At 31.8% G+C, this 122,234-nt stretch overlaps 1 protein-coding gene and 2 long non-coding RNA genes across 3 annotated transcripts; all 3 read right to left on the reverse strand.

The window, feature by feature from the left end:
* Nucleotides 1–6,361: 6,361 nt before the first annotated feature.
* LOC143052822 (uncharacterized) lies at nt 6,362–13,142 on the reverse strand. Its single transcript, XR_012971261.1, has 4 exons — nt 12,738–13,142; nt 10,236–10,420; nt 8,727–8,742; nt 6,362–6,799 (listed from the first exon to the last, which is right to left on the reverse strand). It is a non-coding gene; the product is annotated as an uncharacterized LOC143052822 (long non-coding RNA).
* Nucleotides 13,143–18,385: 5,243 nt separating this feature from the next.
* LOC143051399 (uncharacterized) lies at nt 18,386–22,294 on the reverse strand. The gene is made up of 5 exons (XR_012970747.1): nt 21,685–22,294; nt 20,624–20,829; nt 20,068–20,134; nt 19,685–19,756; nt 18,386–18,737 (listed from the first exon to the last, which is right to left on the reverse strand). It is a non-coding gene; the product is annotated as an uncharacterized LOC143051399 (long non-coding RNA).
* An 8,969-nt stretch (nt 22,295–31,263) lies between these two features.
* LOC143052823 (uncharacterized) lies at nt 31,264–60,044 on the reverse strand. The gene is made up of 19 exons (XM_076225930.1): nt 59,787–60,044; nt 57,722–57,823; nt 56,664–57,038; nt 55,274–55,471; nt 52,833–52,922; nt 51,512–51,613; nt 49,610–49,681; nt 48,885–48,920; nt 47,075–47,221; nt 45,946–46,074; nt 44,602–44,748; nt 43,639–43,785; nt 42,722–42,835; nt 42,192–42,335; nt 41,552–41,686; nt 41,283–41,333; nt 34,378–34,512; nt 32,690–33,004; nt 31,264–31,392 (listed from the first exon to the last, which is right to left on the reverse strand). Exons 1-19 carry the CDS (start codon nt 59,842–59,844, stop codon nt 31,265–31,267), a joined length of 2,625 nt encoding a protein of 874 aa, XP_076082045.1. The 5' UTR covers nt 59,845–60,044; the 3' UTR covers nt 31,264.
* Nucleotides 60,045–122,234: the final 62,190 nt, after the last annotated feature.

Below are 122,234 nucleotides of genomic sequence, written 5' to 3' on the forward strand. Positions count from 1 at the left end.
GACATTCCAACACCATAAATCTACATTTAGCAAAACCCTAACCTATCGTGACACAATATAATTATCATTTAAAGGAGAACTCTGAACAGTCTGACATAGAACAGATATAATAATTTTGTCTTTGTCCAGCGATATTTTCCGTTTTAAATTTGTCATCCATTTGATGATGATGATGATGATGATGATGATGATGATGATGATGATGATGATGATGATGATGATGATGATGATGATGATGATGATGATGATGATGATGATGATGATGATGATGATGATGATGATGATGATGATGATGATGATGATGATGATGATGATGATGATGATGATGATGATGATGATGATGATGATGATGATGATGATGATGATGATTTGATAAGCCTTTATTTTGACATGGCAGGTTCACAAACATAACCTTCTGCATTCGAGGTGAACATGTTCCTATGAGACTACCAAAGTAGTTTGTATGGTGCCTAGCTACATCACTGATCTTAGTTGTCCGCACGTATATTCGACGGATTTCACTGGAGGAGTAGTAGACCCTGATTAAGATTTAGAGCATGTCTGAAGTCTTCAAGTCCCATATGCAAGGGATCCTTTTTTATTTTTGTATTTTTAGTTTGGTGTTTTAACAATATTTTAGATGTGAGAACGAGATTGATAAAATGAATTAAAGCCATTTCGTACCCTTTCCATTTCGTACCCCCCATTTTGTACTCTGACTATTTCGTACATTGACCACTTTGTGCCTCATGGAAAATTAACATGAACATACCAATCGTACATATACCTCATTGAAAGTTTAAACGCCTATCATTTCGTTTCTCATTGGAGATTTTTATATATGCGATTTCGACCCTCTTGAAAGATTCATATGTATGTAATTTCGCACCTCAATGAAGATTCATATGTATGCCATTTCGTATCACATGAAGATTTATAAGTATGCCATCTCATACCTCATGGAAGATTAATATGTTTTTAATTTCTTAAATTTGTTTTATATAACTTTTACAAATATAAGATATGACAAAGTGAGCATATATTTGCCAATCGGGTACGAAATGGTTTTTATTGTGAGTATGTACAAAATGATAAAAGTTGGGTACGAAATTGCCAAGGTACCAAATGCCTTGCTACCGTAAGAATAAGCGAATTAGTTTCTATTTCACGAAATATTAAGGGGAGGGTTGGGATCCCGCTAACATGTTTAACCCCGCCACATTACTTATGTATGTGCCTGTCCCAAGTCAGGAGCCTTTAATACAGTGGTTGTCGTTTGTTTATGTGTTTCATATTTGTTTTTCGTTTATTTTTTTACATATATAAGGCTGTTTGTTTTCTCGTTTGAATTGTTTTACATTGTCTTATCGGGACCTTGTATAGCTGACTATGCGGTATGGGCTTTGCTCATTGTTGAAGGCCGTACGGTGACCTATAGTTGTTAATGTCTGTGTCATTTTGGTCTTTTGGGGATAGTTGTCTCATTGGCAATCATACCACATCTTCTTTTTTATATTTATCAATCTGTCTATACAATATGTACATTGTACTTTTTTTTCTGGTTTAGTAAATGAAAATTGCAATATTCATACGCATAGTTCGGACATTGAATTGCTCGTTTCAACAAGTATGACAACACAGATAGCAGCGCATTACTAGTTATTCATAAAGAATTGTTAATTTCAGATATTCTATTTGTTGAAGCTACATGTGAATGTGAATGCACAGCTGATATACCAAACCGACTAATTACACACCTCTTGAATTGCTTGAGATATAAGCTCCAGAAATTACCAAAATCAGACAACACTTATTAGTAGATAAAACGCAATTATCTAGCACTATACGACGACTGACCAGTGCTCCAGACGGCAGGAAATCATCTCAAGGTTTGGGATTGATTGCTGTAGTTTTGTTTGTTTCCATGTTTGGCGTGGTAATTGTTTTGAATATTCCTGCGCTTCTAAAACAGAGCAAACCAATAAGTCAACTATGTCGACGCATTTGTTCAAATGTAAACATCGGAACAATAAAGAGCAAGTATTGATTAAAGTAAACAATGTATAATACACTGAATGCATCTTAAAAAATGTATACAAAAAAAACATTAAATAAGAATAATAATGTTTGTATTATATATATGAATTTGTCTTTTTTTAATAGTAATTATGAAAAGAGCTTCGTTTACACAAAATTATTCAGTGATATTTCATTTACATAGTACACCTGGCATAACAACGAACAAATAATTCTAAGGATTTGTCTTCGCACTTTTTTATGAATTTTTAAGTGGAACTTGTTTATTTATTTTCAGTGTTGGCTGCATGAGTCGGTGTCATCAACTTTAATCGCTTAACAGAGACTAACAATGAACCCCTCTCTAAAAGTGGATAGCACTTCTTTCGTAAAAACTTATTATAATTTGTTTTCAACTTTAAATACTCCTTTTAAAACATATTATTGTCGATATTGGATTGCATCTAGCATCATTTAACTTCAGCTAAAAATAGTTCTAGCTCTAACTTGAGCAAACTATATCTTATCATGATACATCAGATAGTGTGTGAGGACTTCTTAGAAGTTTGTTTTGTAGTCGACAGCTTGACACACAAAATCAAACTATAAATTATTTGATTTGAAATGACACGCTTTGGATTAGTATAAGATACGTATGATCACCCTTACTATACAGTGAAGAACGACTGTTATAGTAATATTGGAATTGGAATTTCCTTTTTCCAAATGATAAACAAGAACAGTGCATCAATGTAATACTGTATGTTTTGCTTTTTTTTTTTTATCATCTTTCATTTGAACACAATACAATTTTGAAACTAAAGGATATTTGTGTTGTACACTTATTGACTGGTTATGAGTGCAATGTGTTGTTCCCGTTTCAATTCCAGATGGGTTATTAAGATTCAACTAACATTCTGTTTTTCATTATAGTAAAAACTTAGTAAAAGGTTGTTGAAATAATGGAAGTAGATCATAAACTGGTTGCGTTGAAAGATTTGAGATTTAATATATAAAGATGCAGGAGTTAACCCCATTTTTCATGTAAAATGTAGATGGCAGACAAACGTTCTTAAAATATTTGGCATTCTCATGTACATATTTAAATTTTGATTCTATATTATGAATGATTAACTACCAAAAGAGGGACGAAAGATACCAAAGGGACAGTCAAACTCATAAATCTAAAACAAACTGACAACGCCATGGCCAAAAATGAAAAAGACAAACAGAAAAACAATAGCACACACGACACAACACAGAAAACCAAAGAATAAACAACACGAACCCCACCAAAAACTAGGGGTGATCTCAGGTGCTCCGGAAGGGTAAGCAGATCCTGCTCCACATGCGGCACCCGTCGTGTTGCTTATGTGATTACAAATCCGGTAAATAGTCTAATTCGGTGGGTCAAATTCATGAAAGGGAAGGGGATTGTAGTTACGACGTGAGGAACATATCCGATATCATTTGTGAAATGGTTATTCCATAACGGTCAACCAACTCGTGATGGCGTCCGTAAAATTTACGAAGGGATGATTTCAACTTCACCATTTGGAACTCTTGATTTAATAGCTTCCTTGTGAGCAGTAACCCTCTATCAAGAAAATCATGATAGGAAATGCAAGCACGGGAATATCAAATGATAACCGATTAGGCAGCAACTAAACGTTACAAATAACTATTATATAAATGACATTTAAAGTGAAATATTGCAATAAAAATAGCTTTAAATCGCAATGAATGAAACATAAAAAAAACTAAAAAAAAACAAAAAACTTAAACAAATGCGGAACTTTTCATATTTTTTCTTAACAATGTTTGTTCACAATTTTATAAAAGTTGAAGGTCATACATAAACAATTATCGTTGTTTAGTTCAAACAAAGAAATCACTTGACATAAGAACAATTGAAATTATTAAAGAGATTGTCCTTATAACGGAAATCTAGGACAATTGTTTATTACAACAAGAAATGTTCAAATTATCTAGCAGATTTCGGTTTTTAACACACTTACACTGTAAACAAAGTGCGGCGTTTTTATGTAAAGGAAATATAATTCATTAATACTAGAAGTTTAATTTTGACAACTTGAGTTACCCTACATGGATAAATAAATAGGTTTTAATATACGCATAACGATATGTATTTATATGAGAAAAGCAAGTCGAGTTATCAATTTTTCGTCAAACATCTTTCATCTTGATAAAGCTGTCAGTCATTACATATTATATCTCTTTTTTATAGATGTAGTGTACTACTTTAAGTGTTGAAGACTTATATGATTGAAGATAATTGTTTAAATGATATTTGTTATCATAATGTTAAATCTACTTGTTTCCATGGCATTGCTGCAGTAATGACATTTAAACAATTCAACCTTTTTCTCCCGCCCCGAGTGTCGTTCTGTTTCGGTTTAACTTCTCTTTTTAAATGAAATATTGTAAAGATATGTTGCAATTACGTCAACAATATCGTCTTTATTTGATGAATGCAAAAAGAAACAAATAACCTGATACCAACTGCTGGTACAAGGATAATTATTCATATCTTCGTTTTACAAAAAAATGTTTAATGTACACTTATATGTGATGCATCTAGAATCATGTCTTATTATTCAAAACACTGAAGCTGTTTAACTTATATATATATATTGCCGTAGTAGTTTCTCACATCTCTTTTTTTAAATGTATGATTTTAATGCTTTCTTACTTCGTATATGATAAAGTATTCCAACTTTATTTTATTCTAGCGCCACTGATGAGTATTATTTAGAGGAAACGCTTGCATGATTTACCAAATATGAGCCTGATATGATTCTTATATCACAGCTCATGGAGGAATTAGGTTTATAGCAGTCTGAAGGCCACAGTTAATAAGAAGTTGAAAAGCAGTAAAACTGTGAAATTAAAATTTTTGTATATAGAATCAAAATCAATGATAATTTGTAATTTATGTATGCACGCACCTATTTAGACACGTGACAATTTAAAGCCTAATATCGTGCTAAGATATCTGTTTAGTCTTACTACTGTTTATTGTCATATCTATGATGAGAGTAAAATTTGTACTTTGGTATTTGTGTCCTTTGGTTGATGGTTCATTAATGCATACATGTGGATTTGGTTGGAATGAGTCCTTTTGTTTTGTTCACTGGCTTCAAAATTTGACATTGTATTTCGGCTAGTCACCGTAAGAAAAAAATGGTTTTGTCTATTGTTTGTCACTGTACCTGTGAAATCATTCCACTCAAATTTAATAAGGGAGTGCCTATGATACCGTAGATTCCACTGAGCTCATGCAAACTGATTAGAATACTAATGAATTGAATGGTACTATCTGCTTTATAAATTTGCATATCCTGTGTGATGTATCTTTCCAAACGCAATGTTATTTTCTAATGCAGAGTTGACAATCTTCTTGAAATATGGCAATACTTATTACAAAGCATCACGAGAATTACACAGAATTCAACAGCTATGGTTGTGATGAATATTAGTTTTTAAATTCATACATTAAGATAAGTCGAATTCGGTGTTCTAAATAGATGTTATATAACAAGAATGGGAGCACAATCTATTGTAAAATACCTCATGGTACTATCTGTCGTTTGTTGTTGTTTGTTGTCGTTAAGGTGCCGTCTGGTTGACATAAGTGTCTTTATTTGCAAGCATAAAAACTTATACACAATACCACCGTATACTCGCAGACAACACTAAGATATTTCAATCACTACAAAGACAAAATGAATGAAATGTGTTTGTATTGTCCTTAATTATCTGAAAGCCCCATTTAGGCATTTGTATAAGGCCAGAAAAAAAAAACAGATTTTAAAATTAAATTTTAGTCTCACAAACTATTAACTTAAAGGTTATTGCAGAGAAGATAAGTATAAGTAAAATGATTAACAAAATTTTTTTAGTACAATGTCCATTGCATGCGGTAACACTAGAAGTCATTTTGTGATGATCTCTAATGGTGTGTTTTACCAGAAGATTCTTAAACATTATACAATATATTCTTTTCTAAGAGCAATCGAACATTGCAAGTGCATTTTACATGCAATACGGATATAAGATACTCATTTCCCACCAAAAAAAAGAAATAAATTCCTAACTCTCAATGCAGTTTATATTACAAATGTATCTTGAGTACTATATCAAAAACTGTCTAATTAAATTCTAATTAGTTATAAGAATATGGGTTATGGGTGCCAATGAGGCATTTGTTTTGTTTCAAAATTAAGTAAAAATCTAACAAATTAAATTTAGTTGCTCCACCAAACATATGCTAGGTTAACAAAGGATATATGGTATTTATCCATGCCAGAATAATAGTCTGGTACTATGTAAAAAATCATCTTTTCTTAAAGGGTATATTACAAGTACAAATATTGACACAGCAAACATTTACATAAGTCATGTTAATTCCACCATATGCGTTTAAAAACTAGAGTCTTCATACAATAAACGTGTTGTATTGTTATCCGTCTAACACTGATCAGTATATATTATGTCTAGTATATGCTGAAATGTTCTCATGGAAAGAATGTTCGAATGGTATTTTTTATTGGAACTCTGCAAATAGGACATCTGTTGTTTTCATTTCTAATATAAGTATAACAGGATTGACACATAGAACAATGGCCACATGGCTGTATTGTTATCTCCAGCGGATTCGTCAGGCAAATTTTGCACTGCAGTCTTTCATCGGTCGTTGAGTCATGTGAACTAATAGATGAAGTCGCCGCTGTATCTACTTTATTTCTACCTGTACATTCATCTAAGGAAAATAAATGTATTTCACCGTTTAAAGATCTACATACTTTATTATTGTATTTTTTAGCTCAAATGTAAATGTGCGTTCAGTGATTGTTGTAACATACAAGAACATATCTGTCCAATAAGTTGTGTCACAAGTAAACGATGTAACGACATTATGTAAATAGGTGCATGATGGTATATTGATTAAAACTTTTATCAAACTACTGGCGACTGTCAATATCAAGAACGATTTATCTATGCTATTTTTACACCAAACGAATCATACTGAAAACTTTTCTGGATTTTCAGCCCCTACTCAGACATTGTAAAATGTCACCAGTGTCTGAGAAGAAAGTTGATGAACTAGGGGTATGTCAAAGAACGTCTCGTCTTTTTTCATTAAAGTTCTTTTTAAGGTAACAAAACCTCAAATAACAAACGATGGTCTTGAAGTATAGATTCTATTTCATGACGTTGTTTATCATCTTAATAACTTTTTTAGTATTCTGTAATTCGTCTCATTGTAATCTATTTGGCGTGGCTCTGTACTTATACATCATGTACATCCAATCATAGTTTTGTTTTTCTTCTATGATAATTTTTGTATTCGTGTGTCTCATTTTTGATAGTGAAATTCGTCTATGCCTAATTGTGTTTCTGTGTTACATAGGAAGTGGCTGTGTACTGTTACAGCCCATTATTGTGCTATTGTAAATTTTGTTTTCTGTCTCACTTTTGGTAATGGAGTTTGTCTATATGCCGTTTTTGCGTCTTTGTTACATATTTGTTAGTTTTATAGTGATTTAGATTATACCACTATGTTGACTTCTGAACCTCTGTTTGTGACATTTTGTGCCTATTGTGTTTTTTGTTTGTTTCACTCAATGTTGTCAAATACAGAAATTTGATGCGACTGTCATACAAGCCACTTCCATACAAGTGAGAGGTTTAGCGAGGCATAAAACCAGCTTTAATCCCGCATATTTTACAAAATCCCTTCACCAAGTCATGAATATGAAAGTTGTTATCCATTCGTTTAATGAGTTTTGGCTTTTTATTTAAGCCATTTGGTTCTGTATTTTTGTGATTTTACTTTGTCATCTTGTGAGCGTCCATAAGGGACGTATCGAAAAAAAATTGCAAATTACAATAGTCAACAAACTCAAACTCAAAGCCCGGAGGTACATGTTAGCATCAACAAAATGAAATTTGAGTGTGTTCATAAAAAATGAAAAGGGACGGGATTGTAGTTACGACAATATCAGCATGTCCATCGTCAACTATGAAACATGTATTCAATAACGATAAACCAAGTCATGACCTCTTCAATATTATTTTCAAAGGGAAATAATTGGTTGAGATAATTTGAATTCAAATGAAGATCGAAAGATCTTTTAAAATGAAAATGATTTTCCACTTTAAATTAAACACACTAGTTTTACTCTATCTTTAGGTAACTAGGTATTTGACATGAAACAACTCTCTACCACGGATCGAATATGCCTGATAATTTATCTGCAATTATTCGGTTTAAGCAAGGAGCAGACCACTTTCCACTCAGTAAGATATGAAAGACCCCTTAAGTTTAAATGTAAAACAATACATAAGAAAATGAAAAAGTTAGTCGTCAACAAACGATAGCTCCTGAATTATATAATGTTATAGCAAATTGATCCTTAAGATAACCAACCTACACAACTGTACCAACGACTTTCACGTTATGACATTTTAACTGTCTTACAGTTATACAAAATATCGATCTAAAAAAGTAAATAATATCTAAAGAAGGGAAGACTAATAAGGGAATATAAACCTCGGGGTATTCATAGAATTCATTTGTCTGACATTTGTTCCTCGAGTAGAAAATACCGAAAACAATGATGACCAACTTTCGTCCTTCGGAAAGCGTTTTTTTTTATAGGAAATAACAGTTCTATACTACTTACCACTAATTTCCATATTCTAAAACAGAAGAAGTCACATTGATAATGTTCCATCATAAACCCGTAAATATGCTACATTTGTATATTGTTTAAGTTGTTATGTTTCGTTGCATTTTTTAAGTACAGCAAAAAAACTAGATGTACCAAAGCGACACGAATGTTCCCGTCTGAAAAGGTTAAAAAATCTGCAATTTCAATAACACATGTGGACACAAAATATTTGGTGATCTCATGTATCAAACATCAGCGAAAAATGTGGAGGTGTATAGAAAAAAAGTCTGCATACATGTAACTGTGATTTTGAACAATTTTCAAAGTTGTAAACCCTTAATTTTGGCAAAAATCGATTTTGTAAAGCCTTAATTTTGGCAAAAATTAATGGAGCGAAACACAATTTAAACTTGATCTGTAACTCATCATAAGTAACTCACATACCAAAAATTAGCCCAATATCTGAAAGCGTTTAGAAAAAAAGTCTGTATTACTGTGATTTTCAACAATTTAATCAAAGTCCATAACCCGTTCTTTCGGCAAAAATTAGCCGAGCGGAACAAAACTTAAACTTGATCTGTAACTCATCTTGATTAACTCACATACCAAAAATTATCCCAATATCTGAAAGTGTTTAGAAAAAAAGTCCGTATAACTGTGATTTCCAACAGTCTGTATAACTGTGATTTTCAACAATTTTATCAAAGTCCAGGGCCCGTAATTATGCCCAGAATGACGGAATTACGGAATTAAGGGTTAAACTATATGGCACCGACAACTTCGTTGCGGGCCATAAAAAGGAAAGAAAAAGCTGATATTGAGAAGAGAACGCCTGTATTCTAACTATGAATTATTATAAGTTTCAAAAAGCGTTGTTCCTATTTGATTATTCAAGCGTTTTAAAAGTTTTGTCCAACCGCGGTGTCAAATATGATCCTCAATTTCTTTTGTATGTACATTATACCGAAAATAATATAATATACAAACGAAATTGAGTGAAATATGATTGTATATGTACAGCTTTATATCTTTTACTAAATTGTAACATTTATGGTTGCTATGATCACCTCAGACAACAAATAATAACAAGTTTTAATTGCGAACAGAAAACATATGTGAGGTAAAGGTAGATGAAAAAAGGTTAAGTCCACTTTTATACTGCATAAGAAAATGCTTGTACTAAATCAGGAATATGCCAATTGTTATCCATTCGTTTCTTGTGTATGAACTTTTGATTTTGCCACTAAATTCATTTTTTTAATTAGGGACATCCCGTTTTGTATTTTTTTGACTTTAGTTATATTACCATTCTACATCAACTGATACCGCCATCAAGTATCAAAGAAATTACCAGTAAACGTGCATTTCTTTTCCTATTCGCACCTTTTGTTTCTACAATGTTTAGCTTTCATACTGCTATTGTTGTATAGCCTTGACTTTGGTGTTGTAGTTTTCCCCATAAACAGTAAATAATTCTATTTGTACATATTTTACTAAAGAGCATTTTTAGGGAAAACTTACCTCTTTGCAACTATTTGACTCAAAATTTTGAAAGTCTACACACGACTGAATACCATCTGCTATCAGATCCATTACATACGGACAGTCAGGTTGCAAATGAATATGTTGTTTGACAGGATCGTCGTCTTTCTGCCATCGTCTATGTACGAGACCACATTCAAAACAAGCCACGATGTCAGCAAATCCTGCAACAGAAAATTGTCTGTCTATTGTTGACGACTGGGTGGGTGTTATTCATTTGATATATTAATGTTAGTATTATCGTTTCGTTGTTGTGAAAGTGTTGTGTCTATCAGCCTTATTTATAACTAAAAATTATATCAATGTAGCTTTAAATGTTTATTCGATAATTAAAATAATATATATTTGATATGGACTGTTTAAAATTTTGCACCGACTAGTCAACAAACATAATTATGTTATTTTTTTTTTAATTTGCTATGAAAAAAAGTAAGTGATAAACAAAATTTGGGTCATATCTTTGATTGTTTCTTGATGAAAAGTTACTTACATGCGAGTAATACATGTAATATACAAACAAACATGAGCAATAATTTAATTGTGCGATTTAGTTTTTAGTCATTTTTTTTTCCAGAAACAATTTTCTCTGTGTTCATCCCGTAAGAAAATGAAAACGAGCCTGAATAAAATTAAGGCCAAATACACAATTAAACTTTCAACATTGCTACATCTTATGGTATTTATTTCATATAAATCAGTCGTGTAGTTATTTAAAAATATTTTTTTTGAAAAATATTGATTTTAGTTGAAATGATAGGACATTTTTTGAATGAAAACACACTTTTGTCCACTGACTGTAGTTTAAAAGTGTTTCACAAACGAAAACTTGATTGTAAGTATGTTGACTGAAAAACTACTATCCTTTTTAATCTCACTTTTTACTGATGCGAGCAAGCCAATCACAATAAAATTGAACATTGGAAAGGGGGAATTTGTCAAAGGGACAACAACTGAACCAAAGAGCAGAAAACAAACGTCTTCAAAACAGCTAAATCCCACATCCGGAGACGGCCTTCAATTGGGCCCTTAACAAAAAGCCATCACTTAGGTCATGAATATACAGTTTGAAATCAATTTAACCACGGAAGAGTATGCTAGCATGATAAAATTTAAAAGAGGAAAATTAGGCTACTTAAAAATCAAATACTTTAATGATTTGTTATATGAGGTAACAGATATTTCAATTTCAGTTCCTTCAAGTCTGTAATATGTATATGACTACGGAAACAATGATGAAAGCTCGTTGATTACGACAGTTGTTTATGATCATCAAACGTAAGAATATACGATAAAATATTTGTTTTAAATAAAATGTAATTTAACGATTACACATGTGATTGAAAAAATAAATAAAACATGGGTACACGATAAATGTGTGGAAAAAAACCCGATAGACATTTGAAAATAAAAAGAAGATGTCAAAGTTCTGAGTTGTAGTACAGAGTCTATAAAAGTTGTGAAAACATATGAAAGGAAAGAATCAAATTAATGCCATTAACACCCATCCTCAAAATGAAAAAAAAAACACATTCATAACATGTGGTTGAATTATATAGATAAACATTTAGCACCCCTCACTCTTTCCATATCAAGACGATAACACTTGTTGGTGAGGTTCCTGTTACCTAGAGTTAGTCAATACTTCGGTGTTGACATGAATATGAATAATGTGGTCATTTTTTGAAATTTCCTTTTTACTAAACTTTGATTTTTTGGAAAAACTAAGGATTTTCTTATTCCAGGCATAGATAACCTTAGCCGTATTTGGCACAACTTTATGGAATTTTGGATGCTCAATGTTCTTCAACTTTGTACTTGTTTAGCTTTATAGATATTTTGATATGAGCGTCACTGATGAGTCTTATGTAGACGAAACGCGCGTCCGGATTACTAATTATAATCCTGGTACCTTTGATAACTATTAGTTTTCCATGTTGTGTTTGTCTACTATTGATTGGCTGTGTCTTTTTTATTTAAACAATGAGGTAATAAGTTTATTTTCGACTTATGAGTTTAAAAAAAAAGACAATATCAATCCTACTCAGTCCAAATAGCAATACACTATATCGTTACTTAGTAATATCCGGAAAAGAAATCAGTTATCTGTAATGAGGAAATGAGGAAAGGAAACGTGTAGTGTGTGAAAATTGTAAAATGTATTAACAATCAATAGTTTTAAACACAAATAAAAGTTAAAAATGCTTTGTTTGAAGTGTTTTACAATGGTTAAAACATTACGATTTGAAATTTTATACGCACATTTCATTGTTTCAAAATAGTCTAATGATAGTTTCAACAATAGTTGTATGATTTCAGAACTTATTTGAATTAACGAAATAAATAGCACTATATATTTGCACATTTTAACTTGACTAGCAACAAACATAGCTTTATAATACAATAAAGCATCATTTTTGTGGAGACTAACATATAACAGCAATTGGTATTATTATCGTGGATTTGCGATTATGAGTTATTTACCTTTGTAAAAGAAACCAGCCATCGCAAAATTCCATATTGGTAACATACATTCTGATGTCCAACCGATAAAGGATTGTTTCCGAATTGTCAATTTTGAGTAAGATCTAAACTTTGCACTAGAACTTCTCCTTTCGTTCCTGTCACCAATTTGTTTTCTTATGAACAGTACTGGTTGTTTCTTTTCGATTAGTTCATGTGTATGTTCATTCGTATGCGCGAGTAATCCTCGATTACCGACCATCCCCGTTTGTTGTTGTTGTCCTGATTTTCGATTAACCGAATCAATAACTCCATTTTGGGTAAAAGCCTTACTCTTTGACACATGATCACTACACTGAACGCTCATATTTGCAATTCCTACCGATATATGATTTGACCTTCGAGCCATTTAATCAGTTTAATTTTCTTCCTGGTTTATATATGTATCACAATGTCCTAAAAATAGTGTGATTATTTACATTTTATTGATATTATTGGTTGATTATACAATCAAAAGTAAATAAACATGATAAAGGCAAGCAGAATTATAAACAACCTATTTATGCTCGTCATGTTAATTCGATTTAATAGAAATCGAATTATTCACTTTTAATTTTTATCTTAAACTTTATGTTGTGATTTATTAATGTACATTGCAGTTCAAGTCTATAGATAATACATTATGATATTTTATAAACGAATAAAAATTTCCGGTAACACATACTTGATCTTTGGTTTAATTGGGGTATTGGAACTTTAAAAGAATATGAAATATGATTTTGGAAATTTTAAGAAATATTTCAGAAAATGAAACTAAGTGTTGCATTCATATTTGTTTTGCGTATGTTGACGGGTAACACATACCATAAAAACACCTTTATTTACATGTGATGACTATAAACGGAAATAAAACATGTTTTAAGATCTTATAGCAATAAAAAAAATAAATCAGTAATGTTATGAACACGTTTCAGTGTTCATCAATCATTTGTCAATGGTCTTATCAGAAGCAATTTAAAAAAAAGGTACATTGAAAAAGAAAAAATTAAAATTGAAAAAGAAAAAATTAAAACACGATACCAGAGTATAATTCATTACAGAAATTCAGGAATTTAGAGCCTCACTTAAATAAATTCTAAAGAGTACACTTGTTTTTTTTTCCTCTACAAAAATAACGACAACCACATAAGTATATCTTTATGGACGAAAAAGTATTATGCATAAGTCAATGCAGCCTTCTTGCGTTGGAAAGAGAATATGTTGATTGTTTTTCTCTACACTTTTGAAATACAATTCACAGTTCAGTCTTTAACGGACATCAAACGCTTAATATGAATTTAATGTTGTTTGTATATTTGGTTCATGAAACATTTAATTCCATTGGCTCAGTGTAAGTAAAAGAACATTCCTTAAGGGACTTGCAAACTTATAAGCCGACTATAAATTGACAATGCCATGACTGAGACAGAGAACAAAAAAATTGACAAATAACGTACCATAGAAAAATAACGAATGATCAATATGAAAGAGTTTTTTTATAACGTAGTTAAAATATTACAATTTGTTTGACCTAATGTCAGTATCTACAAATTTGTTGACAATGATACGAAAGTGATACAAAAACTGACGATGATTTGGACTTTGGACAACACGATGATCAGTGAAGTACACCCACACGTCTGTATTTAAAAAACCCTGACTGTTTCGAAAACAGTAAATCATTAAAACATATTCAAACAGCAGAACAAAATATGTTTGATACCCTATACCATCCGTAACAAGACTTATAGCTTTCTAACAAAATTGAATCTATCATTGTATTGGTTGTTATCAACAACGTACACACAGATGCTTTTATAATCTCACATGTTGTTCACAATAGATATATACATGACTTTTTGTATATTTAGTAAAATCGATAAGATATATACATGTACTTACTCTTTGTTTCTTGCAATCGGTTTTCTATTTTTACCTTACCTAGTAAGCTTCCGTATATAGGATTTCCATTTGTGTATATCGAATTTCTTTAAACCTCTCAATATGAAATATAAAAGAACTACTAAAGCATGACAAAAGTTTTAAAATTTTAAATGGAATTTCAATCTATATTTAAACATGTTGAACGCATAACGACTAAAATAAATGTTTTTTTTTATATTTCAATTGTTATTCTATTTTACCGATTGATGTTATAATAATGTACATAGTTGTAATAGATTCTACTTTTTTCATTCGTATTCATATAGTGTGCTCCTAATTTGCTTTTAGTCTAATGTCAACGATCTGCCAAATGAGGTATATCTAGCAGAACAGAAATGAACAAATTTGTCCTTTCTGCATGTTTTCTTAAACCGATACTACCCAACCGACAAAAGTTCAAACGGATAGATTAGATCAGTAAAAGGGAATATGAGTGCAGATCTAATTACCGTTCCCGTTTTCTACGTAAAAATTCATGTTAACATTTGTGTTTTGTTTTTACTTAGCCTCTAACAATGTAGGTTTAATTTGAATTTGATGTCATAGTCAGGGCTAAAGGTATCTTATGTTAGTTTTTAATGTAAAGAATTAACTTCGATTTTATTTTGAAAGCTTTAAAATTCCGGGCTCGCATGCATAAAGCTACTTTATGTAAGATTTGTTCTGAAAGGACGGATTGTTTTACATATCCAACGATAGATTAGTATTGCAATTGGATATCTTAACTCAAGTGGTTTTATGCAAAAGTGCCCTCACGGAATACTGATTAAAAATTATCTTAATTATAATTCAACTAGGAAAATAATAGCAATTTTGTCATTTATGTTTTACTTATAACATGTTATCACTTTCACTTTGTGTTGATTTGATTTTTCTCCAATAGAATAGTTATTTTCTTGTGTATCATTTTAACTACAACAAGAGATAAACATACTGCAAACGAAAACACATTGAGTTATCGAACATTGTTCACAATGAAAACTATTCCTGGAAAAAATGTAGCTTATCAAAATAGACATTATAAATATAATCATTGAGATGTCCAATCTTATTTTGGAAATTTGAAATGCTGAACAATTCTCATTCGAAAACAAAAGTCAATTTAAATGTTATGTATTTTTCGCAATGGTCCTTATATAGCCTTTTATACGATATGTTTTTATTTTTGTTATTGAGAGCCATGGATGCCTATAATTGATTACATCTACTTTATGCAAACTTTACCATGAGTAGTCATACCACATTTGCTTATTGTTCATGTTGTTATATTGTATATTCATTGTCATGAAAACATTTTGAATTGAAAATTACAATTAGCAACACAACGTGTTCAACAAGATATGTGTACCGTTCTAGAGCATCTGAGATCACCCTCAGTTTTTCGTCGGGTTCGTATTGATCAGTATTTGATTTCTATGTTGTATCTCGGATACTGTTGGTTGTTTGTTGTTTTTGTGTGTCTTTTTTAGTTATGACATTGTCAGTTTATTTTCGAATTATAAGTTCAAAATTGTTCTTTTTGGTATCTTTCGTGTCTCACCCTTTCTCTCTGTCTTGCAGACTCTGTAAAATTTTCAAAGTTTAAATCATTTTCAAAACCGAAGATGTAGGAATCGATGACGATTTTTGGTTAAAATCCTTATCACTTGATATAAATCTTGTATAGGAGGATCACGACGGGAGTCAAATATGAAGCGGCATATGCTCTACTTTCCTAGGCACCCGAGATCACAAACAGTTTTTAATAGGGTTAGTGTTACTTAGTCTTTGGTCGTTGCTGCAGTGGTTTGTAAACACAATAAGTGTTCCTGTAGTGTGTTTTAATATGTGAAGATTTTTTTTATACCATTTCGTTTCATTTTTTACTGCCTTTTCATTTTTTTTTAATGGAATGATCCTCTTTTTAATACATGTAAAGTTGTCGTTTTTCATTGGATTATTTGGTATTTGTTGCAGTTGATTTTTGTCATAACTATGTAAGAGAAAGAGTGATTCTTAGACAGATATATTGCACACACAACCATTGTTGATGACGGAAGGTTGCCATGATCGCAAACTTTAGGCTGCATTTTACATGTTTGTTTTTATTTTATTTTTTTTAAGTTAGCTCATGATCTCATTCCCGTATACCTATATATATATAAAGTTATATAAATTTTTATCAATAATTTGACGAGTCATTAAATTTTACCTACATGCAATAACTTTATACAATTCATTATTATATAAAATATGTAGGTTTTATTTTGTATCTCAAATTGTAGACGTTTGTGTCAGAATAGTGACAAGATTATTTCAATTGCAGCCTCTAGGGTATTTAAAATAACGGATTTAAACCTTGGAATACTTTCAAAGTTATCATATTGGAATGATAAGAAAGCGAAAAGGAACTTTTTGACACTGAAGGAGGGTCGCGGGTACAAAAATTTCGGCAGATTGTGAGCTTAGATGAACGGTGGCCCCATTTTTTTATTTCATTTTTCTATTAAGTATATAATAAAGTTCATTTATGAAAAAATATAGCGAAATTCTATATAAGAAAAAAAAAATTTTTAGACTCGCAAACCCTCTTAAGGTGGATCCCCACAGATATAGCAAAATTTTTTTCATCATTGAATTTTTCTTAAAATTTGCATACATATACTATGGAATGGCCTCTATGAAAATTTGAGTTAAAAATAGTATGTCATCAGACTCGTTTCCATGGTAACGGTCACCAAAGTTGGTACATCACGTGTATGCATATATACATACCTGATGTAGAAACTCTGGATTTTTTTTAAGCCTTTGAAAGTATTTTGAAAGGTTTGTTCTTCATTTATTACAAAATTATTATTTAACAATGTTTAAAATATAAATAAAACACAAATAATGGCAGTTTTATTCATTTTCATTGATTTCGGCTCTAATTTCATCAACACTGCTCCACAAAAAAAACACAGATTTTGTTAAAAATTTCTATTTTTCTTAAATTTCCAAAAAAATGGTCCAATGAATATTTTTTTTAAATTTGACATAAGATGGTCATAACAATGAGCTTTAAAAAGAAATTAAAAAAAATATGGGTCACTAGACTATTTTTTGCCCGAAAAACGTTTTTGTGACCCCTAACGAAACAGTGATCAACAGCAGTTTTTTGTATATATCTTTCATCATCGGTGATCAAAGTGTGACATATGTTGTCATATCCTTTGTTAAACTAACACTGAATAATACAGTTTCACAAGGCAATCATATGAGAACAATTTTTTGGTTTCTATGAACAACGGTTACCATGGCAACAGGACATGAAGTTGGAAAATTCAAGTTTTTGCATTGTTCTGATGTGCAAGATTAACAACCTAACAGACAATGGCAGATCAAATACCATGATTTCAGAGCAACAACACATGGCTTCTATGTAAATGTAAACAAATATTATGATACATTGTAATGCAGCTTATATTAGCATTACTGTGGTCTTAAATGAGCAAAATAAATTACTCAGAAGTTAGCGAAAATCACCAAATATATTTTTTTTTGTAAATTATCGATTCATAGGTAACAGTCATGCAATTAAATGGATTAAAAAAGACTTTGTCACCTTTTCCTCAGTTAATGATTTAAGTTTGATGAAGCATAATGATAATACATTATATATTTCAGTTGTCATAGTAACATAACCAAAAAAATGATGAAATAATAACTTTTTCAAAGGTTTTTCAACTTTCTTTATTTTGAATGCCTCAATAATCAAGCAAACATATAACTGTTATATTTACAAATATGTAAATAGTTTACTCCTCTGATTCAGTCAAGTACTTAGTGATAGTCATAGCATTATTAGAGTTCACTTTGTTCTCAGTCAAAATTGTCAATCCTTCCATATTGAATAGTACATGTTGCTCCCAGTCAGATATATCATATTACTATTAGTGGCAATTCTTTTCTTTTCAAATCTGTTTTCAGGTTGTCTGTTTGCCTCTCTAATTTCTTATTCATACTTTCCCAAATTTTCTGTGTAAATTTTCCAGGGGAACATTCTATTGCTGCATTTACCTGAAAGTTTAATTTATTTATTTGTAATGAAAAGGTGTAATATATACTAATAAACTACTAAATCTATATAATATTTCAGTGAGTGCAAAATTAATCCAATCATGCATTACAACATCAATTTAAAAAGATTATATTATACCTGACTAACAAAGGTACTCATTAAGAGTTTTATAATAAGATATATTGAAGTGATTGCAATAATTAGGTCAGCTGATGGGTATGCATTTTATATTGCTTTTGCATATGATGGCCATCCTTTTTAGTGGTTTTTGTTTTGTGTACAATGGCAATTTGGAATGCAATAATTGACAATATAAATGATATAGGGAGTATTATAGGGTCCAATGCAAATTCAAGGTACACATGTATATTTAATAGGTGTGACCTTTACCATATACCTTAAATCAATACAGTTGAACTGTTCTTTTTTGGTAAAAATTTACATATACAGCATGTGACCAAGTTTGAAATAAACATAAGTTATCCTCATCACATAGTTATCTTCATTGTCAGAATTGTGGCACATAAGAACCAGTGGCAGTCTTGATAATATACTTTGTATTTAAATTATAAAATAAAGTACAAATCAATAGTGTAAAATGTGGATCACTGTGACCTTCTTTAGTTGAGTTACTGAGACTCTGAGAGTGTATCTATAAGTTTGCATGATCTGACACCTTTCAGTTGCTGAGATATACATTTGTTGTATATGAAATTGGATGGTTAATGTAACCAAAGTCAGTGAAGTGGAAAATGTAGGTCAGTGACATCTGTGTACAAGTTCACATGATCCTACATTTTATAGTTGAGTCTACTAAATATATTGTCCAAAAAGAAATGTTGTAAATGCCTGCAAAACACCATTATCAGATTAAAAAGTCTCAAATGAAACCTAAGTTTTTTTCAAAGGTAACTACATGTAATTATCCTAAAATGTATGTATTTACCATTGACAGTCATCCTTCATTTTTCTACAAAACTGCTGCTAATAACCTGCTGTTAAATGATAACCATTAGACCTACAATTGATAACAAATATAACAAAAATTAAATAAGTAAATTAATATGATATAGGATTCATTAAAAGTGAGAGTTTTATATTACTTGTTATCAATGTTGGTTGTTGAATATCAAAATAGTAAAAATAATGATAAAAAAAGCCATATTCCATATAATAACAAGAGCATTAATGCTAAGTATGGCATCATCTCACCATAGAAGACTGTTGCTTTCACATGGGTGTTTAGAATCTACAATTTCCACTTTCACCTTGACATTTGGGAATATCTTTTCTATTAATAAAGTTAAAGTTTAAATTCTTTAAATTTACCTGTATTACTTTCATAGTTTCAACCAGTACCAAACATTTGCAATTCTGCAACAAAACTAGCTTCAACCTAATGAAAAAAGTGATAACAAATATATATAAATGAAAGTGCATACAGTGTTCAAATACTATAGCTAAAACATATTACATTTAAAATTAACTGGAAACTCAGGCTGTTAACAATGAAATTTGTAATTATAATATGTATAAAGGCTTTCAAAACCAAATAGGTTTCATTAAATTTGTTGAAATTATACATTAATATAGATTTCATTTAATAAATACAAATGTAACTAATTCTAGTTCAATATTTTTGTTGAAACAAATTCTGTTATGTTTTATACAAGAAAGTCTTCAAGTAAATATAACACTGCTTTACCACAAAATTGATTTGAAATATTGACCCTAAACTTTAAATTATTACCAAGATCTGTTAATTCATTTTTATGACTGCTTAAGTGCAAATATGAATATAATTATGGTCCTCGTTATATTTTATATCTACTTAGGAAAATTATCAAAAAATACTTTGAAATTGTATGACTAAAGGTTTAATTACCTTCTAATTATTCATTAAATTAAACATGTTTAAAACTGTTTCTTCTTTTGACTTTATTTACAGGATTCTTTTGCAACTGCAAATATTTTCTTTCCAGTTTAATTCTCCTTTTTCTTTAAGTATGGCTGATGAATTCACAGAAAGTACATTCAATCCATTAAGGAAATTGTTGAAATGTGCGGCACAAATTCCTGCATGTATCATTCCTGAAAAATATGATATGAAATGTCAGTTTGCACATGTATTGGTTAATTAGTTAGATAAACTATAAACTATTTAGACTTGACTTCATAATTTTATTTGGAATATACAATTGATTTTTTCAATTTATATTTATATAATATAATTGTGAATTCATGTTCACCTTTATTCTTATAGATCACAGACTCACATTTATTTCTAATAATGTGGAATAAGAATGGGTGCCCCCCTTCTTAGTTTTCTTTTTTGCCTTCATGCATTATCCTGCATCCTACACATCATTCTATGTGTTTTTAAATGACTAAATATGTAAGGTATCAGATCACTTGGTCTCTGATCACATGTAAAAGATGACTTAATACGAAAATTCTGATTAATATAAAATAAAGAAAACTAATATTTTGAGTTTGTAAAACATTATTTTTGTGAATGAATCATTGTGACTGCAATTGTTTACTTTTTCAATTCTAATTTTATGTATGGTTATATAATTGCTACCAAATAAGTATTTACAAAATAATCCTCTCCTTTTGGATGCAAAACTAAAAAGCCCCTTATGTATAGATGTCTTTGTGTTCATTGCAAAAATGATAAATAACTTCCAGGGGAAAAATTCCAGAAAAATTACCAGCTTCATAAAAGTCCAGCTTCATAAAAAATTTGGGCAGCACTTCCCCTCAAAATAAAGCTTTTTACCCTCAAACCACATAAACCCCAGACCATAATAGAGGGGAATTAAAGAAAGAAAAAAAGAGGTGTGGGGCAGGTTCATTTATTCAAGACATGAAACCATACACTTTTTCCAACCAGTAAAATGTGTAAAGAGAATATATAATAAAGACAAAATTGAACTCACTTACCATGTGCAGCTTTTGAATTGATAAAAAATTCACCAGTCCCATTTCCCCCCTCGTTTCTACACTGTTACACATGATATGCAGGTTACATGCACTGCAGCTACAAAGATATGGTATGGACAAAATTCTCCACGGCCTCCACCTCCTGGTACAAGCCTCGAAGGTCGTATTTCCGTTCACAGACGGTATCCGCAGGGGACAGTTTTACATCTTAACGAACATATTCTGCGCTAGGTGATCAACCAGAGCTAGCCGTCGACCTTCTTTCCAGGTTTCGTCAAACAAAACATTACTGTCTGTGATCAGACGCCGAATTTCTCCAACTTCCAAAAACTTATATCATGTGATATTATAAGTTGAGAATCATTTAAGACTGTGTGAACTTTCAGGCTGAAGCTATTCATATTCTTTATTTTAAAAGAACGCATGCATTTATCCTTTATGATAAACCTTTCTTTCTTCTGAGCGATGAGCTGTAACTTGGAAGTTGTTTACACACGTTGTCAACAGACGACATCGGAACTGTTACCGTGACCTAGATATACAGGCGATATATCCTAAATTTTTAAACGGGAACCAGTTTTACATCAGTAAAATGTTGTTATCTCCCTTAGTATCGAAAGTCACCTTAAGTCATTGCATTACTTTATTTATTTTTTGTCTTTTTTGCCTTTTTTTTTTAATGAACTTGGAATAAAAAGAAAAACAACTACGGAGACAACTGTTACTCGTCAATTGGAATTAGGAATACAAAATACACAAACTGTTTTCAAAATCGACCAAAGATAAGGACATACAATCATGCTTTCTCATTTACATTAATTCCTTTTCCGTACATTTCATGTTTTACATTTTGTTTTTTTAATTTTGGATCATCAATGCTCTTCAACTTTGTACTTGTTTGGCTTATATAACTATTTTTGACATGAGCGTCACTGATGAGTCTTGTGTAGAAGAAACGCGCGTCCGACGTACTAAATTATAATCCTGGTACCGTTGATAACTATTTACAAGCAGTGATATTGTTATATTATTAATCTTTGTTTTGTCATACCTTTTAGTTCTTGACTTTTCAGGCATGGAGCTTTCCCGGAGAAGGTTTGCATGATTTTTCTACAGTTTCATTTTTTTTATCATTACTGTTGATTCATGGGATACCAATTTTAGTAAATTTTGTTATAAAAGGCAAACCATGAAACTAAATGTTCAACGAATGAACTATTGTATGAAATAAAATTGAGAATGGAAATGGGGAATGTGTCAAAGAGACAACAACCCGACCATAGAAAAAACGACAGCTGAAGGTCAACAACAGGTCTTCAATGTAGCGAGAAATTCCCACACCCGGAGGCGTCCTTCAGCTGGCCCCTAAAAAAATATGTACTAGTTCAGTGATAACGAACGCCATACTAATTTCCAAATTGTACACAAGAAACTAAAATAAAAAAAAAATACAAAGACTAACAAAGGCCAAAGTCTCCTGACTTGGGACAGGCGCAAAAATGTGGCGGGGTTAAACATGTTTATGAGATCTCAACCCTCCCCCTATACCTCTAGCCAATGTAGAAAAGTAAATGCATAACAATACGCACATTTAAAATTCAATTCAAGAGAAGTCCGAGTCTGATGTCAGAAGATGTAACCAAAAAAAATAAACAAAATGACAATAATACATAAATAACAACAGACTACTAGCAGTTAACTGACATGCCAGCTCCTGACTTCAATTAAACTGATTGAAAGATTATGATTTAATCATATGAATATCAGGCACAATCCTTCCCGTTAGGGGTTTAGTATCATACCATCATAACATATAGGAGAAGAACATAACCCGTGTCATGCCAACAACTGGTTTTTGAATAAATGTGTTTAGTTCCGATGCAAAGACCCTATAAGTGAATCAATATTAACGCCAAAATAAGCAATCTTTAATGACCTTACAACAGTATCGTAACTATATCCCTTTTTGATAAGTCTATTTAAAGGTTTTGTTAGTTTTTGAGTTGAATACTGACATTTTTGTGCTTTATAAAGAATATTTTCATAACAAATTTGGATGTGAAATACCTGAACGTAGTCTGCATGTTGAACTAAATTTACGAATGATGTCCTTATACCGATGATACAATTTAGTAAATGTTTTGACAAGTTTGTGATATCGGAAACCCTGGTGTAATAATTTTTCAGTAATACATACATTTCTCTCGTTAAAATCTAAAATATTGGCTTGTATGTAGACTTTGGCAATACTACGAAATTAAATTTCCAAGAATATGTACGTTTCCCTTGATCCACGAACAATTGGTACTGACGACTGGATCGATATCGCATTTGGTGGAAAAAGTATACAAAAAAAATTACGAGCGTAGTATTCAGTGAACCTTCTTAAATGTTAACATATTTTTTGTCAATTGTCAATGTGAATATTTATAAAGTATAAAGAAACTAAAGTTTGAATTTCCTCAAGGCTTAGATGACTTTACATAGAATTATCTGTTATTCTCAATTCACTCTTTGTGATCAACATGATCAACCGTTTTCTCGAGTTTTATACAAATGGTACTTTCATACAAGTCCAGCTAGCTATACAACCATCCTTAAAGGGCACATAATTTCTTTAACAGAAAATGCCTAAAATCAGGAGTATGACAGTTGTTATCAATTCGTTTGATGCGTTTTAGTTTTTGATTTTGCCATGTGTTTTGTGATGTTCCGTTTAAAGTTTCCTCGGAGTCCGTTATGTTTGTTATCTTACTTTTTTTCGGTACCTTCACATCACTGGCTTGCATTTGTTTCGTACAAGTGTTTTGAGTGCATGAGAGGAGGACGAAAGATTCCAGAGCGACAGTTAAACTCATAAATCGAAAATAAACTGACAACGCCATAGCTAAAAATGAAAAAGACAAACAAACAAACAAAAGTACACATGATACAACATAGAAAACTAAAGAATAAGCAAAACGAACCCCAACAAAATTAGGGGTGATATCAGGTGCTACGGAAGGGCAAGCAAATCCTTCACCACATGTGGCACCCGTCGTAATGCTTAAGTGATAACAAATCTGGTAAATAGTCTAATTCGGTAGGTCACATTCATGAAAGAAAATTGATTGTAGTTCACGACGCAGGGAACATACCCGATATCATTTGTGAAACGTTTATTCCATAACGGTCAACAAACTCGTGATGGCGTCCGTAAACTTTACGATGGGATGCTTTCAACTTCATAATAGCTCCCTTGTGAGCAGCCATCCTCTATCAAGAAAGTCATGATAGGAAATGCAAGCACGAGAATATCGTATCAATTGGGAGATATATACCCCGCATGCTGGTGCTGCTGGAATGTTGCTACTTAAAAGTGGAAAGCTGAAATCATCTTTTTTGTCGTAAAGCTTTGTTTTCAACCGACTCTCATTGTCAATATTTAGATGTAAGTCAATATATGACATAACTGTATCTGCAGTATCCTTTATCTCTAGTTCGATGGGATAGATGGGTTCAACATAGTCACCAAATGTAGAATTATTTAGTGAAAGAACATCATAAATATAGCGGAAAATAGAGTTATAAATACTGCTTACTTCTTATCTTTCTCCCTAGGAAGATAAAGTGTATGAAAGAGGGGCGAAAGATACCTAAGAGACAGTCAAACCCATAGATAAAAAACAAACTGACAACGCCAAATTTCAAAAAGAAAACAAAACATACAAAAAATGTACACAAGACACAATATAGAACAAATACAGACTAAGTACAACAAAAAACCCACCAAAAACTGGGGGGGCTGATCTCAGGTGCTCCGGAAGGGTAAGAAGACCCTGCTTCATATATTGCACCCTTTGTATTGCTCATGTTATTACACATCCTGTTAAAAGTTTTATTCGGTAAGTCACATTCGTGAAAAGGGAAGGGAATTTTGTAGTTACGACACAAGGAACATATCCGATATCATCTGTGAAGCGATTATTCCATAACGGTCAACTAACTCATGAAAATTACGAAGGGGTGATTTCAACTTCACTATTTTGAACACTTGGTTTAAAAAATTACTTGTGAGTAGCAACTGTCTATCAAGGAAATCAGGATAGGAAATACAAGCCCGGGAATAGCATATGAAGTGTTACTTAAAGTTTTACCATGACTGTTAACATATGTACTAAGTTTTAAGTCAATAACACTTTAAATTTAATTAGGGATGTCAAAAGATTTTAAATAAAATAGTAGAATACTCGTACTTTTGATTATCTTCAAATTGTAAATTAAGCAATTGCATTTAAAATACAGAGTAATTAAATCAATTAAAATACATCTCATACCAATCACTTTACATAGAAATCTTGATTAACACGCCAAGGTAAATTTTACGGCTTGTGGTGAGTTAAATATTATGAAAGTGTTTTTTTTTTAAGACTTGAAATACATTTATTGAAAATCACCTGAATACAATTTTCCTTGTATAACCCAGGGAAGAATACACAAGGGGCCCTGTGTTTACAATGATCCAACGTCCAGGGATAAACGGTGGACTCCATTATAAAAAAATCTATTTTATATTTTTTCCATACATAAGCTATACATTCATATTAATTACACAGATTGAGTTTGCGTATAAATTATTCACAATATTCTACCAGTAAATAAATTCATCAACAGTCCCCCAAAACACACTACAATCTACACAATAATTTACCTTTACAATATATAATTGACATTTTATTTTTTGTACTTTTAACATCTGGATTACATTGTTATGTGTCGGTCAGTGATTTTATAGGTCACATGCTCGACCTTGTAAATGCGTGTATTGTATATTTCTATCGTTGGATGTATTATGTTCTAAAAAGGAAAGGAAAGTAAGTACAAATTATTACATCACTTACTAATGTATAAGATTTATTATAAGTTTTATTTCCGCTGCAAAATTTTCTTTTTTATATGATAATGATTTGTCCATAGATTCAATTAAACTGCACAGTTCTCGATTTGCATATGCTATCAATTGACTGGATGTAAAACTTTTAGACTGATATTTGATTATATTCCTACATTTCCAAATAATCCATTTAACTGTATTCATAATCGTATTAGTTATGACATTGTACATTTTGTTATAATCGTACATTCCTAGTATGATAAGTTCTTCGCTCAATGGAATATATACAGTGTTATGAAGTACATTATATGTTTTAAGCGCATCAAAAATGTGTTCCCAAACAACCATTATAATTTTAAGGCTGTGAAAAAGGTGTGTGAGAGTTTCGTTTTCTGTTTTACAAAAATGGCATTTGCCATTATTTGATTTGCCGATTCTAAATAGTTTTTGCTCCGTATAGATAATGTTATGAACAATTTTCCAGCTAATTTGATTTGCTTTCGTAGAGGACATACTTTTATTTAAATTTATCCAGATCTTTTTCCACGGTAATTCCGAATTATACTGAATATTCCATTTTATTTGACAGTTTGGAACTATATCTTAAATTAACGAATATTGGATTAATTTCAAAGATATCTCACCTGGGATTACTACTTTATTCTGTTTATCGTAAAATTCAAATGTATTTTTAATGTAATAACCATTTTTTGGGGGTTCTGGATCAACGTGGACGTTTTTTAGTCTGTCCTTGAACAATTTTGGAATAGCTAATTTCAGCCTTGTCCATTCCGAGATCCAGTTTCTCTTATCTTTAAGAGTATTGTTTATAAAGTTGTCGCTTTTGATGTTTTTCGTTTCTTCATCCCAAATATCTTTTATTGTATGAATTCCACTTTTTCCGAAGTTAGCGAAAAAAATAGGTTTTTTGTTGTATTGAATTTTTATGTTTCCAAAAAGTTGTTGGTTTAGGATATCGTTTTTTTTATTGGCCTTTGTATACTTAAAAATTTTGACCACGTTTTAATTAACTCAAGATAGTATTTTGGAAAATTTTCCATTTGTAATCCTCGTAAGTCCGAACACTTTGCTAAAAAATTATCACAATTATATTTGATATCAAACTTCTGTAGCCACCATTTGGCTATTGTATTCCAGTTATCGGTTTTTGATCTTAAAATCTTTTGCATACTTTTGATTTGTTTGGATTTAATGAACGAGTCTATATTGATCATACCAATCCCCCCTTCCTCTACCGGTAAGCAACACACGTCCCTTTTAATTAAATTTACTTTTCCCTCCCATATAAAATTCCACATGACATTGTTTATTTCTTTTTTATATTTTTCAGGTATACCTCGCATTTCGATTTCGAACCCTATTTTAGATATAATCAATGATTTTAATATTTAGATCCTGCCCTTCAATGTTAGGTCACGAAATTTCATTTTCTATGAAAGTGTTGATCAATGTACAAACACCGTTGAAAATGTCTCTATTCAGTTACGTAGACTGTTTGACTTTCTGTTTGTGTTACAACGAAGTAGTGCAAATGAAAACAAATAATAGCCTCAGGATAAATGTATTTATTTTGTTATTGACTTTATTTAGTATAGCGAAGGGGTTATTTCAACGCAACTAAAGTGAATGGAAATGTGAAGAGAAATATATCAATATGTACAATAGGCAAACGAGTATCCGAGTACTAAAACTGTACTCGAGTACTCGTCCTTCCGATCGAGTACCCGAGTACTCGAGTACTCTTTGCGAACCCTAATTTTAATGTAAACTAATTTAAATTAAAAAAGCTGTCAAACGACACAAGAACTAACAGCCTGATTGACGCACATCTATAAAAGTAATACGACTCGCTATGATAGGTTAGTGATACAATGATTTCATTGTTATTCCGTATATCATTAGCATGGACTTTCATAAAACAGAAAAACAAAACAGTAGGACTTCAATACACCAACAAAGATAAAATCTTGATAATATGAAACAATAAATACTAATCCTAAAATGAACTTAAATTACATTAAGATGTGTATGGGAACAAATCCTACGTTTATGAATGAAATCTTTTATTTTCTTTTCACGTCCGATTTTTCTTAACAAATGTCATAATTTTATTACAGATTACACTAATTCTGAACGTAAAAACCACATCCGGACTTATCGGGAATATATGTAAGTTGAAATGCTTAATTTAGATATACACTATTTCAATGATTTTCAATTGGTTAAAATTGTGAATGACATTTTCTTTTACCTTGGAATTATCAACTACAATTGAGTCCGAGAAAAACAAGGCATGGTGTGTTAATTTCAATATGTTCGGGTTATTCTATCATTTATTTTTTCCAACATACTTGAGTCTTTTTTGTCAAACGTTACGCTCTTAAATAACTTATAACTCAACACATATATAAATATTTTATAAACAATAAAATATATTATATACGATTTTTATCTAATATGCCTCGTTTAATTTTTATTAAGGTTGCAAAGTATTAATAAGTTTTATTATTAACACCTTCCAATTCAAAACTCTTGATAAGGCTTTTACTACAGATACGTTTCAAATAGTAAGTACTAAGGAAGATAAAGATGAAGCCTTTGATGCGAGCATAAAGATAATGGAAAACATTGGATTACGATAAATGGTGATGTTGACATACACTCTGCAATTAAAAGCATTACATGAAGCCGACGCCAAAAAAGATATACATCAATTAAAATAAAAAACAATTTCAACCTGATAATACGAACACTGTTAATCTATGCCTTACACCTTCATTATAATTTAATGTTCAAACGTAAAACACAGGGAGGAGAAACAATTTAGCCGGCATTACATTATACTTTAGGGTAAACATCTGATTTGGAAGTCGAATTTAGTATGTTAGTCCATTGATGAAAATGAAATAAATGTCGGGATACACAAAATCAATTTCTTTCATAAAATTTTTCGCGAAAAACATTAAACATGTTTTAAGAAGAGTATAAGAGGAACAACCGGAGAGCAATTAAAACATTCGGGGTTTAACAGAATAGCAGAACAGTATAAAGTCAACATCGACTTTGTTTAAGTGAATGGTGTAGTTTCCTTCTATTTGCATTTTTCACACATTGTTGTCAATATAATTCATTTGTATGAAACTTTTATACATGTGAGTGCCTAATATTGCTATTAAACCAGTGTCAATCCAAATTTTATACATTATACAATGACTGTACTGAGGCCAGGAATATGACAGTTGTTTTTCATTCGTTTGATGTGTTTGAGCTTTAGATTTTGCCATTTGATAAGGGACTTTTGATTTGACTTTTCGTTGGAGTTCGTTATTTAGTTATTTTACGTACGGGCATATATGCGTGTTTTAAATACACGACAATAACCATGTCTAGTGCATCGCTTCATAAAATTGATTGAGCTAACATGTTTTCTAAGCTAAACTGTTCATAACCTATATTATTAGAATAAAAAAATAAAATTTCTTGTTGACAATGCTCCGCGAAGAAAGAGTGTCATAAAATTTTAAACAAATGACAAACAAGACATGACTGCACAGCAGATGTCAACAATTTGATGAAACACTACAACTCAAAAATATCTAGCTGTATTCAAAAGATAAAATCATATCAAACAACACAATACAAACTTGACAATCATTATTCTTGTGTTGAAGACCGTACTTTGACCTATAATGGTTTACTTTTATAAATTGTGACTTTGATGTAGCATGTGCACTCATACTCCATCTTTTTGTTAGATATATTTCTATTTGTATCCATCTGAAGGGTAAAGGCTTTTTCTACTGATTTTTAAAGTTCGTTCTAATGTTCTACTGTTACACCACTGTCCAAGGTTATGTGGAAGGTTGGGATCCCGCTAATATGTTAACCCCGCCACACTTTGTATGTATGTGTCTGTTCTTGGTTGTCGCTTGTTGATGTGTAACATACTTATTTTTCTTTCTTTGTTTTTTGTACATAAATTAGACAGTTACTATTCTTGTTTGAATTTTTTTTAATTTGACAATTCGGGGCCTTTTATAGCTTAAAATGCAGTATTCGCATTGTTCATTGTTTGAGGCTGTACGGTGAACTATAGTTGTTAATGTGTGTGTCATGTGGTCCCATAATCAATCAAACTACATCTTCATTTTTTATTGCGAGTTTAGGGAAATTTTCATATTATTATCATGATTATATGGATCCTTATCATAATTCCAGTTTTTATTAATGTAATACCCATTTAGTTAATTATACGCATTGATGTAAATCTCGCAATATTTTCTGAATTTACAGTATCAACTTTAAATGACTATTTAAACAGTCATGCTAAGATTCAAAAGATAAATATCTAACAATGCATATAATACGCAACACTCTCAAATGGCCTGAAATCCAATTTATTCACATGAAAGTGCTACCTCGTCTATATCATCATGTATATAGTGTGATTTCGTTGTAATTCATAACATTTAAAACAATAAATACTTCCTACAACCGAACCAAGTAATTATTGAGTTGATTGCTTTATCTGTATTAATATAAAATTAAGAAAATGTGGTATGGTTGCCACTGAGACACTCCTTAACAGAGACCGAATAACGTAGAAATTAATCACCTGAACTTTGTTTAAGCTCTTGTGATAAGGCTAATACAGGCAAACACGAATTTAAAAGAAGATTTTTTTTTTTATTTAAGACATGTACAAGAGGGACAACCGTCAGATCCTTTGGGACCAAGTGTATATCCGTGTTTACATGCCACTACACAAGTCAATATATCATCACACCGGCTAGAGTGGATATGGGTAGTCCTTCCTGTGAATATAATGAATATAGTTTATTAAGGTAGCACAACACAAAAATTGTTTGACTTGCATTAAATGTAAAATCTAGATCAGTTCACTTGAATGAATTCAGCTCTTTCATCTCTATAGCTATACCTGAAATTTGAATGAAATCGTAATCAACACAGCAAGAGCTACAAAAGAGTGTCTCAAATTGTCTCTTTGGTATTCCATTCTCTCATAAATCTCAAATAAGTGTAAACATCCTGGCAACATAAAAGTAGAACACATTTGAGTAGGTGTAAAATTTGATCTATACATTCTATCTAAAATCTGAGACTCCTTTTTGTAGATAATGATTCTAGGAACAACTTATAATAAAATCAAACCCCTCGGGATATTCATGAAGAGGCCAATTTCAATTAAAAGTTGGAACTTCTTGTAAAATTTGGTAGACACAGTTAACACTATAATTGATTACATAATTGTTGTATAATACTAACATCACATTGAGTTTAAAGAGTAACCTGTAAGCTATCCATACATAACACCTTTAAAAATTTTCAAGCATTATACAGAAAGTTACAGTATTTTAAAACTGGGGGATTGCAGGTATATAATCTTTGAATCGTGCTACCTGAAATGTATTCCAAATTGTTATTAAGTCTTGGTTTGCTAAACAGAATTTCAATAAGAACAAAATTAAACATTTTCACTTATTCTGGAAAATTCAAAATAAGATACAAGATAAATATTCTAACTTAAAAAAAAATGCTAATGCCGTGACAATAAAAGAGGGACGAAAGATACCAAAGGGAAGTCAAACTCATAAATCTAAAACAAACTGACAACGCCATGGCTAAAAATGAAAAAGACAAACAGAAAAACAATAGTACATATGACACAACATAGAAAACTAAAGAATAAACAACACGAACCCCACCAAAAACTAGGGGTGGTCTCAGGTGCTCAACCGACAAAACCAAATAGCACTACATAAAACAGCAACAAATTCATCACCCATTTGAAAGGAAATAATGATAAAGTCTTGAGATTGTTTTTGGTTTTCTTATTACAGTTTATAACCTCTACCTCTCGTCATAGTAATTAATGTGTTTACAAAATTAATTTCAATTTCGTGTGTTCTTGAATTTGTAATACGTGCATTCCATTAATTTATGTTGGTGTATCATACTTTTAATTTTCCCAGAATAATGTTGCTGTTAATTTCAACAGAATTGGTTTGAATTGAAATAGAATGATCACAGTTTAAGATAGATATAAAAATGTATTCAACAGGGAAAAGAGATTGTATCTATATATTGTACCTGTATGCATTCCATTTTTGGCAGAACATGTAGGCCCTATACAGATCCTGTCAGTTAAATCTCCAGTTAATGGTAAATTGTGAGATAGTGATTCATGTAAATTGTCCCCATTGATAGCCCCAGCTAATGACACATGACCTGTTAATGACTCGTGAAAAGACATGCTTCTTGAAGGTCCATTCATTATTGTACTTCCGCCTGAACTATGTGCTCTCACATTACCAGTGACTGTAGTACTATTTGATGATTCACTACTAGTTATAACGTGCTTTCCTTCAATGGATGCTGATTGACTTGTCGCCATAGTTATTTTATCTGCGAATAAAATGAACTAATGCAGTTATGAAAGACACATGCTTAGCATGAACAATTTAAAATTTAAATAAACTATCTATAATTCAACATTGTTGCATTTTGACATTTTTTTAACATAGAAATTTATTTGCCTTCAAATTAAATACTTGCATAAAATAATTCTAAATTTGACGATGATTTGCATTAAGAAAAATAGAATATTTCAGAGAATTAGCATTTCAGAATGATATGTACATGGTAAAATGCATTGATGCAATCAATTGATATAACGGTTTGCTTTCTGCGCAGAATGGTTGATATATTAAACGATTTACGTTAAAAACTGGATAAACATGTTCTATGAATATGCAATTTTTATTGCCAGAGAAACATCTGAGCTGGATTGTATTAAAATAGCTGACATGGTTAGTCATGAGATTACTTAACCCTAAACACGGACATGTAATCCTTAAGAAGTACACATCATTTTAAAAACACTCACATCAGCGAGGTTGTGATCGAAGTTATAACCTTCCACTGTTATGATAAACACGCTTATCAGTCCACAAATGCATTTCGGTATCATTCGTCTTACAGTTGCAGTAAGGTAATATTTTTCTGCTCCGTGTAGAAGGCCTTACTGTTTGAGATGAGGGACAGCAATATATGCGTTGTTCATTTGCTCTTTGTGTGTGCCTTTTAATGTTTGTTGTGGTGCATTTACTTATTGTTTGTCATTGATAGATACTCTATATTCTGTGTTTTTCTATTATAAGAGCGTTACAAAAAAAAAGTTGTCCGGGAAAGCACTTCATATGTACAAATAATAGAGAAAATACAAATGAAAGTCTAATACTAATGATACAAGTGAATATCAGTAACCAGAAGTTGTTAAGTGATAAATCTGAAAACGTATCACACAGTTAGGTTGACTTATATAAAACCTGATACCAAATTTTAGAAGTTCTTATATTTTAGTTCCTTAGGAAGATGTGACAGAAATTGTGTAAAATGATACAAGTAGTCGGTAAACAGGAAGTTGTTGAGTTAATCTAAGAACAAACCACACGATATAGCTGGCTATTATAAACCATGCAACCAAATTTCAGAAATCCTTATGATGTCGTTCCTGAAAAAGATGTGACGAAAAATTTCATGGGACGGACTGACGAAAAGACAGACAGACGAACGGATAGATGGACGGACTGACGGACCGATTGATGAACAGACAGCGGTTAAACACTATACCCTTAATAATAATAGTTTTTTATTAGGATAAAAGTTAATTAATGAGATATAAATAACACACGACATATGCTCGAACTTTCAGAGAAATCTATCAACCTTATTATAAACTGTATAGGATGTTTTACAGTATGCAGCATACAATGTACCTGTAACTACAGCACACTGACAAACGGGACATTCCTGGCCTACCACTGTTCGTAAGGAAAAGCCATGTTCACATATTTCATTACATCTAAAAGTATCAGGGCACCTTTCTTTCAACGATGAATGGTGAACTGTCCCTTTTGAAAATGAAAAATAAAAACAAATTCCAACATGCTAAGTATAGGTGTTTGAATCAAGTGTCAGATTAAAATTTAGTTACATCCTATTTGATTTAAGTCAATCTTACATAATCTGCGTTGTTTGTCTATCCTTGTGTTACTTAGACATGTTGCATTATTTTCTGGTCAAGATTAACTGAAAAGACAACTATCAAGGGCAATATTTAATCTAATTGCAATTTAAGTTAATTATGTCTAGTTATAATCTATGTTAATTGTCATGTATAGTTTAAGCTATGTTCTAGTACTTTAACTTAGGCCAAAATTATGTCTGCAAATAACATTAAGCAGAAAGGGATCGCAAAACCTTTTCCAGGTTAATGTTAAAATGTTTTCTACAATATGAGAATAATAATAAAAGTCTTTTAGCATGTCGAATGTTTAAATATACTACACAGGAGTCTGTCATTGAAGTAGACGATATGTTTTTAAAATTAAAATAACAAAAATACCAAACGCAAAAGGAAGGTATAAAGGGAAAGTCCCTTCATAAACGGCAAATTCAATGCTCAAACACATCAAATAAAGTGAAATCGAATGTCCTATTTCTGACTTGCTTTCCTTTTATAGAAAGTTGATCAATCGTGGATGTAAAGTTCACGTAATATAACGGTCGCGTAAGATTCCATTACTTGGGTACAAGGATATAGCAGACCAAGGAGGCTAAGCAAAGATACAACGTACATTTATTTTGTAAAGACACAATACATTATTTGTTGGTAGTTTGCTGTTTTATTTGTTTATGTGTAATTGTACGTTTACAAATCAGACAACCTCAAACTTGAGTTGTGGTGGTGTATCCGTATCGTACTGTTCATACGTCATCATAGATAAGCGGACTGTAAAACTGATCATACGTAATCATTGCTGAACAGACTACACTCACTAAATCAACAGTCAAAATTTAGTTTTGATGAAATCGATTTAAATGTCATATCTGCGATGATGACTTGTTCCTACGTTACGAAACTGAGAATGGAACATATGGAGATGGGGACTGCGTAAAAGAGACAGTCATGCTCTCTACAACATAGTTATAACCTAACATTTCCTGTTTACAAAACTTTGAATTTTACGAAAAACTAAGGATTTTCTTATCCCAGGCATAGATTACCTTAGCCGTATTTGGCAAAACTTTTTGGACTTTTGGATCCTCAATGCTCTTCAACTTTGTACTTGTTTGGCTTTATAAATATTTTGATATGAGCGTCACTTATTAGTCTTATGTAGACGAAACGCGCGTCTGGCGTACTAGATTATAATCCTGGTACCTTTGATAACTATTTACACCACTGGGTCGATGCCGCTGCTGGTGGACGTTTCGTCCCCGAGGGTATCACCAGCCCAGTAGTCAACATTTCGGTGTTGACATGAATATCAATAATGTGGTCATTTTTATTAATTTCCTGTTTACAAAACTTTGAATTTTACGAAAAACTAAGGATTTTCTTATCCCAGGCATAGATTACCTTAGCCGTATTTGGCAAAAATATTTGGACTTTTGGATCCTCAATGCTCTTCAACTTTGTACTTGTTTGGAGTTATAAAATTTTTAATATGACCGTCACTGATAAGCCTTATGTAGACGAAACGCGCATCTGGCGTACTAAATTATAATCCTGGTACCTTTGATAACTATTCTATCGCATTTTTTCTACAAAGATAGTCGACGAGTCTTTCAAAACATATGTCGACATATAATTTATTTAAGTCGGCTGGTTGACTTATCTAATTTTAAAAAGATACCATGTCTAGTAGTGAAAGATGTCTTATCAACAGGACAAGATGACGTATCATGTCACGATATAATTCTTACATGTCTTACTTTGTACATAAAATTCAAAATTGATAAAAACAAATCTTACCATAATATTTTATAACCTATAGTTTTCTACATTTTTTCATAAATGACAGTTTGCAATGTACTGAATTGCTCTTTAAAATAAGTACAAAATTGAATGTGATATGAATTACCACAAGTCGCTAAATATATAGGCTAAACATATTCAGAATAACAATGAAATAAAGTCTGTGCATATATTGCTCCTACAAGCAATGTACTTGTTCTCCAGCTGATAATATTCTGTAATTATCCACATCAAGTTAATACTATACAGACTAAACTAGTTGATCATGTTTACATATGTGAAAGTAACATCAGGAAATTAACGACAAATAGAATAAAGTTATCTAAGCTTTATAGATTTAATCACTTTACTCGTGAATTTGAATATGTCGATAACATTGCCATATGACTCTCTTCAGTATTAGTGCACAAAAGTAAAATGGCATTTCATGCGTTAGCATTACATACAAATAATACGGTTACATAATGGATGGATGCATAACCAATTCTATGCATATGATTAAATTATCTGTGTCGGAGAGAAATCGAATGCGATGAATATCAATACCTTAATTGTGAATATGCTATGCAAAGTCTATAATGATATATAATTGTCCAAAAATTGAGTTAATAAATGAGAACTACTCAATACACAAAAACTTATTTGTTATTTCGTATTAAACTGTTCCAAAATTATTTATAGTCTTATACATGTACATATATACGTGCTCTGGCACAAGGTCGAGTAAAGTCATAACTTACAATGATGTTCTATGTCCATACGCGTGTTTCGTCTACTTAAGACTTATCACTGACGCTCGAATAAAAATATGTTAGTTAGGCTAAAATAGTACAAAGTTAAAGAGCATTGAGGACAAAAAATTCCTAAAGGTTTTACCAAATAACGCTGAGGTAATCTATTCCTGATGTAGAAAAGCCTTAGTATTTCAAAAATTCAAAGTTTTGTTAACAGTTAATTTGTAATTATGAACATATCAATGATAATTTTCTGCTCAGAAAACTTTTCAAATTTTCCAAAAAACTAAGGATTTTCTTATCACAGGCATAGATTACCTTAGCCGTATTTTGCAAAACGTTTTGGAATTTTGGGTCATCAATGCTCTACAATATGACACTTGTTTGGCTTTATAACTTTTTTTATATGAGCGTCACTCATAAATCTTATGGAAGATGAAACACGGGTTTGGCGTACTCAATTATAATTCTGGTACCTTTGATAACTATAACTCAAGTTATACAGACGTGTTTAGTACTGAGATAATGATATTCAAAGTTTTGTTTACAATTTATTTATGAATATAAACATATTTGTGATAACTCAAACCAACACAGAAGTGCTGACTACTGGGCTGGTGAAACCCTCGGAGATTTGTAACTCAACCAGTAGTGGCATCGACCCAGTGGTTGTAAATAAACTCATCACGAATGCAAGTAAAATGAAAGAAGAGTTAAAATTTATCAACTGACAATACCATAACTTTAACACAAAACAAAACACAGAAATTAAATAAAATGCAGTTCCGTCTGTTACTTCTGAAAATGACCATGACGTTTGAGTCAATAAATTTTCATCAGACCATGAATCAGACCATCGTTCGAAAGGACAATCAAATCAAAATCAAATCTGAACAGTTAACCATAGTCGTTCTTTATATTAAAAAACAAAAATAATACTAATTAATTTGAATCTACTTGAAACAATAAACCTTATACCTTAAACAAATTTTTAAAGAGACAGAAAAATATGCACATTTGGTTACTTAATAATGGAGGCATAAATGTAAGAACGCTGTTAAAAAACAAAAATCAAGTAGTGTTAATGGTATTAAAGCTTTATATTAATCTTTGAGAAGTACAGCTCCTACTCAGACTTTGTAAAACGTCATAAGTGTCCTAGCAGAATGTTTATGAACCAGGGGTATGTCAAAGAACGTCTTGTCCTTTTTCTAAAAAAAAGTTTATAGGAAGGTACAATGACCTTGTTGATAAATATTCCGTATCAACTTCCAAATAATACATGATGGCCTTGATTTATAGATTCTGCGTACAGACGTTGTTAATCATCTTAATACCATGTTATATATATATATATTGTTTTGCATTTTTTCTATTGTTAATATTATTTTACTGTTGGATTGATTTCTGTGATATCCATTTAACGTGGCTCGGTACTTATACTTCTCGTCAATGTGTTTGTATTATCTTTCATTTTTGATCGTGTGTTTTATATATGCGACTTTTAGTGTTTCGTTGGTTCTTATAACGTTACTCTGTACTTTAATAGATCCCCTCAGTATGTAATTGTTTTATAATATGTCATTAAGTTATATTTCTATTATAAATTAGAAAATACGTTGAACCACAAACGTCAAAATTATTTAATCACATAGAGGAATGAACCATTTGTGGACTCTTATAAATTCTATAGAACTTGATTATTTTAAATCTCGGTCTATTTCTGAAATGAATTCTTACATACTATTGATTGTTTAAACCAGTATACAAAATGTATGCTAACATTGCCCATGTGAAATTTTTAAATTGTTTGTATAAAAATTGAACGACAAAAATATGTGACGCATAAATTTTCTGACATCAGACACGCGACATTGTTTCTTTTATATTAAATTGATACACGATGATGACTGCTGTACCCATATTTTAACTATTTTATTTATTATATCTGTTTGGTTTAAGCATCATTGTAAATATAACGGAATTTGATGAGACAGTCGTACAAAGTGAGGTTTAGCGCTATAACACAAGGTTTAATCCACCATTTTCTACATTTCAAAATTCCTGTACCAAGTCATTAATATGACAGTTGGTGTCCATTCGTTTTTGATGTGTTTTGTCATTTGATTTTGCCTTGTGATTAGGGCCTTTCCAATTTGATTTTCCTCGGAGTTTAGTATTTTTGTGATTTTACTCTTTTCTAATGAATAATGAAGCTTTCTATTAAAGATAAATGAATTATTATTGATTGATCTAAAACCTTATTGCATTTTTTACGAACTTGTTGTCCTTTATGTTTCCAATGTAAGGATTGAAAATCCATGAAGCCGTTAGCTATGTAAACAATATAAGAGAGAACTTCAAATCATATCTCAAGAAAAAACAGGAAATGATTTTTTGACGAGTGCTTCATCTTTTTGATTTATGGAATTAGCATGCTTCACGAATTCAAAATACCAACAAAGGACACCTTTTTAATCAACTGATTGAATAAACAGAACTTAATTCCAAGCGAACGTAATGAACTACTCCAAAGAATTTCCCATTGATTCCTCGTGTTTTTTTGTCGTATTGTCACTAGCTTTCTTTTGTTTAAAATTTAGTTGAAAGGCATATTTACTTTCTGTCAATATAAGACACGGTTCGTATTGTATAACTAATCATGGATTTTAGATTTGTGTCGTTTAGAAAATTTCCTTGAGGTTTTGAGACGGCACAGGCGTACTTGTTTTAGTTTAATCATAAACCACAGGAAGTACTTTCTCTTACATGGTGTAAGGGAGCTAATTTGCGTATCTAACAATGCAACTTTTTTTAACCGTCTTAATTGAAAATGTTTTGTCGATTTCAATTATGATTATTTAATATATAAACAAAATTATCAAACCCCAACTCACCATATAGCAAAAAACTGCCGAGTCATTTATATTCGTTGGTAGCAATTTGCGAGGTCTCAGATACAATTGTATTTATTCTATATTGAATTAAAAAAAAATGCAGAATTATCTGCATTCATGAACAAACCTACAGATTACTTTTTATTGGTTGAACATCTAAATAAGCGTTTGACCTATTTTTCGAAATAAAAAACCAGAGGCTCTTAAGAATCTGTGTCGCTCACATTGGTCTATGTGCATACATTATTGTAACATGTATTAAACAAAGGACACAGATGGATTCATGACAATATTGAATTTTGATTTTTGTGATGTGTTTGTAGATCTTACTCTACTGAACATTCTTGCTACTTACAGTTTGCTCTATCTATAATAAACTTGACCCCTTAGTTACAGAGGAAATATTTTGTAAAAATTTACAAAAATTTACCATCTGATGAAAATTGTTAAAAATTGATTATAAAAGGCAATAACTCCTTAAGAGACCAACTGACCATTTTAGTCATGTCGTACTTATTTGTAGATCTTACTTTGCTTAACAGTATTACTGTGTACAGTTTATCTCTGTCTATAATAGTATTCAAGATAATAACCAAAAACGAAAAAGTTCTTTAAAAAAAGTTCTTTAAAAATTACAATTTTTTTTTTTTGGGGGGGGGGGGGGGGGCCAGCAACCCAACAACCGGTTGTCCAATTAATTTAACAATTTCAGGGCAGATAGATCTGCACTTGATAAACAATTTTATTCAATTCAAATTTGCTCTAAATGTTTTGGTTTCAGAGTTATAAGCCAAATCTACATTTTATCCCTATGTTCTATTCTAGCCATGGCGGCCATCTTGGTTGAATCATCGAACACATTTTTTTAACTAGATACCCCAAAAATGATTGTGGCCAAGTTTGGTTAAATTTGGCCCAGTAGTTTCAGAAGAGTAGATTTTTGTAAAAGTTAACGACGAGGGACGACGACGGACGACGACGGACGACGACGGACGACGAACGACGACCACGATGACGGACGACGGACGCAAAGTGATGAGAAAAGCTCACTTGGCCCTTCGAGCAAGGTGAGCTAAAAAATAGTATCGCATGAACTATAATGAATCCACAGTATTATATGTCGATATAACATGTATAACTACGAAACATGAAAACAAAGACAAACAATTATGAAAAGATATTAAAGATCGATAATATTAATACCTATAGAACTGTTTACACAATCATACCTGATGAACATTCTGGACCAGTACAACTTCCCACTTGATTGTGTATACTCTCTGTGGAATAAACAGATTATAGTATTAAACGATATGATGACATTGTTGCTGTAAATGATACAAATAGAGGTTTTGTAAAGTTATGAAGTCCGATATTAGGATGTTTGAATATCCTAGATAAAAGGTTCAGAGTATTTCATATAGAAACATTTGAAGCGTCTTTAAAAACTAAGTTTATCTGTATTTGATTCATGTATGTCTGAGACTATTATAACCACCTGTTATGATTCTGACACATTGACATACGGGGCATTCTCTTCCGACTACAGTTTTCAATGTATATCCCTCTGGGCACATCTCACTGCATCTTGTAGCTTCCGGGCATCTATCAGCTACACCTAAATGGAATTTTTCTGTAAGTAAATGATACGTTGAAAAGTGAGATAACTGTTTTTTTTCTAATTAATGTAGCCAATAAGATTGTCACGTTATTGTATGTGATGACAAAATTTAATGCCGTATTAATATGTGCACCAAGACAAAAATGGTACCGAACGCAAAATTCAGATCAATTTAATAAATATAATGATTTCTTAAGCGTTCATTTGTTTAAAGTACATTGTTCTTTCCTAGATTAATGAATATTTATGAAGCAATATTAAAAAAAAAAAAAAACATTCTTTAAAACCAATTCAACTTTTTGGTGTTTTGGTCATCAATGCTCTTTAACTTTTTATTTGTTTTGCTCCGTAACTATTTTGATCTGTGCGTCAGTGGTGAATCTTATGTAGACGAAACGCGCGTCTGGCGTATCACATTATAAGCCTGGTATTTTTTACAACTATTTTAAACATTTGAAATAGTTATACATGTCATGCAATACTTTCACAATAAAGTATTTTTTTTGTTAATCTTTACCTGAAATATGTTGCAAACATCTGCACGTCGGACAGCCATTTTCTCCCGTTTTGTATCCAAACGGGCATTTACTCACACAACTAAACTGTCCACTACATTTTAATGAAGACTGAATGTAGGTGTCTGAGTGTGTAATTCCAATTTCTAAAAAACATGCAACATGTCAATGATTGTAAAATGAATTAACGATAATTGTTTTTCCTTTTTTACCCCATGTAATTTATGTATTTTGAATAATTCTAAGCATAATAACTCAAAAAATATGAAACTGAAGTGAATATCTGAATTTAGATATATTTTTTAAAATGTTCAATTGGAAGTTTATACTAGATTATTTGGTTGATAATTTATTTAAATTGTACCTGTTTTGGCTTACTTTGACGAATCATATATTATCTTTGCGGCAGGAACAAGTAAATAGTATATATGCCATACCAACACAACAGACTTATGCGATTCAATTATATCCTTTAATGACCTCTGTAGTTTTAAAGACAAAGGAAACCCTTCAGTTTATAAAAAAGCAATACCTTTAGCTTCAACACATGAACACGTTGGGCAGCCATCATTTCCACATTTGTATCCTAGCTGGCACCCTCTAGGACAGGAAAGAGCCGCGGTACACACAAGTGTAACAACTTGAGCTGGAAAAAAACAGATAATATAACAAACTTTGAAGTGGTTAACCATTAGGTACACTCTTATTCAAAGAGTCCTATTTTGTACATACACGCATTTGATAACAGAAGTCATTAAAGGGGTTCACCATTAGGTACACAAAAGTCATTATCATAATAATGTAGACATAATCAGGAAACTTATCATTAAGTATGCATGGTATAATAAGTTTAAAAGTAACAAGTTTTACTGCAACATATTCGAACGCCACTTATGAGTGTAATGTAGAGGTATAAAATTGCCAACCTATTATCTAGTATGCGTTGTTCAAATAAATGAGTTTATTAAGTTTATAAATATATATATGTAACACATTTTCAGATTTACTGTTTTCTGCGTTATGCAGATACTCCCAATAGCACAAATAATGCATATATTCTATAATCATGAACACTAGTTTGCCAAAGCAAAAACATAGCGACAATAAATAAAAAACAATCACACAATTTACATCTCATCCGAAATCTATCTATATTATATGTTATTTATTGATCGACATGGCCACATCCATAAGCTAACCAAATCATGATAAACGAATAAAGTATTTTCTATTAAATTTGTAGGACTGTGTTTGTTTTGTTTATTATTGTGTGTTACTCGGTGTTGTTGTTTTGAAGCAATGGTGTTGTCAGTTTATTTTTGACATATTGATTTTGATGTCCATTTCGTATAGTTCGCCTCTCTTTCATTTTATATCTATTAAATAAAACCCGTTTTTATGGTTATCTTTCCATGCTTGTTAGTTGTTTCACACAGGTATAATGTTTACCTTGATTACATGAACACTTCGGACAGCCGGACGATCCGCCTTCTAATGAGTATCCTTTACTACAGCTCGTCATACAGTGAACTGTATCTGGACATTGTCTTAGTACAGAGTATATACCAGGTGTAGGAGTTGGTGCTGATGTCGGAGCTAAGCAAAATGGAAAATTTAAAATATTTGAGTCGTATGTATAATGTACACATCTTTTGATAATTTTTCGTTCTTTGTTTTGCTTTTAACAAAGACTAGAACATTATCAGTATGACTTTGTTATAAAGAAGTAATGCGAAGCTATATGTTTATTACACAGTACATTTATACATCAAACAACACAATATTTATTTTTAAAAGTAGCTACATGTATCGCTATAATGACAATATACGAATGAAAAAATGAGTCGCCTTAAAAGTCTTTACTACTTTGAGAAATGCAGTTAAATATTTATTTTATATAAATATAATGAATCGCCAAATAAGTTTTCTTTATATCTTTTTTGGCATATAACTTTAAATTCTAAACTATATATTTACTTTCTTATGCAGAAATATACAATATACTATATAGAGTTTGATTATGTATCTGATCAGAAATTGACAAATGTAAATGTTTATCAAATTTTTGTTCAAGAATACATTAAAAGATAATGAAATTTAATTCATTACTGAAGTCACTAAAAAGAAGTTTAGATGATTGAATAGAATAAAACATAATAAATTAAAATGTTTTATAATTATATTTCAAGAAATTTATACATATTATTATAGCATATACATATATACCAGCAGCTGAATACTAACCTGGGTAATCAGTGGAATATAACAGGATACATCAAGAAAAGCTTGGTTTATTGATGTAACAATGTAATAAGCATATTTGGTGAATAAATATATAATGTCGTTAAAACAAATTAAAAAAAAATATTCAGTTTGATCTTATTTTTTACTTGATTTTGTATGATGACTTACGTGGTAAACAGTTACATCGTGGACAGTCGCTGTTTAAAGAACTCAACATGTGGTATCCATGTTTACAAGACTTCATGCAGTGTATGGTTCTCTCCGTACACGACAGGATGTTCTTCATCGCTGCCACTGTAGGGGCTGGTGTTGGAGCTACTAATACAAGTATTATGTGTAGCAATACAGATATCGTAAGTGGATAGTCTTTTAAGGGTCTAGATATGGTTTACAGTATGGCAAAAAATAAACAAAATTCTATTATGTTTATCTAACGAACAAAATATGAAAATAGCGCATAATGTACGCAAAAATTAAGAATAGAGAACACAGTCTAAAAATTAAACAAAATATAATTAAAGAATATAGATATTCAAGCCTTTATCGAAACTCACATTCCATTCCCAGTTTTTAAGATGGTAGACTATAGAATAGCTTGTCTTAAACTGCCTTCTATATACGCATGACTGGTTTACAACGCTGTATATCTAAACCCCAGATCAACTCTTTTAAGTATTTTATGGGTTTTGTATTCAATTTTTTTTGCTACTTTTGTATGATAATGTTGCTGTACGTCTTCCTTCTGCTAATGATTATGAACAGCTGTTTTATCTACCAAGAATGCTTTACCGTTCATACATGCGCTTTATTGGACGATGTACAAATAAATATATAAACCAGGCTTCTGCAATAATCTCTTATAGATAATTTCAACTAAAGATATCAATACAGTTGTATGAATTATTCTTAAATCTTTACTTAGAAAGTAGAAAAGTTTGGAACATAAATAATAGACATGGAACATCAGTTAGACCAGAAAAATATGGAAAAACATAACGTGATAACGCACAATAGTAAGCAATAAATTCGCAGACAAAATACTATTGGTGCACAGATTAAAATTTAAAGAGGAATTATCAATATATAAATAAACGAATAAGTTAAGCTAACATCAGCCAACTTTTATGACATTGAACATACAATGAGTATATTAGATATAAGAAGATGTAGTGTGAGTGACAATGTGACAACTCTCCGTCCAAATAACAATTTTAAAAAAGTAAACCATTATAGGTCAATGTACGGCCTTCAACACGGAGCCTTGGCTCACACCGAACAACAAGCTATAAGGGGCCAAACTCCCCGGCAGTTCCAGTTCCGATCCGCATACGGGCCCGAATACTACTCTACACTAATTGATGGAGTAAAGGAAAAAGGTTCCGGAACGGAAACGATCACTGTACGGAGTTTGATAAAGGGCCCCAAAATTACTAGTGTAAAAATTAGGTGGTTTACGTAATAGTTGAATTTCCTCATTTACTAAAAATATATATACTGTGTACTTGTACTTACGTTGATGGCAACTACAGATAGGACAACCTCCTTCCTTGCCAGATTGTAGTTTATAACCCTCCGTACAGGACATAATACATTTAACTACCTCATCACATAAAATCTGCTTTGGAGTCGCTTTTGTTGTTACTTTAGTAAAGACAAAAAAGGGAGATAATTGTGTACACAATGCATTTAAACATAAATGAGAATACATTATTTACAAGAAATAGCAATTGCATATTTTCAGGAACTTTGTGTTTGGAAATTGATCATCTTCTTAATACTTAATTTTAGTCAGATATTTGTCGTCTTTTAAACTTATTATGATAACACTTATGCAATAGGCTTATAAGTCTATGAAAATTATGAAAAAACATTGATGAGGGTCACATGACAAAATTATGACTTGAAATTCGAAAGGACTAGGTCCGGTAAGACCCCTTTTTGGCCCCAAAATATAGCAGTTTTACAAAATTGTTAAAATGTAAACTTTTAGTTATTTATTGGACAGTAGAATGCTTCTGCTACATGAATATGGTCTGTTTTTGACAATACAATGCACAGATATCGGGTACTAGCACCATTAAGTCATGCTGAATCACTGAAATCTTCACAGTTCTAGCATTTTAGTTAAATTTTAGACGGTTTCCGTGTATAACGAAAGTGGCCGCATTCGTGTTCATCCTTAATATTAAAATGTTAGTTGTATTTGATGATAATACATAACATATATAAAGGTTGAGGATGAACACGGATGCGGCCACTTTCATTTTTGACAAAAACCATCTGAAAAGTGGCATTTTCGGCATATTTGGTAGATTTTTCATATTTGAGCTTGATTCGGGTCGTTTTTAATGTAATGACAAAATCAGTTAAAATCTTTCACACGAACTAATAGAATCAAATAAAATAGACACTTAAGTGTTTAAAAAGTGGTCAAAATCTTTCGTCAGATGAACCTGAAATTTGAGGCCAAAATCGGTCCTTACCGGACCTACTCCTTTATCAAGCAATGTTCGTTGTTGTTCTTTCGTATTATATCAATAACAAGTGGGGACGTTTTCGTGCTCATTTTGAAGTAGCTGTATTGTTTAAACCACAATTATAGTGACAGAACATTTAATGATTTGAATACAGACGAACATACCTTGAGTTTTTTCACACGCACATGACGGACATCCGTCAGCCATCTTTGATCCTAACTTGACGGTATATTTACAGGTTTTTGCACACAGATCTGTTGAGGGACATGATGATTGACCACTACTTTTACCAATAGTTCCAGGATTGTGATCTACGAAGTGTGTAAAATTTATAATTTAGGATTTAAATTGAGTGTCACTAGTTGATCGGCAATTTCGTACTCGAAAGAAGGTGTCAGTGGTAGGTTTGTGGATTTCATATGTAGTTTTTCACTTGTTTATCCCAATGTTGTCTCAGTGTATTGTCTGTTCGCGTTTGGCTGTTATCTTTTGCTTGACAACATTTAAGAATATAAATGAAAGAACCTTTGTAAGTATGACCAAAGCCCCGACATTTTCACCGGGCAAAAATTATCTCACCAGATTCATAAGTACCAAGACTCGTTACTCTTATGATATGCAACGGATACTATGTTTTGTGAATATGCACATAAACCTCAAATATTCGTAAAATTTTTTCGAGTGTTTGTAGTTTTATGTTTTAAAACAAATGAAGATACCACTAACATCTCAGTTATGTGAAGATTTACAGCAAATGATTTCACTTTTAAAAACAAAAATATCAATATTTGTATAAATGCGTTGTAAATTAAATGATGAACTTTGAGTAAATTTATTTTTATTGAACTCGGAGCATGAGTAACACGTATTCTCTCAATGTAAATGCAAACAGTTATTGAGCTCCTTGGTTTAATTCTTGATGTTTCTGGAGCAAAAACAATATTTCAATCCTAGTAACTATGATTAGTTAATTTTAAACTAGATGTGTCAAAGCAACACGAATGGCCCCGTCTCAAAAAGTTGAAAAATCTGCAATTTCTATAATACATGTGGACACAAAGATGATGGTAGTCTCACATATCATAAATCAGCTCAAAATCTGGAGGCGTATAGACAAAAAGTCTGTATAACTGTGATTTTCAACCATTTTTAAGTTGTAAACCCTTAATTTTGACAAAAATTAGCGGAGCTGAACTGAACTTAAACTTAATCTTTAACTCATCATGAATAACTCACATTCATGTAATAAAAATCAGCCCAAGATCTGAAGGCGTTTAGAAAAAAACTCCGTATAACTGTGATTTTCAACAATTTATCAAAGGTCAAAGCCCCCGTAGTTTCGGCAAAAATAGAGGAGCGGAACGAAACTTAAACCTGATCTTTAACTTATCATGGTTAAATAACATGCCAAAAATCAGCCCAATATCTGAAGACGTTTAGAAAAATAATTCGGTATAATGGTTTGTTGCGGAATGACGGGATGACGGAATTACGGAATTTCGGAAATACAAAATTTTGAAATTACGGACAAGGGTTTAAACTATAGGGCACCGACAACTTCGTTGTGGGGCCATACAAATCACGAAAGAATCGACTGCGAAATGATTTTGTAACATTGTTTATTTGTAAAACGAGTTTTTGTCGGATTTTGGGACAGAAAAAGTTGCACAATCACAACTTTTGCTTACTTTTGGTAAATTTGTGCTACACACAAATACATACTAATTTTATTCTACCTTTTTCCTAAATATAAACACCCAATAATGTGAATTTTCACCCATAATGTCAAATGCTGTCTAGATAAAAGTCAGATTACAAATAAACTCATCATAGATAACAGGACAAAATGTGTCCATATGATATAGTGAGGTTGATTTGTCATACGTTAAAAATTGATGCCAGTCCTTTTTATGAACAAACATATGGAGTAATCGTCAATGACACTACGTGCCACTAATATCATAGAATACTTACTTCCGGGTGCTGAACACGACGGACCAGTGCACTTATCTGTAAATACGAGCATACATTAGGCAAGATATATCATAGATTAAATATCAGATATGGTAATGAGCAAAATAAACAAGATTGGTGTGTTTTTTGCATACATAATTGTAGGAAATAATTATGATATAAAGATAAGAAGATTTGGTATGATTGCTGTTCAATCTACTCTCAACCAGAGATCAAATGACACAGAAGAAAACAAAGTAACCATACGACCTTCATCAATGAGCAAATCCCACATAGTACAGACAACAATAAAAGCCTCGAGGTGACAATGTAAAACAATTCAAACTAACGGTCTGCATTATGTGAAAAATAATGTACGAAAACCAAATATGATACAGGAATGTGGTCACCTGAGCAATGATATAAAAAACAATTGTTCAAACTCTACGATTATACTTTGCATAATGGATTTCCTACCTTTAATTGAGTACAAGTACAAGTTTAATCAAATGCAAATATAATTTATAATAATCATGAAAAACATGATTCATGTGTCATATGGTCTCTTTTGGAGAGTTGTCTCATCGGCAATCACATAATACCTCCTTTGTTTTATATGAAAAAAGAGTGTTATCTTGAGATTAACTCATTGATTTCTTTTCTTTTCTGCTTTCTTTCTTTCTTTCTCTCTCTAATTTGTATCATGTTTTATTATGTAAAGATTGTTAATGTATACGTGTATTTACCACCATTGCCACTGTCAGTACCACCGTCTTGTCCAGAACCTGTAAAAGGTCCAGTCATTGATTTACCTCCAGCTATAACAGAACATACAATATATGGTAAGATTTTTTGTTTGTAAAAACATTATCGTCTAGTAATACAGATTGCATGTATATTCAAGGATATCAAACTTTAAATGAGTACATAAGAGGTGCGAAATGGTAGATGCATTTTGCCTACAGGGTACTGATTTTTAACGTGGATACGAAATGGTACTTAGTAGTTCGAAAAAGTAATGTGAAATACGAAATGATATTTTGGGGAGCGAAATGGTTATTTGGGAAACGAAATGGTTATTTGAGGAACGAAATGGTAATTTGGGGTATGAAATAGCAGCGGTACGAAATTTTTAAGGTTCGAAATGCCTTCCTACTAGAAAAAAAGGTTAAAATACATGATTTGAAATAATTAAGTCAACTTTTTAGAGTCGGATGTTTAGCTTTTTCCGATAAAATCTAATAAAGCCAAACCTGAAAATATTTAGTTTGGAACTGTAAAATGTGTCAAAACACCTCAAATTATTTGAATGCGTGTTTTGCAATACAAATTTGACATCCTTTTAGTACGTATATTACTACTAAAAGGAATACGTGGCGGAGATGTTTGTAGACATATGAATATAAGATGTTAAACAAATATATTGAAACAGTTAAAGAGTTTAAGTTATAAGTACAATTTTGTTTATATGTCTGCTATTAACAATTATTGCTTTATCTTCCTCTATCTCTACTAACATCAATTAATTATATCGATAAGTATATGAAATGTCATTCGATTGCACTGGCGATGAGCTTAATAAAGTGAGCAGTAGTATCCCGCTAACTGATCGATCTTGGTATACTACTTCCGGTTGATGCGCACTACAGGTATCAGATCAAAGGACATGCAAAATCATTATGAATATATTTAAGTTCCTTCCGTGTAAAACAAAAATACGATTAGGCTTGCTAGCTAGTTGTCATTCATAATCCATCAATCGACAGCAGTTAATGAGTACTCCCTCTGCTATGACTGCTTTTGTTCGACTTTGTTTAGTTTAAGTATTAAGCTTTTTTTAGATGAACATGGGTCGATTAGGATAAGATGTAAATTTTGATCAATCAAATTGAAATTTAAATAAACTCAATTAAATAAATCTGAAGATCAGTTATTTTAATTTTACAATATTTGCAAATAATAGATATATTAGAACACTTTATAAAGTTGATGCGTCCAAAGGGCTTTGGGATTTACCTTCATCAATAAAGATTAATCCATAAATATACAACATACTTCCTACTTCAAATTTGCTGCTAGTGTAAAATTCGTATATACACTGTATAACAATGAAAAAATTAAAACATACCCTTTTCTGTAAATTATTAAACCTTGAACAATTTAATAATTGCAAAAGAATTGTTTCACCAGATCTGGTATATATGTGGTTAATATCCTGGTATTTTTTCAAATGTTTGCAATTTTGTATCTTTAAAGCTGACCGAGCGTTTAATTATTTTTCTACTTTTCTATATGTTTTATAGATAAGCGATCTTTATCTTGTCCTCTATAAAATATTGATTGAAGGTTGATTACTCAACATTTCAAATCGAATATTGCCCGAAACAATCATAAAATATTTGTCACTGGACATTGAACAAAAAGTCAATCAAGCAAATCGAGATAACATGTCATCCTCATTTTTGAAAGATAAACGTTCCCGTAATAATTACATATTTAAAAGTCTATGACACACGAACCTCAAGATTTGGTAATAACAAGACTTCCCAATATGGTATTTTTGTTCAATATTCCAAACTATAGATGAGCTTTCATACAATGTACCTTCCGTCAAATTCAATAATGATAATACTTATTAGTGAACTTACTAGTGGACATCATAGCACAGAATGGTCCGGAACAACCACTGTTAGATTTACCGCCTCCTCCCATGCCTGATCCACCACTGCCAGCAAACATTGGGTTGAAGCCTAAATAAAGGAAGATTATGATATTACGTAAACGGTCTAGTTATGTCCCCCGGCTTGCGAGAACAAATGCTATTATTGGAATGGTGGATTGTACTCTTTAACTTTGCTTTGAGGGCTATATCAAAGAACGTGTATGTTTTCAAATTAAAAAAATAGCAGCCTCATTGGTTTAAAGGTTTAATTCGTTGTTCAGATTTAAACAGATGTTACTCGCTCCTTTTTTTGTTGTTGCTCAAACTGGTTTATTTGGCCCATTTATACAATACGATTTTATTTGTTGTGATGTAGAGCACTGACTAATACCGAGAAAAGTTGTCCAAGGGATCAATAATGCACATAATTGAAAAGGTAACAGTCTATTATAACATGTAGTCAAAGAGAGAATTATAGCAGATTTAAAGCGGACGACCTTCATATCCGGACAACTATTTTGTTTCATGTTCACGTCCGATCGTATCAGTCCAACAAATGAAAATCAACAGTTAACGGAGAAGACTAAGGCGTCCTAGATCTAGTGAACAGACTTGGATTGCAAGACCACTATTCGCACCGTAACGAAATGAAAATATTTACCGATAAAGTGTCTCATCTTAATCCTGCAAGTACGTAGCGTGGACTATGTTTTACTCGTTGTTGTTTGTATTTGTGAGTGGAATTATTATTTTTGATGTGTGTGATATTTAGAATTTTGTACTCTCTGTATATTACTAACCACTTCCTGGTATCTTTCAAAAAATTATTGCATTACAGCCGCTTTCATTGAGTGTGTAGAGAAAGGTAGAATCTTTGGTTAACTTGCTTGCATACCTAATAATGACTTCACGGTTCAGCTAACAAGCAAGAAAACCAAGGACTTTATCTTTCCCTTCACACTCAATGAATCGGTTGTAATTGTTTTAACATCTTTACCTTAACTTTAATCAAGTTCTCTCCGCCAGAAGTCGCATAAGACCTCACATTGTTTTAACATCACAAGTGCATAATGCTGTACACCAACCGATTTTTGCGAGCAATAACGTTTCGATACTTTCGCAAGTAAAAAAAAACGGGGATATAATCCGTCTCGAAAACTAAACATTTGAATCTTTAATTATCTAACTACATCAATAAAGATTGATAATCGCGAAGTAAAATCGCACGAAGGGCTAAAAAATATAAATGTTAAATAAAGTATCCTCGAAAATAAGCTGTTTTACTTTTAGATAACATGTTACTGTACCTGATCCAGAACCACTAGACTTGGAACCAGTACCATTTAGAATTTTGTCTTTGTTACTTCCCTTTTCTTCTTTATCTCCTTTACTATTCTCTACAATTATTACCATAAGCTTATATATTCGTTTAAAAAAAAAACATAAACCTTTTAAAGGTAAATATGCGTATGGGATTTGCTATTACTGAAAGCCTAAAAGTGACATATATTTGTTAAAATAACGAAGGTGTCTTATTGACAAATATAGATTATTATCACAAATCCTTTTGTTTATAAAGAAATTATTAATTTTTAAATGTAAAAAATCATACTATAATGATTTTAAAAAGTTTTATTTATGAATACAATATGAGATAATAAGTACAATGTATATGTAATTTAGATAATCAAAAACAATGTTTCTAATAGCAGCATGAGCAGGACCATATAATAGAGTTGTAGCACTAATGCATTTTTATCTGTACCTTAAATACATTTTTTGTTGGAAAATTTATAAAATCACCTACGTTTTTTTATCTTATAACTTTTGATTTATTGAATAAATAAATGATAATTGTTGATAAAGAATATTGACCTCTACAAGTCCTTTAGTTTTTACGGTAGAATGCTTACTGTATCCTTGACATATATCTCACATTTCCTGTTTTATACCTAATAATCAACAATGATTGTATTGAACCGGCGTCAAATAATAGTATCTAATGAAATATCATACAATTCTTTTAATTTTTCAAACTATTTTTGTCGTTTTTTTAATGCGTTTTCACTTTCATAATGTTCTTGGAATGGTTTTAAAAAGGAAGCCGTTTCTTTAAGATTGTATGAACAATGAAAGTCGAACATTGACTTTGAATTTGAAAACTTGGAGAGACGTAACATAATTAAAGATTGTGTAACGTGATTGTGTTACAATCATTAATAGTTCTTTACATTAAAAAAAATAAAAGGAGATGTGATAGATTGCAAATAAGACAGCTATTCACAAGTGATCAGAGACTAAATGACACAATTATTTACAACTATAGATCACCGTACGGCCATCAACAATGAACAAAACCAGCAATATCGCATAGTCACCTGTAAAATGCCTAGAAATGACAAATGTGAAACATTTAAACAGAATATTAATGGTATAATTTATGTCCTAGAAAATTAGCTTAAAAAACAATAAGTAACACAGCAACAAACGATAACCACTAAATTACAAGCTGTAGACTTGGGACAGGCACATGCGTACATAATATGGCGGGGTTAAACATGTAAGCGCTGTTCCAACCTTCCCCTATCCTTACACTGTGGTGTAAAACTGTACAACATAAATATTATAACAAACTATACAAATCAGCTGAAAAAGGCTTAACTCTTCAGATGGATACACATAGAAATACATCTAACAAAAATACAGGGTGGATATGGCCGGGTGTTTGTGCATCCCAACACCAAAACAGATAAGTTAGGAACAGATCTGAGAGTGCTAGTTGTAACTGTTAACTAGTCCAAAGCCAATAACAACTAATAGAAATAGTCATATAATATCTTTGTCTGAATTTTGTATTTTGCATGATAAATTATGATGAAATAAATCATGCATTCTTGATCGAGTTAGTTGGTTGTATTTTAAGGTGTTTTTTTTTTATTGTTTTTCACATGTTAAGAATTCAATTTGTACTTTTACATTTTCAATGAAATTTCTAGAGTGACATGATTTGCCTAGTTGCATATATTTTGTATTATAAACCACTGATTAAAGTTATGCTACTTGTATTAAGCCTTGACGAGAGCTGCTATCTACTTAAAGCTATGGATGTGATCTGAATAACATATTTAGCAATTGTCATAGATAATTTATTCAGAGACTAATAATACCTTTTCATAGTTTCTTAAGTTAAAATAAATAATATTCCATTATGACCCCAATACATCTCATGCAATATAAATTCGCATTGTGGCAACAAGGATTCAGAAACAATGATCACGAGCTTACATTGACCTACTTCCCCTGTTTTTGTAGTTAAGCTACAACATGCCATGTATCATAAAAGAATCGAACTGAGGAATAACTTTAAAGCTATGTATTATATGTATAGTTAAAGATTTTATGAATATGTATTAATCTAGATGTATAAATATATTCAAAGATGCTGTAAGCTTTTTCGTGTTTTAATACGTCCTCAACGGAACTCTAAAATACATATAAAACGTCTTGACATTGAGATTTTATCTTATAAACTGCCTTCGACATTAAGGAAATCATGGAACTTACTGAAAGATAATACAAGTAGTCGAAGATTGTAATTTCGGGGCCTTTCATAGCTGACAATGCGGTATGCTCATTGTTGAAGGCCGTACGGTGACCTATAGTTGTTAATTTCTGTGTCATTTTGGTCTTTTGTGGAGAGTTGTATCATTGGCAATCAAACTACATCTACTTTTTTTTTTAAATATACCTTCCTGTTTTGATTTATGTTTGGTACATTCGCATGTCTGACATCCATCTTTTCCTTTCGGTCCTAACTTATACCCGTCATCACATGACAGCATGCACACTAGTGTTGCCACACACTGGTTATTTGGCTGCTGTGTTGGTTTAGTTTTCCCTGTACTGGAATGACTATGCGATATCATTGCCACGCCCATACCATTTGCTAACAAAGTACAAAATATCTCGTTGTACTAAAGTCCATAAAAACGCATTATATGTTCGCAACTGTTACATTGTAACTACAATCCCATTCCCTTTTCATAAATGTGACCTACCAAATTAGACTATTTACCAAATTTGAAATATCTTGAGCAACACGACGGGTGCCACATGTTGAGCTGTATCTGTTTACCCTTCCGGAGCACCTGAGATCACTTCCAGTTTTTGGTAGATTTTGTGTTGCTCAGTATTATCTTTCTATGTTGTTTCTTGTGTACTATTATTTGTCTGTTTGTTTTTCTAATTTTTAGGTATGGTGTTGTCAGTTTATTTTTCGATTTCTGAGTTTGACTGTTCCTCTGGTATCTTTCGCCCCTGTTTCATATGGTATATAATTACTGACTAGTTTTGGACTATTCTCATGTAGTATGTTTTTGTCATGTTGATACTAGTGGTTATATTGTGAAAAGTGGTTATATTTTCTATTTATACATGTATATTTCATTGACGAAATTAATATTAAAAGGTGCAAATACTATTCTGGATTTATAATTATAAAATATGCATGATTGCTTTGTATCCGTTGAACATAAGCTACATTGTCAACACTAGCCATTACGGCTTATTGAAAAACCTTTATAATAGACTTGTACTAAAATTGTACTAAAGTTAACGATTGCCAATTTGTTCTCAATAAATAATGTCAAATTAAAAAATGCAGCATTTTTATCTAGTCATCTATGGATTGATTTATCAAGATTTCATATCAACCAAATTTTTGGATCCATTGCTATTCCTTTACTTTTTCGAGGTAGCAGTTCATGAAATGTATCTGTATGAGGCTAAACCATGTAATATTGGTGGTACATCCTAAGGTTGGAATTACTTTTGTCGACATTGGAAGTAATAATCAGTTAAGGTATTTACAGGTTCATTGTGTAATGATTTACGGCCAAACAGTGGCGTGTTATAAATGATAAATGTAAGCGTATCATAATTTGTAAATTATTCTTAACTTCATGGGCTTCGGAATTGAGAAATTAAACTATTCTTATACTTGTATGCGATATACGATTTAATCACGCTGGTTCTCGGCTGACTACTACACTTTCTTCATAGAGCTCTGTTTGAAGCGTAATACAAGCGGATTCCAGTTTACGATCTCAATAAAATTAAGAAAACCAAATGGAACTAACCTGGTCCACATGGACACGATTTACATCCGGACTCATCAATAACAAGACAGTAAGAGGGACATATAATATCATCTCTTAAACAGGCAACACGTCCCTTAGAAGATGAAGGTCCATGTAAAAACATGCCAGGAACAGACATGAGTCCATTTCGCATGCCTCCCATTCCTATCCCTGATACCTCTCCCATACCTCCACCAACTCTAGAGTCTAGTGCATCAATGGAGGATGTAAATGGCGTTCGTGATAAGTCATTTCCTTGATTGAAAGGGCTCCCCTGTGCACCATCAGACCCGCCATCGCCGCCACTGACAAATGGGCTCCCCTGTGCACCACCAGATCCGCCACCGCTGCTCCCAAATGTCATTCCAAAACTAGCTGAAATAAAACAATGTGTTTGTTTTTATAAAATAGAGCGATGACTTGAGAATATAGAACAGAAAAAATCACACAGCCAAAATAATCTTTCTCATTGAAGGATGGAAGTATCCATTTCTCCCACAAAACATTTAAAAGACGATACAAATCAACGTATAGAAAAAAACGTTTAATTTTGTTTTTTTAAGGGAAATCATAGGAATTTAGCATTTGACACATTCTAAACATACAACACTATACTTGATTAAATCAAAATTTAAATCAAGCTATTATCGGACAAATAAATGAGCTCATACAAAGGAGGCCTGGGTTGAACCTTGTAATTAGGATAAAGAGACTATGCTATCCGACGTGAAAGGTTTTTTCTAGCGTCACTGATGAGTCTTTTGTAGACAAAACGCGCGTCTGGCGTACTAAATTATAATCCTGGTACCTTTGATAACTATTGAAATTATCTACAAGGCAGTATTCACTTTTTTGTATAACATGTATAATGTATATTTCTAAAATTATCGAAATACTTCCGCAAAATGGTATGTCAATCGGCATTTGCTTTTCAAACCTCTGCAAACCTGTTCGGGGTAATGCATGAACTTTCAAATACAATTGTTGGTTCACTCCAATAAATGAAGATATATGAAAGGGTCATCGTGTAATAAATAAAATAAAAAATATACACATACAAGCGTCATTACAATCACACTTTCTACAGTGTTGCAGACTAACTATACATGCTGGCTTACAATCACTGGGAATGGAGGGACAGTCGTCATCCGATCCCAATACTGAAATATAAAACAAAAATCAGAATAAAATGTCATCAAAGGTTCTAAGCCACATTTTGGATATGCCTGTACCAAATCAAGACCCTGTAAATCAGTGGTTGTCGTTTGTGTATTAATTATTTGTTTTTCGTTCATAACTTTATAAAGGAGTAGGTTCAGTAAGAACCTTTTTGGCCCCAAAATATAGCCGTTTTACTAAATTGTTAAAAAGTAAACCTTTAGTTATTTATTGAACAGTAGAATGCTTCTGCTACATAAATATGGGCTGTTTGTGACAATACAATGCACATATATCCGGTACTAGCACCATTAAGTCATTCTAAATTACTGAAATCCTCATAATTCTAGCATTTTAGTTAAATTTTAGACGGTTTTCGTGTAAAACGAAAGTGGCGCATTCGTGTTAAACCTTAATATTGAAATGTAAGTTGTATTTTATGATAATACAACACATATATAAAGGTTGAGGATGAACACGGATGCGGCCACTTTCATTTTTACCAAAAACCATCTGAAAAGTGATATTTTTCGGCATATTAGGTAGATTTTTCATATTTGAGCTTGAATCGGATCGTTTTTAATGACTAAATCTGTTAAAATCTTTCACATAAACTAATTAATTCAAATAAAATAGATACTTAAGTGTTTAAAAAGTGGTCAAAATCTTTCGTCAGATGAACCTGAAATTTGAGGCCAAAATCGGTCCTTACCGGACCTACTCCTTTGCCGTTAATTTTCTAGTTTGAATTGTTATTGTCATTTTGGGGTCTTATACAGCTTACTATGTGGAATGGACTTTGTTCAATGTTGAAAACCAGACAGTATTCTATAATTGGTAATTTCTCTGTGTCATTTGGTCTCTTGTTGGGAGTTGTTTCATTGACAATCAATATTTATCATTTCGGTCACAAGTTTCTAACTTCGTCTACATAAGAATCATCAGTGCTAGTCAATATATATATTTTTTGGATTTTTTTTTTGTGATTTTAACGCCGCTTTGAAGCACTGCTTTTGGACTATTTCGTGGCGACTAGTTTTTGTTGGTTGAGGAAGCCGGATTGCCCGGAGAAAACTATCGACTTTTGATAGGAAACTGATTATCCTAGGAAACTATGATTTATGTCGAGTGCACCCGCTTGAGCGGTGTTCGAACTCATAATTTCAGTGTTAGATGGCTAGTTATTACAGTAGTCACATGGTAAAAAAAATGCAGTTGGAAGGCAAAATCAATAATAAATTGGGTCATTTATTTCTTAACGTGTCTACGTTTTTTTTGTATATCCCTAGCTTTCAAATGCTTGGATTTAAGCGTTCCATGCTTAAGAAAGTGAATACAGAAGACTACTCAGATATGTATATAGAGACATCCCAGAGTTCTAGGGATTATTTCAATGTAATGAGCATTGAAAAACAAAATCACAAAATGTGTACCAAATTTTACTTTTAAAAGACAATTGTGTTTGAGGTAGAAAAAATCTCATTCACTTATTATTTATGTCTAGTTATATTCTTCCTGCATGTATGAAGAAATATTTCTTTGATAGCTCTGAACGGAGTTGGTCTTTTCTGCAGAAAGTTTTGCTAAGAAAGTGTATTTTTATTTTTAATGGCTATTTGTTTGATTATTGATAACTCTCGAAGTCACTTTGAACAATGAAAACGGATCTTTTTACAATATAACAATTATTTTGCGGGTCAAACTTGAATCCATTCTGACATTCTGACATTCTGTAGCCCTTTTCACAAAAAATCTTAAGTGTAAAATTAATCTTACGATAAAAATATTTAGTTGAATTGTTAAGGAAAATTTTAGACTTACGATAAATTTTACACTGAAGATTTTTTGTGAAAAGGGCGACTGAAGCGTAAAATGGCGTTGGATTTAAACAGTCATTTCTGTTCATGACGCTACATATTCTTACCTTTTCGCTCGTTAAGGGTTACGATCATATAATGTACTTACCTGTTAATAGAAAAAAACACAAACAGTAAATATCTGCCACAGTACCATATCTCCACATACTTCAATTGTTCAAGGCTCAAACAAATACAATCGTGATACTAGAAACTTTCAAGTTCAGAACGAAGTCTCTATTTCCTGTTTTTCAATATTATTTCACACAATTTAAATTCAATGTCTTAATCTTTCAAATTATAAAAAAAATGTTTGGCTTAAAAATGTGTCCGTTTGTCGACTTATCGTTGGAGGTAACTCCGTATCTTGAAGTGATCTAATACCTATTTCACACAATAATAACGCTATCTAATGTAACACCGAAGCACCTGTCGGTCCTGACTCTAACGTGTCTAATACATTTTATCTATTCTATCTACAAGCAAAATAAATAATTTGATGTTGTCAGCCTTTTGTAAAAACAAAATGCTCAGATGATTGTTTGATTACATGATTAAAAAACAAACACACAAATAGTGCGTATTCTTATAGCAATCACAGGTTTGGTGTTAACTTGGTCGCATTCATAGAATGGAAGACACTGTTACAGTCAATAAAAACATATAAATGTAAGAAAAACTGTATGTTAATATAGCAAGATGCGGGAATTTCAAGGACTGAATTTTCGGCTCACCATTGACACTATTTGCGAGTATGGTCTTGAGGAAAGGATAATAGTCCGTCTGAAAGGGACGATAAACGGCTGACCCATGATAAGAAAGAGCCTAATCTCTTGCACGCAAAAGACACCCTTGAAGATTTCGAAAAAGAGCAGGCAAATACCATTATAAGGCTGCACTCGCACCCGCAAAAGTGGAAAGGAATTAATAAAAGTTTCAATAACTTCTTTCCCAATCCAATATAGATAAATTAAGACGTAACATATGAATAAATGAAGCAGTAATATGTCTTTGTTATGAATATGCATATATTGCAATTTAAATTGGATTTCTTGAGAGACCGATAGATCACGTTTACTTTGACTGAAGTCCAACTACTATATCAATGCATATATTATCTAAGTAATTAACATAACTTTCGAAATGTTTTATTATGATCAACAGAATCATATCATAGTTTATCATCACTTTGTAAATTTTACGGACGCCATCACGAGTTGGTTGACCGTTATGGAATATCCGTTTCACAGATGATATCGGATATGTTCCTTATGTCGTAACTACAATCCCGTTCCCTTTTCACGAATGTGACCTACCAAATTAGACTATTTACCCCTATTTGTGACATTTTTACCTATTTTTGTTGTTGTTGTTTTGTTCACACATCGTTGTCAATATAATGGAATTTGATGCGACTGTCATAGAAGTGAGAGGTTTAGCTAGCTTTAAAATCAGGTTCAATCCACCATTTTCTACATAATAAAAGATCTGTACCAAGTCAGGAATATGACAGTTGTTGTCCATTTGTTTGATGTGTTTGAACTTTTGATTTTGATTTCAGTTTTTTTGTGATTTTACTTTTTGGTATAGGAAGATGTGGTATGAGTGGCAATGAGACAACTCTCCATCCAAGTAACAATTTATAAAAGTAATTTAGTATAGGTCATAGTACGACCTTTAACACGGAGCTTTGGCTCACACCGAACAGGAAGCTATAAGAAGCCCTCAAAATTACTAGCTTAAAACCCGTCAAACGAGAAAACCAAGGGTCTAATTTATATAAAAAAACGAACAACGAGAAACACTTATGAACCATATAAACAGACGAAAACCACTGAAAATCAGATTCCTGATTTAGGACAGGTGGTGTACATATGTCTGTTTGCTTGCAGCAGTTTCACATGTTTAATGTAATTATATTACTACACTGATAATTCTAAACCATTTCAAATCGATTTAACTGAGAGCTGGATATCCCGTTTTATTATCGTTTGGGGTTTTTTTTTTTGTTGATATCCTACATGTTTCTTCTTATAAAAAAAAAAATGTGATATGATTGCCAATGAGACAACTCTTTTGTCAATGGATTGGAGATTTCAGGGGGATATCAATTGCTATATTTGATTGAAATTTAATAACGTGAATTGATCTTCATTGTAAGCAATTCCAAAATTGGTGACTATTTTGAAATCATCTATCCCATCAAACTAGAAATAACGGAAACACCATATATAGTTAAGTCTGCATCATATCTTGTGAACATTTCATTTATAGGAAGCCATTAAACCAAGCGTTCCAAATGGTGAAGCTGAAATGATCCCTTCGTAAATTGTACGGAAGCCATCACAAGTTGGTTAACTGTTATAGACGATCCGTTTTACAGATGATAGCGGATATGTTCCTTATGTCGTTACTACAATCCCGTTTCCTTTTATGTTAGTACTTGAATCTAACACAGTGTATGTTTCATGTGTTTGTCTTTGATTTTATTACCATGCTGAATTTACAGCACCTTAGAGTAATTTTTATTTTTATATAGGGCGCTCTATAAATTTTCATTATTATTATTATTATTATTATTATTATTATTATTATTATTATTATTATTATTATTATTATTATTATTATTATTATTATTATTATTATTATTATTATTATTATTATTATTATTATTATATGCTAGCTCTAAGTTTTTCGCTTTTCTTTATAATTTATCTCCCACTTCTTAAGTTTTGTTTACTGGAGTTTCAATCTAATTGACATATACAACATAGCTCCTTTCATTTATTTTTAATTTTAGTTCATAAAAATATATCGGAGTTTAGTCTGACGTCCATTCTCACTGAACTAGTACACTTTTGTGTTTAAGGGCCAGCTGAAGCATGACTCCGGGTGTGGAATTTTCCGATGTGGTGAAGACCTATGTGTGGCTTCGTCTGTTTTACTGCTCTCTGACGGTTTGTTGTCCCTTTGACACATTCCTCATTTCCATTTTTAATTTTATGAATCTCAATACTAAAATTTGAATGAGCTCAGGTGAATTTTAAACAACATATATAAAACTAGATGTGTCAAAGCGACACGAATGGCCCCGTCCCAAAAAATAGAAAAATCTGCAATTTCAATATAAACACATGTGGACACAAACATAATGGTAGTCTAACATATCAAAAATCAGCTCAAAATCTGTAAGGGAATAGAGTAAAAGTCCGTATAACTGTGATTTTAAATAATTTATAAAAGTCCAGAGCCCGTAATGTCAGCGAAAATTAGCGGAGCGGAACGTACCTTAAGCTTGACCAATAACTCATCATGGTTAACTCACATACAAAAAATAAGGCCAATACCTGAAGGCGTTTAGAAAAAAATTCCGTATAACTGTGATTTTCAACAATTTCTCAAAGTCTAATGCCTGTAATGTCGGCAAAAGTTAGTGTAGCAGAATGAAACTTTAACTTGATCTATAACTCATCATGGTTAACTTACATACTAAAAATCAGACCCATATCTGGAGGCGTTTAAAAAAAAGTCTGTATAACTGTGATTTTCAACAATTTCTCAAAGTCCAAAGCCCGTAATTTCGGCAAAAAATAGTGGAGCAGAACGAAACTTAAACTTGATCTGTAACTTATCATGGTTAACTCACATACTAAAAATCAGCCAAATATATGAAGGCACTTAGAAAAAAAACTCGTATAATGGTTTGTTGCGGAATGACGGAATTACGGAATTTCGGAATGACGGACAAGGGTAAAACTATATGGCACCGACAACTTCGTTGCGGGGCCATAAAAAAACAACGTCAAACACGCTTACAGAGACAGATTTCGTAAAAGGAACAATGCAATTGGTGCTACATATAAAGTATTGATATCTTTATTGTCATAAAATCTATATAGTTGACTATAATTGTTAACACCAAATTAATTTGAATTTTGGTGGATGGTTGTTTTATTGGCCATACGACATCTCCTCATTAAATCTTATAATTTGGAATAACATTGTATATTGAATGATAAGTTCTCTGAGGTGAAATTGAAAAAAAAGCAACCAAAAAAGTAATGACAATGATATTGGATACATGCTTAGTTTCCGTGTCATTTCTTTACAGCGAATAAATTAGTGCATATAGTTGGCTACAATAGTTCATTACACCTCACAACAACTAACGACATGTTTTTCTCCAATTCAAGTGTATACTTCTTCCGTTGGTTTTTGTTTAGATTTTAATCCATTGTAGTAAGATTACATCAATGGACTAATATAAATCAAAATGTAATACTGAATACAATACCCTTTGTTCATATTGTTTACATGTACTATAAATATGCATAGCTGTACACGAAACGACTATAGATCATAATGAATTAAATCGTGATAATATTTTATCTGTCATGTGTTTTTTTTTAACTGGTAAAAGTCACAATGACGGTATAATTTTCTTCTCAGACAATTGTTAATTCTTTATAAAAAAAATCCAAAAGACTACTTGTAATACACCACACTGCACAAAAAAACCATGTTCAAACTACAATGATTTATTTCAGCCAATAGAAAAATTAATGTTCTTACGGAACAGCAGGAAGACAATGATTTATTTCAGCCAATCGGAAGTGTTCATAACGAGCCTTTACAGTAAGAATATGATGTATTATTCATACAGTACTGGTAGTTGTTGAAGTCAAATTAAATATCGTTTCACGGAAATAATGCCATATATTATATACAATGTCAGCAGGTATAATTCTAAGTAATTACATCAGATGTATGTTTCATTATAATACGTTATTCTGATTGGCTAACTGCACATCCCGTGTTATTCCTTAAGCAATTGCATTACCCAATAAAACTTTTCATTCGGGATAACACGAGGACCCACAATAAAGTGCACAGGGGAATTAAAGAAACAAATATAAAATTCGTGTTTTCGTGATCCCATCTTAAAAAATATAATTATAAGTATTGAATGCTTCTTTTTGTAACTCCATTGGGTCATAAAAGCGTTGACCCTGCGCACATTTTTACAATGAAGCGCTTCATACAAAATGTACTCCGGTCAACGCTTTACACCCATATAAAGTTACAAAAAGTAGCATTCAATTCTTTAATGCAAATCTTGATGAATGTTTTTGAATATGTTATTTCAAACAATACCTTCTGTTGGGTCTAAGTAGTTGTTTATACAGAGGTCAAAGAGAAACTAAACACGATACATATTCTTCAATGAACTTAATCTTTAGTAACAACCGATCCTTTTTCTGGTTTAAAAAAAAAGACGAAAGATAAAGATAAAAAAGCCTTAATATTAAACAAAAACAATTGGTCTTGAATATCAGGGCGTACAAAAAACGAAACTACATGCAACTGCAATATATTCACTATGATAAATTCTTCTGTTAAAGAAAATCACACAGGAGCAAATTGTCTGTAGAATAATTAATAAAATATTTTTTTCCAGTCTTTTTTTTGCAAGAAGACAAATATTTTAACATTTATCATGTTTATGCTATGCTGTCCAATAATAAAAAAAATAATAATCCAACGTTTTTTTGTTGTTAAAAAAAAGAAATCAAAATAATGTTAAATTGTAAAACAAAATTACACACAAGGTCCGAGGAATATTCAAAAAAAGGGAATTTAATAACAGTCGTATTGCACGCCTAGCTAGATATATAGACAATAGTTGTTAAGTATCTTTAAATATCAGCTGTATTTGTACGAGGCTAGGAAACAAGGTGTATGTGAGCTTTTAGCGAGCTATTACACCTGTTTCGAGCCGAGTACAAATATAGCTGATATTTAAAGACACTAAACAGTTATTGTCTTTATCCTGCAATTAATTCTGTATCTTATTTGTGTCTTGAAAAACACAAAAACACATGTTTTGCATTTATTTGAAATCCCTTGAGGCCCGTGTAGTAATACGATACACTAATCCCACATTCAGCTGAAGACGGGTTCGCAAAAAAAAAGAATCTCGAATGGTCAGCAATAATACATCGCTCAAGGTGAATTACTATCTATTTTGATATAACAACTAATTTCAACAGTAAAAACAAATAACAAAACATTTTTACACAATCTTGATCAATCATACACATTCAAAGTTTTGAAATCGATAGTTGTCATCGTAGAAAAGACTGCTGGTCATGTGTGTATGCTTTGAAAACAAACAGAACGTATCAAAGTAATCGTTAATTTGCGGCAATTGATATGTCGTTGTAATGCGACTGCAATACACATTCTGAGGTCACGCAGGTTCATACATACTCAGTCCGGTAGTGGGCGGAGCTTTAAAGCGATATCTGTATAGTATACAGATACAGCATAGCGATATCTGTAGGGCTGTATCTGTATAGTAGAACACACAATTGCAGAGTAAAAAAGAATATTCGTTTAAATTAATAATATTAGATGTCAATTTTGAAGATCATTTATTGTAACACAAGAAACTGTTATAGATATAAACATAGGCAAAATCTTCTTGACATTATTCTGTTTTTTAAGTAAGTATAATTTGAGAGACAATCGTATATTGTAAACACGGAATAATTAAAAAGATATATTGATATTCGCTGAAACCGTTTAAAGTCTATAGAAGAGGCGAAAGATACCAGAGGGACAATCACACGCATAGATTGAAAATAAACTGACAACGCCATGGCCTATAAAAAAAACAAACAGACAAATAAAAGTACAAAAGACATACCACAGAAAACTAAAGACTAAACAACACGAACCCCAAAAAAAACAGGGGGTGATCTCAGTTTCTCCGGATGGTAAAAAGATCGTGTTCTACATGTTGTACCCGTCGTGTTACTTATGTTATTATAAACCCGGTAAATAGTCGGAAGGTCATATTCGTGAAAAAGCAGGGTATCGTAGTTACGACAAAAGGAACATAACCGATATCATATGTGAAACGGTTAACCAACTCGTGATGGCGTCCGTAAACTTTTTGATTTTAACTTTACCATTTGGAATTCATGGTTTTATAGCTTCCTTGTAAGCAGCAACCGTCAGGAAATCATAATAGGAAATACAAGCCCGGGAATATCGTATCAATTGGGATATATATATACTCCGTATGCAGCCAGGCATTGCTTGAATGTTGCTACATAGAAATTGAAAGTTCAAAATTGGGAAGCTGAAATCATATCTTGTGTCGTACAGTTTTGTTTTCAACCGACCCTCATTGTCAATTTTTAGATGCAAGTCAACATATGAGACGTACATAACTGTATCTGTAGTATCCTTTATCTCTAGTTCGATAGGATAGAATCGTTCAACATAGTCACAAAATTTTGTATTATTTAGTGAGAGAACATCATCTACATTTATATAGAGGAACGTAAAGTTTAGGAATACTGCTAACTTTAAAGTTCCTGTATGAAGTCAGCCTCATATAATAATAAACATGATAAAGAAACAAGTCAGCAAGAAGAGGGGCACACTTAGTTCCTATTGGAATTCCGACAAGTTGTTGAAAAACACGTCCTCCAAACGTAACAAATAGTACCAGTAAATCTTATTCATAGATCATTAGAGAATTTTTAAATTTAGAATTCATGCTCCACAAACAAATATTAAAACACAACCGATTACTTTTAATTTTATAATTATTTTAGTATAATTGCGTAATAAAATTACTACATTGACAATCATCTTCACAGGTTATCATCTTGTGAATGTTTGAAGGTTACATCAGCTGCATCTGCAAAAAAGACAAAATAATCAAACAAGATTAACAAATACTGCATATATACGGGCGAATTGATAGAGGTTTCCAATAAAATAAAACAAAATACTGATCTGTCTTGATTCATATACATGTATTTGGGCGAAATGGATAGAGGTTTCCCACAATAAAATTGAACGTTTTAAACAAATTTCCTGAACATACAATTTTCCTGTACGAATTTGAAGCTTTGTTTTGTAAACAAATATAACTTTTTGTTTGCAGTTTATAAATTGATTCTGTAATAAAATATAATTTGATAAATAACATAAGACGTTGAACGTTGATTTGTGTGGGTTTTTTTTATTTGTACATCAAAAAGGGATGCATATAATATTTAAAATTTGATATACTGCTTGTTAAATTTGCTTAATTGGACATTTGACTAATTGCACCGGGTTGGGATTCACCTGAGAGGTGATCCATGCAATTTTACAAAATTTTTATTTGGTCTTACTTACTGATAGTTTCCTTTCTCAGAACAATAAAGTTATATGACAAATTATCGCTAGAGAACTTAGGGCGCTAATGTCCGTTGTCAATGAAATAAACAACGTCGTCATAGGTAAAAAAGTGATAAGCAAAATACCATTGGTCTGTTTGAAATTAAATTCGGATTTCTGTATAAGTAACTAATTGATAATCAAAATAATTATCATGAATGCGTGAAATCATCAACTTCCGGTATCACTGTTTTGACTTTTGATTTCATCTGTACCTTTTCTGTTTTTGTCTTTTTTGTGTTTCCCGTTTTTATATTTTAGAAATTTCAAAATCTCCTCTCACCAATATGTGTTAAAACAATATAAGGATGAATACTTACAAGTACTAACTGCAGATAGCATCACAATATGCATCAGTCCAGTCTACAAAGTTTTTATGATAAAGAAGAATATTACATGTATAATGCGATAGAGAGGGAGACAGGTACCTTACCTAAATTAAGAATAGGGTAAAATTCGAATACCTACCCAATACGTTCAACAGTATTATCATATCGCCATAAACAAAATTATAAAGAACGTGCTAAAACAGTTTTGTATAACTTTAGTTAAGGGCCGCTTATGTCTTAAGTATAATCATGTCTTGAGTGAAGTTACAGATATTTTTTAAATTAAACCCGTTATAGTTATATCCTTTCAATTATAAATGAAAATAGCACTTGGCACATTTGTAACTGTCGAGGCATGAATATTTCTAGCTCAATCATCAAATTGAAATGGTGTATATTTACTTTTTATGCGAGGATCTATCAGAGCAGACGGAATCGCAAACAGGTATAAACTCACTGTATGTTGTATCTATGAAAAAGCAGTCTACCTGGACAATGTGTCTTTTTTCTCATTGTTAGAACGTCTTTGTTTGGTGAGTCACTTGGGACTTTTGATGTGGGGAAGGGGTTTGGTGACAATAGTGTTGGTTGTTCCAGTTATCCTTTCGTGTATTACCTAATATTATACATAAGACCAGATACTGTTTGGGTATATACCGTTCTAATCATCATAATCATGCAAAGAGAATGTATGATATTTGATGAATTATATTCATTCGATATTGATACTTAAATATCTACGCGTGAATTGGAATGATTTTGCAACTCTTAGGTGGTGTTATGTCAATCAGTTGAGAATTTAAATGTAATAATCGATGCTGAAATGATATTGTTTAAAAATATGCAAATTGTTACTTGATATTGAATTTCGTTAAATTACTTTAATGCTGTAACTGTTAGTTGATAAATTTTACAGAAATGATACAACTGATATTTGATCAACCTTACTGAAAAGATACAGCTGATATATATTTTTATAAGCCTTGCTAACACTGATATTTGATAAACAAAACTTATAACTTAAATACTCACAACATTCATAGTCCACAAACAAATTCTCACTCCCGCCACAATTAGTTGTTCCGAATGTTGAAGAGTTAACCGTTATTGCACACGTTTCCTTCCTATTGCACACGTTTGTCAACGTCTCTGTGACATATTTACCACAGTTTGGAAACCCACTGAGGCGAGTTCCTGACATACAAGCCAGATTACCATAGATGGCTGCTGACACCATGATTTCTTCATCAGGTAAGCAATTTAATAATGCCGATGGATTGTCGTAACAAATTCTCTGCCACCATTTGTCCTTCGGTTCTTTGTGAAAAAGAAAAAAAGGTTTTAAACACATTCAAAATATGATAAGAAAAGAAACCAGATGACAAAACAAAAACAAGCCAATGGAATATTACAAGATCAGCAAACGAACTTTAAGTTTTATGGTAGCTGTCACAGAATAGAATTTCCTTCATAATATAAGTTTGGAATACTATTTCCACAGGAATAAATATTACAGTATATGTTCCTAACGGAATAGATGGTATAGAATATTTGTTCCAACAGGAATAGATATTATGACAATGTTTATAACAAAGTTTCTATTGGAACTTCTATTAGGTGGAACAAATATACGTTAACATAGCAAGTCAAAATTCACAGCCCAAATAAATGTTGAACTCACGTCAGTGTATATATTGTCTATCATTTTGAAAGTTATAATTTCCCGAATTTTTCATTGTACAAATGACCTCAAAATCGTTCAATTTTTATTTTGTCGCTTTTTTTAATTTCCGGACCTGCGCAGAAATCTACTTCCGTTTCCGGTATTGTTTACATGAGACTTTGAATAAAATGTATATTTATAAGTCTAAGAAAGGAATTAATACTAATTCATTTAAAAAAAATGTTTGTTATTAAAAAACGTTACCTGATGACAGCGTTTCTTTGTTTACATTGAATATGACGTCATAACTAAAATCCCTAACAACAGAACCAAAATCAGAAACGTTACGGTATTTCCGTTTCTCTTTTTAACATTGTTGATCATTGTTGATTTAAAAAAAAATCATAGACTTCGTCCTCATTCACAGGTAATGCCTGTCTCATATTATGTATAATACGTGATCTGTTTTGTCCAGAAGATACAAATTTTCGTTAATACCGTGGCTACATGTATTCCACAAATTCAAGTTGTATATTGGCTTACATTCATAATTTACATTCCGACATTGGCATTTTATGCGACTGACATACAAGTGAGAGGTTAACCTGGGTAAAAAATGCCAGGTTAAATCTCTCATTTGTAATAAAAAAAAGTGTATCAAGTCAGGAATATGGCAGTTGTTATCCATTCGTGTTATCATGTTTATGTGTTTGTGCTTTAGATTTTGACATTTGCGTATGGACTTTTTATTAAGAATTTTCTTGGAGTGAGGTATTTTTGTAACTTTACTTTTTACAAGAAAAATCTATTTTCCAAGCACTGACAATTGTTCATTTGTCCACAAACATCGACAGCAATTTCCAACATTTACGTCGACCAATGCAGAATTGGTCAAAAGAAATATTAAGCGTTTATACTTACTTTTGCAACTTTGGAAACATGTTTCTACAAAGACAATGTACCAAGTTTTATGAAATAATATTATTTTTAGGTTTAAATTGGTTAATTGTAGAATTAATAGGTATACTATTGGTTAATTTTCAAATTATTTTGTTTTAATACTGGTTATTTATATTATTATTAGCTTGACTATTGGCTTATCTTATAATTTTTATGTGAACTTTAATATTAAATTATTATCATTTCTTTTCAAGGTGATTTTAGTGTACATCATTGTATATTGGTTCATTATGAAAGTAATATATGGAAATGGTATGACTTCATTCATAGATAATCTGCATTACAGGTTTGTATAGGTGATTGTGTCAAAATCAAGAGTATAAATCTTATAATGGTTTGACTGCCCTACTATAAGATAAGTATTAGCTCATCCTTTGTAAAACACAGATCAAGGTACATAAAAGAAAACGATTTAAGCGAAAAACCTGTGCCAGTTCAGATATGTTGCAGTTCTTTTTCGCTTGTTCCGATTGTTAACATTTTATTTTGTAAGTTCATATCGACTACCCTTTTTCTATTTGCCTTCAGATTTGGTATTTTTGTGATACTTTTATGCATATCTGAGTAGTTAGAGGAAGACATGACTTGACATATGGAAGTTCGCTAGGTATTATATGGCTAGCTTTAAAGCGAGGAAGTGCCGCCAGTCCAGAAAAAAAAATCAAGAATAAGAACAATTTTGACGTTGTTATGGTTGCTATCTTTTTTCTTTGTTACAGTACAAAGACATTTAGTATAATGATACTATATGTTACATCGAGGAACAGTTCAGTTTTACCAACATATTAAACTCAAAACTTGAGGTATTTCTTTAAAAAAATAGTATTCACAAATTAAACTTCAATCTAGTTTTCTGAAGAAGATTTCTTAGAATTTCAAGCCTTGTTTTATATTTACACGAATAAACAACTAAAACACAAGGAATATCTTAATTCACTGCTGTTGTTGTTGAACGGTACTGAATAATTTACCGCGGTAGATAAGTTTGAATATCGTCTCATAGAATTAACACGACTTATCTTGTTTAGATCAAAATGCTTTTTTCAAGTTAGTCAACAATTAATTAAAGGATAAACGATAAATTACATACCAATTTTATATAAGACTGTCCAGTTCATCATGGGGCCAGTTGTTAGACTGGTATTTTTCTCTACATCAGTGTAGCATGTCACAGTGACCTGATCAAAAGTAGCTATTACACAGTTGTCGTTCCTGGCACAGTATGCTGCACAGTCTACCTCAGAATATACTTCATGTTTTTGTAAAGTATCCGTGTACAGAATTTTACGATTATTTTCTGAAATAAAATGTCTTTCTTGTAATTCACCCATTGCAAATAAAAAAGAAAAATGTACAACTTGAATAAACATCAAAAAGCTTTTCTCAATCATGTTTGAAAGAAATGTTTAAAAAGAAAGATTAGAACAACATTCTGGTTATAAAATATGACATATGTTAATTCATTTTGATTTGCATAAATCTCTCCGAAATCAACAAAAGCTTCACAAGAAAAGCGAATGACAGGGTAGAATTATATGTTATTTCGTACTCACAACATGATGCAGGTGCGAGAAATATCGTTTTATTACAATTCATTATATGAATACATTGATCATGTCAATAGCACTGTTTTCAGCATTATTTTAAATACTTATTACAAGTACAGCACTAACAGTGTGTGGCATTCAACTACTGAGTCATAAGCAATAATCTTAGACCTCGAATGAAACTTGAATACTGTCTCTTCAGCCTCACACAAAACAACTTGACATGATTACTTATTGTTTCCATCATCTTACAAAGAATATATCAGTGTTGTAGAATATGTACAATGGAGCAATCAAATGTTGATACTACATTTCATAGACCTTACGTATTCTTCAATACACACTATCACAGAAGATACAATACAAATATTAATCTTGCATGAATAGGGTGAAAACCTGTCAGCGTGTTACCCTTTCAGTCATTGTTTTCAACTTGTTCGGTTATCAAAAGGAAGCAAGCTTAGTATAAGGTTGAAACAATCAGATCAACATACTCATTGTACGTTCACCTCTTTTTATCATTGATTGAAATTCACAGCAGAATAAATTATTTAAAACTTTTAAAGCAATAGAATGTACTGTTCTTTTTAAAAAAAAAATGTAGTTAATCATTGTTTGTAGGGTTTCCAGACACCATAACAATGTATTTAGGTTCTTGAGCACCAATTTGTACTCATTTCTTTTGATTTAAGTTCTGGTTTTTTTTTTTTTAATACAATGAGCATGTGGCTTCATTGACCTAGTCAATAACGTTAACGGAACCAAATGTTTAGAATCAGATTTGCATTTTGGCGATACATGGCTCTTAAGAGTTGCAACATTTGAATGTCTGAAATCCAATACAAACTTTGGAGAGCTGATAAATAAAAAAAGAACAAAAGTAATACAAAATCCGGACAATGAATCAGATAGATATAAGAAAATGTGGTATGGGTGCCAATGAGACAACTGTTTTATACAAGAGCCTCTTTAAATATTTAAAACAACAATTGATAAATGAAACAACCAAGTTCACGATATTATACCTTATCAAGTATTCTTTGAGCCCATCACATTGTACAGTTATTTGCTATGCTTTCTCTTTCTCTGTGAAAAGTGAGAAAACAAGTGTTGTGAAATTAGAAAGCAGCAAAGATTTCCTATATCTTTTTATATCAGATGCCAGTGTTTTACAAGGACTTGATCCATAATGACTTTCAATTTAATCTTACTTTAAGTTGTTACATGCTAAAATGTTACGAATCAAGTAGCGTATATATTCCATTCAAAAGTAATCAGATATTTATTGCAACGGTAGAGCTTTTCTCGTACGGTGTCACACTGTGCATCAATTATACTTAAAAAGGAAATGGTTACTGATGTATTCAGTTGTAAGAAATTTAACTCTGCGTGATACTTCAGTTATTGCCATGTTAATTCATGCCAATGCAATCCATCTAAAGTTTGTACTTTTTGTCCCGTCGTTTTGTCAATATATTAGTTGATACCTGACTTAATATTTTTTTTTAAATTTTATTTAGTACTTAAGAAAAAAAAATGTCGATCTTATCTGAAAAGGTATGGGGTTCCATTTATAAATCGAGGTAAACAAGAGTTCAGATTGTTATACGTTTTATGTTTAGCGTGTCGTTTACTCGTTTTGTATTTATATATGAATATTCAATACTTTAGAGTTCATGTATACCATGTATTAGGACTTTGCCTGAAAAAGTGAAACAATGCTATCATCATCATTTTTCAATGGTTAGGGGTTTAGGCTTAACCCCGCCCGATTCTATATTTTTCTGCACAATGTGTCAGGGTCTTGTATTTCAGTTTTCATCCTTGTTGCTGTATCTCATATTTTGATTTTCGTTTAATTTGTTGTCTGTAGATGTAGCACGCAGTTTAAATTGTTTAACATTTATTGGTTATGTAATTGTCTGTTATACCTTGTTAAGCGGTATAGGAGCTTCTTTTTGTTGAAGGACGTATGGTAAACTATAGCTTCTAACATCTAATTAATTTGGTCTCTTGTTTCAATCAACATATACTTTATTTGAGTATTGATTTTCTTTAACAACAGGAATACATACACTTGAAATATATATATAAGGGGCCCCTGTTATGTTTTCGATTGCTAATTATAATAAAGATTTCCACATCTTTAGATATAAATTAGAGCCGTACTGTGAAGTATTTGTACAAATTGTAATAGGAATAACTAGGTTATATATGCGTCAGTTACTATATACATAACATTGTTTACATTTATCAGTTTTACCCGTTCATAAACAAAACACAACTAAATTAAATTTGGAGGCGGAAAAGGACTCAAGCAATTAAAATGATTTTTCTGCTGAGAAAACAAAATAGCAAACGTTGTTCGTGTTGCAATTGGCTTGAAGTAATAAGCTTTATGCATATCAAGGAACCGTTAATGTACATAGTTATTGTTATAAAATAGGGTAAAATTGGTATTCATTTTGTAATCTGCAAGTATAGGCACTTCTTGTATATCCGTTAATTTTTCCATCACTTTTCCATCTCTTTTCCTTATATGATAAATACGATTATATCAACCGTGTGCTTCATGACACAATCCTTGCTTACTTTATTTCGATATCTTTTTATAAAAGGGGGACGAAAGATACCAAAGGGACAGTCAAACTCATAAATCCAAAACAAACTGACAAAGCCATGGCTAAAAATGAAAAAGACAAACAGAAAAACAAGAGTACACATGACACAACATAGAAAACTAAAGAATAAACAACACGAACCACACCAAAAACTAGGGGTGATCTCATGTGCTCCAGAAGGGTAAGCAGATCCTGCTCCACATGTGGCACCCGTCGTGTTGCTTATGTGATTACAAATCCGGTAAATAGTCTAATTCGGTAGGTCACATTCATGAAAGGGAAGGGGATTGTAGTCACGACGTAAGGAACATATCCAATATCATTTGTGAAACGGTTATTCCATAACGGTGAACCAACTCGTGATGGCGTCCGTAAAATTTACGAAGGGATGATTTCAACTTCACCATTTGGAACTCTTGGTTTAATAGCTTCCTTGTAAGCAGCAACCCTCTATCAAGAAAATCATGATAGGAAATATCTTATGTATTAACATTATTGAATATGCATCCCACACTGCATCCGAATATCAAAACGTAAAATAACAAAAATACTGAACTCCGAGGAAAATTCAAAAAGGAACGTACTTAATTTAATGGAAAAAATCCAAAGCTCAAACTAATCAAACGAATTGATAACACCCCTCATATTCCTGACTTTGTACAGTCATTTTCTTATGTAAAAAATGGTGGATTGAACCTGGTTGTGTAGCTAGCTGAACTGCTCACTTGTATGACAGTCGTATCAAATCAAAGAACGTCGAATCAAATCAAAGAACTGGCCTACCATAAAAAAAATAGGTTTTTTTTTCTAAAACATTTGGTTTAAAATAGACTTAAGCTTCTTTTTTTTTTTAATTTATCGGGAATAAATGCAACTCGTTCAGTTTTTATTATTCGTCTTGATTTGTATCTTTTGAAAAGAAAGGTAAAGGTATGATATTGTAAACTACTGGGTGTATGTAATTCCACATTCCGCAGTCGAAAATGTCGACTTTTTCAAGGCTGTGACATATCGTTGAAGACGTATAAGGAATTAACCTAAATAAAAACAGAATATATCAACGGAGAGCGTTACCAACTGTTAAAAAGTTCTATGGAGTAGTTTTGTTTCAAATTTCAAGCTGAGAATATAAGATGAACACAACTACTCGTCAGTTAAAGATTTACTACTACATTGATTTTTCGGTGACTTTGATTGAAGATAACACCAGCATATCAATCATGTAATTTTATTCAATAAATTATTTGATTTAGAAAAATATATTGGAGTGCGCAATAGAAATAGGAACATACAGTTTTTTTTAGGTAATTACAACTGTTACATTATAGTTATGTTCTGCTCTCCCGAGGAATTCGAATGATAAAGATACCAGTAGTATACCGCGGTTCAAAGGTATTCAATCAATTAAGCTTATATCACATTTGTGTTTGCCATTGATTCAGACACATTCTCTACCATTTATCACTGCTAACCCATTTTGATCTGGAATGATATGCTTGATGTTAACATTATCATATTAATCGTAAGTTGGTTGACCGATATTGAATAGCCGTTTCACAGTTGATAGTGGATATACACATGATGTCGTAACTACAATCCCATCACCTATCACTAATGTGAACTAAAATTGAGAATGGAAATGGGGAATGTGTCAAAGAGACAACAACCCGACCATATAAAAAACAACAGCAGAAGGTCACCAACAGGTCTTCAATGTAGCGAGAAATTACCGCACCTGGAGGCATCCTTCAGCTGGCCCCTAAACAAATATAAACTAGTTCAGTGATAATGAACACCTGATTAGATTTGTTACCGAGTTTTTACTTACATGAGGATTCATGCCAAACGCTTTCCAGTAAACAAAATCAACAGAATAAAATGCAGAAAATAATTTGGAGGTTTATATTTCAAACCGATTGATTGATAAAACATTCTGTTATTCAGCGGTTGTCATATATTGGTGCTGTTTATAAGTGTTTCTCGTTTCTCGTTTTATTTATAGATTAAACTGTTGGTTTTCTGTTTGAATGGTTTTACTCTAGTAATTTTAAAGCCCTTTTTACGTGCGAGAGATATGGCTCTCTTTTAACATGTGTCAGCCTTTGCGACAGACTATGATCGTTTCTAAAGACCATACTTACAAATGCTGTCAAGGGAGAGCCAAAACGTTAGTCCTTGAAATGTTCACCCGGAACGGTGATTGAACCGGGACCTTTTGTTAGTAGTCCGCTACGTTAGCCACTACACTACGGCTCTCCTTCTGCTTACTCCTATATTCAATGGATGAAACAGAGGCAAACTCAGCAGAGGCAATACTGAATCCCACAAAAAAAAAAAAAAAAAACCAGCAGAAATGGTCGATATGATAATATGTAAGTTAGTTACAAGATATCGTTGATATCAACGATTGACATGCAGTTAAACAACCAGGTTTTCAGTGCACAACTCATGCTTTCAATATTAACGAACTGTGTTCTTTGAGACGATCAAATAGTTATAAATCAAATTGATATGTTTGTAAAACATGTGGTTTGATTGTCACAGAGTCATCCGTCCGTTAGAAACAAAAAAATATTGATGTCAACGACTATATGTCAATGTAAGGTCTTCAACAATGTGCAAAACCAATTATATTAAACGTATTTGGTACTATTAAAGGATGTATTCTCCTGACGTTTCAGTCTCTTTGAAATTTTGTTCTGGAACTGTTTCCAAAACATGCGATACAAGTAGAAAATACCAATGAATTTAAAAAATGATATAATCAAACTAAACTTTGTGAAAGAATTGTGTAATTGAGTATTGACTTTATCAAATTTTATTACCAATCAAGTCAGATTTTTTCGCCTAAATTTCGAGAAAATGGATAAGGGATACAAGAAATGATTTTACAGAGAAAATGTACATCTCATGTCACTTTTTTCTTTCCAAATTTCTTAGATATGTGTTTTTTTCAATCATTTTTAACGAAACAGATGAAATAATATGCATCTTGTTCTAAAAATAGAAAAAAAATCACAAAAATTTCCAAATTGACAGCATAGTAAATTTGACACGAAAAAGCATCAAAATATAATAAAACTTTCTTATATTAACACCTTCCTATAGTTCTTTTAAGTTTAATTTTCTCAGATTGTTCCACTTCAGCTTTATTGAAAGTATGACACAAAGTTTAATTGTGGAGCTGTGATATTTTTTACAATAATAGCCAAAAAAAGGGTAAAAAATGATAAAAATGGGAAAATCATCAAATTGGGTACCTTCAAAGGGCTGTAGCAAAAAAAAGAAGTGCACCACCATATGATTTTTTCTTCACCAATTATTTGTTTAACAGTCATATAAACCAAAAAATCAGGTTAAGAAAAAAAGTTTAATTCTATATATTGTTGGCTCCTCAGAGGTGACATTCTTAAGATGAGAATTACAAAAAAATAATTCAATAAAATTGAGAATGAAAATGTTTCTTTAACTCAGCAAGAAAAAAAACTCATCCGTGGTTGGTGGTCAGCTGGCCCATAAATAAAATTGGGGTAAAAATAAGATTATGATATGTTGTTGCAGACGCATTAGGAATTAACCGAAAAGCAAGGAATATATTGTATATTTTGTTACGTCTGTCGATATATAACATACGAAAGCTAACAAACGAACTACGCCTCTATTTGTTTCGATTTCATTCCCTATGTTTCCAAAAAAGCCTTCAAATTCGTAATCTACAATTCAACACAAAATACACAAAACTCAAAACAGAACTTTTAATGCAATAAATATACATAAAATAGTATCTATAGTAACACATATTTAGGAGAAGTCATTAGTCAAACAATATAACATTACATAGAAGTAAAAAGGATAACAAAAATAGTAATGGTTGAATGTATCTATAAAATTGTTGAATGTTTGTACCAATCATATAAACAATATCCGTCTCTTAAACAAAATCACTAATGCTAGTCTGAATGTAAGGCAGAGTAAAATTTAAATAGCGTTGTTGTTGTTGAGTGGACGGTTAACACGTCCTGAAATAAAAAGAGTAGCATATAATGTTTATAACAACTATATTTTACTTTGAAACTGCAGTAAAAAATACTTCCTGTTGTCTTTGCCTACCAAATATGGTAACAAAGGTACAAGTATACAGTCAAACATGCTTGAATGACCACCTGTATTAAGCAAAAAAAGAACACCAATGTAAGATCCCTCTGTAGTGCAGTTCATATAAATTTAACCTGTATTAATACAACGCCTGTCTTAAGAGATCACTGTTTTGCTGTCCTTTAAAAAGGCTCTTTAAACAGGTATGACTTTTTTCGTGCAGTGTCAATTTCATATCACATCATTGTGGGGTGCATGAAGGAATGAAAATTACGCTTAATTTGTTTCTGTGTTAAAATTGAAAAAAAAAACCATTTTTTAGTTTCCGCGTAGTCTAAAAACAATATTAAGTAAATGTCAGAAAAACATCCTCTATTTTGTATTCAGCATGAAACAGTAAGTGGGCTCGGTAACCCTCGTCATTTAGCAATTTCTAAGTCTCTTAGAAAAAGGTAGAACTTTTCTGACATTCACCTTATTAATTATCAAAGGGACCAGGGTAATAATTAAATACACCAGACGCGCAGACGCTTGATAAGAAAATCCTTAGTGGTTCGAATAATTCATATTTTTACAAAAAGGTGGTTCGAATAATTCATACTTTTACAAAAAGTAACTTTAAAGAAAATTGTAATTGATATTCATGTCGACACACCTAAGTGCTGACAACTGGGATGGTGATACTATCGGGGTCGAAACGTGTATTGTATATTTAAACTTTATAACACAATCATCATAAAAGGATAAGGAAACATGTTATGATTTCCAAGAGGACAACTATCCACAAATGAGCAAACGAAGTGAATGTAAGAAATTATAGGAACCATGCTACCTCCAACCTTGAAAAAAAACCCCGTATAGTCGGTTATAAAAGGCCCCGACATGAACAAAACAAAATAAAAATAGAATATATGAAAAACTAAAATTACATACATGACAGTTAGTTGTATGATTGTTGCAAACCTTTCTTGTTTTAGTAAGGATATGGGTATTTTTGCAATTTTCATGTAAACCAGAATTTGCCTGTGTGTTTTTTGGTGAGAATATATTGACACAATAATCAAAATAAGATGGCTGACGGATTCTATAGTTGTCATAATGTTAATCAAATTTTAACTCATTTTACATTTTAAAACCAAACAATTTCAAAATATCAATCTTCTACATATTTGTTATTTAATGGTTACTTAATTGGTTCCATGCCATTGTATATATATATAATGTTTTGCAACTCAGTAACAGGCCAGCTTAAAATAATTGGAAGTAAACTATTGTATGCACATAATCATGTTTGAGTTCAGGAACCTTACGACTGTTTCGTTGAGACAAATTGATAGTTTGATGATTTTATCTAGATCATATAAACTACAGTTTAAATAAGAACAATAGTTCTACAACATATCCTTTTTATACTAGAATTAGTTGACTATTTGTGTTTATTTCCTTGATATAGTAACATATCTATATTTTGTATAACGTCAATTTCATCATAGAACTATTTCTCCATAATCAAGGGTTCATTACGGGATGAGAATAAGTTTGACAATTGTGTTACGATTTTAAAAGCTTCCAATGTATATGTCTAGGTTGCAGTATAAAACAATATTAGATCAATGTCGTAAAATATAAACTTTGTTGTACTTAGAGAAAAATATGGAAGTACTGGGTATAACCTCCCTTCCTAAGTTTTTCAGCCTCATACAAAAAAGTTTATATTTTTCTTTCATTGACCTAATATTGTATATATACAAACATTCAAAGTACTACGGAATACAAGTCCAAAAACTCACGTGTGACAAAGTTTGTGGCAGTATACATCGTCATAGGCTGCAAGTGGAAATATTCAAAATAATGTTACGATTAACATATCGTGTTTATAGAATGATGATTAAAAATGTCTTTACAAATATTTCACATCTTTTAAATCTATTATAACAATTCAAATCATTGTAAACATTAATGATATATTCTAATGTTCAGTATGTAAATGAAACTATATAAATAAACAATTTTACACGTCATAAATGTTATTTGTCCGAAAGTCTGTTACGTTGGTTTACCTTCGGACACTAAAACTCAATCATTTGACAGACAGCGATTCAAAACCCCGTAGAAAATGAGTGGAGCTGTTTGACAAAATTAAAAGGGACTTAAAATTAATATAAGGCTGATTTTGCTGGATGAACTCGAAACCTTGGTTTCTCAATAGTTTATTATATTATTCCATCAGGAAATTATAGAAATGTATATTATACATTGTATAAGTCTTGTATACATTACAATGTGATGTGATGTGATTTGAATAATAAACCTCCTTATATCACAATGAACTGTTTATTTGGTTGTTTCTTAATTTGATGGATGCTAACTATTCATGTATACATGATCTTTTTTATTCTCAAATAAAACACAATGAATGTATTTTTTTAATTCGATGATGTAAAAAGAAAAGTCATTGAGGTTTGAACATGTATGCTACACGCATGATAATTCAGAACTATGGAATTGAGTACAATAACTAAGCAACTCTTCTATAATACTGAGAATAAAAACAACAAATAAATAAAGGTGATACTAAGACTTAAATTGCCATAGAACTAATAAATAAACAGAGGAGATCCTAAGACTTAAATTGCAAATCATTTTTATTTTTTATGCCGTTTTCTTTCATAGCATCATTTGAATCATTTTTATTATTTTTAATTTCTTCAATCAGTTTTTAGAGGCCATAGAAAGCCAATGTTAGCAGCAATAGTTGTAAAAGGTCTATGCATTTGCTATTTACGTTGCTCCATAAGAAGCGGTCATTGGTCAACATGTTCTGCTCTTAAACCTGCCAATGGTCTTAATGAATCTTTGTAAAATAGGTTGATAATAGTTTCAATGCTGAAAACAATTAACGGTACCAATTGTATTGCACCAGATGAGCAGTAAGACAATGGATGTCTCTTTAGTAATGGTAGATGCCATAATATTTAATAGTCCAAAACCTATCACAAAAGTTGATGATCTGATTTAAAACAAAGCGTCAGAGATACAGTATACTACAGTATACTACGTACTAGTACCTATGCAGTATATTATGTCTTATAAAATTTGATAAATGATTAAATCCCCTTTCTATATAAAATATATGTTTCAGTAGCTAATTTAAAATTAACTCTTCGTTTAATAATATCCTCAAATTCCAGCTTCCCTAAATAGATATAGGAAGATGTGGTATGAGTGCCAATGAGACAACTCTTCATCAAAATAACAATTTATAAAAGTAAACAATTATAGGTCAATGTACGGCCGTCAACACGGAGCCTTGGCACACACCGAACAGCAAGCTATAAAGGGCCACACAAATTGGTAATGTAAAACTATGCATATTTCCCTTAATTTAAAGGAATTTGGCTATTACTTTAAGGTCACCTTTTGTACATCTTTTTACAACGTGAGTTATCAAAAGGGTCAACTATCAGCAGAGAGGACTATACCGTGGTTAAAATGTAATTCCCCTATTAAAATTCTGAAATACTGGAAATTTACGTTTAATATTCAGTACTCTTTTGTTAATTTAAAATAATTTTAATATTTAGATAACTGTATTTTTAGTACTTGAATTGTACTTTGAATTTAAGTACTACAGATTTTTGATTACACCGTTACATTTTCAGCAGTTTGTCTATTGGAAATCTTTGAAGGTTATACTTCTTAAACATTGAATATTGCGAGATCACTATTGGTATTATTTCTGTAAATTTTTTTTTTATTACAAATCAAGTACCGTAGAATACAAGTACCTTTATATTACAATAGTTTTAAAGTAGCAAAAGAGTACTGAATATTAAACGTAAATTTCCAGTACTTCAGAGTTTTAATAGGGAAATATGCATAGTTTTGCATTATTAAATTGTGTGGCCCTTTATAGCTTGATGTTCGGTGTGAGCCAAAAAATAATACTCAATATTAAAAGTCAATTTTCAGTACTTCAATTTTGAAGTACAGAAATAGTACCTTTGCAAAAGTAGCAATGTAAAATTGAGAATGGAAATGGGGAATGTGTCAAAGAGACTACAACCCGACCAAATAAAAAAACAACAGCAGAGGGTCACCAACAGGTCTTCAATGTAGCGAGAAATTCCCGCTCCCGGATGCGTCCTTCAGCTGGCCCCTAAACAAATATATACTAGTCCAGTGATAATGAACGCCATACTAATTTCCAAATTGTACACAAGAAACTAAAATTAAAATAATACAAGACTAACAAAGGCCAGAGGCTCCTGACTTGGGACAGGCGCAAAAATGCGGCGGGGTTAAACATGTTTGTGAGATCTCAACCCTCCCCCTATACCCCTAACCAATGTAGAAAAGTAAACGCATAACAATACGCACATTAAAATTCAGTTCAAGAGAAGTCCGAATCTGATGTCAGAAGATGTAACCAAAGAAAATAAACAAAATGACAATAATACATAAATAACAACAGACTACTAGCAGTTAACTGACATGTCAGCTCCAGACTTCAATTAAACTAACTGAAAGATTATGATTTCATCATAAGAACATCAGGCACAATCCTTCCCGTTAGGGGTTTAGTATCATACCATCATAACATATATGAGAAGAACATAACCCGTGTCATGCCAATAACTGTTTTTAGAATAAATGTGTTTAGTTCCGATGCAAAGACCTTATGTAGAATTAATTGTACTATAAAAAAACAAAGACGGTATTTTTTTAATTGAAGCGTGTTGTGAGCTTCAATTCATTTCTTTATTACTTTGAGCAAATGTTTCTCATCAGTATAATACTTGATTAATCCGTAATTGATCAAACTGTTGCATATTAGCGGACACACAATAGATTCGTATTTAACTACACATGTGAACTCAAAACTTTTTAAGAACTTCATATCAGAATCAAAGATGTGTCTCGCGCGTTTTAAAAAGAAGCCAAAACATCTACCTCTTCCATGTTAGACGGGTTTAGTATTTCAGTCATTAACTTTTAGTTGTTTGTTGAGAAACATAAAATTGTCGGTAGGTAAAGCAGATTTAAAGGATTTTTTTCTTTGATTTTTAGAATTTTATATTAAACAAAATTTTTGTCATCCGCCAGTAGGTGGCGCAGGGAATTTACAAGATATGATAATGATGAATGATTCATTCACTCAACTTTCCTAATGTTAAGAATAGCTTGCTATTAAAACACTATATAGAAGATGTAGTATGATTGCCGATAAAACATTTTTTCACCACAATCCACCTGAATTAGAAGTAAACAATGTTTACCTTATGTAGATAAACATCAAAGTATCGAAAACGTTTAAACAAAAAATCCAACATGCAATTTCAATTATTTCAAAATCTTGAAAATAATTTTAACAATACTTACTACACTGATAATACATATACAAATTTTCCCCTCCGCCACAGTCCGTTGTTCCGAATGTCGTTGATTCGACAGATACGCTACAGTCAAATTGTCCATTACACAAATTCGACAAAATATCTGTGACAATTTTACCGCATGCGGGATACGACATTAATTTATCTGCCCCTGGAACGCAGTATAGATTTCCATACACGCCGTTCTTTATCACCAACTCCATATCTGTGAAGCAGTAAGCCCTGGCATCTGGTCTACCAGCACAGAAGCGTTCAAAATATGCTGCCGGCTGAGGTCCTAAATAATATGATTGATTTACAACAGTTATAATAAAGTGATATCTCACAATTCTTTTTCTTATAATTATTTTATGCAGATGATATAGGATATCTTCTTTACGTCGTAACTTTAGTCCCCTTCCGTTTCATGAATGTGACTTACCGGATTTGTTATATAATGAGCAACACGACGGGTGCCACATGTGGCGCAGGAACTGATATCACCCCTAGTTTTTGGTTGGGTTCGTGTTGCTTATTCTTTAGTTTTCTGTTGTGTAATGTGTACTATTGTTTGTCTGTTTGTCTTTTTCAATTTTACCCATGGCGTTGTCATTTTATTTTCGGTTTGTGAATTTGACTGTCTCACTGGTATCTTCCGTCCCTCTTTTTTAACACACTATATTCTCCATTTTCCCCAATCACTATTTTTTGGCCACATATCTCTTTTGCAGCTCCTTTTCAAATCTACCTCATATAGTTAATAGTCTCGACCGCTTTAGACTCAGTCTTGGCCATCAAATTTCGTCTCAACTGATCTAAATTAGCCTATAAAACTCAATTATCTGCCCCTGGAAAGCAGTATTGATTTTAAGAAATTCCAGTTTTTTTTTGTAGTTTGGTTAATTGCTGTCAAATTAAGGGGTTATGTAAAAAGGTTAAAAAACTAGAATTTTCAGTTCTTATTAAATTGAAATATCCACCTTTGATTGCTATAACAGTTTTCAAATCAACTAGAGTTTTCAAAAAAAACCTCTACAGCTATCTTAATATTACTTTGATCTAAAGAATGACAGGTCTCCTTATGTTTACTATAATTTGCGTATTTAAAACAATCATTTTTATCCTCGCTTTAAGATAAAAACAGATCCAGCAATCTTATTTTAACCATCTAAAATGTATACCATAACACCAACTTTTCATCAATATATCATAAAACCTCTATCCATCTGATAATGTTTACTTTCTCAAATAAAATGCATCAAATGTTAAATGCTGATTTTGATTTTCACAGCCTGTTTTATTTCTTATTACAACCAATTTCACATGATAAAATTCCTTGGGTATTACCTCTATTTATAGGGATCTGACGAATCATGATTATCAAGAACAAATAATTAATTATACACCTATTCTCTACGGATGCGTATTGTTTAAAACGTACAAGTGAATAGCACAAGATAGGGACATTACTATAGTTCATTTACTATTATAGTATTAATGCTTAATTTGAAGGGGTTATTGATGTATGGAAAACAAGTTTGTGTGTATTATGTTTGTGGGTGATCGGCATGGGTTACACACGTCAGCAAACAAATACCTATGAAATCCACCAACAATATTCATAGAAGCAAAATAAATTTACAGAAATAATGGGACTTGCTACTGGTTTGCTACTAACAGGTACAACCTTTTGGTTGGGCTCATGGGGCTTAGTCTTTTGTTTTCTATATATTTTGTTGTGTATACTATTGTTTGTCTATTGATTTCATTTTCTTTCTTTCATACTGTGGTCAGTTTACTTTAGATTTATGAGTTTTTATGTCCATTTTTTATAGAACTATTGTAGAAATTTATTATTTTAACATCATTGTGTACATGGCGCTTATTTACTAAATTATTTACTACATTAGAATTATCAATTGCATAGTATTCTATACATATTTTGCTTACATTTTATTGAATTGAGCAAAACTTATAGAGTATCAATTACTTACCTTGACATGTTTTAAAACAGTTATCTGAAAATAAAAAAAAATAAAAAATTGAGTGATTGATTGGTTTATAAAAAAGAAGATGAGGTGTGGATGCCGAAGAGACAACTCTTTACAAGAGACCAAATGGCACAGAAATTAACTACTATAGGTCATCATACAACCTGCGATAATGTGCAAAGCAAACTCATACAGCTATAAAGAACCTCCAATTGACAAAAGAGAAAACTTACGGTCTAATTTATGTACAAAATAATAAACGAAAACAAACTGTAACACTGCAACAAATGACAACCACTAATCTACAGGCACCTGACTATGAATACCATGAACATCTATTTGCAAACGTTAACATATTATAATTAAATACGACTGACATGCGTTTGAAATACTAAGGCTTTTCTACCTCAGACATAGATTACATTAGCTGTATTTTGCAAAACTTTTAGGAATTTTGGTCCTAAATGCTCTTCATACTTTATTTGGCCTTTTTACCTTCTTTGAATTCGAGCGTCACTGATGAGTCTTTTGTAGACGAAACGCGCGTCTGGCGTATGTACAAAATTTAGTCCTGGTATCTATGATGAGTTTATTTGTATATTCTACCAAATCCGTGTCTCGTCGATCAAAAAAAAATTTAGAAATTATGTTTAGGTTTTGCGTGAACCTCAAAATATTTATCAATTTGTGCATGTGCATGACTTCGATGGGCTAAAATTAATTGCTGTCAACGATTGAAAAAACAAGTTCATGGTCTTTATAATAACGAAACTCTGTTACCTAGTTTTACAAACAACAGCTGGGATAAAAGTACAAGCGCATGGTGTCGTATCAGTAACTTGCATTTATGAGCTTGTTTTCAATTAGAACGGGCAATCTTTTCATGGAACTTTTTTTTTTTTTTTTTAAGGAATACATTTTTGTTTGTTTTACCATTTGCTTAGAGCTAGTTGATTTCTCTGAATTGAACTGAATGCGATGTTTATGTTATATATATTTTGTTAGTTAATGAATAGAGATTAAAGGGTAAAACATCTGATATTTATTCCACCATTTTCCTTTTTCTAAATAAGACAATGCCTGTCCCCAGTCAGGAATATGACAGTTGTTATCCATTTGTTTGATGTGAATTGAGCGAACGAGCGAACATAAAGCTACTTCACATAGGAATGGACGAGAACGCGCCTGGAAAGAACATTCAAATTCAGATAAAATAAAATAGAAAAGGAATACTGTAAAACAACTTATTTTCGCGCCTTTTCTAGCCGACTTTGCGGCGATTTAATTTAGCGATTTTCAAATTTACTTGATGTAATTAGACAAGCAAAGATCAAAGTTTTCCATATTCGGCACGATTGGTATTCGCGTTATGTTTCTAATCGCGATAGTCTCGAAAACAAACCGCCCGCCAAAAATAAGTTGGTAATACAGTATATGGAATGTAAATAAAATATCTTACCTGTTTTATGTATTGTATTCCAACCTGTTGTTTGTATTGTCCTTAAAACAGGACAAACAGAAGTTCCAATATAACACTGTTTTGTTATAGAATTAAATGAAGCTAGAAAACAATCATCATTTCGTCCACAGTTTGTTGCACATTCCGTTGACGAACGGACTTTTATTTCTTGTAAATTAGAAAGATCTGATATCTTTTTATCTTTTTCCATAAAATAAAATATAGATTTTACATTGGCCGAAGATGGAAGAGATGTTAATGTAACAATGAATAAAATTTCCAGAGAAAATATTTGTTCCCTTGTCTGCATTGTTGGAAGATATTTAAATTAAATTAAATCACAGCCAACATTTCCGATAAGATAATCAGTCAATGGTAATATGTTTATTGGATTTCATTATTGTAACTACTGCGGTCTTGTTTAACTAGCATTGATCCAATCAGCATGTGGCATGCATTCATTAGACCTAGGTGAAATTAAAAAAGGAACAGCTTACAACTTGCACTGGTTTCTTGAAGTATTCTTCGGGATAGTAATACTTTCTTTTTTAGTTTATGGTATTTGTTTGTTATGTATCGCAATTGTCTAATTAAGTAAAATATTTGAATTACGCCACATACATTTAATTTTTAGGACAAGTATTTGAATGATGTTTACTACGTAGTCTTGCCTCTAATTGTATTTGAAATTTTCTGTTATAATATACATATATATATATATTTATGATTAAAATATTGCTTCTGGTTTGAAATAAGCTATATGATAAAAATGCAATGCACTATTATTTATTTGGATAACAAGAATAACACAATTGGAGTTCATTATATGCAATTTGACTAAATTATTGATTCTTTGTCCAAGCTTTACTATTAATATACAATACTTTATTTATTAAACATCAGACGCATAGGTGTACAAGAGGACATCATATATATATACTCAATACCTTTACACTTAACATAATAATGCATGCACGGCAAAATACAGCAACATGTCAATTTACAAATTACCATAAAATTCAACTCAAATAAGACAGATATAATCATAAATATCGTTTAAAGTTATTTAAAAAAAAACCATGACAACGTATTAAAAGCTGTTTTAATTTGTACATGTTGGATTTGCATTATACTATTGTGGTACATATTTATTACGAATGTTTTATTTCCTGTTTTTGACATTTAAATAGATAATTAAATTCATCTCCTACTTCATTTTAACAGAGATAACAAATTCGCTCATTTTTGGGGTATTCCAGACCATCTTTCCTTTTCTACAGGAATTTTTTTTAACTTGAGCATCTGAGTTTTGCTTTATAAATTCTGTCAAACGCTTCTTTTTTAGTAAATAGTTTTCCAAATTAATTCCTGTTTATATTTTGAATAGATTGAACCTATTGAAGAGTTCTTCATTTAGAAAGAGAAATGTTGGATACATTGATCATTCAGTTGTTGTGAAATTATGTTCTTTAAACCCAATTTATCCATTGGAAGTTGATCTTACCAAGTAAAAGTAATTCCATTTTCGTCAAATATTTTTGTCAAATATGAATTTAACGCACGTCATTTATCCATTTAAATTGTGTGGGGTATAAAAAATGTAATTCGAGCATTTATTTATACACGAAGGATCACTTTCTGTTCTAGTAATTATGGCGGCTTCCAATTAAATAGCTAAATAAAGCTAGATAGTCCAAACAACATGCTATCTAGCGAATACAAAATGGCACCGGGAAGGTTATTTCTAATGACGCCATTTTGATAGGCTAGCCATATACATGTAGCATATCGTTCAACATATATAGATATATAAGACAAAGTTTTATACTAGCTGCTACAATATTGAACGCAATCAGGGTAATTTCACTCTTATCAAATTCACGTGATTTTCAATTCATGTCAATATCACGTGAATTTCACCTCAGACGAGGTGGGACGAAATATACAATTTGGACAGTCAAACTCATAGATAAAAAAAAATGACAACGTCATGGCTAAAAACGAAGAAGACAAATAGACAAATAATTGTACACTAAACAAAACATAGAAAACTAAAGACTAAGCTACATGAGCTTATACGTGAAACTAGCATGCATGCAATTCTTTTCACATGCAATTCATGTGCATTTTTAAAATAAAATAATAAGATTAGCGAAAAAAATGAATTAAAATCATGAAAACTACCAATTGTTGTTTTTACAAAGTTCACAAATTTCGTGTCAAATATTTTTACCCAAGTTTCCATATAACAGTTAATGTACGTCAATAACACTTTTCTTGGTTGACCTTCATCGGGACCTTTCGAGGCCGAAATCTGAAAACCAATGGTGTATACAAGGACCAAAACAGTTGTATACAGTTTATAGTCTTTCTCCGACACAAGAAAGGACAACACTGTATTGGCATGACTCCAACAATTCATTTGACTATACATAAGTTTTAATTGATGTTTTTATTGGTCGAGACTTTTCATATGCTCATACAATTACAAAACTGTATCAGTTTTCAATAGAAGTTATATATCAAATACTTTAATATCGTAGTTTTTATTATCAACAAATATCTTTTACTTGTTCTGTACCATTTGATATATACCATATTTATTATGACAGCACGTTTATAGTTTATATATATTGAATTGACACGAAGGAGTATGTTTTTTATTTTTTTGTTTTGATATTTATACCCCATGGATGGAGCATTAAATGTGCATGATTTTATATTTTTTTATGCATCCTTTCCATGTTTATGCTATCGAATACTCGTTAAAAAAATATTTCACTCGGCCTGTTTTGTTGAACAATATGGAAGCTAATTTCTTGTTGTGTTTTGAAGCCGAAGTTTACGGATTGTCAAATTTAGTAAACAGCAAAAAGAAAGAAGCATGGATATTGGAAAAAAGTAAAATCACAAAAATACTGAACTCCGAGCAAATTTCAAAACGGAAAGTCCCTTATCAAATGGCAAAATCAAATGACAAAACACATCAAACGAATGGACATCAATTGTCATATTTCTGACTTGGTACAAGCATTTTCAAATGTAGAAAATGGTGGATTGAACCTGGTTTTATAGCGGTAAACATCTTACTTGTATTACTGTCGCATCACATCCCGTTAAATTTACAACGGTGCGTGAACAAAATACACATAATCGGTAAAATATTAAAAAAAATATGGTTACAACAGTCATCACTGTGTTACAATCTCAAAACAAACAAACATTTACAAAAAAGCACAAAAAGCATCTATCAAATTAAAAAAAAAAATTCATTGTTTTGCGTATTAGGCGTCAGAAAATGTAAATGTCACATAGGAAGACATTTTGTCGTTCAATGTATATTAAAAACAATTATGAATTTCACATGGGTAATGGTGGTATGTAGGGTTAAAAAATCAAAACTTATGTTAGAATTAATTTCAGAAACGGACCGCGATTTGTTAGCAAGGTCAAAGTGTTATGAGGCACCTTAAGTAAAGAGATAAACTAATCGTATGCTCATTCTCGAATGGCCCCGCAATACTAAGTAATCCACTAAAATGGACATGACATCGGACAAAGCGTTCTATAAGATAGGACTTAACTTTTAAGCGATATTGATTTTTTCCAAGATTTGTTACCTTAGTCAAATTTGCTTGGTTCCAATGTTACCACGATTGCAATACAAGAACAAGATTCTAAATAAGTGATTGAACCAAACTACAGTGAGAAGGAATATTGCTATTTGTCAGATATTGAAAGTTATCTAATTTTATTCAAGTTACAACTTCAGTTATGCTATTATCTATTTTCATCTATTTATTATCCAGTTATGCTATTATCAATTTGCATCCATTTATAGTCCATCAAATGGCGAAGTAGGTCATTGGCTTCGGGAATATGTTAGCTAATAGTTACTGTGGTCAGATTCTTGTTATTACACAATATTACAACAGAGTTATCTGTTATATCGACTCTCAATGTATAGTACTGGTTGGCGGTAACAAGTTCCAAAACATTCTTTATGAAATGAATGTTTTTGAACTTGTTTAGTGGCGGACTTTATAGTCTTTCAGCAGAGTTCATCACTAGGTCGGACTTTTTAGGCTGCACCAGTACCGATGAACTTGATTTATCACTGTATTATTATTTAATTTAGAACATTAATCCATGCAATCTTCATTTCCACCTCAAACGTAGTTTCTCATGTTGGTTTGGACATCTGTTGCCAGGGTTCAATTCAGCACCCCATTATTTCAAAATTTCATTTCATTTTAGTTTTTATTTGAATTTTGAATTTTATTTATCTATTTTATTTGCATCTAATTTACGGTTGCCCAAAGACCCTTTGTTTGTGGGTTTGTAACCGACAGAAGCCATGATCTTACTTCGCCAATAAAATATATTTTGACTTTAATAACGTCTTCTCTCTTATAATTCGATTTAAAGGGCTTGACCGTTAAATCGCGTTATCAGAGGAAAGCAAGAATTGCGACAGTTCATGCACAGGTCAATGTAACGCGCATGTCTTAATTCGATTACACGGCATATCAATTTTAATAGCTTAAGCACTCCTCACAATATTTTGAATGCACGGTCTGCTAGGAAGTAACTGAATATATATAAGGTGAGATTGTTGAGTTTATTGTACGCATAATTAATGTAAACCCTTCCCATCCCTCCTCTTTTAGTTTTTTCGATACTGCTGTTTATTGTCTTATTTTACAGATTTCTGCTTGTTTTTAACCTCAACATAGAACTCCTGTCACGGCTTCTGGATTTACAACTCTTCGTCAGTCTATAAACACAATTAACCACAGTACGACGTCCATCTGACGAGTGATAACGGATTAACAGTCATGGTGTACCGATAAATAATGTTATGACAGTCTTTTAGCAGAGTTCATCACTAGGTCGGACTTTATAGGCTGCACCAGTACCGATGAACTTGATTTATCACTGTATTATTATTTAATTTAGAACATTAATCCATGTAATCTTCATTTCCACCTCACACGTAGTTTCTCATGTTGATTTTGTACATCTGTTGCCAGGGTTCAATTCAGCACCCAATGATTTCAAAATTTCATTTCATTTTAGTTTTTATTTGAATTTTGAATTTTATTTATCTATTTTATTTGCATCTTATTTACGGTTGCCCAAAAACCCTTTGTTTGTGGGTTGGTAACCAACAGAAGCCATGATCTTATTTCGCCAATAAAATATATTTTGACTTTAATAACGTCTTCTCTCTTATAATCTTACTTTAAGTTGTTACACGCTAAACTGTTACGAATCAAGTAGCGTACTTATTCCTTTCAAAAGTAATCAGATATTTTTTGCAACGGTTAGAGCTTTTCTCGTACGGTGTCGCACAGTGTATCATTTATACCTAAAAAGGAAATGATTACTGATGTATTCAGCCGTTAGAAATTTAACGCGTGATACTTCAGTTATTGACATGTTAATTCATGGCAATGCAATCCATCCAAAGTTTGATATGAACTTTGTGTCCCGTCGTTTCGTCAATATATTAGTTGATACATGACTCTATAATTCTTTTAAATTCTAATAAGCACTTAAGAAAATATTGTCGATCTTTTCTGAAAAGGTACGGGGTAAAGGTAAACAAGAGTTCAGATTGTTACAATGTATTTTATGTTTAGCGTGTTGTTTACTCGTTTCATATTTATACATATATTGTAACGTTTCATATTTATACATATATTGTAACGTTCCGGGGTTTTCCTGTCAGGATATACACCCGTAGTTACTTTTGTGGGCCTCCGGTGAAGAAAGTAATAATAAAAATCATAATGGAAGTTTATATATTGTATTATTTCTATTTAAACAATACATCAAATACAGCGGTTCAAGAATCAAAATACGTTAATAATTATATACAATAAGTAATACGGCAAGGTGCATTACTTGCACTAAGATTAATTAAATAGTTGCTCGGTGCAAGAAGATCTACTTGGTGCACGGCATTCAAATACTCAGCGTACTCGGTGCAGCAAATCTTCTTGGTGCACTGCATTTAAATACTCTGCGTACTTGGTGCAGGAAAATCTACTTGGTGCACTGCATTACTTGGTGCAGCAAATCTACTTGGTGCACTGCATTTAAAAGAGACTGCTAACTGCATGGAGGTTGTTGGAGAGAAGCTTCACGTAGGAACATGCGTTCCTTATTTTATACAATGTGTGAAGTAATACACAAGTTATTCCTAAACAAGAACACGTAACGTTACATTTGGCGCGTAATACTGAAACTAAGTATAAACAAATACAAAATGAACAATTACACGTATCAATAAAGTCGATACATAAATTTAAAGAAGTCAGCATATAATATAAGGTCAAATTATGCCATTTCTTCTGTAAAATAGGAATCAGAAAACAACAACGGACATGTGCGTATATATCAAGTGTGGAACGGAGAACACAGTAAAAATGTCAGCTTTCAAAACACCGGGGCGTAATCATATTCAATATTTTAGAGTTCATGTATAAGAAATTTGTCTAAAAAAAATACATAATGCTATCATCCTCATTTTCCAATGTTTAGAGGTTTAAGCTTAAACCCGCCACATTCTAAATTTTCCTTCACAATGTGTCAGGGTCTTGTATTTCAGTTTTCATCCTTGTTGCTATATCCCATATTTTGATTTTCGTTTAATTTATTGTCTGTAGATGTAGCACGCAGTTTAAATTGTTTAACATTTATTGGTTATGTAATTGTCTTTTATACCTTGTTAGTTTGAACATATTTATTCATCATCAATACAAATATATCATCATACAAAATACACAATAATAATAGGATTCGAAAACAAGCTATATATATTATTGGTTATATAATTGTCTTTTATACCTTGTTAAGCGGTATAGGCGCTGCTCTTTGTTGAACTCCATCACTTGTTATTATTGGTTATGTAATTGTCTTTTATACCCTGTTAAGCGGTATAGGAGCTGCTCTTTGTTAAAGGACGTATGGCGCTGCTCTTTGTTGAACTCCATCAGTTGTTATTATTGGTTATGTAATTGTCTTTTATACCTTGTTAAGCGGTATAGGCGCTGCTCTTTGTTGGACTCCATCAGTTGTTATTATTGGTTATGTAATTGTCTTTTATACCTTGTTAAGCGGTATAGGAGCTGCTCTTTGTTGAACTCCATCAGTTGTTATTATTGGTTATGTAATTGTCTTTTATACCTTGTTAAGCGGTATAGGCTCTTGGTTGAACTCCATCAGTTGTTATTATTGGTTATGTAATTGTCTTTTATACCTTGTTAAGCGGTATAGGCGCTGCTCTTTGTTGAACTCCATCCGTTGTTATTATTGGTTATGTAATTGTATTTTATACCCTGTTAAGCGGTGTAGGCTCTTTGTTGAACTCCATCAGTTGTTATTATTGGTTATGTAATTGTCTTTTATACCTTGTTAAGCGGTAGAGGCGCTGCTCTTTGTTGGACTCCATCAGTTGTTATTATTGGTTATGTAATTGTCTTTTATACCTTGTTAAGCGGTATAGGCTCTTGGTTGAACTCCATCAGTTGTTATTATTGGTTATGTAATTGTCTTTTATACCTTGTTAAGCGGTATAGGCGCTGCTCTTTGTTGAACTCCATCCGTTGTTATTATTGGTTATGTAATTGTATTTTATACCCTGTTAAGCGGTGTAGGCTCTTTGTTGAACTCCATCAGTTGTTATTATTGGTTATGTAATTGTATTTTATACCTTGTTAAGCGGTATAGGCGCTGCTCTTTGTTGAACTCCATCCGTTGTTATTATTGGTTATGTAATTGTCTTTTATACCTTGTTAAGCGGTATAGGCGCTGCTCTTTGTTGGACTCCATCCGTTGTTATTATTGGTTATGTAATTGTCTTTTATACCTTGTTAAGCGGTATAGGCGCTGCTCTTTGTTGAACTCCATCAGTTGTTATTATTGGTTATGTAATTGTCTTTTATACCTTGTTAAGCGGTATAGGCGCTGCTGTTTGTTGGACTCCATCCGTTGTTATTATTGGTTATGTAATTGTCTTTTATACCTTGTTAAGCGGTATAGGCGCTGCTCTTTGTTGGACTCCATCCGTTGTTATTATTGGTTATGTAATTGTCTTTTATACCTTGTTAAGCGGTATAGGCGCTGCTCTTTGTTGAACTCCATCGGTTGTTATTATTGGTTATGTAATTGTCTTTTATACCTTGTTAAGCGGTATAGGCGCTGCTCTTTGTTGGACTCCATCCGTTGTTATTATTGGTTATGTAATTGTCTTTTATACCTTGTTAAGCGGTATAGGCGCTGCTCTTTGTTGAACTCCATCAGTTGTTATTATTGGTTATGTAATTATCTTTTATACCTTGTTAAGCGGTATAGGCGCTGCTCTTTGTTGAACTCCATCAGTTGTTATTATTGGTTATGTAATTGTCTTTTATACCTTGTTAAGCGGTATAGGCGCTGCTCTTTGTTGAACTCCATCCGTTGTTATTATTGGTTATGTAATTGTCTTTTATACCTTGTTAAGCGGTATAGGCTCTGCTCTTTGTTGAACTTCATCCGTTGTTATTATTGGTTATGTAATTGTCTTTTATACCCTGTTAAGCGGTATAGGTTCTTTGTTGAACTCCATCAGTTGTTATTATTGGTTATGTAATTGTCTTTTATACCTTGTTAAGCGGTATAGGCTCTTTGTTGAACTCCATCAGTTGTTATTATTGGTTATATAATTGTCTTTTATACCTTGTTAAGCGGTATAGGCGCTGCTCTTTGTTGAACTCCATCAGTTGTTATTATTGGGTATGTAATTGTCTTTTATACCTTGTTAAGCGGTATAGGCGCTGCTCTTTGTTGGACTCCATCAGTTGTTATTATTGGTTATGTAATTGTCTTTTATACCTTGTTAAGAGGTATAGGCTCTTGGTTGAACTCCATCAGTTGTTATTATTGGTTATGTAATTGTCTTTTATACCTTGTTAAGCGGTAAAGGCTCTGCTCTTTGTTGAACTCCATCAGTTGTTATTATTGGTTATGTAATTGTCTTTTATACCTTGTTAAGAGGTATAGGCGCTGCTCTTTGTTGGACTCCATCAGTTGTTATTATTGGTTATGTAATTGTCTTTTATACCCTGTTAAGCGGTATAGGAGCTGCTCTTTGTTAAAGGACGTATGGCGCTGCTCTTTGTTGAACTCCATCAGTTGTTATTATTGGTTATATAATTGTCTTTTATACCTTGTTAAGCGGTATAGGCTCTTTGTTGGACTCCATCGGTTGTTATTATTGGTTATGTAATTGTCTTTTATACCCTGTTAAGCGGTATAGGCTCTGCTCTTTGTTGAACTCCATCAGTTGTTATTATTGGTTATGTAATTGTCTTTTATACCTTGTTAAGCGGTATAGACTCTTTGTTGAACTCCATCAGTTGTTATTATTGGTTATATAATTGTCTTTTATACCCTGTTAAGCGGTATAGGCTCTTTGTTGAACTCCATCAGTTGTTATTATTGGTTATGTAATTGTCTTTTATACCTTGTTAAGCGGTATAGACTCTTTGTTGAACTCCATCAGTTGTTATTATTGGTTATATAATTGTCTTTTATACCCTGTTAAGCGGTATAGGCTCTTTGTTGAACTCCATCAGTTGTTATTATTGGTTATGTAATTGTCTTTTATACCTTGTTAAGCGGTATAGGCTCTTTGTTGAACTCCATCAGTTGTTATTATTGGTTATGTAATTGTATTTTATACCCTGTTAAGCAGTATAGGCTCTTTGTTGAACTCCATCAGTTGTTATTATTAGTTATGTAATTGTATTTTATACCTTGTTAAGCGGTATAGACTCTTTGTTGAACTTCATCAGTTGTTATTATTAGTTATGTAATTGTATTTTATACCTTGTTAAGCGGTATAGACTCTTTGTTGAACTTCATCAGTTGTTATTATTGGTTATGTAATTGTCTTTTATACCCTGTTAAGCGGTATAGGCTCTTTGTTGAACTCCATCAGTTGTTATTATTGGTTATGTAATTGTCTTTTATACCTTGTTAAGCGGTATAGGCGCTGCTCTTTGTTGAACTCCATCAGTTGTTATTATTGGTTATATAATTGTATTTTATACCTTGTTAAGCGGTATAGGCTCTTTGTTGAACTCCATCAGTTGTTATTATTGGTTATGTAATTGTATTTTATACCTTGTTAAGTGGTATAGGCGCTGCTCTTTGTTGAACTCCATCAGTTGTTATTATTGGTTTTATAATTGTATTTTATACCTTGTTAAGCGGTATAGGCTCTTTGTTGAACTCCATCAGTTGTTATTATTGGTTATGTAATTGTCTTTTATACCCTGTTAAGCGGTATAGGCTCTTTGTTGAACTCTATCAGTTGTTATTATTGGTTATGTAATTGTCTTTTATACCTTGTTAAGCGGTATAGGAGCTGCTCTTTGTTGAACTCCATCAGTTGTTCTTATTGGTTATATAATTGTATTTTATACCTTGTTAAGCGGTATAGGCTCTTTGTTGGACTCCATGAGTTGTTATTATTGGTTATGTAATTGTCTTTTATACCCTGTTAAGCGGTATAGGCTCTTTGTTGAACTCCATCCGTTGTTATTATTGGTTATATAATTGTCTTTTATACCCTGTTAAGCGGTATAGACTCTTTGTTGAACTCCATCAGTTGTTATTATTGGTTATGTAATTGTCTTTTATACCCTGTTAAGCGGTATAGGCTCTTTGTTGAACTCCATCAGTTGTTATTATTGGTTATGTAATTGTCTTTTATACCTTGTTAAGCGGTATAGGCTCTTTGTTGAACTCCATCAGTTGTTATTATTGGTTATGTAATTGTCTTTTATACCTTGTTAAGCGGTATAGGCTCTTTGTTGAACTCCATCGGTTGTTATTATTGGTTATGTAATTGTCTTTTATACCTTGTTCAGCGGTATAGGCGCTGCTCTTTGTTGAACTCCATCAGTTGTTATTATTGGTTATGTAATTGTCTTTTATACCTTGTTAAGCGGTATAGGAGCTGCTCTTTGTTGAACTCCATCAGTTGTTATTATTGGTTATGTAATTGTCTTTTATACCTTGTTAAGCGGTATGGCGATGCTCTTTGTTGAACTCCATCAGTTGTTATTATTGGTTATGTAATTGTCTTTTATACCTTGTTAAGCGGTATAGGCGCTGCTCTTTGTTGAACTCCATCAGTTGTTATTATTCGTCTTGATTTGTATTTTCTGAAAAGAAAGGTTAGGTATGAACTGGTAAAATACTGGGTGCTTTTACGTCATGTGTAGGTAATTTCAAATTTTGCAGGTGAAAATGTCGTCTTTTGAAAAGCTATGACATATTGTTGAGGACGTATTCGGGATTACCCTAAACAAACCAGAATATATGAACAGAAAGCGTTTCCAACTGTTTACAAGTTCTCTAGAGTAGTTTTGTTTCATATTTCTAGCTGAGAATATAAGATGGACACAGCTGCTCGTCAATTAAAGATTCACTACTACATTGATTTCTCGGTGACTTTGATTGAAGATAACACCAGCATATCAATCATGTAATTTTATTCAATAAATTATTTGATTTAAAAAAATATATTGGAGTGCACAATAAAAATAGGAACATACAGGTTTTTTTTTTTGGTAATTACAACTGCTACAATAGTTATTTTCTGCTTTCCCGAGGAATTCGAATAATAAAGATAACAGTAGTATACCGCGATTCTAAAGTATCCAATCGATTAGGAAAAGGTAAATCCGGGTTGCTTATAACACATTAGTGTTTGCCATTGATTCAGAAACATTTTCTACCATTTATCACTGCTAACCCATTTTGATCTGGAACGATAATCTTGATGTTAACATTATCATATTAATCCTGAGTTGGTTGACCGATATTGAATAGCTGTTTCACAGATGATAGTGGATATACATACACCTAATGTCGTAACTACAATCCCATCACCTATCACTAATGTGAACTACTTGTTTAGATTTGTTACCAGGTTTTTACTTACATGAGGATTCATGCCAAACGCTTTCCAGTAAACAAAATCAACAGAATAAAATGCAGAAAATAATTTGAAGGTTTATATTTCAAACCGATTGATTGATAAAACATTCTGTTATTCAGCGGTTGACATATATTGGTGCTGTTTATAAGTGTTTCTTGTTCCTCGTTTTATTTATAGATTAAACCGTTGGTTTTCTGTTTGAATGGTTTTGCTCTAGTAATTTTGAAGCCTTTGTTGTTTGATGTGAGTCAAGGCCCCGTGTTAAGACCTGTCTCTTTGGCACTCATATCACATCTGCTCAGTTTAAACATATGTATTTATATTGGATTTGGAAACAAGTAATTGAAAATTATATTAATCCCTTTCCACTTTGCGAATGGGTTGGCTGCCTTGTAGCGACATTAGCCCGCTTCTTTTCGACATATACAAGCGCAATTAGGGTGGTTTTCCGTGCGATAGATATGAAAAAGAAGATGTGGTATGAGACAACTATCCAGACAAGACCAAAATGACACAGACATTAACAACTATAGGTCACCGTACGGCCTTCAACAATTAGCACAGCCCATACCGCACAGTCAGCTACAAAAGGCCCCGATAATGACAATGTAAAACAATTCAAACGAGAAAACTAACGGCCTTATTTATGTAAAAAAATGAATGGTTCTCTTTTAACACGGGTCAGCCTTTTATTGTCCCTTTGTCACAGACTATGATCGTTTCTCAAGACCATACTCACAAAGGGAGAGCCGAAAATTCAGTCCTTGAAATGTTCACCCCGGAATGGGGATTGAACCAGGCACCTTTGTGTTAGTAGTCCGATGCGTTAGCCACTACACTACGGCTCTTCATCTTCTTATTCCTATATGTAATGGATGAAACAGACGCACACTCAGCAGAGGCAATACTGCATCCCACAAAAGACAAGCAGAACTGGTCGATATATTCATATGTACGTTAGTAACAATATATCGTGATATCAACGGTTGACATGCCCATTAAACAACCAGGTTTTCAGTGCACAACTCATGATTTCAATATTAACGAACTGCGTACTTTTGAGACTATAAATGAGTTATAAATCAACTTGTAAAACATGTGGTTTGATTGCCACAGAGTCATCTGTCTTTTAGAGACCAAAACATATTGATGTCAACGACTATATATATGTCACCGTAAAGTCTTCAACTATGTGCAAAACCAGTTATATATGTGTAGGACTCTAAAGTGCGATGGTACTCTAAAGTGCGATGGTACTCTAAAGTGCGATAGTAACGCTAAAGTGCGATAGTCACGCTAAAGTGAGATGGTCTACACTAAAGTACAATGGTGTCTCACGCTAAAATGCGATGGTTATTTGTTCGCTAAAGTACGATGGTGTATCCGCTAAAGTACGTTGGTCCTAAGTGTAAGATTCAAAGTATTAAAACATCGAGGTTTAAAAAGACGTTTTGCAAAAGCTAGCATGCTAAGGTATAACATATTTGATAGGCTTTACAATTTACCGGCAGGCTTAAGTGATTGTTTCTAAATTAACAAGTTCGACCAGGTAATAATTGCTATAAAGATAATTTATGTTTTGCAAATACTATATTTCAGGCAAAATGATTTTTTTAACAATTTTGAGCGTATTATATATCTGGATAATTGGTGTAGATTGCCGTTCACACTTACGTTACAACCTCCCTTACATTTGTCATTGAAAATTAAAAATACAAGATTCGTTCATTGTCGGAATATGCAACGTTTATTTGTATAAGCTTTAATCTAAATGCGAGAGATATGCAATGTTCGCCGAGCCTTCTCCTTTTTCGTAGCGAGTATAAATACACGTTTTATTTTCCTACAATGTACAGTACGAACTATTGTCTTAGCAGACAATTTATAGTTCACGCATGAAAACATGTATCTCTAGTATTTTACCGATGTTACTTTTCATTAAAATCGACGAACAGATACTATCTTCCGGCATGTTCATTTTTAGTTTGTTAACGTCATTATCGAACTACGTTTCTAGCGTCTATATTTTCGCGGACCATCGGACTTAAGCGTATGGACGCATCGCACTTTAGCGTAGACCATGGCAATTTAGCATGACCATCGTACTTTATCGTCCCCATCGCAATTTAGAGTCCTACATGTGTATTAAAACGTATTCGGTACTATAAAAGATGAGTATTACAAAAAAATAATTAAAAAAAAATGAGAATGGAAATGTTTCTTTAACTCAGCGAGAAAAATTCCTCACCCGGGGTTGGTCGTCAGCTGGCCCCTAAATAAAATTGTGTAAAATAAGACTATGACATGTTGTTGAAGACGCATTAGGAATTAACCCAAAAGCAAGGAATATATTGTCTATTTTATGACGTCTGTAGATATATAACATACGAAAGCTACCAAACGAACTACGCCTCTATTTGTTTCGATTTCATTCCCTTTGTTTCCATAAAAGCCTTCAAATTCTTAATCTACAATTCAAAACAAAATACACTAAACTCAAAACAGAACTTTTAATGCAATAAATATACATAAAATAGTATCTATAGTAACACATATTTAGGAGACGTCATTAATCAAACAATATAACATTACATAGAAGTAAATAGGATAACAAAAATAGTCATGGTTGAATGTATCTATAAAATTGTTGAATGTTTGTACCAATCATATAAACAATATCCGTCTCTTAAACAAAATCACTAATGCTAGTCTGAATGTAAGGCAGCGTAAAATGTGAATAGCGTTGTTGTTGTTGAGTGGACGGTTAACACGTCCTGTAATAAGAAGAGTAGCATATAATGTTTATAACAACTATATTTTACTTTGAAACTGGTGAAACTGCAGTAAAAAATACTTCCTGTTGTCTTTGCCTACCAAATATGGTAACAAAGGTACAAGTATACAGTCAAACATGCTTAAATGACCACCTGTATTAAGCAAAAACCTGTGTAAGAAGACCACCAATTTTAGATCCCTCTGCAGTACAGTTCATATAAATTTAACCTGTATTAATTCAACGCCTGTCTTAAAATATCACTTTTTGCTGTCCTTTAAAGGGGCTCTTTAAACAGATATGACTGTATTTCGTGCAGTGTCCTTTTTATAACACATCATTGTAGGGTTCATGAAGGAATGAAAATTACGCTTAATTTTTTTTTGTGTTAAATTTTTAAACACATTTTTTAGTTTCAACGTAGTCTAAAAATAATATTAAGTAAATGTCAGAAAAAAACATCCACTATTTTGTATTCAGCATGAAACAGTAAATGTCAGAATTAACCAGGTAACCCTCGTCCTTTACCAATTTCTAAGCCTCTTAGAAAAAGGTTGATATTTTTCTGACATTAACCTTATTAATTACCAAAGGGATCAGGGTTATAATTAAATACACTAGACGCGCAGACGCTTGATAAGAAAATCCTTAGTGGTACGAATAATTCATACTTTTACAAAAAGGTGGTTCGAATAATTCATACTTTTACAAAAAGTAACTTTAAAGAAAATTGTAATTGATATTCATGTCGACACACCTAAGTGCTGACAACTGGGATGGTGATACTCTCGGGGTCGAAACGTATATTGTATATTTACACTTTATAACACAATCATCATAAAAGGATAAGGAAACATGTTATGATTGCCAAGAGGACAACTATCCAAAAATGAGTAAACGAAGTGAATTTAAGAAATTATAGGAACCATGCTACCTCCAACCTTGAAAAAAACCCCGTATAGTCGGTTATAATAGGCCCGACATGAACAAAACAAAATAAAAATAGAATATATGAAAAACTAAAATTACATACATGACAGTTAGTTGTATGATTGTTGCAAACCTTTCTTGTTTTAGTTAAGATATAGGTATTTCTGCTATTTTCATGTAAACCAGAATTTGCCCGTGTGTTTTTTGGTGAGAATATATTGACACAATACTCAAAATAAGATGGCTGACGGATTCTATAGTTGTCATAATGCTTATCAAATTTTAACTCATTTTACATTTTAAAACCAAACAATTTCAAAATATCAATCTTCTACATATTTGTTATTTAATGGTTACTTAATTGGTTCCATGCCATTGCAGAAAATTATATATATGTAATGTTTTGCAACTCAGTAACAGGCCGGCTTTAAATAATTGGAAGTAAACTATTGTATGCGCCAAGAACGTTATCACCAACACATATTCATGTTTGAGTTCAGGAACTTTACGAATGTTTCAATGAGACAAATTGATATTTTGATGATTTTGTCTAGATCATATAAACTACAGTATTAAATAAGAACAATAGTTCTACAACATATCCTTTTTATACTGGAACTAGCGGACTATTTGTGTTATTTCCTTGATAAAGTAACATATCTATATTTATATCTATATTTGTATAACGTCAATTTTATCATAGAACTATTTCTCCATAATCAGGGGTTCATTACGGGATGAGAATAAGTTTGACAATTGTGTTAAGATTTTAAAAGCTATCAATGTATAAGTTTAAGTTGCAGTATAAAACAATATTAGGTCAATGTCGTAAAATATAAACTTTTTGTACTCAGCGCAAAAATATGGAAGAACCTCGTCTTCCCAAGTTTTTCAGCCTCATACAAAAAAGTTTATATTTTTCTTTCATTGACCTAATATTGTACATATATAAACATCCAAAGTACTGCGGAATACAAGTCCAAAAACTCACGTGTGACAAAGTTTGTGGCAGTATACATCGTCATAGGCTGCAAGTGGAAATATACAAAATAATGTTACGTTTAATATATCGTGTTTATAGAATGATGCTTAGATATGTCTTTACAAATAGTTCACATCTTTTGAATATATTATGACAATTCAAATTATTATAAACATTCATGATATGCTCTAATGTTCTGTATGTAAATGAAACTATATAAATAAACGATTTTACACATCATAAATGTTATTTGTCCGAAACTCTGCTACGTTGGTTTACCTTCGGACACTAAAACTCAATCATTTGACAGACAGCGATTTAAAACCACGTAGCAAATGAGTGAAGCTGTTTGACAAAAAAGGACTTAAAAGTAATACGAGGCTGATTTTGCTTGATGAATTCGAAACATTGGTTTCTCAAGAGTTTATTATATTATTCCATCAACAGGAAATTATAGAAATGTATGCAATACATTGTATCAGTCTTGTATACATTACAATGTGATGTGATTTGAATAACAAACCGCCTTCTATCACAATAAGGTGTTTACTTGGTAGTTTTTTTTAAATTGATGGATGCTAACTATTCATATATACATGATCTTATTCTCAAATTAAACACAATGAATGTATTTTTTTAATTCGATGATGTAAAAAGAAAAGGCGGTTGTTAATGTCTGTGTCATTTTGGTCTTTTGTGGATAGTTGTCTCATTGGCAATCATACCAAATCTTCTTTTTTATATTGAGGTTTGAACATGTATGCTACACGCATGATAATTCAGAACTATGGAATTGAGTACAATAACTAAGCAACTGTTCTTTAATACTAAGAATAAAAACAATAAATAAATAAAGGTGATACTAAGACTTAAATTTCCATAAAAACAATAAATAAATAGAGGGGATTCTAAGACTTAAATTACAATAAAAACAATAAATAAATAGAGGGGATCCTCAGACTTAAATTGCAATAAAAAAAATCAAGAGTGCAAATAAACTAAAATGCAAATTATTTTTTTTATGCCGTTTTTCTTTCAAAGCATCAGATGAATCTGTTATATTTTTATTATTTTTAATTCTTCAATCAGTTTTTAGAGGCCATTGAAAGCCAATATTAGCAGCTATAGTTGTGTAAGGTCTATGCATTTGCCTTTCACGTTGCGCCATAAGAAGGGGTCCTTGATCCACTTGTTCTGCTCTTAAACCCGCCAATGGTTTTAATGAAACCATGTTAAATAGGTTGATAATAGTTTCAATACTTATAAACATTAACGGTACCAATTTTATTGCACCATATGAGCAGTAAGACAATGTATTTCTCTTTAGTAATGGTAGAGACCTCGCACACAGAAGAACAGATGCACGCCTGGTCATGTTCTATAAAATTACATATCATCTCATTGCAATAACAAAAACAGACAGACGTATTCAACCGCTCAGACGGTCCAGGAACATGCACACTCTCTCATACCAATTTCCATCCTGCAGAACCCAAATTAGACAACAATCATTTTTCCCACGCACAATTAAAATCTGGAACAGCCTTCCCCTGAGTATTGTGATGAGCGACTCTATAGAGTCGTTCAAAGTAGCCGTCTCAAACTACACCTACAGTCAGTAAATTCATCATGTGTAAATAGTTTTTATCTTAATATTTAAAAATAATAAATTAAAAATATGCACTACAACTATGTTACAAAATTTTGTTTTGTTTATTATCACAAATTTGTTACATTTCACTGTATATATGTAAGCCTCAAATCTATGTCCGGCCTCAAATCTATGTCCTTTCCGCAAATCTATGTCCTTTTTAATATTGCGTCATAGACGTTCCAAATCTATGTCCTTTATTGTCTCAAATCTATGTCCTGTATTGTCTCACATCTATGTCCTGTATTGTCTCACATCTATGGCCATTTTTGGCTCAAATCTATGTCCTTTCATCGGCGTAAAACATAACAAAACGTCATCGAGTAAACAATGAAAAGTTAACAATTACAGGTGTAAGTACGGCCTTCAACACGGAGCATTAACTCACACCGAACAAACATTGTACAAGTGGTTTATATGACAAAAGCAAGGTTAACATTTTAACTATTAATACACACGGTTTAAAATTACTTTATGTTTTTTTTCTTTAAAACTGGAGGGAAATCTGTTATGAATAGTGGACTGATGGAATATTTTCAAAAACGTCAACTAGAGATTTATCCTCTTGAAATGTTTTCTGACAATTATCGGGATATCTTTACTCCTGCTATTGTGGAATATTTACAACTCAAAACAAATCCAGCCATGAACAAAGGGACTGCAGTGTTGACATCTAATTGCTTGAGATAAGGAATATGCCAAAACATAGAATGATTCTTCTCGGGGAAATATTTTCGTTATTAAAAACATTATTACAAGTTTTACATTTGAACTAAATAGATATCAGTTAAGACCAAATAATTGAAATATGTTCTTTTGTGATTCACAAATATTTCAATTAAAATATAAAAAACGTTTTATTTTTAGCAATTTAGAATTATTTTTTGATACTAGTATCCAAGGAAAAACATAGATAAAATGGTATAAATGTCAATGAAACAGCGATATGAACAAATTCAAAGACAAAACGAAGTAAGTTGAAGTTGCAAACAAATATTCATTCTTTACTGTCTTTTTTAGTAAAATAAATATGGTTTGTGGTTTCATTCTTACAGACGGTATACAATAATAACACATGCATGTAAAGATTTTAATCACACACTTGAAAAAAGACTTAATAAAACAAAAAGCATATAAGACCGTACTTGAAACAATATCATAAATACCAGCTAGATAATTTAGCCGGATTTTCTTAAACGTATACTATACTACGGCTCTTGCACATACATGGAGAACACATACCAACTTTAAAATATTGAATTATGGGAAATTACTTAATAAAATAAAAAACCTATAAGGCCGTACTTATTAGACGGGCATAAATTTGCGCATGGCGAAACAAATTGGAAAAAAAATTAAAACATAACACAGATTTGAGACCTTATCTTTTTTTATAACGGACATAGATTTACGAATGACGTCGCGATTGAAAATCGGACACAGATTTGAGGCCGAATCATTTTTTACGGACATAGATTAGCGATTGACGTCACGATCGGGCATAGATTTGAAAAACGGACACAGATTTGAGGTCGTACACAGATCTGAGGTTTACATATATATCTTCACAAAGAAATGCGCAGTACAAGTGACGTAAACTTCAACGTGTTGAAGGCGGTGATTATATAGTAGAAGTAGAAGTAGATGCCATAATATTTAATAGACCAAAACCTATCATCAAAGTTGATGATCTGATTTAAAACAAAGCCTCGGAGATACAGTATACTACAGTTTACTACGTACTAGTACCTATGCAGTATATAATGTCTTATAATATTAGATAAATGATTAAATCCCCTTTCTGTATAAAATATATGTTTCAGTAGCTAATTAAAAATTAACTCTTCGTTTAATAATATCCTCAAATTCCAGCTTCTCTAAATAGATATTGGAAGATGTGGTATGAGTGCAAATGAGACAATTCTCCATCCAAATAACAATTATAAAAGTAAACAATTATAGGGCAATGTACGGCCTTCAACATGGAGCCTTGGCTCACACCGAACAGCAAGCTATAAAGGGCCACACAATTAAGTAATGTAAAACTATGCATATTTCCCATGATTTAAAGGAATTTGGCTATTACTTTAAGATCACCACATGTGTTCATCATTTTACAACGTGAGTTATCAAAAGGGTCAACTATCAGCAGAGAGGACTACACCGTTCACATGTAATTCCCCTATTAAAAATCTGAAGTACTGGAAATTTACGTTTTATATGCAGTACTCTTTTATTACTTTAAAATTATTGTAATGTTTAGGCAACTGTATTTTTAGTACTTGTATTTTTCTAATTGAAGCGTTTTTTTAGCCAAATACTTCAATTCAATTCTTGATTACTTTGAGCAAATGATGCTCATCAGTACAATACTTGATTAATCCGTAATTGATCAAACCGTTGCGTATTAGCTGACACACAATAGATTCGTATTTAACTACACATGTGAACTCTCAAAACTTTTGAAGAACTTTATATCAGAATCAAAGCTGTGTGTCGCGTTTTAAAAAGAAACAAAATCATCTACCTCTTCCATGATAGACGGGTTTAGTATTTCAGTTATTACCTTTTAGTTGTTTGTTGAGAAACATAAAATTGTCGGTAAGTAAAGCAGATTTTAAAGGATTTTTTCTTTGATTTTTGGAATTTTATATTTAACAAAAGTAGTAGGTGGCGCAGGGAATTTACAAGATATTATAATAATGAATGATTCATTCATTCAACTTTCCTAATGTTAAGAATAGCTTGATATTAAAACACTATATAGAAGTACGAAGATGTAGTATCTTATGTAAGTAAATATCAAAGTATCGAAAACGTTTTAAAAAAATTCCAACATGCAATTTCAATTATTTCAAAATCATGAAAATAATTTTAACAATACTTACCACACTGATAATACATATACAAATTTTCTCCTCCACCACAGTTCGTTGTTCCGAATGTCGTTGAACCGACAGATACGCTACAGTCAAATTGTCCATTACACAAATTCGACAAAATATCTGTGACGTATTTTCCGCATGGTGGTAACGACAGTAATTTTTCTCCGTCTGGGAAGCAGTATAGATTTCCATACACGCCGTTTTTTATCACCAACTCCATATCTGCTAAGCAGTAAGCCCTGGCGTTTGGGTTCCCTGTACAGAAGCGTTGATTATATACTTGCGGTTGAGGTCCTAAAATAATATGATTTATATAACACAGTTATAATAAAGTGATATCTCACAATTCTTTTTTTTATAATTATTTTATGCAAATGATATATGCCGGATTTGTTATAACATGAGCAACACGACGGGTGCCACATGTGGCACAGGATCTGATATCCCCCCTAGTTTTCGGTGGGGTTCGTGTTGCTTATTCTATAGTTTCTATGTTGTGTCATGTGTACTATTGTTTGTCTGTTTGTCTTTTTCAATTTTACCCATGGCGTTGTCATTTTATTTTCGATTTGTGAGTTTTACTGTCTCACTGGTATCTTTCGTCCCTCTTTTTAAACACACTATATTCTCCATTTTCCCTAATCACTATTTTTGGCCACATATCTCTTTTGCAGCTCCTTTTTTAATCTACCTCATATAGTTAACAGTCTCGACCGCTTTAGACTTAGTCTTGGCCATCAAATTTCGTCTCAGCTAGTCTAAATCAACCTGTAAAACTCAATTATCTACCCCTGGAGAGGAGTATAGATATTACGAAATTCCAGGTTTTTATTGTAGTTTGGTTCATTGCTGTCAAATGAAGGGATTTAGTAAAAAGGTTTAAAAAACTAGAGTTTTCAGGTTTTATTAAATTGAAATATCCACCTTTGATTGCTATAATAGTTTTCAAATCAACTAGAGTTTTCAAAAAAATCTCTACAGCTATCTTAATATTACTTTGATCTAAAGAATGGCAGGTTGTTTTGTAAACTGGTGTATTGCTGTCAAATCTAAGTATTTAATTCATAGGTATAAAAAAAGCTAGAATTTTAAGTACGTACTTTTTTTAGCAAGTGCCCTTTAAACTTTTTCTATTTTCTTTTTTTATGTTACTTTTTCAACTCAAATTGGATTTTCTTTAAACTATACAGCTATTTCAGTTATATATTGATCTAACAAAATGCCAGGTTGTTTAGTACTGAGGTCTACGTTTTCAATTATCAAGATTAAATTTTTAGGTAAAAATTTAAAAATAGTTAAGACTAAATTCAGATAGTCATCTTTTTTAAAAACTTCTATAAAATTTTCAAATCATCTTGGATTTTTGTTCAAATCAACAGCTACATAAATTGATCTTATAAAATACCAGGCTATTTGGTTAATTGGTTAAATGCTGTTTTGATTTATAAGTATTTATCTGAATTTAGCAAAACTAATTTCTTTGCTTTTTTTCTATCAATAAAATCCAAAATTATGACTACAATACACCAAACAAAACAACCAGGTATTCTGTTAGATCAAAATATAATTGAAATAGCTGTAGAGTTTTATGAAAATCTAAGTAGATTTGAAAATCTGAAATGCTTTTTTACCTATTACATTTTTTACGACGGGGTCTTTTATGGCCGACTATATGATTGTTTGGGTTTTTCTTTTCATTGTTGTAGACTGTACGCTACCCTATAATTGGTTTATATTATATCTTCTTTATTTGAACTCTGGTCGATATTGGTCTCGTTTGCAGTCGTACCATATCTCCTTATGTTTATAATAATTTGCGTATTTAAAATAATCATTCTTATCCTTGCTTTAGGATAAAAACAGATCCAGCAATCTTATTTTAACTATCTAAAATGTATACCATAACACCAACTTTTCATCAATATATCATAAAATCTCTATCCATCTGATAATGTTTACTTTCTCAAATAAAATGCATCAAATGTTAAATGCTGATTTTGATTTTCACGGCCTATTTTATTTTCTGATTACAACCAATTTCACATGATTAAATTCCTTGGGGATTACCTCTATTTATAGGGATCTGACGAATCATGTTTATCAAGAACAAATAATTAATTATACACCTATTCTCTACGGATGCTTATCGTTTCAAACGTACAAGTAAATAACACGAGATAGGGACATTACTATAGTTCATTTACTATTATAGTATTAATGCTTAATTTGAAGGGGTTATTGATGTATGGAAACCAAGTTTGTGTGAATTACGTTTGTAGGTGATCGGCATTGGTTACACACATCAGCAAACAAATACCTATGAAATCCACCAACAATATTCATAGAAGCAAAATAAATTTACAGAAACAATGGGACTTGCTATCGGTTTGTTACTAACAGGTGCAACCTTTTGGTTGGGCTCATGGGGCTTAGTCTTTTGTTTTCTATATATTTTGTTGTGTATACTATTGTTTGTCTATTGATTTAATTTTCGTTTTTGTCATACTGTGGTCAGTTTACTTTCGATTTATGAGTTTTAATGTCCATTTTTCGCCACTTTTTATAGAACTATTGTAGGAATTTATTATTTTAACATCATTGTGTACATGGCGCTTATTTACTAAATTATTTACAACATTAGAATTATCAATTGCATAGTATTCTATATATATTTTACTAACATTTTATTGAATTGAGCAAAACTTATAGAGTATCAATTACTTACCTTTACATGTTTTAAAACAGTTATCTGAAAATAGAAAGATAAATAAATAGAGTGATTGATTGGTTTATAAAAAGGAAGATGAGGTGTGAATGCCAATGAGACAACTCTTTACAAGAGACCAAATGGCACAGAAATTAACTACTATAGGTCATCGTACAACCTGCGATAATGTGCAAAGCAAACTCATACAGCTATAAAGAACCTCCAATTGACAAAAGAGAAAACTTACGGTCTAATGTATGTACAAAATAATAAACGAAAAACAAACTGTTACACTGCAACAAATGACAACTACTAATGATCACTAATCTACAGGCACCTGACTAATTATGAATACCATTAACATATATTTGCAAACGTTATTATAATTTAAGACGACTGACATGCGTTTGAAATACTAAGGCTTTTTTTTTTTTACCTCAGACATAGATTAAATTAGCTGTATTTTGCAAAACTTTTAGGAATTTTGGTCCTCAATGTTCTCCATACTTTATTTGGCCTTTTTAACTTTTTTAGATTCTAGCGTCACGGATGAGTCTTTTGTAGACGAAACGCCCGTCTGATGTATATACTAAATTTAGTCCTGGTATCTATGATGAGTTTATTTGCATATTCTACCAATTCCGTGTCTCTTTGATCAACAAAATATTTAGAAATTCTGTTTATGGTTTGCGTGAACCTCAAAATATTTGTCAATTTGTGCATGTGCATGAGTTCAATGGGCTAAAATTAATTGCTGTCAACGTTGTCTGGGTTTTGCTTATACTTTTGATATTATCTTCGACGTTAGTATTACGTTCGGATTTTTAAATATTTCGGCCTCTTGTATCAACTGAAGAGATATTTATGTCAACATGTGCATCTTTTCAGTGAAGTTGGTTAAGTTTAATACTATATGCTGTTAAATACTAGTTAACAAATGACTTTCATCAGTAGGAACGGAGTGACATTTTATCAGTAACATAAACTAAGTGCGTTAATGCTTTATGTCAAAATGTTTCAACAATAAGTACAACTGTGTTATATTCTACGAATTGGTTGCAGATTGACTTCTATGTTAATACAATTAAAAATAAAACCAAATTAGGAATACATGTAATCTTCGTCATTATAGATATAGACATCAACCCAAAGATACAAAATCACAAAACGAAGAGTAGATTTACACAAATGGGACGTGGTATGATCAAACCTATAGCTTATTAAACAACAACTAATCTAGTGTTAATAATCAACGGGGTTGTAATGGGGAATCGTTTTACAAAAACCACTTGTATTCTTAGTCTAATAATCAACGATAAACGTGCGATGAGCGAACGAGCGAACATAAAGCTACTTCACATAGGAATGGACGAGAACGCGCCTGGAAAGAACAGTCAAATTCAGATAAAATAAAATAGAAAAACAATACTGTAAAACAAGTTATTTTCGCGCCTTTTCTAGCCGACTTGCGGCGATTTAATTTTGCGATTTTCAAAATTACTTGGTGTAATTAGACAAGCAAAGATCAAACATTTCCATATTCGGCACGATTGGTATTCGCGTTATGTTTCTACTCGCGATAGTCTCGAAAACAAATCGCTCGCCAAAAATAAGTTGGTAATACAGTATATCGAATGTAAATAAAATATCTTACCTGTTTTATGTATTGTATTCCAACCTGTTGTTTGTATTGTCCTTAAAACAGGACAAACAGAAGTTCCAATATAACACTGTTTTGTTATAGAATTAAATGAAGCTAGAAAACAATCATCATTTCGTCCACATTTTGTTGCACATTCCGTTGACGAACGGACTTTTATTTCTTGTAAATTAGATAGATCTGATATCTTTTCATCTTTTTCCATAAAATAAAATATTGATTTTACATTGGCCGAAGATGAAAGAGATGTTAATGTAACAAAGCATAAGATTTCCAGAGAAAATATTGTTTCCCTTGTCTGCATTGTTGAAAGATTTTTAAATGAAATCAAATCAAAGCCAACATTTCCAATAAGATAATCAGTCAATGGTAATATGTTTATTGGATTTTATTATTGTAACTACTGCGGTCTTGTTTAACTAGCATTGATCCAATCAGCATGTTGCATGCATTCATTAGACCTGGGTGAAATTAAAAAGGAACAGCTTACAACTTGCACTGGTTTCTTGAAGTATTCTTCGGGATAGTAATACTTTCTTTTTTTGTTTATGGTATTTGTTTGTTATGCATCGGAATTGTCTAATTAAGTGAAATATTTGAAATACGCCACATCCATTTAAATTTTAGGACAAGTATTTGAATGATGTTTACTGCGTAATCTTGCCTCTAATTGTATTTGAAATTTTCTGTTATAATATACATATATATATATATATATTTATGATTAAAATATTGCTTCTGGTTTGAAATAAGCTATAAGATAAAAATGCAATGCACTATTATTTATTCGGAATACAAGAATAACACAATTGGAGTTCATTATATGCAATTTGACTAAATTATTGATTCTTTGTCCAAGCTTTACTATTAATATACAATACTTTATTATTTAACATCAGACGCATAGGTATACAAGAGGACAGTATATATACTCAATACCTTTACACTTAACATAATAATGCATGCACGGTAAAATTCAGCAACATGTCAATTTACAAATTACCATAAAATTCAACTCAAATAAGACAAACATAATCATAAATATCGTTTAACGATATTTAAAAAAAATTGCATGACAACGTATTAAAAGCTGTTTTGATTTGTACATGTTGGATTTGCATTATACTATTGTGGTACATATTTATTACGAATGTTTTATTTCCTGTTTTTGACATTTAAATAGATAATTAAATTCATCTCCTACTTCATTTTAACAGAGATAACAAATTCGCTCATTTTTGGGGTATTCCAGACCATCTTTCCTTTTCTACAGGAATATTTTTAATTTGAGCATCTGAGTTTTGCTTTATAAATTCTGTCAAACGGCTTCTTTTTTAGTAAATAGCTTTCCAAATTAATTCCTGTTTGTATTTTGAATAGATTGAACCTATTGAAGAGTTATTCATTTAGAAAGAGAAATGTTGGATACATTGATCATTCAGTTGTTGTGAAATTATGTTCTTTAAGCCCAGTTTATCCATTGGAAGTTGATCTTACCAAGTAAAAGTAATTCCATTTTCGTCAAATATTTTTGTCAAATATGAATTTAACGCACGTCATTTATCCATTTAAATTGTGTGGGGTATCAAAAATGTAATTTGAGCATTTATTTATACACGAAAGATCACTTTCTGTTCTAGTAATTATGGCGGCTTCCAATTAAAAAGCTAAATAAAGCTATATAGTCCAGACAACATGCTATCTGGCGAATACAAAATGGCACCGGGAAGGTTATTTCTATTGACGCCATTTTGATAGGCTAGCCGTATACATGTAGCATATCGTTCAACATATAGATATATAAGACAAAGCTTTTATACTAGCTGCTACGATATTGAACGCAATCAGGGTAATTTCACTCTTATCAAATTCACGTGATTTTCAATTCATGTCAATATCACATGAATTTCACCTCAGACGAGGTGGGACGAAATATACCATTGGGACAGTCAAACTCATAGATAAAAAAAAATGACAACGTCATGGCTAAAAACGATAAAGACAAACAGACAAATAATTGTACACTAGACAAAACATAGAAAACTAAAGAGTAAGCTACACGAGCTTATACGTGAAACTAGCATGCATGCAATTCTTTTCACATGCAATTCATGCGCACTTTTAAAATAAAATAATAAGATTTGCGAAAAAAATGAATTAAAATCATGAAAACTACCAATTGTTGTTTTTACAAAGTTCACAAATTTCGTGTCAAATATTTTTACCCAAGTTTCACGCCATATAACAGTTTATGTACGTCAATAACACTTTTCTTGGTTGACCTTCATCGGGACCTTTCAAGTCCGAAATCTGAAAACCAATGGTGTATACAAGGACCAAAACAGTTGTATACAGTGTATTTTAAAAAGAAGATGTGGTATGATTGCCAATGAGACAACTATCCACTAAAGACCAAAATGAAACAGACATTAACAACTATAGGTCACCGTACGGCCTTCAACAATGAGCAAAGCCCATATAGTTTTTCTCCGACACAGGAAAGGTCAGTACTGTATTGACATGACTCGAACAATTCATTTGACTATACATAAATTTTAATTGATGTTTTTATTGGTAGACACTTTTCATATGCTCAAACAATTACAAAACTGTATCAGTTTTCAATAGAAGTTATATATCAAATACTTTAATATCGTAGTTTTTATTATCAACAAATATCTGATCTTTTACATGTTATGTGTCAGGGTATATACCATATTCATTATGACAACACGTATATAGTTTATATATTGAATTGACACGAAGGAGTATGTTTTTTAGTTTTCTGTTTTGACATTTATACTCCATGGATGGAACATTAAATATGCATGATTTTATATTTTTTTTACGCAAACTTTCCATTTTTATGCTATCAAATACTCGTCAAAAAAATATTTCACTCGGTCTGTTTTGTTGAAAAATATGGAAGCTAAGTTATTGTTGTGTTTTAAAGCCAAAGTTTACGGATTGTCAAATTTAGTAAACAGCAAAAAGAAAGAAACATGGATATTGGGAAAAAAGTAAAATCACAAAAATACTGAACTCCGAGCAAATTTCAAAACGGAAAGTCACTTATCAAATGGCAAAATCAAATGACAAAACACATCAAACGAATGGACATCAATTGTCATATTCCTTACTTGGTACAGGCATTTTCAAATGTAGAAAATGGTGGATTGAACCTGGTTTTATAGCGGTAAACCTCTCCCTTGTATTACTGTCGCATCAAATTCTGTTATATTTACAACGGTGCGTGAACAAAATAGACATTATCGGTAATATATTAAAAAATATGGTTACAGCAGTCATCACTTTGTTACAATCTCAAAACAAACAAACATTTACAAAAAAGCACAATAAGCATCTATCAAATTAAAAAGACACGTTCCTTGTTTTGCGTATAAGGCGTCAGAAAATATAAACGTTAAATAGGAAGAAATTTTGTCGTTCAATGTATATTCAAAACATTTATAAATTTCACATGGGTAATGGTGGTATGCAGGGTTAAAAATCACAAGTTATGTTAGAATTAATTTAAGAAACGGACCGAGATTCAAGTTCTTTAGAATTTTTAAGAATCCATATATGGTTAATACCACTACGCGGGTAAAATAATTTTGTCGTTTGTGGTCAAATTAATAATAGAACAATAACATGATGACATATGATAGAACAATAACATAATGACGGGATCTATAAAAGTTCAGAGTCACGTTATAAGAACCAAAGAAACAAAAAAAAAACCCATATTCAAAAGACACCAGCAAAAAAGAAAGAAAATGCAAACACATTGACGGGATGAATAAGTACCGAGCCACGTCAAATGGAAAAGTCTACATCCAAATAAGAAACTCCAGTATACTGATCACTTGTTCCTCTGTGTAGCATGCTTTACCCTTTTGTTCATCTTTAACAAAATATGCCTTATGATATACCAAAGTAATAAATTTATAGCGTATGCTACCATTTTTATGTTAAAAGGCATTGCGGATTATTTCTGTCAGGCGATTTTTCAATTTCACATGGGGAATGGTGGTATTCAGGGTTGAAAAATCAAAAGTTTTGATAGAACTTATTTCAGAAAAAGACCAAGATTTAAAATTATCTACAAGTTCTTTAAAAACTTATAGAATCCACATATGGTAAATACAACTACGCACTTGAGGTAAGCACGTGTATAACATGTACACTAAGATAGTTTATTCCGATGACGGTCCGATGCGTATTGCAATCATCGGATTATTACGAGAGAGGTCACGCTGAGGTAACTCTATACGGAAAACATGTCGGCGAATTATTGTCTGGGAAGCCAACATTTTTCAAAAATGTAAAAGTCTTCTAAATTTGAACAAATTAAGAAGTTTTCTTTAGCAAAAAATATATATACATACGTTTTTGTTAACAAAAAGTAGTCATTTAATAAAAAAACATGATTTTGCATTTTTGTTTTATTTCGAGTTGCATTTGTCTTTATATATTAATCTGTATTAGGTCTTTCCCAAACGGAATACAAAAGCAGACAATGACTAGAAGAGAAGCACAGTGGTTTCCATGGGACGGTATGTGGTAAATTGGTTTTCACACAAAACTTAAAATAATTGCTAATAGAATTTAAAAAAAGAATGACATATGCTATTTATGTTATTGAAAAATGCCCTACATTTCTTTGACACTTAATTAGTTATTCAGTAAAAGATATGCAAAATTTCAGTTCAAAACTGTTAGAAACTTTTGTCACGTAGGCCTACTATGAATTGCATTCACAAATAACACATGATAGTAAAAAATAGCAATTAGAAATAAAACAAAAGCTTTCTCTGGTTTTCCATTTCAAAAAAAATAATAAAGCCAGAACAGTGAATCTCTCCAATCCTATTATGAGAACAGTTTTCTATTCGAATTAGTCCAAAGTTTTCTACGCAATAACAATTCACAGCTGATTTCAATGTTTATCAATGAACCAATTGCCCTTGTGTATTGTGATCAACAATAGTGCAATAATATTAACACTGTTAGTGTGTTGGGGCTGTCAAATTAGCTGTTTATTATCCTTTATTATATTTTTTCTAATTTCAATGGTATTATTACATTGGTCCGTTCACATAAAAAATATTTCAACAGAACAGCAGTTGAAATGAGTTTGATAAAAGAAAGAAATGTCACTTATTGTTGTTATAAGAGGCTCCAGTTGGTTTTATAGAATAAAGAATAATGATAATAAAAAAAGACAGAATGGATTACTTATAAAAAAATTAGAGAATAAAAGGCAAACATCATGAAGAATAGGGTAAAATAGGGTTCTTAAAATTATAACATGTATAAGGCATAGAATAACATTTGCAAAAATAATAAGAATTCAGACAAAATGATAATAAAAAAAAGAGTACCACACATCTAGAATCTAGAATCTAGAATCTTATAAACAGTAATTTAGACAAAACGGCTGGCATTTGGTATATCGATATTTTTTTCGATAAAGAATAAGTAGCCTTTACGGTGGTCAAGTACTGCGATGGGGTCAATCGCGTAGGAAATCTTAGCAGGGTCAATAAATTAATTAATTGAATTATGACGAAACATTCTGAAAAATTTAAAACTGTCTATCAAAGTGATTATCTTTATAATAACGATCAGTATATTAGAAAATCAAAGATTAAAATATTACCGTTTAACAATACTAGAAAAACAAGATTGCTCTCTTAATCATTTCAATGATATAAAATATGTAAACAAACTGTCTCATCAAAAGGTTGCCAAAGAAAAAATACAAAACAAGATAAAATATAAATGTGTCGCAGAAATAGATAACTTTAGCAGAGTTTGGCAAAACTTTTGGGAACTTTTGATCCTCAATGCTTTTCAACTTCGTACTTTATTTTGCCCTTTTAACTTTTTTTATTCGGGCGTCACTGATGAGTCTTTTGTAGAGGAACTCACGTTTGGTGCAAATACAAAATTTCAATCCTTGTATCTATGATGAGTTTATTAACAATCACTAGGTCGATGCCACTGCTTGTGACGTTTTTTATTCCCTGAGGGTATCACCAGCCCAGTAGTCAGCACTTCTGTGTTGTATGAATTATCATCGATATGGTCATACATATAAATCCTTATTAACTCTTTTGATTTTACTTACATAGTTTACAGTGCATGCACCAATGTTGTTTATTCCCGTCATTATGAATAAGTCATACCATAGCATTGACACATCTGTTACTTACAAACGCTTTTTTCGGGTTTGCCTCGCGGAAAATCGATTATATTTTAGGACGAAAATGTACTCCCAAATTGGGTTGTGTGATTTGACCTCAGCTCAGAGAAATGTTTGAAACGGTAATTTGGTAAATGTAGAATTAATTAAAAGAACGAAGATAACCTATATACCAAAGGGAACAGCATTCAATATACTACATGGTGAGAAGAGAAAAAACGCATAATAATGATTTATTTTCTTTACCTTTTGTGCAGTTTATTTGAAGACAACACTAAAAATAGAACATTACACCTACATAAAATGAGAACAATTCCCTACTTCTGAACACCTTTATAAACCTAGTATCAATCATTGATAAAAGATTACAGTCGGTAGAAAAATATATTGACAAATTTGGTGAGCTAAAAAATATTATTACATCTCTGACAAGTAGAGTTATTACAAATGAAAAAGGCTTACAAACATGTCAAGGCAAAATAACCGAACTTGAAAACAACATACAAGAAGTAGGAAATTTATTCGATGACCTAATATCTCAATGAGATAAAAACAAGAGCCTCAATGACAAGAATTCCAGTGAAATTGACAAAACCAAAACAAGCATAAATAAGGTTTCCGAGGACATTTCTGAAATTAAGTCACAAAGTACTTCCACTGAATGTAACTGCCAAGATGAACTAGAGCATCTCAAGGAAAGAGTACTTGACTTATATTGTCGGTCTGTGAAGAACAATCTCATCTTTACTGGTCTTTATGGGGTAAGAGATGAAAACACCGAAGAACTTCTCCGAGGTTTCCTCTATAATGATATTGGTATTGATCACAAAATTGAATTTGGTGATGTCCACCGTTTTGGACGAAGTCAGCGTGGTATGAGACCAATCGTCGCACGATTAATCCTATATCAATACGATTTGCAGTATGTGCTAGAAAATGCTTACAGGTTACAAAATACTAGATATGGTATTAAACAGCAGTTTCTGAAAGAAAAAGAAGACAGAAGGAAAAATTGAATCCAATCATGAAGGGAGCAAAGTACAATAGAAGAAATGTGAAACTTGTTCGCGACCGACTCTATATCAACAATGAACTGTATGAGATACACGATGACATCGACACATTTGACTGCCCAAGACATCCAGAAGAACGTAAGGATGCCACACCTGGAAACAAACATTCGACGCCAAACTCACAAGGAGATCGCAGATCCACGAAACGGCCTCGCAGAAACTCAGCCCCTTCAAGATGGTAGGAGCGCCAAGGAGTGCACCACATTAACACTTCGAACTTAACGTTTTTGGCACAACTTTTTGGAATTTTTAATTCGCAACGGTCTTCAACTTTGTACATGTTTGGCTTTATAAAAATTTTGATATGAGCGTCACTGATGAGTCTTATGTAGACGAAACGCGCGTCTGGCGTACTAAATTATAATCCTGGTACCTTTGATAACTTTTTAAGTCATTAATCTGGTGCTAAATGTAGGGAAATTGACAATGTAAATATAAGTGCCAATGATGTTCATATTGAAAACAGTAATCTTATAAATGATTTGTCTGATTGTAATATATTTCGTGGGCAACACTATAATGTTATAAACCTATGTACTATCGATTATAATACAATAGATATAACTCTCAGTAATATACCTGTAGGGGGTAATACATGTACTGATGAAATATATGATCAGATTAATATGATATTTGATGTAAATGTTGAGATTGAAAATGCAAACATTTTAGATGTTGAGAATCCAAATGCTCTAAGCAGTGTATCTTTAGATCTATCTCAGGCAAAGGCTACAAATATTCAAAACATAAACCTCATTTACATAAATTGTTGTGGCCTAAAACATAAGTTACAATACCCAGAATTCGCGAATTTATTACAAAAACATGAAATTTTATGCTTTGTTGAGTCCAAAACTGTTAATATGGATGAAATTTGTATTTCGGGATATAAGATAAAAGCCAAAAATAGACTTAAGATATCTAGAGTGAAATCCGGTGGAATTGTACTCGGGTTTAGGGGAACTATCTCTGACTGTATACAAGTAATTACGACAAATAGTAAATTCAAGATTATTCAAAGACGGGGATGTTATTCTCGGTGTTGTGTACATACCACCAGAATACACTGCTTATTTGTTACCTGATGCTTTCGGTGAAACTAAAAGCGAGTACCTAGAACTCTCATCCAAATATGAAAATATAGTTATGTTCGAGAATTTTAACGCCCGCACGGCCAGGATAAAGATTATATTTTTATTGACGAAAATGATAAAAAATAATGAGTTAGAAGGTTTATCTGTTAATGATGTATGTAACCTAAACCTTTTTAATATACCTATAGATCGTAATAGTATGGACAAAGGGAAAAACCGTTACGGTAATCAATTACTTGATTTATGTAAATGTAACAGTTTGTTTATTATGAATGGAAGACTAGCTACTGATAGAGTTGAAAAATTACCTGT

This window comes from Mytilus galloprovincialis, chromosome 11 (genome assembly GCF_965363235.1).
Source record: "Mytilus galloprovincialis chromosome 11, xbMytGall1.hap1.1, whole genome shotgun sequence".
Classification (NCBI taxonomy): Eukaryota; Metazoa; Mollusca; class Bivalvia; order Mytilida; family Mytilidae; genus Mytilus; species Mytilus galloprovincialis.

Coding starts and splice junctions, on each gene's coding strand:
- LOC143052823 (XM_076225930.1), bottom strand. CDS start 59,844: ATGTGGAGATATGGTACTGTGGCAGATATTTACTGTTTGTGTTTTTTT. Junction 52,923..55,273: donor ACATAAATCAAAACAGGAAG/GTATATTTAAAA, acceptor TAATAATTGTAG/AGAATAGTAAAGGAGATAAA. Junction 49,682..51,511: donor CTGTGCTATGATGTCCACTA/GTAAGTTCACTA, acceptor GTTCTGTTATAG/CTGGAGGTAAATCAATGACT.